The sequence below is a fragment of the Corapipo altera genome, unplaced genomic scaffold (assembly GCF_003945725.1).
Source record: "Corapipo altera isolate COAL_440 unplaced genomic scaffold, ASM394572v1 23, whole genome shotgun sequence".
Lineage (NCBI taxonomy): Eukaryota > Metazoa > Chordata > Aves > Passeriformes > Pipridae > Corapipo > Corapipo altera.
Window position 1 is genome coordinate 7,385,231 of NW_020884878.1, and position 144,179 is coordinate 7,529,409.

Genomic DNA, 144,179 nt, shown 5'->3' on the forward strand with positions numbered 1-144,179 from the left:
CCTGACGCTCTGCTCTTCTCCCAGACATCTGGTCTCCCACCAGCTCCCTTGTCCAGCCTGAACCACAGGGTGATGATCTTCACCAGGTCCAGAGACTGGAGCTTCCCTTGTCCCTATCAATGTCTCTGCCTCTTCCTATGCACCACCCACTAGAAAAAGATTATGTTGAAAGTGGTATTACTTGGATATTCTCAAGGATCTGGCATGGTAAGGGACAAAATTCTGCAGTTGTTTCTCAGGTCTTCGATATGTAGGTCACCACAACTTGACACTTCTCAAATTAAAGGCTCTTCAAACTGTCTTTGAGTCCATCTCCCACAGGTCTCTCCCAGTTCTGCACCACCCACCTGGGACACAAAAAACCCCAACAACCACATAATCCCACAGCAAAGCAGTGGGTTTCCAGGCAGCTGGTGTGTGTGTGTGTGCACATTGTGCTTGGAACAGCAATGGCTTCTGGCCCTCTCCCTCCCTCCATGTGTCTGTGTCCCAGTTAACACTGCTCCAATCACTCCCTGAGACTCACCTCCATCTGCACATGCGGTGAAGGGCAGGGAAGCTGTATCCTCTGTCTCTGTGTGTAGGGGCAGTTTTAGGAAGGTGCGAGCAGTGTGGCTGGGGAAGGTGGGCTGTGGGCAGTGCCAATGGCAGAGCCTATGTGAGGGCTCAGGGGAATATGCCCACGGTGCATGGTATGGAGCAAAGCAGTGGGGGACATTTTTAATAGAAATACTTTACATTTTTATTTGCATTTCTCTGAAAAGTTTATATGCTCACACCAATACAACACTTATTTTTACTGTAGTAGTAACATGTGCCACAAGAATAAATGTTGCAAAGATCAAGACCATAGATTTGATGCCCTACAGAGCTATTTCACTATTGGCTTGTCAAGCCTTGCTGCTGCCCACTGCAGCTCCATAGCAAATAGAATATATAACAATAACAACAACAATAATATGACAGCAACAAAACTCATGGTAGTAATAATGTGTATGCCTTTTATTCAAGGCCATGCTTGTTTCTTGGTAGCTGACGCATAGCTGATAACTGCTGTTTTCAATTATCATTAAGATGTTAAAAAAATAATTAGGGTCAGAGTTACTGAATGGCCAGAAGGAGGGAACCCCCACCTCTTCTGTGCCTTGTAAGCACAGATCTCAGCTTGTGCCTTCCTTGTCCCATAGTAAGTCTGCACCATCCTCTTCCCAAGCCACCAATTAATCTAAGTTCACTTCAGACAGAGAGGGTCCCCTAAAGAAGCTGCTCCCCCTATATCTAAGAGGTCTCCTTATTTGTTTGAACCCAAAACTTAGAGTTCTTTCTTACGAGCAATTACCCTAAATCTCCTAGAAGGCACAATATATATTGTTTATATAAACAAACAACTGTGTCAGACCACAGATCTGACATGCAGTCTCCCCCGAGTGATAGTGGCTTGGAGAAACTCATCCACATAATTTGTGATGGGATTGCTGAAGGAAGCAAACTTATGAAGAAATAATGAGCAAAAATAAAACCTATTTTCTTATTACTATCATCTGACTAATCCTTTAGAGTGTGGGTCACTGACCAGCACATGGAACATATGGGAGACAGCATAAGGCTAGGAGGATGCTTATTAAACTAGAAAGTTTCATGGTAATACTAGAATTTAAGACACGATTAAAATAGCAAATCCATATCTGAGTTCACTGATAATCTGGGTTTTTTTAATGTAATTTCCTTAAGATAGGTTTACACAGGCACAAATCAAACAGGCAAAGAAATTTATGTAAATCATGCTATGGTTGAGATATAAAACTAGAATGTCTTCTGGGTGTGTCAGCTGCACAGCGTAAGGAGGCCCCTGATGTTGCAGACAAAACCATGAGTCTTAAAAAGGAGCTCAAACTGCAGCCACCACATGCCCCAGCACTGACACATCCAGCCCCAGCAGCTGCCCATGAGGAACTGCAAACCACCGGGTAAGGCACGGGGATGATTTATACCACTCACAGCTCTGTACCTGCACTGCCTCCTGAACACAGGTACCATCCCTGGGCAAGCTGCAACATCTCGCTGACCATAAAATTGTGCAGTGTCTACCCTTGCAAAGGGCTGGGGGGCTTAATTGCCCATTAGGTGGTTGAGAAGTGATGCAGAAATGCAGTGAGGTTACTGGTCGATTATACTCCCATTTCATTTATTCTTACAGAAAGAAGCAAGAGAGCAAAGAAGAAGGTATTTTATGCACTGTTACAGATGCCAATCTTGCTGGTCACTAATGGCACAGAAATGAGAGAAAACTGTTAAAAATCTTTCTTGTGAATCAGAATCCCTGAGGCTTCTTCGTCAACATTCAGGGATTGGCCACCAGATCACTGTGTTGACAGAACGAACTGACTGGAACGGGTAACAATTGTTTTGTTGGGATAAATCTTACACTACATTGCAATCAGAACTATATCTTCTAAGAGACTTAAAGATGTTAATTTGTATGGACACATCTGACTGTAGACTTGTCAATTCACCTGCTCTTTGCCCAGAGGGAAATCCTGACCCACTGGGGTCATCTCCACTCTGCTGGCTTCATTGGTCTTCCTGCTCCCCATTGCACCTCTCCCTAATTGAAAACTCTCCTGCACAGCCCAACCAAGACCTGCGCAAGAAAACTGGTCCCTAGAGTTGTGTCTTTCCTGGCTGGGAGCTCCTGCATGGCAAACCCTGATGGATCTGCAATTCTGGATCCTGTTGCAACAACTGCCTTGAGGCCTGCTCTGTTTGTGGCTTCAGAGATTTCATGTTAGGAGGAGGACACCCTCCTTAAACAGGCACACAGCCTGGGGCAACATCCTCTGTAAAATATCCTCCTCTCAGGAGCTCAAGGTCATCCAGTTGTTTTACTCAGAGTGTTAGTGCCATGTCTGGAGCTAAAGGCTGGTGCAGCAAGTCTTGTGGTCATTTCTTTCCACTGAATTTGTCCAGCTCAGAGCTTTCCCTTGGAAATTCTAGAGCTTTCCAGTGGGCTTTTCCACAAAACTACCTCTTTTCAAGGAAAACAAACATCCACAATAGCCTTCCTTTTTGGAAGGCTGTCCCTATGGACAAAGGATTTAGCCTTGTGAAAGTCAACCTTGAGAGGAATTCATTATATCCATTAATTGTACATGTCCAGTAATACATATATGCATTTATTTCTAAAAAAATTGTTTCTCACACAACAACATGACTTGTAATTTTGCCAAAGCTGCAGTTGGGTTTCAGTGGTACAATCTCATGGGCACTTCACTGGGGCAGAGAGCACACGATTACCAAATTCAGGTGCAAAGTGAGATCCAAACATTCTCAAAATTCAGAGAGGTTCATTCCTGGATGTTTGGTTTTTACCCATCCCCATGTGGCTGTGACCTTTGGCACCATTTGGCAAGGGTCTAGGTCCCATCTCAGGTTTGTTGTGACAGCCCAAAAGAGCCGTGGCGAGGCACTGGCAGTGAGGGAGTGCACATCACCCACTGCCCCCAGGGGAGCTGCTGGAACACCCAGAGAAAGCAGCTGCAGCAGGGCTGCAACTGGAGAGCCCCCAAAACCTGGATTTCTTTAGCAATGCTTCATCCAGTCTTGGGGTAAGGAGGAAAGGATGAGGAGAGGGTGGAACAAAGTAGCAGAAGAGTATGGCAGGAGCTAAAAGGAGTAAGAGAATGGAGACTAGAATAAAATGAAGGAATTACAGATGTTTGGGACTTTTTTAATCAAGAAAAGGAGAGAAGAGGAAATAAGATGAAACAGGAAGAATGAGGAAATACTGAAAAAGGGAAAGAAGACAGGGGAAGTAGTATAGGAAAAGGCAAAGAATAAGTAGGAAAAAATGCACTGTTGATATACTCCAATTCTATTTTATTATACTTCCTCAAGTGAAGATGGGAGTTGAGGAGAAGAAGGGTCCTCCAACTGCACTCTCAGGGGAATAGTCAGTGGCTTCTATCGGAAAGGGAGGAGCTCACTGGCACTTTCCCTTTTCCTGTTATGTCTCCAGAGAGCAGGGCTTACAATCACTGGGAAGGCTGAAGGAGGAAGCTCCAGCTCTCAAGGCAGCCAGGAGGAGCTCTGTCTTGCAGGCAGACCCTGAGGACCTGTCATGGTCTTATCTGTTCAAGGCCAAAGGTGATTTTCCCTTAACAAAAACAGCAGAGGTCTCACCCAAAAGTAGTGCTAAGGGTCTAGGCAGAGAGGTAGTGCTGTGCTCCTGAGTCAGAGGCAGTCGGGACACTCCAGGCTGCTACACTGCGTGTGGCCAGATTTTCTGCTGAGCAGGAGCTGTACATACGGGAAATGCCACAGGGCTTTTCACTTTGGCTGAGCCTCCTGTCAGCTCACTCTCCAACTGTTCAAGCTGTAGACAGAGACTCTCAGACAGAGCTCAGCTTCTGCTCTTTTTAGGTGCTGTAAAGGAGGCCAAAACACTTGAACCTCTGGTGTAATAACCTTCCCTGTAGCTATACACTGATGTCAAATCTGATATTATGATGTCAGTAAAAGCTGATGAAAAGGAGAAGCTGGGCAGGAAGGAAGGAACCCTAAAATGTTGACATTTATCTTAATGAGAAACTGAATCTGTAAAGAACAGCCAGAGCAAGTGATTTTGTAGAGAGAGGTTCTCTTCAGGCTGCTTCTAGCAGACGGTTCCCTCATCATCACGTCTCTGCAGTGTGAAGGCAATGGCAAATTACAATAATCTAACATGGCTGCAGAACTCACTCAGCCTTTTTAATTTTTGCTTTCTAACCATAATGACTGAACAGCCTGAAGGAGATTTCTTTAGCCTACAACCTGGAATTTGGAGCAACTGTAGTTTGTGTAGCACTGATAGAATCCACAGAACAGATGAATTTGCTTCCCTCTGGCTACATGTTTATTCTAGGTAATTCCACAGGGCAGATTTTAAAAATGTTCATGTCTTAGAAGCTCATGCTAAAAACCCATTCACTTGCACTGAGACTCAGAAAGCAGGTCACCATTCCCATGGTTATAATTTCAGCACCTCAGACCAGTACCACAGAGGCAGCCTCTAAGGGACAGACATGTCCATTACAAATGAATGGAAATGTCTAAATTCACTTAATTTAGCTTGTAGTCAGCCAAAAGATGGTAAAATCAAACCTGTGCTAAGCTAGGACTGTGAAGCTGGTAGGGAGGAACCACTTTTTATTGGAGGCCAAGCTGTCAAGCTTTCCTAACAACACAGACAGAATGCAAGGTCTAAGAAGTGCCTACAGTGCCTGGTGACACAGTGTAGCAGCTTTGTTGAGAGGAGGCACCTTCTTACACTTCCACATTCAGCAGGATATGGGGGAATCCACAATGCTGTGAACCATCCTGATTGACAAAGGTCCCCCGAGTAGCTTTCAAGGATGAGCCCATCACTATCACTCTGACTCAAGCAGTCTATCAAACTCAGTGCTAGGTGGTAGCTTTGGCTGCACTGCCATCAATACCTCTGTGTAAATCATCACTTAGCCTTCTGCAATTATTTAATGAATTCAGGGGGCAAAGTGTTCCATTAAGAAAAATGAAATTGCCTCAGAAGTGCATGACTAAGGAGAAACATAAATCTCTCCCAGCAAGAGCATGAACCACTAATGTGCTCACTCATCTGGCAGCCAGCAGCCTCCGTTCAGGAGCAGACAGACCTGGGAGTGATTCTGTCCTTCCTCTCAGGAATCCTCATCTCCCATCTTTTGGACAAGGAGATGTCCTGACTTGGGGCATCCCTTCTGCAGGGCAGGCTGCTGCAGCTGGAGCGGCATGGCAGCGATCGGATGGCCCCAGCACGGCTGTGAATCCCAGCCAGTTAAGGAAGAAAAAGATTTGTGTTTAGGCTTTGCATAAGTCTGTTCTTTCCATTTGTAATTAAAGTGACATTTTCCCTGCCATCTGTAAAATTTTTTGAGGATGCAATCGAGTGATCTGTCAACAGCCCAAGTTCCAGGAGGAAACACAGCAAAAAGAGGAAACACAGCCTGCTTCCCTGAGAAGAACCTGAAGAAATGAAAAATGCCAACCCTTGCAAAAAGCAGGCTGTTTGCCCTTGCAAGATCTTGTTACATGAATACTTTTGAAGGGAAATAATATCCTCTAATATTAATTCTTTTGAAGAATTAATCCAAACATTTCACATAGGAAATATGACCTTGAATTAACTAATCCTGTATTAATTACAATACATTTTAACAAAACTGATTTCCTTCATGAGGATTTTTTTTAATAATTGGAAATGGTGTGGGTTTTTTAGTTCACTAGCATTGAAAAAGAACTATTTTCTTTTACATTTATCTCGTTTGCTTTTTTTTTTTTTTGAACACTTTTTTTTTAATATAGTAACTGGTTTTTGTAGACCTCATCTGTTGGAAATTGTTAATACCTCTCAGGTTTCAACAACCTGTCAAAACCAAGCACTATCAGAAATATCTATGTCATAATCATTTTTCGGTAAATAATTCAGATAGTACATAGAGAATTCAGTTGGAAAAGGTTGCAGTTTTAATACCATGCAAATATGCATCCTTTAGGAATAAAATAAATAGTTGGAAACAGGCAAGAGAGGTCAAATAATGAAAAGCCTCTACTAGGAAATGGGCAATGATCCTAAAAACCAGATTGAATGTATGTTTGTTTTATAAGTGTACAGAAGAGGGAAGGAAAAGTATTTTGAAAGCATTTGGGTTTTTTTCCAAATAAATTTAGACTTAAGAGAATAGATATTATCAACTTCTGGAGCTAATCACTTTGAATACCTGAACATGAAGCATTACCTGAATACATATGCTTATCATTTTGGATCCCAAAATCCCATTGCTAAATGTCAAACAACAGAGAAAAAAATCCCTACCCTAAAAATATTTCAAAATCTATGTGATACACATTACAGACTGCCCACAGACAAACAGGGACAATGAAGAAACAATGAGACAGTGCTGATCATCTCAGTGTCAGTGCACTCACACAAGGAGGCAGGAGGGCAGGGAAGGAGCTAAAAGCAGATGCACTCACTGATACTGAAAAAGTGCAAGTCACAGAAGAAATGTGGAACAGACACAGTAAGAAATCAGGAACTCAGCCCCAAAACAATCTGAGAAGGAGTCAGGGCCACTGGTTTTACAAGCACGTAAGGGCAGTAACATGTACCAGTAAGGGCTAAGACGGATGCAGCCGTGGAGGCTGAAGTCACAGAAGAGTAATGCTGGAAATAAAAGGAAGAAAAGCAAGAAATGGGAAAAGAAAGTTGAAAGGGAGTAGCTGAAAGCTTGGTAGACAACAGCAATACATAAAAGACACAAAGAGATGAATCTTTTTTTTTGAACAGCACTGCACCTGCTGCAGCCAGGATCAGAGGAGGGAAGGAGCAGGAGCAGAAGCCCACGTGTCTCTCCAGTCATGGACTTGAGACCAACCTCACACTCCATGGAAGGGTAGGAAAAGAGAGCTTCTGCAGACAGAGTATCTATCAGGTGAAGGAATCAGGCATTGCTGAGAGAATGAAATATGCAAAGTTTAGGCATAACTCTCTTTTCCTTTTTTTTTAATTTATTCTTTTTTCTTTTAAAGTAAAGAAGAACACACTCCTGAGAAAACAAATAAATTCAAGAACTAAAGAACAACGGTGGAAGAGGGGTGAGCTGAAGATTATCTATAACAATGGTAAAATTGTGTAGAGTTTCCTGGATGAAGGAAGGAGAACCACTTTAACAGTCATCAAACAGATATTTGGCTCAAGACGTTACCATCATTTGCCAATTCAGCAAATACATTTATCAGGTTTTCATACAGGAACAAAGACACATTTAACAGCAAAATTTAAAAACAGAGGAGCAGCAGAGGCACAGATGGGATGGGATTGTTGAAAATCCCCTTTGATCAGTAACCCTAGGGATGAACTTGCAGTATTCCCTGTCTATTTCTTGTAAGGGATAACAGTTTAAAATGAAGAAAGGGATCACAAATGCTTTACTACATCCCAAGAGTAGCACCATGGGAGGATGAAAAGAGAATGAGCTAACCCAATTTGCAACTCCTGTTTTCTCTGCTGCAAGTAATGACAAATCACCTACAATTCCGAAAGCAGAAAACCTGAAAGCACCCAATCTGCAAAAGCAAAAAAAAAACCAACCCCCCCCCAAAATACAAACACAAAGTATTGTGGGATAACCAAGCACCCAGAGACAGTGAGAACCTGTCACTAGTGTGTTATGAACTCTTATGACTGGATTAACCTTAGAAAGCGTAAGGATACGTTAGCTTCACGCATTTCAAGAAGAGGGAGACTGACATCACTATCAAAATAAGTTGTTCCAGTGCTCCTCTGTCCATTTATTTTTCTTTTCCATGTTGCTCCTTCTTCAGTATACACTCAGTACAAGCACTCATACAGCTGCATACCTAGACCAGATGAGGAAACTGAGGAAACAGGTTTTCTGTTTGCAGTAGTTGTTGTCTCCCAGCTGGGTTCTCCCTATGGCCACAATAACTCCTGTGCAGCTCCATGGCATGGGAGTAATCAGCTGGGAGTGAAACCTCTGCCTTCAGTGACAGTGCCACGTAACATCAGTGACCCTGGAACTGTGGCCTTCAAAGGTCTTGCCTGAAACAAGTTCCTAACACAGAAACTGCCCGGAGCTCTTGCCATGGGCATAACTCTGCGCAGTGGAACGACACCGCACCAGCTGGGTGCTCGGAAATATGTGATGTGTGCCAGGAGGCAGGACCAAGGCAGTTCGTAGGTGAACACATTTGGCGTGTTTTTCTCAAAGCTGGAGTTTCACTCTCTAGGTGTGCACTGTCATTATGTTCCCAGGGTCATGGTCACACATGAAATTATGTACCCCAAAACCGAGATCTTACTGCCAAGTATTTTCAAATGCAGCTCTAATCGAGAAATCACAAATGTGTGTTGTTGAGTAAAAGCCTGTCCTTCCATAAGTATTTCATGTTTAAACAAAGATACCTTACTCAACAGGAAGAATACATTGAAAATTCACTTTAATACATGTTTATTGGTGTCCTGCACTTTCAGTGTAGGAGGTTGGAGATGTAATAAAAAAGTTTCAAAATTTATTGATTCCATTTCATTTAAATCACTCTAAACAACCAGTGCTTTAGAGTTCAGAGAATTAATGTTTACTGTCCGTTTACAAGCAAAATTTTAATATTACTTTTTTTGAGTTCGCTTAGAACTCCTCTTTTAAAATTCTTCAGATACATTCCTCATAGTAAACAATACATTTTAATCTGTGTCACAATCAACATTGATAAGGCCTTCTTAACCATTTTTATACCACCTCCACTGTTACTTCATTGCAAAACACAATCTTATTTCATACTATAAATACCCATCCATGCACAAAACACAGGGGCCAGAAGTTACACATTAATATTTCATGTAGGCTTCCAAGTCTTCCTTTACCCTCTGCAGGTTTATGGTACACTTAAAAAGATATCTTTAGACTTGGTCTACTTGGTCTTAAAATACAAATATACAATATCCATAAGCATAAAAAAGTAAAGCTAGATGGCCTTACCATTTGTTATGAACTGCTAAAATCTTATACATGTACAATATAGCAACATGCTGATTAATATACATATTAGTTAAATATACCAACCAATAATGGGGATGTGGCCAAGCTTTTTTGTTTTGTTTTCAAAAAGAAATTGTTCATATACAAATAAAAAATTTTTAATTTAAACTCATATGGACTACCTGAACCACACGGACATCTGTAAGCCCTACTGAGATATTCGGGTCAAACTGGGACAAAGCTTGCTGATTCATTTGAAAGGGAAGACAACTCCTCATGGGTAATACCCACGGTGTGCTGTTCCCAAGAGAATGCAAATTTACCAGCATTCACATTTTCAGGTCTAGAACACTAATTTTTGCATCTTACATAGCAGTTTATATTTTTTGTATCTATTCATCAGCCTCCATCAGAAACAGTTCAGTACCTTGACATTGTCATAGATTTTTCTAAATAAGTAGATATACAGTACAAAGTGTAGATAGTGAAACAAATAAGCACATATATACAGTCTTTGAAAGGCATTTTTGTGACCAGTTTAGCAGTGTTTATAGAAAACATTTAAGATAGTCACATTCTGCTGATACCACTGTATTGCAAACTGTCAAGCCACATTTCTTATATTAAACTTGTACTGCATTGTATATTGTACAACAGAGAACAATCATTCTTCAGGTGTGACACAATGAAAAAAAAAAAAATCACTATACTGAGTAAGGTAACCAGCACAGGGCTTAATTTTCCTGAGGTTTGTAAGAATTTTTTAAACAAAAATCACAGTGACCAGGCTAAACTGCAAACATACTGTTAAGTTTTAAATATACAGTTTATACATAAGTTCTGTGCATGGTCGACTCAACTGTGTGTGTTCATGCTGACGTTTCCTTTAAATGACTCGCCACTGCATAATACTTGTATCTTTTCCGCCTGTGGAGATGAGATGGGTGTCTTCACAGAGAAAATCTACATTAGTTACATGACTACTATGTCCACCGTACACATGGCTGGGAGCCTAGAAAACACCACATTAGTGAGAATATAAGCTGTCATCAAAACATCTCGTTATAACATTCATACAACAATGAAACCAAGGCATCACATCATTCTCTTACAGTAGTTTAATATTAAATTAACTTTTAAATTTAATTGCTGTCTCAACCAACCTTAAAAAAATCCCTTAGACATCTGAATATTCCCATTCTTCCTGTTTTGATGTGGTTGGAGGGTTTTTTTTGTACACAGGAAAGCCACATTTTAATGCACTTGTGCAAATTACAAGAGTAAGTTTTTGGGAAATACCTTACCCTAAACTGTGAGCAGGGATATGAGAAGAGATGTACTTTGCCAAAATCATCCCCTGTTGATAGAAGTTTTCTCCCATGTGATCGACAGACAGCGTTGATATCTGTTCCATCTGAACCTTCAGGCCATACACCTGAAACATAGAGGGACTAATTAAAGGGTTTTATAATGGAAATAAAATTGACAGTTTAAGCTTCTGTTGAAATATTAATAAAGGATTACTTGTTTAAAGAAAAGAAAAAAGAAAAAACTATAAAAATAACTGCATCTGAGCCAGGATGTGTACTTCAGTACACCAGCAAAAGTCTAGATCCTAATAGGAAACCAAACACATAAAAAAATACTTTATTTCCTCTAGTCAGCAAAGTGCTTTTTACTCTGAAAAAAAGAATTCTGCTGAAGTACAGTCATGTGCCTGAGCCTGAAAGAATTTTCATACTGTTATGTAGAAAAATAAGTTACTGCTTTTATTTTCCCTTCTGCTTATGTATGACCTAACATACTTTCATCATATTATTGTAGTCTAAAAAACATACACATGTATGATCCAAAGGACTTTCTTCATATTACTAAAAGCCTAAAACCTCTGAAATCAGATGTTATATAGTTTAAATTATTTGTTAACAGATCTCTTGAAAAGAAACTGAACCTACTTTAAAGTTTTTTAATGCTTTTGTTCTATTCTAAGGAATTCTCTTTCCTCACGTTCTCTGCTCCTTGCTGTTCTTGCACAACGTGGTGTTCTAAAATTAAACTGCAGGGTCATCAGCGCAAAGACCAAACCTGTGCACCACATCTTTAAGGCCTCTGAATACTTGCCTGCAATAAACTGTAATTGTACTAAAATCCATCCGGTTACTGAAATGTCAGGTTTTTGTATGCAGTACTGTGGGCTACTTTTTTTTTTTTATGATTTTTGTAATTTAGATTTCATCTAATCCCTACTTAACACAAATGATACCAAACTTTTAGAGACCCTTTCAACAGCACTACGAGGAGGTGATTCCATGTCTTTACAAGGAATTACAAATTGCTGTAAATAAAATACAAAGTACTGATTTGTAGACTGCCCTTAACTCTCCTGATGTGTGTGGAAACACCTCTTTGCTAGTTCAGGGAGAGTAAAAAAGAGGCTCAAAGTAACAGAAAGTGCAAAGAAGAAACAATGATAATTGCTACTCATAGAATTATGAATATGCAGAACAAAGAGACACAGAAAAGCTGTTTTAAATATCTGACAAAAAGAAGGCTCTATGAATATCAAATGCTAGCTGAAAAGATGTAGGAGTCTTCCCAAGAGGTCACTGTGACAAGCTGGAGATAACCCTAAAGGCAGTGGTTAAAGAAACAAGATTGCCATTTTGAAATGGAGAAAGGAGGATAGCAGGGTTTTTCTTCAAAACTTTGTGCTCTTTCAAAATTTATCCCAGTGCCTCACTGCTAGTTTTTATGAATATGCAAACTGAATCCCCCTTGCTGAAAAATTAGTCTTTTTCTTTTCCCCATCCTCTGCAGACATGTAACGAGAATTTCCTTTCTCTCACTTGAGGATTCATGCCATGCCTTTTTTCCTACTCTTCTCTAAAATTCATTCATTACATCTCTTCTCCCAGCACAATATTTAGATGAATAATTATTCTTTCTAGTCAGCACGTTATCTGTTTGTCCAAAGTGCAAAAACCAGAAGCAGCCATTCCAGCGGTGACTGAAGCAGATACTGATAAATGGATGACTGCTTCACATTTTGCATGGCATCCTTTTCATTACACATCCCACTAATGCATCTTCCTTTCCTACAACAGCATAATGCTGTTGACTCATGTTCAGTGTGTATGCAAGAGTAATCTGATCTTTCTGTGCAGATCTACTCTCCTGTCTGCTCTCATCCGTTCTGCATTTGTACAACTGGGTTCTGCCATTCTTGTGTGGAACCTCCTATTTGGTTCTATTGAATTGACTCCTTTTTTCATACCACTCCTCTATTTCTCAAGGCAACTTCCTAATCCTGCAGCTTCATACCACCTACAAACTATACTTGCTGGTTTATGATAGGTTATTAATAAATATATTCAAACAAACATAATATTCCATTTACAGTGTTCTAGCCATTTTTGAACCCAATCAGCTTGATACAGCATCTTAGATTTCTTCTGTTCCTGTCCTTCACCTCAAACACCAATTTTTTTCAAAACTGGGCATGTGCAATGAACACTTGGTTGTGTACCCAGCAACACAGGGTTCTTGAAAGAGTATATAGATCATTAAGTGTTAAGTCTTTGCTCCTTCACATTTGCATTTGTATTACACATTTGTATCACTAAAATATACTCCCTTAAACACACTTCTTTACATGCTTTTGATTTTCAGTTGAATCATCTCTAAACACTTCCAGGCTGACTAATCTGTTCCCATGCTCAAAGACAGGTGTTCAACAGACCAATGTTCATTTTCCCCACCCCCCCCCACATTGGTTATGCTGATCCGTGATTGCTGTGCAGAGTTTGTGATTTTTATGTGGTTCTACTAGAGTGAGAAAATACCCCTAGTTTCAGTCAGCCAGTATCTACTGAAAAATCAATATACTAGAAGCTTCACATCCTGGATGCTGTGATCCTTGCTTCTGTGTCCAGTGGGGAAATCCCAGAAAACATGTGAAGACTGTTCTAACTGGCTGCTATGAGGCCCCAAAGTTCTGAACAGTAAGAGTGACTTCCAATATTAACAGACTGGTTTCCAACTTCCAATTTATGAGCTTCTTCTCTTTATTATTCTAGCCACTAACTTTGCACTTTATCCTTTACATATGGGCTCTGAAGGTAGATATATGACCTGCAGATACCACATTCATGCTTCTCAAGTATTTCAGTACTTTGCCCATTCTCTGTGAGGTCCTGAAAATAAATACTAATGGTCTCAAGATTACATTAACCAGTTATTCTTACAGATACAAGAAGGTTGCTCATCTGTTGCAAGGCATGGGGAAAACCCCTCTCAGGTGTGACCTGCCTCTTTCCTCTGACTCTCTGTGCACCAAAAGCAGCCCTATATTCTATTGGCACTATATTTTACATGAATCCAAATCAAAAAGTGAGGAATACTCACATAAAGTGTTTAATGTCTCAGAGTACCTGAACCTGTGATGCAAAAACATTGTAGCTCTGTAACTATGTGTCAGGTGTACTCAAACCCCAGAAATACGTTAATAGTTCCATAAGGGCCTCTAACCCTTACATGGAAAGTACATCATGCCAATATGCAGCCAATCTTCCAGGATTTCCTTTCACCAAATCTGCATACTGTAGTGACATGTAAGCACTCCTTGTCAGTCAAATGATAGAAAATTTGCATGTGTTTTCCCAGCATACTGCTACTGCCATACCATGTTTAGGTTCTGAAAACATGTCCTTTCTGGCTGCCTTCAAGCACATCACTGCATCTATTCTACTTGAAACATGGGTGTAAATCTTCCTTGCTAACCACTTATACTCTTCTCTGAACTTTTACCATGGCTTCCTATTTTCTCTTGAGGACTCAAGAATTTGAAGCTTCTCGTACTCAGCTTTTGTAACAATCTATCTAGTTCTGCACACATTGTGGAATGAGTACAAAGCTCTAGACTACGCTGGGGAAAGTGGATCCTTCAAAACTGGCAGAAGACAAGTCTGATGAAAAAAAAACTATGCTGATTTTGTTATGTTTTCCTTCTTGAATTCCTTTCACCTGATTTAATTGCTGCAGATTCTATCGAAATACATGATAAATTCTTAATGAGGGAGATTGTCATCCATTTTGTGCTTGCACAGTAACTAAAGCAAATGAAACCATTTCTGATTAAGGGGATTTCACCCAGTAACTGTCTAAACGACAATTCCATAGAACTGGTACTTTAAATTAAAAATGACGAGAAGCTGCTCTTGTGTGACAGAAAGGGCAGTGTGTGATTTCTTCCTTGTCTCCCACTTATGTTGTAATTTAATATTTGTACTTGAAGCTAGCAAGAATATCAAACCAGTGTCTTTCTGGACTGAAATAAGAAGACAGATTGTAATAAAAATGGCATAACAGAAGTTCTCTATTTTTCCCTGAATTATGAATAGTCATGTTTCATAAGCAAAAGTTGGCAATCCGAGTGTTTGTTAATAAGAAGAATGGTAAGAGCTTGTAAGAGGCTTACAATACTTACCAAAAACATGGAATCCTAAAGTACAGGTGTAAGTGGCCCATTCTATATCTCTAGTTGTTTCAACACTCACGACTTGTTTACAAGCAGAGGGGATCCCTACAAAAGAAAAAAACCCCACATGATTTTTCATTCTCAAATTTTATAGATTTTTGATTGCACCAGATGAATTAAAACATATGGTCGATCTTGGCAGTTATACAGTCTCATTTAAATTTTAAATCTGTGTCAGACTGCCTGAACTTCGCACAAAAGGACTAAATATAATTCTTACTCACAGTATAAGATTTCATAGTCTCCTGAATTAGACACAAGATACTGTGAATTAACAGACCAATCCAGATGAGTAATGAAGCTGGAATGACCCTACAAAGAGAAAAAATATTGTATTAGCTGCATCAACAGTATGTCTCAATGCGACAGTATTAATATAGTGCTACAAAACACACTTAAGGTGTTAATACTGAACCATGAGAAAAAGGTTACTTACTGAACATTTGCCAATTCTAGTGTACTTTCTTCCATTTTCACTTACACCATATATATAAATACAGTTGTCATGGGAACCTATTGCCAAGAAGTTTCCATCTATAAACACAAAAGTGAACTGCAATTATTCCCGTAAGAAAGAACTCAGGCTAATTTTTAAAAGTTTGTATGTCACAGAAAGAGGAACTGTTCTTAAAAGCCTTGATACTGAAAAATGAAAAAATGGAATTCTATTTTTTCTTTTTCAGTTGCATCTTGGTGCATCTTTCAAGACTACAAACCAGCAAATTTATGCAGCAAATATCACTGCTAAAAACACATGACACTTCCGAGGCAGCTATCCCATTTAGGGATAACCTGATTGCAACAACCTGAGGAGTTAAATATTTTCTTTTTTTTTTTCCCCACAGAGAAACCATACTGAACATGTCGGGCAGGGAGGGAGGGGAAAGAAAACTGGAGCTTACGACACCGCCCATCCAGTGTTGCCAATGTTTCATGGCATATTAATTTTCAACTTCAGCATGGCAAGTAGGGAAATATTTTAAAACAAACCGGCCCCTAATTTAATTTAATAAAAAAATTCAATGTCTTTATTTTTACCCAGTAAATAAATGCTCTCAAACCTGGTGAGTAACGCATTACAGACAGCTGTTCGTTTCCATCTGTGTGTACAGTGACCAAGTCTTTTGTTTCTGTGTCAAACACAAACCACCTGTTGTAAATACAGAAAGAGGCCAATAAATCATTCCATAAGGAATTTAAATCTACTGTAATCTTGACCAACTTTTCTTCTGTCAAAATAGCATAAGTTTTACACCAAGAAAAGAAAAACAGCAACTGCTACTCAGTTTGGTCTATTTTTACTTTAACACAAGGATAGTTTCCTTCCTATCGTTTTTAACCAAAACAAGAAAATGAGCAAGCATTGACCTGATATCAACCTTCAGATTTTAATGTGTTTTACTATGTGTCATGCATCAGAATAAAGTAAGCATTGCTTATAATGACCCTTTTCTTTTAATGACCCTCTTTTATGCTATGCTGATATTTAAATGGATGCCTATATTAAATCCTAGAGCAAAAGAAAACACAAGCAAGAATCAGGACCATTCTCTTCTGACAGATGAATTAGATTTATTTATTAATTTATTTTAAAGTGAAATTTTAATTACTTTTTTTGTTAATTTAATTAATTTTTAATTTTAAAATTAATTTGTGGAAACATGTAGAAAGGACAAAGATAAAATTTGCATTTCAATACTTGCATCTGATTACTAAAGACAAAGAAAATATTCCTCTCAAAGCTTCTCCTTTTGATTTTCTTTTTTTTGTAAATAAAGTAAATTCAGTAACAAATCCTTTATTTAGGATTGATATACAGTCTGAGATAATCTTGTCTCATAATCTACAAGCTTCCTGTATGTTCTCAGTTAAGTGGAACTGTTTTCAATATCAACAGTCAAGTCTGCCCTCAAGTGACACTACAGGAGAGGAGGAAGTTAGGCAAAGGCACTCCTTCCTATGAAAGACAACCATGGACAAACCCAGCGTCTGCCACTGACCCACTAAATAACCAAGGGCTCAACCTGCCATGTAAAATGGAGATACTAAACTTTGCCTCAATTTTCTCTGTCGTGTTTGCACCTCACAGTGTTCACACAGAACAAGCCTCTCCATATGCATTTTTACACCATGGCTAGTGCAGTGGAACATTCATCGAATTTTTGGTTGCCACTGCATTAAGGATCACGAACCATTTGCTACATTTTCCAGCACACAGAATTTTTCAATGTGATTTCCTCCACGCTGCCTTAAAGGCCTCAGAGAAAACCTCTATCCACACCTGCAAAATTAACTCACAATCTCAGATTCCTGCTTCAGCCTCTCCTTTGCCCTGATGGACATAAAGATTTAACATTTAGGTCACTGGTATGGTGACAGTACCTCCCACACATGATCCTTCTGCCAAGCTAGACTTCCTGCCCTCTCCAAATCTACCTCCTCCCACTGACCTTACATTGTCATCCTCCCAGAGCAGAAAACATCTCTTTGTTCATGCAACACTCAGCAAACACAGGGTTTGTTGGCATTTAAGGCAATATAAATAAATTTCACTCTGGAATTGACTAGAAATCAATAGGGAATGAAGATATGTCACGCAGACATCTGCATAACAAGAACATGAACTCCGACATGAGCAGGAAAAATCAGCGTTAGTTGGTGCCCAGGGTGCAGCTCTGCACATCTTACCTTCCAGTCAGCGTCCCTACTGCAACAACAGATGCTGAAGGATGAAAACCTGAAGACTGTGCTGGATCCTAAAATGTTTCAGAAAGAAGCACACTTTTTTACCAGTCCAAGTTATCAAGTTATAACAAAACCACAGTTCAATTATCTGCCTCAGGAATAATCTCTTGTTGATATTTTGGGGTTGGTTTTTCTCTTTTTTTTCCAATATAAACTTGAGGGGAAAAAAACTATTTTTAACTAATTGAAATATTATCCAATAAACCTTTTTCCCTCTATACAAGACCACTTTTTTCTTTTCTGCACTATCTAAAAATAACTTGGCAAGTGATTTCATAACAATAACATCAGCAACGGCAGCGTCCCAACAAATCACAAACAAGTAAGAGATAAAAATAACTTCTTAAACTAGAGCTGACCTAAGAATTAAGTATCAAAACTGAAGTTTACCTATGGTCTAAAAGGACAAGCAAGCACGTTGTTCAACAAAGGTACGTGGCATTTTGCATGGAGGGGTAAAGCATAACTTCTGTGCACACCAGCACCTTTTTCCAACACCTGCCAAGTTGCAGTTTAGTGGGAGATTAAGGGCAGAAACTGGGTTTCTTATTTTGATTTGCAATTTCAAAACATTTTACTTTGTTTAGTGCATTATTGTGGAGACAGGTAGAATTCCAGTGTTTTTCTTGCAATTTAAACATATGCCTAAAAACCAAGGTAAGTGTTTTCTTTCTAATACTTGTTCAGTTAAGAATGAGCTTCAGAATTCTTCAGATTATAGCAGAAAATACCAAAGTAATTTTAAAATGTAAGCAAAAACCCCCAGTCTAGTGACAAATCTCACAGAAATGCTTACAGGCTTGATTTTCTGTATTTTAAAACAGTATCACATCATAGCTATTTCAGTAAACCTGTTGACATTTTTAGTAATTGGTAATTACTATCCCTAAAGGCTAGGTGTAAAGGATATTCTCATTAATTTTAATCAAGTGACTAATTTAGAAGACTTTACTAGCTCTAAAGAAATTCCAGGGAAATGTTGAGATCCAGGATTCCTAAACGTGTGTTCTAAAACATCACAGTATTCCAGAAAGGATAATTTTCAAATTATATTTTCAAAGTATAATTTCATAGTAAATGCTAAAATATTCTACTGAATAAATCAGAGGTTCGAACAGTGAATTTAATCCGAGCAGTAACTTGTACCCATAGCTACATTAAAAGGCTTTTACACAGATCTCTTGACAAAAATAGGTTAAAGAGAAACTACTTTTTCGAGATAATCTAGATCACTGATCTATGAAACAGTCTGAGACACTTCAAAGAGATAATAAGGAGATTATTGTAAAAACTGACAACAGGAATCATGTCTTAATGAATTGGTGTGTACTTGGAGGGGAAAAGAAACAAACCTATCTCTTGTTTAATACTCCCACTGCTGTTGCCATCAATCTTTTCAAAATAATCAAGGTAAACAAAGCTGTTTCTTAAACGTTTCAATAACGACAGCTTCTTAGAGAGTCTTATACTTGCAAAACTGCAGCTAAATATTAATTGAAGCTCACTGTAAGTCATAATCAGCTAAATTCCTGCTCTGTTTTTCAGAGGAAAATTATGTCCTTTTTGGAGTTAATGGTTGCTTAAGTAACTTTATTTCAGAGGTAGCAGCTCATCTGATTAAGAGATTTGCTCCTGATCCCCATATTGTACTTATCTCCACTAATGATGTTTCACTATCCTCCCACACTTCTAAATGCTCTTGTCTTTACACTGCAAGAGAGTAAAGTGCCAAATTTTGCACTTTTCTTCATGACTATAGGCCCTCCTCAGTATATCCTTCCTGTAATGAGAAACATATTAGAAGTACTAACTTATTCTCTCTGTATTTTTGAAAGCGTATACAAATATACAAAAACACACACCCTTACATTAAGCACAGGATCACATTAGTACCTGCAATTAAATTAAGTGATGATTTTTCCCAACAAAAAAGAAATGTATTAGAAAAGCATAAAAAATTGTACCTATGATTTAACGCTCCACTGCGGGTTACTTATAAATCAGACTTGCACAAAATCGGCTGTGCACCATAATCAAATTAATTTCAAAAAAACCCAACCAAACAACCATCCTGAAGATCAGAAAGGTTTACATAGAAGTTATCAGTTGTATCATTGTTAGTCATTCTGAATTGCATGTGAAGGATTTCTGCAATCCAGTGTGTTCATATTCCACACCGTACAGATACAGTACGCTGCTATTGTTGCATTTCAAAACTAAAAAAGACACAGATTTATCTTTTTTTAGAGAGACTACCAAGACAGATGCAGGAAAATTTGGTTTATAACTTGCTCACTGATTTTTAAAAACATATTTTATTGTTAAAGTTTGTAGCCTAAACGTGCTGCTATTTATTTGATTTATCATCTTGGTGACAGTTCAAGAGATTTGCAAGCACATTCCGATTTTGGTGCATCTCAGGGTTCGATCATTCTCCTGAGGCCCACCTATCTAGAGCATCTCAAAAGACTGAAGGGGAGAGAGCTTATTTTTAAATCCAAATCATATTAACATATCTTAAACTCTAAAATGATTAGGAAATAGGAAAATGCAATCATCTGCTTGCTTCTCAGGCCACATACTTAGCATTATTGATGTCTTTTTTTTTTATTTAAAAGAAATACCTATATTTTCCTTTATTTTAATTTCTGAGACTAGTGGACAATCTATCTTTATAACCGAGACACTGAACTGTGAAAGTACGGTTCCATCTCTGGGGCAGTGGAACTGTTGTTTTCTTCTCTCCAATCAATTTGGAAGTCAAGAAAAATATGGGCCTTAGAACATATGACCTCGGTTACACAGAATAAATGCCAACTTCCACATTCACCAAGCAAGTATGATTTAACAAGAGCATACAACTGGAGAAGGATACTTTGAGGGACAAATTGGCAAAAGCAATTCTGTTAAGAATTCAACCTGATGTAAGAATATACACTTATTGCAGATGTGTTGTATTCAAGAAGTCTGATCAATACTAGCTTTAAGTTAAAGTGTTATGTAGGCCTGAAAACGAAAAGCCTTTTTATAAAAAAATTTGTATAGTTAAGTTTTTCAAAACTTCATGTAAACTGAAAGGGATTATTTACTACATGACAAAGAAAAAACTTTAGTCAGCAACATGAGGATTGTCTCTAAGTTACTAGCTACAGTCTGATTTGCAAACCTGGGTATTTGGTACATATCTACGCCAGGTGCTGTTTTCTTTTCCTTGTAGTAACTTTTGAACTTTTCCACTGTACAGAGGGCAGATAAAAAGATTCAGAAATAACTTGGTTATTATGATCAGTACATGTGCCTCCAAAAAAACATGCTCACACATCTATTAAGAAAATGTAAAGAGAAGAATGTTTGAAAGAAGGAGATAGTGGCATCTCAGAGAGATAAAAGCACTGTCTCTAGAAGATAAGCAAATGCCTTCTTATGGATAAACAATTAGAAGACTGATCAGGTGTCCAAAAAATGTACTCTAAAAATCAGTTCCTGTTGATGTATATAGTAAGCAAGATCACTTGTCACCACAAAGTCATCAGGAGTTTGCAGATGCACAGAGTGCCTAAGTACAGTTCAAAATTGAGCCTCCACTCAGGATTCCTGCAGTACCTAAACGCCAAGTTTCACACCAGAGATAGAAAGGGAAATTCTAAACATTTGTTTATTTGTGAACCAGATGTATAAAAATGCTAATAAATTACAGGAAATAATGATACCCTCAAAACATTCTTTTCCTTCTTTATTCCGACTATCATGCTCAAGATAAGGGTATTAGTATTAATCCTGACAGAATTACTTTTAAATGATAAATATTGCCCAGATTTACATTTGTGGTTCTCTTCCTAGCAAAAAAAAAAATAAATGTCAACAGCACTGTACACTTTTATATGATATAGCACATAGATTCATATAGCCTAGGGTTTTAAATTCTTGTTTTTAAGAGGTTTACATCCAATTTTAAAAAGAAGATAGTTTTAATCAATAATTTCAAGAAAAACTAGAATTACTATACTACATATAAAGAAGAATTACAGAATTTCTATAACAGGAGAGCTGTGTTCAATAAATTTATACCTCTATAATCTTGTCCCAGATAGGATGATGGGTGGTAGCATCCCAGAGAGTAATGTGTTTGTCATGTCCACATGTGAAGAACTGAGGTTTAGAGGAATGGACTGCAAGTCCCCAGAGCTCATCAGTGTGACCCTAGACAAGCAAAAATGCTTCTTGACAAGAAGGACAGACCATCAAAACTAAACATGCTTAAGCACTATTAAAATGACCAAACTATATATGAAAGCATTAAAAAAAAAAGTTAGTTCTAGATAGATACATATTTATAATGTTATTTATTGCCAAAGGCACTGTAATAATAAATCAATAGATGTACATTTATGAAACTTAACTTTAAGCAATATCTTTACTGCTATTACACACCTAGACATGCTCTTGTAAGGCAAAACAGCTTACCTGGGTAATTGGGAAAAAATCTCCTGATAGTGTGCCCTGTAGGACGAAGTTTCTAGTGGTTCCTATTAATACAACGTCCCCTTTTCCCTCTGCTACTGTTCTTATTGGACCAAACTGCTCTGGAATCTGTGGTCATAACAGACAAAAGGACAAGTAAGTCAGACAATCTGTCAAGTGTTGCTAATTTTAAAGACACATGGCCTAGCAAATGTGTTTTAATAAATGTTGCGCAGAGAAGGAATTAAATAGATGAATATGTGTGCCTGATTTGCAAAACTTTAAAACAACTTGCATCAGCTCAGTAACTGTTTTTATAACACTACAAGACATCCTTATCTACAGAACACTCCGTTTGTACAGATAAACCAAGTATTTCAACAAACAGAAAAGGTTCCTTCATGCTGTGTTAACTTAATCCTATTTAATTGCAGCTCTGATATCAAACTAAGCATTTCCACTCAGAGTACTTTCTTGGAATGAATTTTTCTTTAATTGCAGCCTGGGTTCTGTGCAGTCAGTGCACATCTCCAATATACTGTTCAAGGTAAGGCATAAAATAACAAGGAATACCAGAGTATGAACAAATAAGAAAAAAAGAAGGACATCAGAGTTATTAACAGCACAACAAGCACACCTTGTACTGTGTTCAAAAATTAATTACAAAAACTCACATGCCATTCCAGGTGCATATATATTTGCAACATTTAATATTATGTAGTAGAGTTGAAACCTTTCCTCAGTTTTATATGCTGATTGCTCTTACACTCAGTATGTAAACAGTCATGTAGTTCTGTCCAAACAAATTCTGCTTTTACGTTCCTACGTAGTAACTGGATTAATTTCCAGATTTTTTTAATTATATACAAAAGCCAACAACATCAACCAAGAAATTAATGAAAAACTCTGAGTACTAAAACACCCACAAAATCATCATATCATTTTGGGAAAGAGGAAAGTACAAAAATATTTTAATACTGTAATACTCTGAAGTTAAAAATTACTTTAAATTATTAATTGCAAAGAAAGGAAGAAACAATATGAAAAGATACGAATACAAGATTTGTTTTCCACTTACAACAGAACTTTAAAAGGAAATATTATGTTCACGAATAGTCAATCACAAGAATGACCTGACAGCTCAAATGATATTGCATTTAACACTGGTTTGTATTCCCTCAGAATACATATCCATAAGAAAAAAATTATTAAAAAAAGCCATGTTTAGAAGACAGCTAGAATTTCATTTTGAGTAGCAGAGTAATTTCGAGATAGGCAACATCACCTCGGTTTTGTGAATTTTTTGGTAATTTCCATTCCAAGATATCAGCTTTCGGTCTTTTCCACCTCCTGATACCAAGGTGCCATCTCGCAGCATACACAGCGCAAATATCCCACCCTCGTGTGCCCCTTGAACTGCATGGCTTATTCTGTTGGTACCTGGGCAGAAGGAGAAAAGACATTACTGAAATACCTGGCTTAATAGCTCGTTCCCCCCCAGGTTTTTTGCTCTATTTCTCTACTACCTTTCAAGAATTATATCTAAACGATGGTAAAAGTGTTGGATGAAAACACACAAACGCACAGAAGAGGCTGAATTAGTACATCTTAGGAAATATTCCCCCGTCTCAAAAATGAAAAGAATACATACTCAGTCTAGCTCAAAGTAAAATAGGTTCATTTAAACCTTTCATAGGAGTTTAAGCCAATTTGACATCAAATTTGATGTAGTAGCATTACATACCTTATCAACAAAGAAATCATAACCCAGTCACTTGTCATCCTGCAAGGACATCCCACAGCCTCCAGACACTGAACTTGGACTAAAATCTAACTTAGCTACAGATCCTGGTACATCTGGCAGAATGTCCTGAATCACCCTCCAAAAGACCTTGTACTTTTTTATTGGTGAACTTGGCTTGTTCAAGTACTTTCTTAGACTCAAAACAGCCTCAGAAACAACTACTTTAGATTAATTATCTCTAATTTGATGAAGCATTATTATTATGAAGTACAGAGAAATGATTATTACTATTGCTATTATTGAAATGTGCACCTTGCATCAAAGCTTGGCTAACCTGATGTACAGCACAAGTGAGGGGCTGATACAAGTTAGGATGAAACAACTGCCTTTTCCTTTATGAATCCCATTTGCTTTCACCCACATCTGTGGATATAATGTGTCAGGAACAATTGATGTCTACTAGGAGAAGTTTTTGCTGAGGGTACTCTGACCTGGTAGAAGCAGCCCTCACTTGAACATAGAGCTCTGAGTCAAAAGTAATGAAGACATAGAAAGTACACTGTACTAGGAGAGAAAAACAACAACAACATTTTTGCCCAACCCAAAAGATCTGGCAGAAGGTGAGGAGAACTTGAGCACACTGAGAATTCCCTTTCATTCCTGGGAGAAAGGGCAGAAGAGGCTCCTTGCAGTCTACCGGCATGACGGCAAACTGGCCTCTGAGCGGTGCAATGACTCTGCCATGCCAGCAGCTGCCACTATCTCCCTTGTCTCTTGGCAGTCCAAAATAACAGCAAAGAACAGGGAGATGGGACTATGCAATGTCTAAAATGAAGGAAAAGTGTTTTGTGTCTTGCTTTAAATTACCTTAGGAAAAGGGAAGGGGAAATAAAAGAGAAGCCGACTTACAAACACCATATCCACCCCTTTCCTCAAAAGCAGTGTAGTGGTAAAAAGCACAAGGAGGGAACTGGCTAAAAGTCCTTGGATGAAAAAAAAGTCTGCAAAAACAGCTCAGAAAGGCTCAACTGTGTAACTGATTCACTGGGTTGTCTTCCGGGTCTTATACTCTTCGAATATCTTGGGAGAAAGCACTGAGTAAATAAGAAGCAGCTGTCATTCATCTCCCTTCTTTCTTTACTAATAAAGCCTCCTTCAAGGGATTCTCCTTATTCCTATGCATGGCATATCATGCACTAAGGAAACGTTTCAGATGTTGCTGCTGTTTGCCCTCTGGCAGGCACTGCCTTCTGCTACCTAAAAAAAAAAGTCTCTTCTTACTAGAAAGTGCTTTTTTAACAAGTTCTTCCTATCCATCTGTTCTTTCGAAATAAAGCTGAGGAATTCAATTAGATCTGAATATATTTAACTTGACTTCCTAGGAAAACAAATAAAGCTATTTGTTATCTTATTAAAAGTGTATGTCAATAGGCATAATTTCTGCAAACAGTAGAATGACACTATAGGAGACTGGAGATCATCAGTTACATTAACAATGTTTCTTTCTATCATGTTCATTAGGAAAAGAATTTTTCCTGCTATTTCTTACATCAGTAAAATGCTGGCATAGCTCTGTGATTCAGTATTTAACCATAGGGAACACATTCTATAGAATTTTTTGCTCTAGCAGTTAGGCATTGATGTTCTTTAGGTTCTTGTAGAAAAGAATCCAGGCACAATCTGCTGGATTAGTCTTGGGAAAGAATTCAAGATAAAACAAAATTAATTCTTCTTAAAATGAACCTCTACACTCCTGTAAAATTTCACAGCGTTTAATATTAAGATTGAAGTTAATAGTGAAGTTTTATCTTACCTTTCCCCCATACCAAAATGTTTCCACTTGAGTCTCCTGTAATAGTATCACCATTTTCAGAAAAGGTCACACACAGGACAAACTTTGGCTTCTCTTGTTTCTGCGTGGTTATGAAAAATATACACTCACAGCAACACACAATCCATTCATTTTAACTGTATCCATTTGAGTAATTTAGTTTAGTCTTATACAGCTCTATTATTACTTGAATATGTATACAGCAGTTAAACACATTCCTATGGTCTAAAGAGTTAATCTGTGCAAGGGCAAAAAATGCAACAGCGAAGGTTGGTGGCCCAATCCCGCAATCTTTAACTGCAAGTTGGGGACAGAGTGAGAAGGCCTGTCAAAACTTAACACAAGACCAGGAATGCTCTGAGATAAACCAAATCCCCCAACTACCACATAATCCCAAATACTTTAAGTATTTAGAAATGGACTAAGATGCAAACAAGCTTTATTATTATAATTTTTAACTCCAAAGTTTCTAGGAGAAAAAAATATCACTAGAGAGTTTGCCTATAGTGTAAGATTTATGGAATCATCTTGTGAAAGAGTCCCAGGGTTCAGTAATGGTAATGTTGCTTTGAGACCCCGCATTCAAGATAGGGATAGCAAGAAAACAATGAAATGTATAAGGGAACAAAAAATTCAGTAGTAGCGCCTAAGGATATTATTTGCATTCCTTGTTGACAACCTGTGTGTATGACCTCTTCCTCCCTCAAACTAAGAACTATTCTCAGCTAGGGCCACCACACTTCTCCATCTGCAACAACCATCAAGAGTAACAGAGCTAAAACAGAGGGACAAATTTGCCCAAGCAGCTTAGGAGTTTAAAATGCATGGAAAAATAAAATGTAACAGAATTTAAATGCATCATCTCAGCATCTCCTCCTGATTTCACAGAAAGTATATTAACTGAGATTGCAAAAAAGTTGTTTTGGCTACACTTGTGAGCCATGACTCCACAAGCAGCTACCTAGGCCCTACTGGAGTTACCATAAACATCCCTCATTTGTGCATGCAGCTGCTGTAGACCTTAGTCTGTATTTAAGAACAAAACCATATCAAATCTTGAAATAAAAATTATATTTTCCAAATAGTGGCCAGCTCAATCTGTATTTGAATTACATATATGTATGTATTTGAGCAGAACAGAGGAAAAGGGAAGAAGACTTATATGCACATTTTATGGGGTTTTGCAAATCTTTCCTTTAACAAAATAATAAAAAAATCCTCCAGCATATATCACTCTCTGTTTCTGCTTTTCTTTTTGTTTGTTTGGTTGGTTGGTTTGGTCTTTTGTTTTTGTTTTGTTTTGTTGTTTGTTTTTTTTTTTTTTGGTTTGGCTTTTTAACCTGAGGTAATCACAGAGATTTTAAGGTAATTTTATTTTGTGGGGAGAGGGGGTGTGGTGGGAGTGTGGAGGTGTGTACTACAAAGAATATAGGAAAAAGAATAACAACATGATAATTTCATTAGAACACTCGAATGTGGAAGTTTTACCATAACATGAATGCCACCTGAGTTTCTGCAAAATTTCAAGTTTAATAATGTTGTTTTGATTTACTCAAACCTTACTAACCCTTAACCTGTATGACTGTAACATTACTATAAACATAAAATTAGGGAAATGTTTTATTTTACCTCAAATAATCCTTGCTTTTTAATAAGGGAATTCCCTTCTAGTGTCCAAAAATAAAGGTGTGATTTTCCGCAAGTAACTATTATATTTGTATCAGTAGGGTGAAAATCTGCAGCAAATACAGCCTCATTAGAGCACTTGGAAGGAAAAAGAAAAACATTGTATCAAAATCTAAAATTCAAAGAAAACAAAACAGTATTACATGGTTCTCTAGTTAGATAAACTGATACTTCTGATTTAAGAAAAATTCTGAGCTATTAATTTACTGACATAGTCTGGAATGCTTTGGTAGAACAATTTGAAGTCAAAATATTTCATGACTTTATAAGTTAGGATCCAAATTTATCCTTCAAAATCATGTCAGATAATGAAAAGTTCTACACAAAAGATTAGTTTAAGACATTTTGTTTCTGCACTTATTATTACATTCTATGCTGTTATTATTGCTGCCTAGAATTTTCAAATCAAGTTCAGAATTACAACAGCAAAATTAAAACAAGACAAACTATTAGGATAGTCTCAGAGAGAAAATATTCCCTTTCTTCATTTTCTTTGTCTTTTATAAAGAAAAAGCATTAAAAAGGCACATGAAGTTAAATACAGAGCAACATTTTATGACAAGAAATCCAGATCTACATACAAGCAAGTAGTACAAAATATCTTATTGCAACACCTTGACATCTGCCAGCTTTTCTTCTTTCTGCCAGTCCCACACAGAAAGCACATGGTCATTTGAATCATCCACGGAGCACAGGCTACTTCCTCCATTCTGAAGCAAAACATGGAAAATATTAATGCACCACCCAACCAACATGAGGAACATATAAATCCAAATTCAAAATAAATGCTTCTGTGTAAGTGGAAATATTTATACATATTTACACTTTAACTGTTATACCTTTAGTTATCCATAGATCTCCATAAAATATAATAATTTATAGAATAATTGAAAAACAGAGCTAAAAAAGGGATCTAGAAAAGGGACTCTTGCAAACTGCAGACAAATGGCAGAAATGAGGTCTTTCCAAACATACAGTGGTAGAAATTCCAAAGGCAAACTATACACTATTATCTACTTCATTAAGAAAGCTTTTCCTGATAATCATACTGAGTTTCTTTCTTTGCAATTTAAAACAATTATTTATTCTCAGATCTCAGAATTTACTCTTCATACTGGTAAAATGGATGAAAATCAGACAACATAGTAAGAAATTAGACAACAACTTATTTCTGACAGTGTCTTTTTTTATAGTTATGCCTTCTATCACTCTTTCTAATCTTAATTACCCTAATTCCTTCAGTCTTTCTTCATACATCACATTTCCTAGACCTTCACTTGTTGGTACCCATTTTTCTGATGTGTGAATCCAGAAGCTGGATGAAGAACTCCAGCCAAGATCCTGCCTGAATGAGACAGACCGACATCTGTCTCAGTAGTGATGGGAACTGCTGATAATCATCAGATTTTTTTTCAGTACCTATCTGGAAGGAACTTTTTGGACCATTTTTCACTATTTCTTTGGTGTTCCTTCCTAGCTGAGTGTACAATGGAACAAACCATCAAGGAATCTCCAATTGCTTTCCAACCCAGGATTTTTTGTATCCTGTTGCTCTTGGCATCAGTGACATTAGTTTTGACTGCAGATGAAGTCGCAGGAACAGATCGAGCAGATCAAACACTCCTCCATCTGCCACCCACAGCACAGCTGCTTATTGCTGCTGCTTGAGCTGAGCCACCACAAAAGTTTGGGCTATCATAGAGAGAGCCTCTTTGGGGAACAGATCAATTTTGTGGGGAAAAGAAAAGCCAAGAAAACTCTGGTTCATTTTTGTTTGTTTGTCCCCCGATGAATCAGGCCCACGATACATATCTCAGATACAGCTCCAAAAATAGCTGTGCCAAGGCAACTCAAGAGGTGGGACAGAGACAGGACTGAAGGAAGCAGTAGTGCTACAGAATGGGAAGGGATGCTCAGAACAAGCCAAGCTGTAAGCGAAATCACAGCATAAAGCAAACACATTAAACATCTGCTTTCTCCTGGCATATGCTAATAGCAATCTTCTGTTATTAAACACCTCTATCCCTCCAGGGAGGTATTTACAGAGCATTTGCTCACTATTCCTTTTTATTTATCCTTCAAAAGGTGATCTTGAACTGTGTTCTCCCAACTCACTTCTCTCTTGTCTACTTTCTATAAAACATTGTCATCAATGGATTTCAAGTGTTTGTAGAAACTTTCACTGACATACATTTTGCCTAGGGAATACACCATTTAGTCCTCTCTTATTTAAAAAGGGTCTTGAGATAACCAGACACCACCCCATACACTGCTTACTCTGTTTACACAGAGGGCTTTGAGACTTGCACGTGTCAGGTCTCAGACTCATGTTTTTATATGGGACTCGAATGCTGCCTGTATCAGCATATGTTTTAATTTTTTACCTCTCTGATAGATTAGAATTCTAAAGATGGTGCCAAAAGGCCAACAACAGGATTCTACTTCTTTACAATCCTTTATCCACATGCCTTTGTTGTTTTCAAGCAAAATGTTTTGTTTCTCCTATGGGAGCTTCCACTTTTTAAAGGTCTTTAATCAATCCTTTTTGGGCACAGCAAGGCAGTAAAAAGATGCAGAGAGAGTAACTTTCTCATGTGGGAAGAAACAGGATAAGATGATTCAAGACAATTAAGGATACTGAAATTTCAAGTACACAAGTATTTCTGCAACTGCTTGTCCACAAAGAAATTAATTGCAGTTTATTTTAAGCACAAGATAGATCTCTGAGACTGCTGAGGTATTGTTAACTTTAATAGCAACCTAAGCTGTTGGAAAAAATGCCTTGCAAACCTTCCTCCTCTAGAGAGGAACCAGAAACTAAAGACAGCAAGTTTGTTTTGGTCAAGGAAGCTAAATTTGAAAGACTTCAAAGACCTTTCCAGCAAAAAGTCTTCATATGAGTATTCATTTACTTACAGATTTAGAAAAAGCAATGCAAGTGACAGCTCGGTCAAAAAAGCCCATTCCGATGACATGCAGCGTATTCAGAGTTACAGAATCCCAGACACGCACGTGTGGTGGCAATTGCTATAAAAGACACAGAAAAAAATCATCGGAAACAATGATGGCAAGAACCCATCAGGGTTTTAAAAAATGAGAATGTGTCTGAAAAAACCCAAAATATTTTATCAACATTTAAGGTATGAAAATTATCAGAACTTCTCTAGAGTCACCTGTGTAAGCATAGATACACTACAAACAGTTTGTTGATTATTGTATCTAGGACCAATCTCTGGGACTGGTCATCCAGAGTGTACAGCACATCAGGTCTCACTGATCTCAGTTTGTTCACTGAAGTTAATGGCCACTGAGATATTCTTCATGAAGTGAAAATTATTGATGACTTTGTGACGTGGGACTTACTGGCAGGTCCAGGAACAGTTTAAACTGTACCAACTGAGATAATTCTGGTAAGTGTCAAAGAGCAAGTGCAAAAAGAAGCTTAAAAATTTCTAAAATGTAATTCATTTCAATGTCATAAAAATGGGTGGGGAAAAGAACTGTATCTTCAGACTCTTCTTTGCAACCGTAATCAAAACGAGATTGGTTTTTGTAAATAAAATTCCAGGCGTACATGCTGGCCCAAGATCAACTCCCTGGGAAAGCTCCGTGGTGCTCCCTCCCTCCCTTCCCTCGGCCTTTGGCTCCCAGGGCCCCACGCGGGCTCGGCGGCAGCGCTGCCTCCCATATCCACCAGGGGGCGGCCCCGGGAAGCACTTGCTGATGGAGTTTAATCTTAAAACACAGAGGAGTTTAACGCAGAACCATCAACCTTCGACCTCTGCAGGAAAACAAGGGCCATGCTTTATTTCCATTATTTTCCCATCCACTTGAACTGAAATGAATAGGCTTTATTACCACATCAGAAAAAAAGCAACAACCATCAGTCTTTCTTGCTCATAAGTAGCAAAACTGTCCTTCAACATACGTATATATATATATATATATAAAATCAAGGCCACAACAGTACCTCAGTTATATAAATGGCTTTTATGTAAGTTTACCTATATAGCAGATTCCTTTCAAGCATAGCCATCAAACCTTTAAATTTTATTTCACAAACATAATGGTAATTGTATTTATGAAGTTAAAAAATAAATGCCAGAGACTTCTCTGATACACAATAAAAATTATTAGTTTATGTTGCTCAGCTAAGTTATCTTTACATAAACTTTATATTGCATAACTGGGATTTTGTTTTCCTCATTGTCCTCACTTTGACTGGGATAGAGTTATTTTTTTTGTAGTAGCTGGTAGAGAGCTGTGTTTTGGATTCAGTATGAGAATAATGTTGGTAACACAGATGTTTTAGTTGTTGCTGAGCAGTGCTTACCCTAAGTCAAGGACTTTCCAGTTTCCCATGCTCTGCCAGTGAGGAGCTGCACAAGAAGCTGAGAGGGAGCATGGTCAGGACAGCTGATCCAAATTGGTCAAAGGGATATTCCTCACCACAGAATATCATACCCAGTATATAAACTGGGAGTGTTGGCTGGGAGGGGCCAATCACTGCTGGGGGACAGCAGGTGACGAGCAACTGTATCATACACCACTTATTTTTCTTGGGTGTTATTTCTCTTGTTTTGTTGTCTTTATTATTGCCATTATTATATTATTACAATATAACAGTAATCATTATCATCATCATCTGTTCTTATTTCAAACCACAGGATTTACACTTTTTCCAATCCCCATCCCACTAGAGAGTGGGATAGGTTGGGTGACTGGTTGTGTTGTACTTAATTGCTGGCTGGGGTTAAATCACAACACTCAGTTAGCATATTGATAATCTGGTTTTTATCCTAAAATTCTTTGTTGACATCTACCAAAAATTTTCAATAGTTTGGTTGTGACAACAGCAGCATACTCTGCTGAGTAACTTTGTCCTCATGGTTTTCCTGCCTCTGCTTGTTCCCATTCTTTCTCACTTTTCTTAGCTCTTGGGAGCAATGTTCATCTTACTCCGTTCAAATAAATTCCTAACCTAAAGCTAAGCTTATAACACAGGTAGTAACAGAGAGAAAAATATTCTTGCTTAGATGATGGCAAAAGTAAGAGTTTATTTTTTTCAGCAAACAACCCAAGGCCATTCTTTGTGTAGTTTGGTTTGGTAGCTGTGATCAGAAATTAAGTTGTATTCTGTACAATTTAATCTCCTCCTTTTCTCCACATCCATCTGCCCTCTCAGGTCTCCTTTGTAGCTTTATCCCTCCAAACCTCTTGGAGACCAGCTCCAAGTTTACCTTCAATCTAAGTCATGGGAGAAGAAACCACTGACCAATCTTGATAATGGAACTGGGTGACTGTGACAGAGTGCAATAGGCACTCTCAAATTAAGTTTTGTTTCTGTTCAGTCCAAAAATGTAAGACCAATTTAACTGCAACATGAAAAGAATATAGTATGTATCTTCTTAATAACATATTCTTATAAAATATACGCAACTATACATCAGTAAATTGGTCACTCACTTTCCCATCCTTGGATGTCCCTGCAACTTGACCTGTTGCTATAGTGATCCTATCAGGATGAACAGCCAGGCTAAAAAAGAAAAGAAGGAGAGGCCAAACTTAAAGCCATTTACTATCTAGTTCATCAAAATATTATTTGAACCTGTAATATATAGCCCTGTTTTAGTCACATAAAGCACACAGCATACATGTAAACTTCTTAAAAATACAAAAACAGAACTGTTAAAGCAATTGTCATTCTCTTGTATTCAAAAAACTCTTCTTCCCTTATGAACAAGGCAGTAATTTGTTTAAGTGCTAATACCTCAAAACATGTATCAAAAAAGCCCCAGACTTAAATGAGTGCAGTGTGTAAGGAGTTTTCAGTTTGAGCTACTTATCAAACTTCAGCTGTCTTAAACAGTGGTTGCAGAGATCTGGTCAGTCCCATCAATGCTGTCTAGTGACAGTCCTCCAGAGCAAATAGTTGTATCCAGTCAAACAATGCTCTTCAGACTGTATGACCAGGAAGATCACAGGTGAGATTACAACTGTTTTGTTGGTTAGACTGAACCTAAAGAGCCTCTACCTGGCACTCAGGCTCTTGTGAAGGGCAATAATTCAATCCTATGTAAAAAAAGGGAAAGGAGCACATTCCGAGGAAGTTAAAGTTCAATCATCCTAAAAGAAGAATAATGAAAATGAGTGTATCTATCCCGAATAACGTTTTAGGAAGAAAACAAGAATGCTTATTAGGTGACTTACCACTTCACATCATCATTATGACCAGTGTAATGCCTCTGAAGTTGCTCTTCAACATTGAATAAAACAACTACAGACGCGATGAAATACACGGTTTCGCCCGTTGGAAGAAGATAGAGATTACTGCGACAGTCCCGACCCCTATATCCATAGCTAGTGTGTTGGTCAAGCTGCAATAACATTATCTACCAATGAAGAATGTTAAAAATAAGAAAAAACAAGATGGAATCTCTGCCCTTGTAGTCTGCATCTCCTGGTTTGAGCACAGCTTTATCACGTGACAACCTCCAGAACTCCCTCTCTTACTACAGTAGAGAGTTAAAGTATTTTACACACTTTAAAACATACTTATCCTACAGAAAATTCATGGTAAAGAATACAGGAATTTGTAGACATACTACCCCTTTAGTATCCTCTGGAATTTGCTGAATACCAGACTAAGGCAATGTTAATTTTGTCCCAGGTGTATTTACTATTTACACTGCTTGACTAATTAAAATAAAAATTTAGACTTGATGGAAATGCTAACAAGTCATTCAGCACATCTCCCTGCATTACAGGAGGATTGATTGCATTACCCTGTGTGCAGGTTGATTGATTTCATTATTGTGGACATGACCAGTCAGACGGATACAAACCATAACAGGGTTACATCATCTGTTCCAATTTATTTTTGTAGTATTTAAAAGGCAGTGGCCCAGATTCTGATGCTAGTCATATCAACATGAATCTAAAATTAATTCAATGAAATAACTGGAATTAATCCAGAAATAATCTCATTTAGACTGAATGTTAATTCAGCCAAATTATGTAGTTTTATTCTGTTGAAGAGTCATTAGGGACTACAACTATTTTGGCTTTCCTTTTTTTATGGTAACAAAAAGAAATCAGAATCTCGGCAAACCAGAAGTGCATTCTAATGCAGTCAATATGGAGAAACTGGCTGTGAAAACTGTATAGAGAGATAATGGAACCCCAATTACACAATACAAAAAAGATACTTGTGCACTATTCTCTACGGTCAATGATAACCCACTCAAACTAAAATAGTCATGTTAAAGCTGTTGAAATAGTAAGGTCAATAGTTCCTTTATTTAAATTCCTATTTTAGAAGAAACAGCTTGCTGATTTTTTCTAATAAACACAATAGTACTAGTGCTGCATGCCCAGTCATGAAAGTGTGAATTCTGAAATAGAGATTTTAGACTCCTCAATTGAAACATTTCAGCAAAGTTACTTCAAGAGTATTAAAGAGATGACATATTAAAATTTGAAGACATTGAAACAATCAATATCTTCGATTACATAGAATTTACTATCAATTTTGAATCTGTCTGTGAAGGTTAGCGTTACTATTCTAGATTGTTGGACAGTGCTTTATTTGTTTAAATTTATTTCTCTCTCTAAGGCCAGATACTATTACCAACTGAAGCAAACATAATATTTCCTCAGTTCAAGAACACATAATCAAATTTATAGTGAACCACCAGTTGAAGTTGGCAAAAGGAGAACTTCTTAAAAAAGTGAAGAAAAACATTACACAGACATTCATTAGGAACAAATCTCAGTGCATAAAAACAGCTACTAAAAGGGAAAGATTACATTCTATAGGGAAAATCTTCTTTCTTTACTATTTGTCCTGTGGGGAACAATGCTGCATTCAACCCTTCACATGACTGCTGTTGTCAAACACTCAGTTTCTTTCTATCAGCCTTTTTTCTCAGATGCAAACTCCTGGGGTTGATCCCTCCGTCTCCTCCCTGTTTCCCACACTCGGATTTGGTGGCTTCAACTTGGATTTGGTGAGCTGGCACTTCAGGGAATGTTACCTTGACCTTTTCTTTTCATTTGGCCTGTACTTTTTGTTCCAAACCTCCTGCTTGCCAAATGAGTTGCTCTCAAATGGATCTGGGCAAGCCACTGCTCCCGCCCTGATGTCCCTAGTGCTGATTTCTCACTCGAATTTTCCACCTCTGCTCCAGCCCTCCCTCACGCTTCATCACTCAGCATTTCTGTTTCTTTGTGATTGAATATATATTATGATATATCAAAGGTTTGAACCGTTTTCAGCTTACCCAGATACCAGCTAACATGACTGCAATACCCCTTTATGGTTCTGGTATGCCCTGATTTCTACACACATGAGCTTTTCTTCCTTCTGTTTCTTGTTGTAGTCTGCTTTGCTCTTTCCATTTGTCCACCCCATCTCCAATATCTTGTTTCCCTATCTCCATTCCTACATTATAGAGCATTTCTGGCTATAATCCCACAGCCAGGTTCATTTGTCTGCTACAAAGATATTTTCTCCTACTTGAGTTCTGTTACCCTTCAATGAAACAGCACAGTTTCTCCAACTCAACTGGAATGAATGCCTTCAATACTGGTTGGTTTTCTGCTGTCTTTGTGTTTCTCCTTAAATTATTTTATTCTCCTGCCCACAGCTTTTTTTTCTCATTGTTACAGTCTGTAAATCTGGCATTACCTTCTCCCTCTTTTTTTTAATTTATTGCTGTAAATTTTAAGTATGGATATCATGATTGGGTTTAACTGAAAATAAATTAGAAACTGAAAAAATTAGCACAATATTTTTGGAAAAATTTGCCCCCCCCTCAATAACCATTTAGAGTTAGATCATTTTATTAATTCATATATCTTCTATTCATATACAACTTTTATAGATAGGATTCTGCTGGGTATACGGACACACACCTGGAAGGACATAGGAATATTCAAACTAAAAATAATAATCCATCTGGCAAATAATCAGTCATTTAAATAAGCTTAAGTGAGAAACTAATGAGTCTGAAATCACGACCTACTCTAATTATAATTTCTTATAATAGTCTGAAATATTGGCTTCAGGTTCCACCTACACACTGCTAATGACAATCTCTTTTGTTTCATGGCTGGGGTTTTGTTGTTTCAGCAAACATTCTAACACTTTCCCCTGTATCATCCTTAGCCTCCTGAAGCGAGGGATTCCTTGCAACTGTAAAAAGACATAATTCAATTCTGTTGTGATACATGGTGAGAGCTTGTACAACAATTAGATGATAAAATGCTGCAAGCAGCATTTATGATTCTAATCTCACCTGTTTCATTAATTTTGTGGATTTTTTGTCTTTTTAACTCATCTTCATTTATTTGTGTATGCATTATCTATGCAGTTCCAGCAGACTGGGATAGAACCTACAGGTTCAGCTGCAACAGGAATAATAAGAATGGTTACTAAATCTGTCATTAATCTCTTGTGAATACAAAGAGACTTTTGGAAACTCTCTGAATATTCTGAAACCACATGCAGTTCTATTTACACAACTTCTAAAGAGACTATATGTCCCCCATCTTCTTTTTTATAAAGACAAAGTAACTTCCTATTTGCACTATTTGGGACAAAAAAAAAGTCTTTTTCTTAAAACAGAATACCTTATGAAGACTTCATCTCTCTAAAATTAATGAATATTACAAATAGACACTTATTTTGTTGTGTTTATATTTTATCTTGAATCATCTATTCTATAATATTATACAAAAATGAAATATCATTTTCTCTTTTCAATAAAAAATATATTTTACCATTATACCTAAAAGTGAAATGTGAAAATTTCTGTATGTAATGAAACACTGATCTCTTTCAAGGTAGAATTCCATAGTTATGTCCACTCATGGAAGCCAGTGGAAGATTCTGGTTGTTCGACATTTACAGTGTTTAAACACACTTTAAAATATAAATTCAAATATTATTTCATAGATGATATTTTATTAATTTTATTGCTAAGCACCTATCTGTTGCAAAGCACTACTCAACTGAGGGCTTATTCAAGTACTGAAGTTGAATGTAGCATCCTCTTAAAGACAATGGTGCACATTTTATAAAACAGTTTAAAATGATAAATTAATGCTGAGAATCAGAAAAAAAATGAGCTTGTTTTATGCATACTGTAATTAATAATCACAGCTCACTACATTCTTAGGATATGCCTAGTTTAATCTTTGTCTAATTAGCATGCTTCAGACTTAACCTTCAGGCAACATTTAAGCAAAATCTTTTTTAAGCTGCCACCCTGTGCTTCACAAGGTGAAGAACAGCAGCCCCAACAAATTAACACCTATTTTCAATTGAATGTCATTTCACCGATTAAATGAACCCTATGACCTTAATTCCGCTATACTTGAGCTCGAAAAGTTATTTAACCCAAATCATTAAGGAATGATTGATTTCCAGTAGTCTTCCAGCACAGAAAGGATACACCCATTCCAGTTTAAGTCTCTTGGCTGGTAGTTCTACTTTTGCTTCCAAACTGTAAGATTCCACTTGCTCTTTGGGCATGTACATGGTAACAGGACGTCCACGAAGAAACATTTTTACGTATCCTTCCTCTACAAAAGGTCAAAAATGTTTAATGTTACACAAAAAAAGCCATCAGGGGAGAATTCCAGTGCTCCTCCATCCCTTCCCACATAACAGCTCGGTGCATTACAATTACAGAATGGCATGCAATCTCAAACTTAGAAATTTAGCAGGTTGTTTTATCCTAAATAATAATCACTAAGCAGATTTTTTTAAAAACATATGAAGTCCCTTTCCCTTTAAATATTCTGAGTAGTAGAATTAGAACTAAACAATGTCATGAAGAACTACAAAACTGAAAGGTCTGAAATAGAAACTTTTTTTGATGAAAAATAATATTACAATATTACATTTTTTAAAATATTAAAAATGAAGGGGAATACATCAAAGATTACAATTAACGCAGAAATGCCACTTAAAATTAATTTTATTTGTTAATCAATGTTTACAGTTGAGCATCAGCATCTAAATTATTTTCCAACACTCAGTTGCATTCTTTGCATCTCAGTGTAAAGATACACTTTACACTTGATACAGTGCTAGAGATACATTCGAAATAAGAAACACAAACAATTAGTAAGAGGAATCATGCTGATGTACATGCAGAAAAGATATGTGCTTCAAGAATTACTAAACATTGAAAAAGGAATGACAACAATGACAGCACATTAAAAGAAAGGAAAATGACATACAGGAGAGAAGCTACAAAAAACTGGCTGACAAAAGTAAACATTTCTAGAAGAAAATACTAAAAGTAATGTGTTGAACTGGTAAGAAATATTTTTGGGGGAGAAAAGCAGGGATTAATAACAGATCTGGAAGTACTGACTTGGGGACTTCATGGGGCTTATAAAACTAGGAGATCTGGGAAATGCCATGAAGGTCTGACTAGGACTTTTGGGAAGTGGCAAGGCCAAAGTGGGTGTCCTGTGAACTTCTGATGAAGTTTGTCCAGATTCAGAACGTGCTGGCTCTTGCTGCTCCATCGGCAGATCAAGGGGTTCAGCCTTGTTCTCATGCGAATCAAGCAGTTTTGGAGTCAGTGACATCTGTAGAGTTACTAGACAGAATAATCGTGGGCACAGAGGAAATGGAAGGGCAAAAGTAACAAAAATCATGTAAATGAAAAAAAATTATACAATTTAGGACTGTTAAAATTATGCTATGAATTGTTAAGTATCATTACAACTATATCATTATTTTTTTTTAATTTGAAAACTAAGGCTGTATTTTAATTGGAAAAATGCATATGCTACAAATCCTGACTAAATCAATAAAATTTATTGGTTGAACAAATAAACATCATAGCTATGCTGTATTACCTAAACGTGTATTTTGCCTTTAGGCTAACTCACATGGGAAAGAGATCTACCTGATCTGTCACAGTAAAGTTACAGCTAGGTTTCTCTAGCTTCATTTACAGAATTCGGACATAAAATGAAAACAACAGAAAACTTAATGCTAAAAAGAAGTGATAATAATGGTGAAATAATGATGACAGAAGGTTGGAACTTCGAGATGCCTGTTGAAAATGACAGAATATTGGAATTGTTTCTAAAAGTCTACTCCAATAGATCCGTATTGGAAAATAAAATAGAGGGCAGAGCATTAAACAGCAAAGCATTACAGCACTATTTGTATGCGCATGCAGCATCTATTTAATGAGCTTGAAACACATGCCAATACTGCTGATGCTGGTGCACTGGAAGTCAACAGATTTTCAGCAGTGACAACTACTGACTTATCAAAGACTGGGAATGAAGGAAAGTTTAATTCACTGAGCTGCTTTTCTCACCTGAAGCTTACAGGACTCCTAAAACTTGCATTTAGCTATCTACAGTGGAACCGTTTGACCTAATCACTCAAGACTAGGAAACAGCAAGTATATACTAGAAAGTATAGTAAACTATACCAAGTATACTAAGACAAGCATATAAGTTACACCTTCAGAATGCGTGTGTGTGTCTCTTTCTGCTAACTATAAAGAGGAACTTAGGCTGATTAGGTCAGGCATGGGGCACAGAACTCATACTGTGTATTTATTTCTACCTTTTGGTAATAATAATTCTATTCATTCCATTCACAATTCCAATAATTTTTGTTCCTATTCCAGATATATTATCTACACAATCAACCAATTTTCATAATTTTCTTTGTACTTTTCTTAACTAAGTTTTTAAGACAGAGAAGTTCTAAATGTGAAGATATAGATGTAAAGAGAGACAATCAATCAAACTACGAAGACAGACCAAAGGTGAAACTTTAGACAAATGTATCTTTTACATCTGCAGTTTTGTAAATTTGAAATTGTTGTTGCACAAATTAACAGTTACTGAACTAAAATAAGGCACATGAATGCCAGTAGGATCTGCAAAGGAGACCACCACTGACTGCAGGTATAGATTTGTACAAAGAATACACAGAGGTAGAGACTTTCTAAAAGACTTTGCCTTAAGAACAAACATGTTTTTCTTTATGAAATTTTACATGTATTGCAAAGCTGAAAGATGCTGATTAGTGGAAAAACTGTTAGGATATAGCTATCTCTAAAAAAGCAGATAAATCTGTGATTATACCACAGATATAAACATGCATCCAAAATGTGCATATTTACACTACCATTTAACTAAAACTTTAGAAATCAATATGATTTGTTTACCAAATGTAACTCTGTTTTATGGCATTGAGCAAAAAGCACTGAGAAATTAGTTGGAGGTCTAGGTCTGTTTATTCAACATTCAGAAAAACTACAGCCTACTCAGTAAGAAAAAGCAAGGGAAAAACCAAGGCTTCTACGACCATGTTAGGCTAAGAGCAAAACAGCCAACAAAGGGGCAAATTCTATATGCATTTCAGCAGAAGTGCAGAATGCCATTTCAAACACAGTGAACATCCACGTGTTGCCATATAGCTCTCTCAACATTTTTTTTTTCTAATTCAAATTCTTCAGCATAAATCCACAGAAATGTAAATTATAACCCGTTATTATGATTAAAGTGCACCTGAGGGTTATAATTCAGTAGACTGTATAATAAATGGTACAATATTTTTGTTTAATTCAAAAGAACTATATGTTTTAACATTGCAAAATGCGCACAAGTTGGAGAACAGCTGTTTACACATGGAGCTTTTATCCCACCAGAACCATTTTGCTTCGAGAGCTATGAGGTTTTGGAAGTGAAGCCTACCTTTGCAGTGTGTCACACGGCGCTTCCCTTGTGATTACAGAGACAGAGACAGAAGGGCTAGATAAAGATGTGTTTGAATACAATAAACTCACTAAATACTTGCTCTACGGGCTGTCCAGTCGTAATCTGCTACAGGCTAACCTGGGGTTGGACAAAACACTGAGCCATACATCGGGAATTACTTTCTAAACCCTCTTCCTCAGCTAGGGGCTCTGTTTAGTTCTACAACTAAAATACTAGCTTAAGTTCCATTATGCAACTATATACTTCAGTAAGATACCAAGTATAACCTTCTTTAAAAAATTATTAAATTCAGGAGGAATTTTGTCTAGGTGAGAAGGACACCCAGGTAGTGTCACATCTGTTTAATTACTTATCTTTACCCATGGGAAAAGTATCAGAAGTAAAAATATTCCAAACACCTTTGCTTACATGGTGTAAGGGAAGGAGAAATGTTAGGCAAGGAAAGTATACTCTGTGCAAATCAGAAGTTTTCTGTTTCTAAACCAACAGTTTCCATGGAAGGGACATGAACTGTGATTATATTGTCACAAGAGACTTAAGGGCTTACTTAGTTTCATGTATTATTGACTTCAAAATCAGTTACACTAAACCTCGAAGTATGGCTTAAGAGCTTTGTTGGATGCTGATCAGTCAAGGCAGTAAACAAAAGATCTTTAACTTTTTCAGCTTAATGTATGGTTACCGACACAGAACTAGGCATAAAAATAATATGATACATCTGATAAATTAACAGGGCTCTTTTCCTTCCTTATTTTGTTAAAATAAAGCTTTATTTTAGTTGTCCTTGGTTTTCCAGAACAAAAATAACTGTTATATGTACTATTCAGCTTCATATTTTTATTGGGATTTGTCTAAAGTTTTAACTGTCTAATGACAAGGACAAACTCTGCTTTCACTTTTATCTACTATTTCACTGTCAAATCTTTTAGCAGGGATAATACGTAAGTAGGAAAAAATTTAAGTGCTTTTCAAATTAAAGATAGACTACCAAAACTGTAGTAACAAAACACCCTTTTATTTGTAATTTCACAAATTATAGTAAAAGGCATTGGGACAGATGTGGCATTCTTCAACAGTTGTAGAGAGCTCCCTTTTATGATTAAATTAACACAACAGCATCATAGCTGGAACTTTGCACTGCTTTAATTACTAAAACCTTAATACTGTTTTGAAAGGGAAGACATATGTGAGGTAAGAAAACACAGCCTTTTTTGTTCTTGTCTTCTTACAAAGAAGAACTATAAAATAAACCTATTGGGTCAATAAAAACTAGAGCAGACTGATCAGGTTGTTAAAAATATGTCATCAGCAGCCTGTAAATATCATGTTTAGATTTCCAATCATAGTTTCTAGGCATCCACAGAAGTGGGAAGGGGGGAGGAAAACCCAAACAAAAAGCCCTAATATGTTATCCCAGTCGTTATCTGTTTAAAAATTTTAAAGGTTCCTACCTGCACTGAACATTGGTTCCTTGGGTTTGCTGCAAAAATAATGAAGAAATTACTATTTAAAAAGCATGCACATACATTCTGTACAGAAATGTATCAATAAAAAAATAAAATAGACAATAAAATAGACTATAAAATATATAATTTTTTTTGTGTGCGTACATATAAAAATGCTTTTTCAATTAAATTATTTACAAGGTAAATCACCAGGTAGACACAGTTAAAACCAGTAAACACTGAGGTGTCTTGACGGCAGTTGTTAAAACTTTTTTATACAATTCTCCTTACATTCTCAAAATTATAGATTTTCCTCCACTAACTACCAAATTCTCTTCTTCTCCAAAGTTAGTCCAGTTACAGGAGAACACAGCAACTGGTCATGAGCAGCTGCATCATTTTTGGTTTCCAGTCAGCTAGGAATATATTCTTAACTACAACATCTCTTTGCATGAGTGGAGCAAGGGTGGTGGTGGGGGATGACTACTGTATCACTGTATGTGTGGGTGTTCGCTTTCTTCATAACTTTGTTCTCCCTGGATTCAAGGAGCAAACCAAAGTTTGAATCCTGCTTTTCCAAAGAGTTCACATAAAACATGGAACTTCTAAATTGTTCTTTGGTGAATGGCAGTACTTGTTAAAACACAGAAAACACATAACCGTGATTAAAATGCCTTCTCTTTGTCACTGCACTGCTGCCTGGAAGACAACCAGAAATTGGTTTGTCTTTTTGTCTTGAGAAAAAATTTAGGAAAACTTGAGGGGAAAATACATAAAGTGTGTTGAGAATGAAGAGGCAGAAAAACTTAGAAGCTCTCTGGATAGTACTACTCTGGCCAAAAGGAAGGAATCTTTGTCAAGAAATGCCAGTCATTTGCTTTCTTTGCCCTCTGCCCCTGTAAATCAAGCCTGAGGGTGCTGTTTCTGAAGAAGCATGAAATGGACAAAAAGCCACGTTATGCAGTTATTTTTTCCTCCTGGTTCCTCTTTTTGTACTCCAATAAAACTTTTGAAATATCAGATTACTGCTGTATGTTTCTTAATGTGATCCCAAAAGCACTGAAAGCCCTATCACTGTGATGGAGAAATGCTGAAGCATGAAGCATTCCTAGAGCTTGATGCCACCTCCACATCTGCTCCTGGACTGCAGTGGGCAGATAAGGAGAAACCAAAAAAAAAGAGACAAAACTGTGTTGGATTTTTGCACACAGTTTTTTTTCTAAGCACAAAAGATTCTCTCTCACTACAACAGAAGTTGTAGCAAATAATTCTACAGTATTTTTCCTTTTGCCTTGATTTGACAGTTATATTGAGAATAATACATTTACCAAATGATAAAACCAAACCAAATTAATTCTGATTCTACTCCCGATTTAGCAACTTTCCATATCAGCCATCATCTTAATCATGCAACAAAATTCATGCTTCAAGCTGGCATATACAGCCAATGTCATCTATATAAATAGCATGATGTGTTGTCATTGTTAATACCAAGATGAACATTTTCTCTTGCAAATGAAGATATTTTTAGGAAACAAAAAACTTCATGGGATGGAGCACTAGTCAGAAATGCTGCCATATTAGAGACAAAAGAGTCCCTAGCTCTGAACAGACCATGCTGACTTTATTCAAGCTAATCAAGTTAATGTGAAAGGTTGATTTGTGACAGTAATAAAGTAAATCGTGTACTTTCTAATTATACAAACCCTAACCACACACACAGCTCAGAGCTCTGGCTACCCTTTTCCATGAACTTGAGTCACATCCTACTTATCTAACCCTCAGGAAGGCTTACCCCTGGCTCATAACCACAGGGAGCTGGGACACTTCATAGCAACATGGGAGATTATGCTCATCTCCTTACCCCTTATGCTTAAAGCCTCTTAAAAGAGCTTTCTATAGCATTCTGGTTTTGCATAACAGCCTATAACTCTATATACTTTGAAAAACAACAGTTTCATGATTGTCTTTTTAGATTCCTGCCATGCATTCTGCTTTAAGTGCCATCTAAGAACCATCTTAATTCTAAGAATCATAGAATAGAATCATAGAACACAATCTTAGAACGTCTCGAGCTGGAAGGGATGCAAAGAGATCATGGATACAAATTAAAAGACTCTGAGTAGATGGCTAGGTTAACACTCTCTTCCTTGCTCTTTCACACATACAATTAGCTTTCAGAGGACAGCCTTAGCCCCCAGCAAACAGAATCCTCATCATTTGCCATCTAGTCCCATGACTCTTGCTTTATATCTTGCATGGTGACCCAGCTTCAAGACGAAGCACCAGGCAAGTCTTTAGCCAGCCTCTTCCACAAGATAGGGACACTTCAAAGACATGAAAGCTGGGGTGCTGAACAGCCTCAGGCTGCATGGGATAGAAATAAGGGAAAACTCTCTAAACATCAGTGATTGTTTTCACAGCAGTACCAACATCACTAGCTCAAGTTAAGGCATTCTAACACACGCTCTCGATTAGTTTCTCCTTGGGATACTTGTACTTTACTCAAGCATTGCATTACTTGTGTGCTGGATCTCCTCCCCAAGTCCCAAGTCAGTGATTTCTGATCAGTGCTGCTGATCAACCCTTTGGGCCTAACAACTGCAGAATGACACAAACAATGAGTTTCTGCTAAAACAGTATGAAAAAAATGCATCTGAAGTACTGTGGTCAATCTTAGAGCAGAAACAAAACAATTTCGCATATAAACATTATTTTATTGTAATGTTTTATTTCTCAGTTATTGTGAAATCAATTTTCAAGTGTACAGTACATCTGTGTAGCTAATATAAGTCATAGCTTTTCTTAATTTAAGTGAACAACCTAATATTCTCACCTTATCTCTTTAGTAGCTCTAACATATAACTAATTTCAGACAATTGTCACCTTAAGCAGGTAGCAGGATCAGAGATATATCCATAATACAGTCTTTGCAAGTGTATTTAGATTTTGATGGTAGATCTTCCACTGCATAACACAGACTGAATTTACCTTTGGGGTACTTGATCTAATGAAACTTTTTATATGAGATAAAATACACAGAGCAAGGGCACTGAAGGATCACGTTTGCTAACACTTTTTCAAAAAACTACAGTAAATTACTATGGTAAATTGGAAAAGCAATGAGATTCACCACTGGTAGGTGAAATATGCTTGTTCGTATTCCAGAAACAAGCCTACCCATCTAATTATAGAAATTCGTTTTGTAGAAGATAGGGTTTTTTAAAATCAATGAGGCCACAGCATAAGGGCTGTTGCTGTAATTTGATATGTGTGATAGAGTAGGAAGTTATACACAGATGCAAAATAAAAAGTAAAGCCTTAGAAAAAATCCAGCTACTCCAAGAGATCAACACAGAAAACGGTAGTTCCATGTTAATGACTTCACTGAGGCAAAGCAGCTGCATGAAGTTACGCACTATTGCAACACTTCACAGAATCTGCAGCTTAAATTAAGAGCAAGCTGTTTTCTTAGCAGTCCCTTCACTGGCCATTAATTTTTTTGCTTAGTTTTGCCTTTTAAAACTTTCAGGGTCACTTGCCCCCAAGAGTGTTGATTTTTGGTTTGCTGATTCAGATGTATGAGCTATACACTCTCTGTGCTATGAGGGACTGAGACGTTTAGAAAAAACTTTGTCCAAGTCTGCACATGCAGAAAGAGATATGGCTGCTAAGTAATCTAATAAAAGATTGATTTTCGTCTCTAAAGTAGCATTTATTTATGGATATTATGTATTCCTACAATTAATTTGTTTTTCAGTTATATTTCAGTCTTTTAGAAATTTTGAAGTACACAAGTCTTAGAAACAAAACCAAACCCACATATATTTATTATGTGTTGTTTATAATTATGTTAGGTAAAAAATTAGGGGGAAAAAAATTTCAGATGCTGAAATAAAGTAGAATTTCCATACGTACCAGAAGGGCCCAGTCCCATGGAATTCTGTCAGCATCTCAAAACTTCATTCACATGCATAGATGCACAATGCCAAGAAGATGTTTAGACTGGCTAAATTTTTAGTTTGTGTACAATTTTATAACCTTTTTTCTGATAGTATTCAAAACTTTTTCATTATTTCCATAATTTGCTAAGCCTTTCAGAGAGTTACAGAACATGTAAGGTTGAAAGGGCCTATGCTTTCCAGGAACCTCCTGGACTGTTTGTGCTTTGCTGTGTTGCTTCTCCAGCAGATGTCAGGGTAGTTAAAATCCCTCACCAGAACCAGTGCCTGCAACTTTGAGGCTGCTTCAAAGCTGCCTGTAAAAGGCCCCATACACTTCCTCCTGCTCAGGCAGCCTGTAGCAAACAGCCACAAAGTGTCATCTTTACTAGTCTGCCCTTTTATCCTAACCCATAAGTTAGGATTACTTTCATTAAGTTTGCACACTTGCTGTCTTGCTTCATTACTGAAAACATAAGCCAGAAAACAAGCTATTAATACTGTAATCCCCTATATTTGGGCTGCCAATTAGGTCAAAACCAGCTCAGTCACTCCTTACATCAGCAAAGATGCTGAAGGGACGTAAAGGGAGGAATGTTTTGTGCCACACCATTGGCTCACGAGCAGCCCAATGACTCCTATAATGGCACTGATGCCAAGACAGAGCAGGTAAATTGGGTTATTACGTGATCTTCATTAACAACATGGTTTTATGGTCACATCATTTGTGAGAAGGATGTAACAGTACCATAAACATCACTTCTTGCATAGGAAACTGCAACAGAACAGGTCAAGTGAGATAGCCAAGACTAAAATATGTCTAGGAAATACAGGAAAGAACCATTTGACCTACACTGACAACACTAACAAATCTCAATGGAACAGCTATTTGTTCAAGGCCTTCATAAGGCTGAAACCTTTGTACAAGAGATTCTCTTTTTTTTTTGCACTGCCAGCAGCACAAAGAGGTAAAGAGATATATAGAGAAAGGTATCACTTTATTTTGGTTCTTTGGATAGCACTTACATGCAAGCCCACGTCTTGATTTACCTTTAATCTGGTTCTCAGATGAAGCAATCATGGCTCAGAGACTGGCTGGGCATCAGGCTACTTGCGGGATGCAGTGAGTGATTGCTTTCCAGCAATTTTTTTGTGTTTTCTTCCTCTTTCCTTCACTTTTCAAACTATCTTTATCTTAATTTACAAGTTTTCTCACTCTTGCTCTTCCTATTCTCTTCCCTGACCCCACTGGAGGAGAAGGAGTGAGTGGCTGTGTGGTACTCAGATGCCAGGTGGGGTCAACGAACCACAACAAGGAACTTGAAGAAGTACATGTCAGGAACATGAAGACCAAGGGAAACCACTAAGATACTGGAAAGGGCATATTTAATATTCACTAACTTTCCTGGGAAACTCTAGGTTCACACACTGCTTATGGTTTAGAAATAACACAAAAAGATTCATCTAAATATGAAAACCTGTTTTACTTGAAATGTTTTAAAATATATCTTTGTCCAACTCTTGGAGCTTTGTAGAAAAAGAAAGCTCCCAATGTTTGCTAAACAGGAGAAACTAAGTTCACTAAAGAAACTAATTTCATTATTAGAGCAGTAGGCAGAGAAAGGAGATAGGTTTTAGGTAACATTACCTTTCACTGTTCTTTTTACCACTAGATGAACTGCTGGTGGAACCAGTGCGGTTGCGACTCCCTTTGGAATCTCCATAGCTTTCCCTCCGACCTCCTGGGGACACACGCTCAGCTGAACTGGTTCTCTTAATGGTGCTAATAAAAAAAGGAGCAGGTTTTACAGTGGCACTTTTAAAAGTATGTATGTCTATGATAAATATTTTTGAGAAAGGTATCAAGTAGATTGTTGACTCTAAAAAATAACTACAACTTTGATTTTAAGTATAACTTGGTTTGTTAAAGAGCCTACATAAGAGTTTTGCTGAGTACCTGGTGCAACAGAAACAAACACACTGCTCTATTCTTAATCATAAAATAGAAGATGGGCTAAACAAATTTCATAAAATAAGCTGCAATATCTATTTTTCCAGGTCTCATTTCAAATCTCTGACTACCACTTCACATTTTGGAACTTTTAGATTCTCTTAATAAGTGAAAAATTTAAAGAGAAAGCATATTACCTGACACCTCCAGCCAGACTACAGAGAATGCCAGAAGTAGGTCAAAATTTGAACACAGCCAAGCTAACTTTGGGTCTTCATTCAGTATCAATTATTCTGTAGTTCAAAGATAGTTTTAACATACTCCAAACTGCAATTAATGGTGAGCTAGCCTGCATCTTTTTGTTAGCTTGTCAAAAATGTATGCTTCCTACTTACATGTATGAATAGATTAGATTCCCCACAGCTCCTGACAGGGGAATTTCTCAAAGGCTTAAAGCTTGCCTTACCCTCTCACTCTTCAACCATCCTTCCTGCCAAGATAGCTATCAGGGAGCTCTTGTGAGATTTTGCAGCACCCTTTAGACATCCAGCTCTCTCTGATGGAAAAAAGTGGGCCAAAACACAAGCAGTGTTACTTGGTAAATTAAGAGATGCTCACTCAGAGCTTACACCTAATAAGAGACAAATTATTGTGGTTATTCCTTAGTCCAAAGCACTTCCCCTAAAGCAGTGCTTCCTAGCAGAAGAGGGAGCAGTGTGGGTGATGCCCCAGTGTGGGTGACTCTTTTCACTTTGCTGCACTCCCTTGGCAGCAGAGAGGCTCAGGCAGTGAGGCTGAGGTAGGAATCACCTCCACCAGCTGAACCACAGGACTCAGCGTCAGGGTCTCGTTTCCCTTCAGTCCTGTGCTGTTTTCTCCCTTCAAAAAGCAGAATGAAAATGCCCCCTTTAGCCATAACATCCCCATAATAAATAACCACCTTCAGCAGTTCTCTCACCCCACGAGCCATGGAGACCAATGATTGCCTTCAAGCTCACATCTCTCTACTCAAATCCCAAGCGCTGTAAAAACTTCAGTTCTTTCTGTTCTTGCTCCTCCAAGGCCCAGTCTCATCCAGTCACACCTTTTATCATCCCCAGCCATCTCCCCCTTGACCTCTGTACACCTCCAGGGATGCTCTGCTTACCAGAATGCTCATCTCAAGCATCCTTGAGGACTATTCTAAACTTCCCCATCAGCCCCTAACAACTATCCCTACCCTGCTATCTCATTCAGCTCCTCTGGCTCTGTCCCACTTTATGTGTGGTGTAAGTTGGCTCTTCATAACTACAGGAAACAAGACAGACCTTTCTGCCTGGTCAAAAAATGCTCAGCTTACCAACTGTACACTACCGTTGATACACTTCATTGTTTGGGGTTTTTTTTTAAATATATTTATTCCTGCTCCCCCATGTATTTTTACCAGCAAGGAGGGGAATGTTTCAACTGCTTAGCTGAGGCTCAGCTACAGAAACAACAGGAACATCCAAACCAGAGTCTTTCTGCAAAGCAATCAGCCTTCTGAAAAGAAGGTAGCCCCCATCCAGGGGCAGATCTGCAGAGCAGATGCATGTTAAGATGCACCTCAGGTAGCTTGACAAAAAAAACCTTCTGGAACATGCGATGGTAGGACAGATGTTCAGTGCTGCATTCTTGTAATAAAAACAAGCTTCAAATGATTAAGCTGAAATTAAAAAAACTGTTTCTGCAGAGAAAGCAATGTAAGAGAGCAAGCAGAATGCAAAATTACAGACAGGCACAGAACAAAACACATTTATAGGGCAAGGGAAAAGACAGCAACAAGAATGTAATTCTGTCTTCATTTCAGAAATGTGTCTCCTACACTAGCCTAACATCATCCAAGTCATCTCAATGCCAAATGCAAGACAAAACCTTCGCTAGTAAATTAAAGAATATAGTGTTAACATTTAACTGTTCTCCTTGCATCTCATAACATTATCCAACTTAATACTACTCCAGTTAAAAAAAAAATAGTCTTGATATTGAAAATGTTTACTCCACATGAAATAGATTTATTAGCATGAGTCCTTCCACTATTATATACAGTAATTTCAAAACCATCCTCTCTCTGTGATTTTGGAGGATCAAACCTTTATTTTGGCATCTTTTCCTGGTTAAGGAAATTTCAGCGTAGGTTGATGTTGATGCATATTTTTCTGGTTAAGCAAAAGAGGCGTCAACATCAGCCTACACTGAAATTAAATTAAGGAAATGATCAAATTATACTAATCTTAGAAAAAATGTAAGTTACAGAAGCAATTTGAAAATAATTTTAATGTTGCCTGGGGTTTTATTTTTATAGCTATCAACATTCAAAAGATGAACTAGTGGATAAAAAAATGAAAGGGTGCGACTAAAATGTAAAACTGTAATTCCATCTTCTTTCTGAATAATGAAGTCTCATATCAGTATAAAAACTACTTTTACACAAGGACAGAATTCTTTTAAACCCTTCTGGCTTATGTCCATTACTGCTTAAACTGATTAGTAATGCTATCTTCTGACAAATTTTATTTTAAACTTTCAACAACAACAAAAGCCAAGTGACAAGTATTAGCAGGTGGTTGGAAAAGAGGATTATAATTCCATTATTTTAACTCAATTTTGGCATATACACATTTGGCAGCTATAGTGTTAAACACCAGTGATTATATCCATGGCTACAGTAGATACACTGTCACCTGAGGAGGAACTTAAAATTACAGAAAGCATTCATTTAACTTACAGGTTTGTAAGAGTATAACTGGATTCCAGAATTTGAATTCCACATCAGTGATACGAAAGGAGTGCATTTTCAATTATTTAAAAAGTTAACATTCAGTAACATGATTTTTAATTTGTTTAAGACAGCAATGTGGTCTAACACCCCTATAATAAAAATTATGTTAGTATGAGATAATGCAGATACTATCATTGAAATTATTACTATCTAAATTTTGCAATGCATTTATCAATGATGAGAAAGTTTTAAACATGTACTTGTGAAAATGTTAAAAATGGCAATAACAATTACAGTTCTACCATGTTAATGCTTGTACTAAAACAGCCACTTTCTAGGTGTTGAAAAGAAACGGAAAGGAAAAACAACTGAATTTCAACACTACAAAGCTATTAAGGATCCCTCACCTTAGAGCAGGTTTTTTCAGTTTGCATGCATTGAGAAGATTCACAGACCTGCTTAATCCAGGTTGAGAGGTGCGTAAACAAAGCAGAATAAAAAGTGAATGCAACAATAAAATGTGGAAACAAGACATTTACAAGACTTACATTAAAAGACATAATTGCATGCTTTCAAGATATGAAGTCACGTGCAAGAGTAAACAACACAGTGCTTATTGACTCAGATGTTTGATCATTTCAAACCATACATTTCAGAACACCAATGTATCTTTGAATGACAAAATCTCAGCAGTGCCCCAATAGACTGACCATTTGTAAAGCGACTCAAAATCAAAATAAAATAAAAATCAAAGAGGCTATCAGAAGAAACAAGACAGATGATCCAGCTAGAAGACAAAGACCATTAAAAAAGCAACAATAAAGACAAGAAAATAAATCCTCATATATGTGTGCATATACACTGCATAGCATGAGTGTTTCAGGTGGTTGCATTACTGAATTGTGATGAACAAATCTGGTCAAAATTAAAAAGTATATACTTAATTACCAAAATTATTTGGGAAAATATAGAAGTTTTTTAATAAAAGAAATTAAAAAACAACACATAATGTCTTAAGACAGTAACTGATGACATTAAAATTTTGAAACTTGTCTAGCACTCATTCTGACCCTCATTTAAATCAATTAGAATAAATTCAGAAATTACATATGACTTTAATTTCATTATGCCTTTGAGCAAAATGCTCTAATAACTTTAATTGTTAGAGATACTGTGAAGTGGCAAAATAGTTTTGCCACCTGAAGTTCAATGGAGAGGAATTTCTTTTTTAATTTATATTCTGATTATTTTAAAACATTTTCTTTGAGAGTCAAGTGTTAAATAGAACACTTAATTGCAGGTTTGATAAAGAGTTTGTGTGTGTGCCAGTTACAAACCATCGCTGCCCCCAGAACAGAAAGCAAACATTAATTCCAGGCGACTGAACAATTTCCTAGGGGCCATGTGTTTAGAGTTTAGAAGAACAGGAATTTATCATATAAAAGTATTTTATTCTCCCTACAAACAAAGCTCTTTATGTTTTCTTTGTTCCTGCTTCTTCCTTTTGATCTCCATTGTCAGAGTTTTACACCATTGTAATACTTCACAATCTGCTGGGGGAGAAAGAATGACTGATTGTCTTCTTTTGAAAGGCAAAGTATGTGCTAGCTTGCAGCCTGCAGCAGCATCCCTACTGGGAAAGGTACTGTCTGCATTCTCCTCCTTTATTTTTTTTTTTTTCCTTTTTCCCCCTCAACTCTTGGAAACAAAGCTATCCTAGACGAGTCACAAAAACCTAGATTTTAATAGGGAACACAAAACATTACTACTATGTGCTGGCCAAATTCCAAAGACAACTTCAGTCTTAAGCAGCAAACTTCAAGCCACATTACATGCAAAAGGAAGAGCGCAGAGGGAAGGGAAAGCTCTGCTCATGATAGTCTAAACTTATGTTATTCAGAATGAAAATTTCAAATAATTTTTCTAAGCTCAAAGTTCAGAATAAAACTATGGCAGCATTCAGAAAGCTGGTACTCAAAACAGTCTATACACGTCTACATCATAAAATTAGTAAATATATTAAAACTAAAATCAAATCCTCTGATCAAAGTTTTTGTGAAGATAATGTGGAAACACCTTACAAAAGCCAGACAATTCTTGATTGTGTCTCTGTGTCAGGTGATTGTTCAGCCCATCTTAAAATCGTTCAGCCCATCTTGAAATCACTTCAGCTCTTTGTTAGCTGGTTTGCACCCACAGCTGTCCAGCGGTGTCCACATGGCCCCTAGCACCTGAGTGCAGCAGTGCCTTTGGTGCTCAACCAGAATTTTTGGTTCCAGGACCACCAGGTTTTCTATCTTGCACTGTATTACCACCATATGTTTTTATAATCCAATTGAGCTATGATCTGGATTTGTGCTTTTGCTCTATTCAGGTTATTTCATTCCTTCCTTAACTTGGATAATTGGGTATTGACTATATGAGATCTGAATGCTGAAGGGGGTTTAGTGCCCTCAATTCTAATTGAAGGCAGAGTCAGTTGAGGTTACTCAACACTTTGCAAGATCTGGATCTAATTATCACATTAGACCCTCTAACAACCTACTGATATCCAGCGATACACATTTTACATATGGAAAAGCAATATGCATAGAGGTTAAATGATTTGCATAAGGTCATTGAGAGAATATGTGGCTGAACTCAAATAAAAGCCTGCTAGTTCCACCCTTTCAGCCTGGAGTCTTTTTTATTACCTCCAGTTTTACATTCCTGTCAGAAGAAGTCATTTCCATTTCAAATATTAAATGGGAAATCAGAAAATGTAGTGAACTCTGAACCACATCTCCTTGGTAATCCAGCAAGGCAGATAAACCGTATACCAACGGGTGGGTTCAAGTGAGTTAACCAACACATTTAATACAGCTATTGTATGAAATGAGATTGTGTCTGCAGACATAGCAGTAAATACATCCATTTCTAAGCAGTGGAATGTATGGATGCACACCTAATACCCACACAGACTATTTGCATTTATTTACATATACAATGCACAACATACTGTTTCAAGACACAGACTGATGTCATCTCAATTGGACATCATACACTCAACCTAAATTGTGAAAGTATCAGAGAACAGAGGAATCAGAAATTATTTGATTGTAAGCCCACTTTTCATATGGCAGTTCAGTAAAACATGTGTGAAGGATCCCATTCACCTGGATTTTCTTTTGAAAAAAAGGTCACAGGAAAGAAAAAAATGGAAAATTACATTTTCTACTACAGTAATCCAAGCAGATATTTGTCAATCCCAGCAGCAGACCAAAAGTTTAGAAGATGTCTCAGCAAAAAAAAAAAAAAAAAAAATTCCTTTCTTACTGTTGTTTTTAGCTTTTCTTTTACTTTTTGAATTTTATCTTTTTTCATATTTTGAAAAATTTCAAAATTTTCAATTCAGCACCTATGTAGTATAGGAAAACTACTAAAAGCATCCAAGCAGAAATTAGGTTCTAAAACATCTATAAACACTTAATACTATTTAGAGCTGCTGTGCCACATGACCATATTATGGACTAAAGAATACCTACACTGCAAATTAGCTGTAGTTCTGAGGTCAGTTTATAAGAAGAGAGCACTGCTTAGCAGACTTCAGAATTGAAAAAAATCATTCAAAGTTTCACACCATCTATAAACTGTGCAACACTGAAAGAAGCTCCTAACACAAATAAACAAATCCTACTCCTTGAAAAAGGACAGTATTTGATATTGCTGATGTATTTCCATTACTGTTTTATGCATAAACAGATATAGTTCCTGACGGAAGAAGGGTCCAATATAAATATGTGAATTAATTCATCCTAATGGATGCATAATGAATTAGTCTACTTGACTGTTTACAAGAAAGCTATTTGGAACACTTACTGTATCATCTTTGAATACTGAATATGTTGAACACTATACACTGTAAAACCATGATATCCCATCAGTTACTTTAAGGTTTATTATCAAATGATTAGAGAATAATTTATCAAAATGAAGTTTTGTACAGTAGTTCCTTACCATTCCATTATCTTCCTCTTGAAATATATTTATAGGAAAGGCCCAGAAATACGCTTTAATATACTTTAATAAAAGTAACATTAAAGAACAACATTTGCATATTAAAGACAATCAACACAGAACTCTAGAGCATTTGAAGGGAACAGTAATTCCACAACACCCTAATTTATGACTGTTTTTTTCAGGACGTGAAGTAACCCTGCTCTCCTAAATACTCTTAATAAGTGTCCACCTAGTTCAGCAAAACTGCCCAAGCGTATTTTTACTTTTCCAAAACTGAATATATATTTTCATGCTGCATATTTAAAGCAACTTCAGCCAAGCTTCTTCAGCAAAGAGAAGAGACAAAGTATAATAAAAGGACATTAAATATTTATCCTGTGGAAGAATTTCTCATCCAGGAACCAAGACTGTCTAAAAATACTCCCTAATGATGTTCTATAAAGACTTTCCCACTCCCACTCTGGGTATCCAGACTGCACATGGGTTAGGTGGAAAGGCTGCATGGTGTCACTTATCCACAGAGATCCTAAGCTAGGATAATGCCTACAGGCTGCAGGCAATACTAGATGGACAACTTGAATTACGTAAAGGATTTCTCTATGCCCAGAATAGAGAAAGCACAAGTATGATCCTGATCTGCACTTCATCCACCTTATTCTGGGGCAGAAAGTCCTATGCTGAACCTTACAGACAGAGCAGAGAGACTCAGGAATCACATCCTCTGTACGCAGGTGAAGTTGCCAACGCTTGTGCTCCCACAGGTTTTAGAATTACTCTTGAAACTTAATTAGGGAGAATGAAATTACAAGAATTATTAAGAAAAAAATACTTTGTATACAAAAAAAAAGTGTTTTAAAATTCAGTATATACAAAATAGTACTCCTTTTTAAACACAAATAAATTTTCTTTTTCTAAAAGGCAAGTTCTTTCACCCATTTTCAAATTTCTGATAATATAATTCTGATAATGGAACAGTTTAGACAGTATTTGGTTTCCTGCTCTTATCTTAAGGGCCTGTTCAGGCCAGCCTGCCAAAACCTACAGCTGCAGTGAGCTCCAGCTCATAAGAGCTCACAGGAGTTCATTTCTGTGGCACAAACAAATATGGTATTTTCCAATTTTAATTGTGTGCAGGATAGCTTCTCTCTTCTCTACAATAACAAAACCTGGAGTTTCCTGAAAATCAATCCCCTTCAACACAGTAATTAAGTCACATATCCTTAGTCACCATCTCCCCTTTAAGGAAAAATTCTCTTTACAAGAGAGACCTCAGATCTCAGGAGGTTAATGCTCTCATGTCTACAACCTGCCCTCCTCAGAGCTGACAGCATCAACACTACAAAAAGATGATGATGACACACAAAAGAAATGTACCAAAAAAACCCCAAAACCCCACACTATGATCCTTTACAGACAAACCCTGCAGCAGATTAGCACCACAATAACTGCCACATATAACTTGAACTTGCTTCACCCAGTCCATTCCATTCCTTATAACCTAGATGTATGAAACATTTAGCCTACTTAAAAACAACTACACACAAAGCACATTGAGACAGGGTAGTAATTTTTAAAAGGACTTAAATACATGCTAATGGTAAGATACCTAAAGATGGATGTTTTCATTTGCATAAATATGTGTTAGGCACAGAATTTTCCTCCTCCCCAAGATGCTTCTAACACTGCACAGGCAGTTTCTATGATAATTTTCTTAGTGAGAGAAAACCACCAAAGGTAACACACTGATTTGTAATGATAGCCCAGTTTCTCTGCAGATTATGTCTTTTCTACTAGCTACTAAAAGAATTCTTGCACTACTTTTCACATCATGTTGGGCAACAGCACAGTAGAAATTCTTTATTCTCTTTGTGCTAGACTCTACTAGCAAGAAAACAACACAAACCAGTAAGACCAAGCTTTGTGCATTCTTTCAATACTCATGGTAAAAACCTTAACTGTAATTAGGATGAATAAATGTAAACCCTCTTAGAATGAAATACATCTACTTTTCTTTCTGAACTGAATATTTAAACTGCTGCTTTGCAAGTAAGAAAAACTACATATCTAGAAGGTTAAAAGAGAAGCTATATCATGTTTTCAATTCTATGGTTAGAAGGTTTCTCATAGATGCCTACCTTTTTGCTGTTGGTGGTACAGTCTCCTTTCTGGTTCCTGATGGAGAAGGTAAAGAGCCACTTGGTTTCTTTGGTAACACAGTTCCATTATTAACTGTAGTCCTTAAAGGCAGGGTTTGTACCAGTGGTCTTGCTGTTAAACAAGCATAAGACAAAATCATTGTTTTCATTCGCTTCTCTGTTTTTTTTTTCCCCTCAGCAAACTACATTAGAGTATTTTAAATTATCTATGTAGTGTGCCATTTTTGTTTCACTATTGCCAAATTCAGCACAGATGAGGGTTTTAACAATTAGGAATTTATTATTATTAAATATTTAATAATAATAATAATAATAATAACAATAACAATAACAACAACAATCTTATCAAGTCAATCATAGCTTATGGTTTAAGCACACAATTCTATAACCTCTCTCATCTGTAAAATTCTGTCCTAGATCAAGGAGCTTACTGGTAAGCACAAAAGCAGTTGTTGCCATCAAAAACAATCCTGCTCTCTCCAAACAGCATAAGTCTGGATAGTGTCCAGATAAGTGCTAGAAATGAAGGCAAGTTGTCATCCCAGTAACTCCTGCTCTTCACTCCTCAGTACTCCTGAAGGTTTTTGACAAGCAAATTATCTATTAAGAAATCCCTATTCCCCAAAAAAGGTGTTCTTTCAAAGAATGTGGGCTTATGTTTGACAAAAAGGAATTGTACCCTTTATTCAGAAAAAGCAATTGAAATCAGCAGAACAGTGGAGTTAATAAGCCAGCATTATCTACCTACGTTCTTCTGATCAAATGTTGGCTCAAAAAAGGATATACATGTCATAGCTGTAATTAATATTAGAATAACAGAAAAGTCCCATTCAAGTAAAAGTTAGTTACAAAACAGTGTTTAAAACTGCAAGCAGTGAGTACAAACATGAAAACTACTGTGGGTCATAGCCTCGAAACACAGATACAAACATGACTAATGCTCTCTCTACAACAGGGAAAAAAAAGCTTGAATCACTTGAAATTTGACAGGACTTTGTATTACAAGCCTGCTTTGTAAAGGTGCCAGAAGCCTCTGGGTTCAAACACCACCTGAGAGAAGGCAGCAGTCACAAGTCACTTTAGGAACATAAGATAAAATTTCACTGAAGCTGGAGAGGATGGCACAGAGAATACCTATAAAATGTTCTTCGAAGAAAGAGTGCCAAGGATAAGAGATCTAAAAAGCTAAACTGAAACTACCAATTGTATACAGTCCTAAGTTATATTGTAACATCTTATTGTAGCACTGACAGCAAATATTTATTGACTTGTTCATCTGAAGTTTTCATATATTGAACAAAAGAAGACAGATCTGAAAGTCTGTGCCTTGAGAAGATTAGGTCAGTAAATATGATCTACTAGGGAATGCAACTTTCAAGACAAATTGTCTCTTAAAACTTTGTTAGAATACACACTTACTTGTTATGTATTCATTATTTATTTGTTCAGAGGAGAGAAATTCAGAAAACAACCTATATGGAAATACCAAAGGAATGAGGCTCATTTGGCTTAGAAGAGTGAATGATGATAGGAAAACAGGTCAACAGACATAAAAAAGGAATAAAATTTCCTCCATGCTCACTGAGGATGCCTTCCAGCCCCGGCTTTCATGATCTATTTTAACAGATTAATTTTGTGTAGAATTTACTTGGCTTCTCATGCCTCTATTTTTTTTATTAAGAGATTCAGATATCATAATTCCATTTACTTCTACAGTATTCATTTTTCCAAGTTAAATTCTTTTTACAGTTTTGTGCTGGATGTTCTGCTGCTTGTCTCCTGACTAATTGCTGCACTGCCATAATTAATCTGTATGTATAAAACTGAATCTGCTGCACACTACAGAATCACAGGTAGCTACAGTTGAGCAGCCGTGGACTTGTTTCCTGGCAAACTTTCCGTAGCTCACAAAACTTAATTGAGGCTTTGAGATGACAAATTAGAACAGCAATTAAAGTTACATAAATAAATGATTAAAATATTTTCCTTCTTTATAGTTATATAAAAAAAAGTCTATTTAAAAAGTAGCTGGAGTGAACCAGTTGGAGTGTGCTTACTCTCCTAACCTTATGAAATCAAAACTAGCAGCAGCCAGAAATAAACCTCACAACCTTTAACAGAGAGTTTGCTTCAAATCCAGCACCAACCCACAATCCACACTCCTGGAACTAGAGGTCATCTAGTGTAGAAAACAACACCATGAAACTGTTACATAGCACACAGAAAAACTATGCATTATTCAATTAATCCTCTGTTTACTCTGGAGCTATTTAGTTTTATTTACAACACCTAGTTCACACCAGTGGTAACTGGCATCAAAGTCACACAACCCCAAACATGCCACTGCTGTTAGAAGTCAGTAACTCAAACACATTGTTATGATTGCTTTGTCAGTAGTGATTATTTTTAAGATCTGGTGCTTCAAGATCTTACCTGTGGTAGCAGGACTGACAAGTTTATCAGCCTCAGCAGCAGCTTTTTTAATCATACTCTGATCTATGGATTAATAGGGCTGTTAAGTTTACAAACAAACCAAAAATTGCAAAAGGAAAGAACAACAAACACAGGTGAAACAAAGGCAGGAAGCCATACTGAACTCCACCAAGTAGTTGAATTAAATAAAGAAGGAGGAAAAAATAATAATAAAGAAAAAACTAAACAAAAACTCAAAACACATTAGTGAAGGAGTTCCACAAATGGACCAATAAGCCACTCCCTTTCCATGATGTACACTGCTTTTAAGCTGCTTAGCTCAAGTCTAGAACAAGAACACACACAAAGACTGGTAACAAGCTCAATATTTTTCCATTATAGATTTGAAAGTCTGAAAGTTGAAATCTTTAAATCAAGTTTAAATCTGAAGTACTAAGAAAAACAAAGTAATTTGCCCATGAAGCTTCTTGTTCCAGACTTTAAACAGTACTGAGAAACCTGTTTTTCCAAAGGCACGGAGATCCCCAAACACATACACACTTTTAATCCTGATATACTTCATCTGTGGATCAAATGAAAACAGCAGCAGACAGTATGCTTCCAACCCCAGTTTGCATGGACAAGAATTCTGTGACATTCTGAGACCTTATTCCACTTTATAAAATACCCAATGTGGAATCAGTCATTAAATGATAAAGTAAACAGATCCTGTCCATGCAGCCCAAGTGGTAAAGCACGAGAAGCCACCACTCCAGCTCCTCCCTTGTCTAAGCAAACCCCTCTCCTTGCAGTCTCGATCAAGAGTCTCTGTAACCCTATTGCTAGCTAAAATACTTATGCTAAGTAATTGTATATAATTTGTTACACAGTAGTTGTGCCTACTATAGGAAAGACAGGCCATCATGTAAAATGTACCATATTTGACAAAACAGCTGGAAGAAACAAGTAATTGGAATACTTCAGATTCTCTTTCATGTTTATAACTCATGTTTAATAAGGTTGACTACACTGACACAGCTGATGTACAGAAAAATTAAAGTTCTTTACATAAACTGTCACAATAGTAATTATTTCCAGAAATTAGGTTGGTTTAGTTGGCAAGTACCAGGACTCATTTTGGTAGTTTGCAATGGAAGAGCAATTAAGATTTGTAGTCCTCCATTTGCATCATTACAGCAAAACTTCTTACACTGTAATTACATACACATGGTAAGAAGCAGTCATGTCATATATACATTTAAAAAAAAAAAACAAACCACAAACAACCAAAAGACCCACAAAACCATCCACAGAAGGCAGAGGGAAAGGCTTACAGCAGCTTTTCTTCAATGTATGTTGAACTATGGCTCTAATGATCTGCCATGACCAAGAAAGCCTCTCCTGATTTAGAGTTTATCTCTGCTCACAGAATCCATGAAAATCTGGTCCATATTTTGCTAAGTAAAGCCAGTGGGCAAGAAGAACAGATTTGGTTACAACTCGGTAATAATTACTAGACTTTATTTCCTCCACACATCAGATAATATCTATTTTACAGGCAACATGAACCCTCTTAATCCCTTGTACAACATTTTATCACAGTGGAGGCAATCTTTAGCAACATTTAACTTATCTGATATTTAATTTTTTTTCAATAAAAGACAAAATGAGGAGATGACAACGGAAAGGGAAGAGTACACAAGAACAAGATAACAGATATTTACTGCATGTTCTGTCTGACAACTAGCATGATATACAACCAACTAATAATTTGGCTCTTTAGTTATGTCCCTTTGACCTTTCCTCATCTCCTGATACAAAACTTTGTGACAAACATGACATCTCAGTTCAGCAAATTAATTAAGTGGTTCCCTACCTAGTCTGTTAAATCGATGCCAAAACTGAATTTGAAAGCTGACTGTTGCAAAGTCACAAATACATAATTGAGATGAAAGAAAGTCCTAACTTCCATCTGAGAAAAGTACTAATCCATAATTACATAACATACTTCTGATGCAAATTAAGGTTTTGTCTTATATATCAGTACCCCAAAAGAAACAATTTCTTAACTTAGACAACAGAGAGCCTGTGAGGTCAGTCATACTTACTTTCTACTATTCTTACTCCTAAGACCTCTCAAAAATACTTTGTGCATTTCTGCTAAGCTGAACATAGGCAGTGTCCCAGGCCTCTGTGGCCTCACAGACTACAGTAAATCACACTGGTTGGGTTTTAGCCAACCTTTATAACTGTGAAGCGCTGGATGTTCAAGTCTACCTTTGCTGATCTCTGCACAGACAAACCTGTTCCCGCAGAGCAGGAACCATGAGAGAGCACACTGTGGCACATGTGACACAGCACAACATTCTGTCACACCTGGCACCTTGCTGGCTCTGGATCTGCTGCTCTGGAACATGGTCAGGCAACAACCACAGCTCTACCTTTCCTCCATAGTTGAGCACTTGGTGTTGCACCATCTCCTCAGTCATGTCACTTCTGTGCTGGCTTAGAGTTGTCTTATGTCTGCATCATCCAAAGACACTTAAGATACTTTCAATTTAATTTTAATGCTATTTTACTTAAGTTTAATTCATTTTTCAGATTAAAAAACCCCCAACCTATTAGGAGTTTCATTCACAGAAAACAATGTACTCTCTAAAGATTTTATAAACTAATCTTGATCAAAAGTAAAGAAGTGGTAGCAATGGTTAAATTTAGATTGTGGATTAAGCACTAAGAACATGTAAATACTTTGCTGGTTCATATAAACTGTAGACCATAGATTTAAACATTTGGATTTTTATGTGTTCTCTTTAACAGGGTAAAGTCCAAATGTATTTCATTTAGAGTATGGTTTGCTGAGTTTGAGTATTTCAAGATGTAAAGAACAACCTATTTTAATACACACAAAACACTCATTGAATTGCACCACCTATTTTACATCTATTTGAAATGCAAACCTTTGGTAGGTCCTTTCTTGTTCTGCATGGCCTGCTGTTCCTCTGTAATGTTCAAGCGTCGGACCACATCAGCAAGGGCAGATTTGAGCAGCTGGATGTCATCTTCCTGCATCTGGACACGCTGCTCCAGAGAGGCAATGCGATCTGTTACCTCCATACTGCTTGCAGCAGAGGCACTGTCATCTGAGCAAAACAGCAGAAAAAAATGCATTGTCAATAATGGACAGCCATCAAGGAATACCTTACCTAACTGGCTGCAGGAAAAAGGAAGGCTTTTCTCAGACCTGATGACCTCTTGAGGAAGAAAGTTTTTAAGTGACCAAAAGGAAGAGATGGAAATAAAAATAAATAACCAAATAAAGAAGATGAGCACTTGAGTAAGATGTGATGATGAGGTTGGCTTCAGGGTCACTTGTTAATTGGGCCCCACTACCAATTATCTACATGTCTGAACTGCAGTGATCAATCATCGCCCTTCACTGTTCTGCTCAACACAACATTCTGACACTGTCAGGTAGAGAGCTACATTCTCTGATATGCTACATACCCTTCCAGAGTTTTCCTTCTCATACATGTGATAAAGGTACATTATACATATGTAAGCAACAGACAGGCTTACACTTTTTCAAGTTATCATCCACAGACTGGAGAATAGATACTAACCCCATCTGCTAACTCTTAGTTTATACCACCAGCTTTGAGAACATTCCCTCCGACTGAAATAAAGACCTAAATAAATTCAGAATTACTCAGTAATTGTACTCTAAGCCTGCAAATTCTTAAAAGGGTAATTACTTTGCATACAATGAATGCACCCATTATTTGGAAATAACCCACAGAAGCTTTAAGCCTGTGACTCCCTGATGAGGACTACATGTTCTTTCCACTCAAAACTAGTAATAAGAATATTTTTCCTAAATGAGCACTTTTGTTCCACTGCAGCTCCTATCACATAGAAACACTGTAATTTCTTACAATATTAAGTTAGGAAAAAGAAGAAGAAGGGAAGACAAAAGGAACACCAAAGATGTCTAAGTCAGTACCAATTAGAGAAAAAAAAAGTGCAGTTTTTAAAGAGCACTGCAAAATTTTATTTAACTAGGTGGCTTTGAAACCTAAAACCAAATTGGGTACTAACTTCCTGGATCATATTCAGTAATGTTTGTCATGGATTACAGCTTTCAATTGACAATTGTACTCTAGAAAAAAATGGATATTTATGCTACTATCTGCAATCATAATTGACCTCTCACTCATTTCTAATGCAAGTCTGCAGCATGGATTTCTTCTGTTAAAGCTGAGCTCTCTTTGTGAAGAAGCTGGTATTTGTTTTCAATTCTTGTGTCCTTATTTCTCCTCCATTGCAAACCAGAGTTTTCCACTTATTTTGTAAAAGGGCATAAAACAAAAGTTAAATGGTTTGTGCACAATAACTCCTGATGAATTTTAAAACAAAGTAAGTGTTTTAAAAAGGAAAATAACAGTTTCTGAGTACATTTAAAAGCATACCCAAAAAATGTTAATGCATATATACTTTAAATCATAAGGCTCTAGGGAAAAATTGCATTAAATTTTTTTAACAATCTACTCCTCTCCACCCCCATACAGATTGTTTTTGACATCTGCTAATCAGCTGAGTTTTGGCTTCCTTACCCTTCACACCCCCAACAGCTATTTGTGGTTTCCAAAAACCGAATTAGAAACAACTCAGAAACAATATAATGATACTGACAGTCCATAAATAGCCACAGGCTAACACAGTTTAAATTTTGATTGTTAATTATGTTATAGGATTTTCAGGACTTATTTAAAATGTCAGCACTAGGATATTATTAGGCTGAACATAATGGCAAGGTAAGTATCCGGTTCTGAACGAACTAAATCAGAACTCAAGTTCCTGAAAAAAGTTGAAAAACTTTCTCCATGACAAAGCTTTCCAAACTTTGGCCTAATCAGATTTCTGCTCAGCTCAGGACTCTGTCCTGCAGCTGTTACAGGTGATTAGTCCCCAAACTCAGATTTGCAGCAGTGCTGGCAGCAGTATGAGCTGCCTGCAGAACTTAACCTTTCCTCATACAAACAAAAGCCCCACGCTGCTCTAATGACTTTACACTTTAACTCAGCTGGAAATAACGCGGATTAGCATACTGGACAATAGGCAACCAAATCAAAAGCTTGATTTAACCAATACAAGCCAAATTCAAACTTCAGCCATTCTGCCAAATTCAATACGATCAGGCATAGTTTTCCTCTGAATTCAGTCAACAAGAAAGAGCCAAATCCCAAAATCAGGGCAGAGAAGGAAACCCAGGGGAAAATCAGTTGGTGTTAAAATGATTCTAGCCCTCGTTACAAAAGAAAACATCCTCACTAAAGTATCAATTCCAGTAATTTTTAAGTGTGTAGAAACAGTAATTTTGTCCAGACATAAATCTTCAAGTGTTAAATCAGTGGCACTGGTTTATTTACAGTCCTGTAAGAAATCACTCCCACTAACAACTGTTAAGATGTCCAGCACTGTCCCTTCTTCCCCCTTCTCCCAGTTGCCACTGTGACTCTTCCCCTCTCACCCTCACTGACCAACAGGCACCAGCAAACCCCTCCTCTGTTCACAGCATGTCTGTGCCTTCCACTATCATCATTCTTCCAGGTTCTTTGTAACATAGCCCTCATCTTTTTCTGTAACCTACAGCTTGTTTGTTTTTTATGGTGGTTATCCCACCGGATGCAGCTCCCTTCCAAGGATGCAGAAAAGAATAAAATTTGTAACAACTTTCAGGAAGATTGTATCTGAATACAAGATTTCTTCCAGTCCAATAACACTTCACTTTGCCTCCTCTCTGCATGCATATACAAGTAAGCTAGAAAAGAGACAGAGAATACAATAAAACTATGTTTTCTGAAGAATACAAAGTTCAATTATAAAATAAGCATAACCTGTTTGTTATGCAAGTAGAGGATGGAATGTTCTTGCCATTGAGATCACTGTATCCCAGTATGTTGAGCAATAAAGTTGCAACTTCAACACAGCCAAGTAAGCCAAGTGGTATGGTATCAGAAGAGAAAAAAAAAAAACAATTAATGCTATAAATTAACAAAACAACAACAAGAATGTCACATCAGATGTCACCTATTCTGCCCACACGAGCAAGAACAGTATCGTTAGCCTAATTTGTGACCTGCCTCTGCAGTGTACCACTCATCCTCACAGCAAAGGACACTTGCAAGGAATATTTTAGCACACATTTGTAATGCAATTTGGAAAGGCATATGAAGGAGACTACAAATCCAAACAAATTGTCTTTAAGTGTTAGATCTACTTATCAGTCACTACCACCCCTTGCCCACAGACAGGCAAAAAAAGACATCGTATCACCCACATGGGCAGCATCAACAGAATTAATCATTACCTCTTTTTATCAGTGGGAAGAGAAAGAACTTTACAGAGAAGTTTATGCAACATGTTTTTAGAAATCTGCAGTGAGTCACTTTCTACAAGCATTCATTTCTTTTCACAGATTTTAAGGCAAGTCTAAATCATAAGTATCAAACATGTAAATTATAGAATGGTTTGGGTTGGAAGGGACCTTAGAGATCCCAGCCCCACTGTTGCAGGCAGGGAGTAAATCTACACCTTGTGAGATAAATGCCACCTACAACGTCCAAAATTAGATAAAACGAGGAGGTATCAATTCAGATGGTAATACATATTTGTGGTAAAACTTGGAAGGAAGAGTCATTCGTCAGTTTTGCTTTGCTGAGATTCTGCAGGTTTCAAAGGGAAGGCAGCAAAAAAAGGGAATGTGCTACATGCCCCTCTTTAAATTTTCCAACCAGCTAATCCATGATCTCATAGATTGGAAAGATTTCTCGTGGCAAACTAAAAGACAATACTGAGTCAGATGATTAATCTGCTTCCAGAGTGTACTCCAGTTTTTCAGCAATTTATTACTTGAGCTTAGCCAAATGTGAAGAAACAGCTGAAGCAAAGCCAACAACAGGACATGTATGCTGTTTACAAGAATGATTTCAATACTATTTCACTGTATGTAGGTTGAAGAAAAATTATGTACTTAACACTATTAGTTAGAAGGAAGCCTATTAAAATGCATACTATTTTCTATAATTTTTACCTTCTGAAAAACCTAAATCTTAATGGTGTAGGAAATAATTAAAATAGACTTGGCATTTCCCCTGGTTCCCCCCACCCAGAAGAACTACTTCATTAAACATATTCCACCTTTGAATTATGCAGACATTAATTTTGAGGCTGTCTTGTCCAGCTCAGACCACAGCAGCTGACTTTGCAGTGGAAACATTAGGTACCAATTCTCAAAAGACTGGCAAAAAAATTTGAGTTTATTCAATCTACATGGCCTCTTTGGAGCACTAATTAACAGGATAAAATTGTACATGAAGTCCTTCCAAACTTGTTTGCAACTGCGGTAGCTAGACACTTTTATAATACACTTTAAAAGCAGCATCTCAAAGTATTTGCAGAGTTGTCCCTGTATTAGGTACTCTGCAGGATATCAGGAAAGAAAATGTAAGCCTTCAGAGGATAGCAAATTCCAGTAGTGGTCTTTGGTAAAAATTAAAGATAACCCACATGATGGAAAACATGGCAAAGGATAGCAGTGAAAAGGCAGCATCACCCACACACAGAGAAGCTCTTCTTCTAGAATAAAGATACAGATTGTGCCAGCAAGCCTGAATTGAGCTCAACTGGTAGGAACACTTTCCGTCACAGAGATATCAGTAAGTGTGTCACGTTCTGCACTTCTGAAATGAATTGGTACAAGTATTTACATTCCTTGGCAATTGCTATGAAACTTCAGGGCCACTATTAGAGCCTTATTAAACATGCACATGGACAGAAGGGAATTCTCTACCCCAGCAGGCAGCAAACTCCATGACAGAACACAGTAGCTATTAAGAAAGCCATGCCACCAAAAGAGAGAAAGTTAAAAGTAGTATTTAATAAAAAATAAGCAAACAAAACCTCTACAATCCTGCAGATGAATTCAGACAGGGACATGTATACACTGAATTTGACCCAGTACACTAGCAAGCAATTAAGAACACTAAAGATGCTACACTTCCAGAAACATTTTTCCACCAATAAAGGCCCATGGTTTTCTGACTCCACTAACTACAAAACTGTCAGATGGGGCACATGTCACTCAGTACACATTTGGCAGCTTCCCCTTCTTTTCCCACACCATCCCTGAGATCTCATGCAAGTAATTGAGAAACTTGAACTATTTCCTTCAAGCTCTCCTGGAGTCACACTACCACCAACTTTCAAACGACCTCTTTGCTTCACCTCTCTTGAGTCTGTACGTTTAGCCTGAAACTCTAGGAGTGCAGAAAAACATCCCTCTGTGGCAGGCATCTCCGACATCTTCAAAATCCTGCCCTCCCTTTTGAGTTCATTTCACGCATCTTTGAGTCTGGGGCACAGAAGTCAGACAGACAAGTAATTTGATAGATACAGTGTGTCTGAGCTGACAGCAACAGAGAGAAAAAGGAGAACGGGGAAGAGAGAGACAGCCATCCAACTTCTCGCAAAAGGAACACAAGCAGTTCACTGTGCCACAGAAACAGGGGAACGCAGCTCAACGTTGTTGCCAGGCTTCCATGCAAGATCTGGAAAGTACCAAGTATTCTCCCTGTGGCAATTTCTGTGGCATACTGTCAGCGGTCATTTGCAGACCAGAAGACTCTCTACAAGAGAACAATGGGAAAATACAACAGCAGGTTTAGTTTCCTTTGACAACGCCACACCAAGCCCCTTTGTTTAAAAGATTAGTGTCGACAGTATTTCACAGACTAAATATCTTTCCTCCGCGTTCACTTTTCTAATGCAAAACATTGTACCCTACCTGAAACACAGCAGCAGCCCTCCAGGCTTGCCTCCTGGGGACAGTGACAACACATATGGGCAACAGCTTATCGTAAAGTCTTCGTACATGCTGGACTAGTCTGCTAGACCCTGTTTTGACCAGATTAGAGCTTTCCACTGTGAGAAGCAAGTGGATTTAAAGCCCAAAATAATGTTATCCTATTTAATCTTGTTATTTTGTGTGGCTGGGGGGAAAAAAAAAAAAGACAGATTTTTTTAACTAGAGATAAAACTGTAGATGCTGTTGCTTTACCTGAAGTTCTAGAAATCAAAACTGGTTGTCAGCTGAATGTCTAATCTTTTTAACTGTGTTTTGCTATAAAAGGATATATAATAGGATAAAAGTATGCTTTTTTATGCTTTATTATGTGGAAAGTTTTGATTATGAGGAAAAAGAAATTACATCTAATCTATATACACATACCATTTCTGAACAGGTAGGACAACTTTTCAGTTCATTCCGTATTCTAATGCATGCTCCTAAGAGCGATTAGCAATGCAAGGAGATGCCCTAGTTGGGTACAATCAGGTACATCTCACATTAAGTAATCTGAACAGACAGATTAGTTTTTCCATGTCCTCACAAGGTATATATGTGTAGGAGGAAACGGGAAGGAGAGAACTCTAACCCGCACATCCACCTAATGCCCTACTCCAGACTGCACTGGGAACCATATTAACAGTAATGTAAAGCATCATCTTTTGAGAACAGACCACTCCTAAATCATTCTAATTAAAAAATAATAATACAAATATTTGTTCATCTACTAATACGGACTACAGATGGTTATTTTTGTGAACAGTATATTCCCTCCTCTAATATAGATAGCTATTGTAGTCCAGTATTTATAAAATCTTATTACTGTATTTCCTAACACGCACTGAAGGAATAACTTGTCCTTTTACAGTTTTACCACTAGAAACTTAAAGAACAGGGAACATAATTTCCTAAAATTAGAGGCAGAATTTGAAAGGATAAATAATAGCAATCATCACTCAGAGCCTCACAGCTGGGTGCACTGCATTCATTAACAAAATGGGAGAGAAGAAAACACAAAATTCTCAGAAAGTTCCTTGTGGCTAATTAGTCAGGAATCACTGCAGCAAAATTATAAGCACGTGCCCTTGGCCTGCCTGTAGCTGTTGACCTATAGTCAGCAGCTTACTACTTTTTCCCAAGCAGATTGCAGATGAGCTTCTACTTGGAAATCAACCAGTTAAAAATTATCTTCCCCAATAGTGCTTAAGTGGAAGATGGAAGGAATTTTTGACACATCAGTAAATTAGAGGAATTTTCCCCAGAAGAGGTCTATCAGTGTAAATGCTTTACAGTTCAGAATTACTGTGCTGGCTCTGTCAGATACAGAGATCAATAGAAAATGTTTTAACCACTTATAATCCCTCACATTACACTGGGATCAGCCCATACCATTAAAATAAACCCCAAAAGCCAGCACTGTGAACAGAAACCAGGGGATTAAAGATGACCCTCCATAGAATAATAATAATGCAAGGATAGTAATTTGAAAAAAGTGACTCCATGGGATCTGCCCTGAGTTAAGAAGCTGAAGATACAGCTAACACAAACTTGCAAATAAAGGACCTAGTATCAGGGCAGAACAGCTGAGTGTGTTTTAACATCTTATGTTCTCAGTGATGCTCTCAGGATATGCCTGTATCACACCCTTAACAATAAGAGAAGGAAAATAGACTGTGGAACATGGGAGAACATGTACAATGGTTCTCATCTCCATGTCACAGCTATGCCTCAATGTCCAAGTTATCCTACAAGAGCTGGCAAGGAATGAATTCAAATTCCTCATGTGATGGAAGATAAAAAGACTCCAGCTTTCGTTAAGCACTATTAGACAAAAAGAACCAACTTAGATGTAAGATTTGCTTCTCCAAAACGCATTTTAATCCACATGAAAATAAACATATCAGTTCATACTAAATGTTTTCCTAGAAACTTTATAGTGCTTAGTTCAATATCTTCTCATTGCCTTTAAAAAGCCTGGATCTCTTAATTTGATTCTTCGAGCATGCGATATACATAAAAGCAGAAAGAGTTACCTGCAGTCAGGAGAGATTCAAAAGACAAGAAAACTGACTTAAAACACCTTCTAAAAGTTACTGATGCTAGCCTGTGATAATGTATTACAAATCAATTTATTTTTCTTGTTTGTTGTGTACTTCCTAGAGAAAAGTTGATTCACACTAGCAAGAAACTAGAAGACGCATCAGCCAGTAGCTGATCTGCAGTCAAATGTAGTGTTAATGTTACACTAGAGACAGCACTATATAAACACTTCAAAAACTACTTAGGTCAGCATACGTTTCATCACTGTCCTAATTTCCATATTCAATATTAAAATGAAAACTGATACTCAAATTTACTTGAAGCATTAACTTTTTACTGATATTTTTCTATAATCTGCATTTTAATGAAATACGTAATCATAGTGTATATATTTTTAAAAACAAATTGAAAACAGTATTAAACTTCAGAAATACATAAGCAAATAAAACACTTTTTCATTTAAGAAATTAAAGATTTAATAAACTGAGACTACATCAACAGCAAGTAATCCATAGTCATCAATTTGAAATAGTTTATGTTTTGTCTTATTTCATAAGTGTATCCTCTGAGAAATAAGAATTGGAAAATCTCAGCCTCTAATCAATGGCATTTCTTTGTAAGATAAAAACCACTCCCAAATATTCTGCATTTACATTTCTTAGAGGCTTATCAGCTTTATTAATTGTTTTCTGTAGACTCAAACTAATGGACATAATACAGAAAGAACAAAACATTCCTCCTGCACCTGCAGAATGGGTCATTGATGTCTAAAGCAGATTTATCACTTTAGCAAACTCTTCTTACTTGCTCTCAGCTAATGGCTTCACTTCCAGCACTGGTTTGACTTTTCTTCGGAACTTTGTACCTCATGAATATTTTAGTTTCAGAAATTAATGCAGCATAATATTAGACTTCATTACAGGTTGTCACAAAGACAAATCACAACTTAAATATTTAAAGGAAAAATTATTTCAAATTTGGAAAACTATTTCAAGTCTTCTTTTAAAACCTGTCTTGTTCAGTGCTGTCTCCCACAGTATATGTACAATTTTTTCACTATTTACAGTTAATCTAGTGCTTGTGAGAAGTACTTGAATTAACTAGTGACAGACTTGCTCAGATGGAAGAGGTAAAACAGCATACAGGATGCCCATACCAGACTGGAATTTTTCCCATGTTGTCCATCTTCATCTTCAATTAGGGTTAAGTCTTCCTTTCATTTAATTCAGACAGATATATATAAAAAATAGTAACAATTTTTTTTTCATTTACAATTTTCCCACTCTCCAGCAGAAAATCTTTACTGACATTAATGCAGGAAAAACTAACTGCTCTTGCCAAGGACTCAAACACAGCCAGATATACCACATTTGACGGTGTTGGATGTTCTGGTAATAAACAGGAAAATGACTGCTTTAAGTCTGTTTAGGAGAAGGAAGAAAAATCCCTTTATTTGCTATCCTTAAATAAAGAAATTATTTGGGGTTTATTTCAGGAAACAGAGAAACATACATAATCTGAAAAATTATTTGGTTTCAAGTGCAACTCCTCTGAGCGAAGACAATTTGCATTCTTTTTAACTGGGTTCCCTAGCATGAGATCACATTCTTATTTTTAGCCCAGTGGGTGCACAGCATTGTCACACATTTCACCCAGCTGCGATGCCATTCCCAGCACACTGTGCAAGCGTGGTCCTGCCGCCCCGTGAGAGCAAACAAGTTGTACTCCAAGGCTTGCCCCATCCTCCACAGCATTTGGCAATGCTACAAATGCACATTGCCTATTTTTGAAAGAAATTCAGGTTTTCATGGAGGAGGAGACACAGATAAACCATTGGATAGCTTTCATGGTGGGTGAAAAAAGTTTACAAATACGCTTTGATCAACTAATGCAATATTGTATCTCCCCAAGGCTACAGAGAGCCCTCAGTAAAAGGGGGAGAGCCGGCAGATGTCTGCTCTGCCCTTGGCTGGGAACAAGCCCCAGGCCAAGGTCCAAGCAGAGCCTGGCTCATGACTGTTCCTCTCCTTCAAGGACTTTCTGGGACTGATTTCCTTCTGGCGTCAGTCAGTACTTCTTGAAACTATGAGTTTTCACCTGAGAGATTAGATGGGTGAAGGCTGGGCAGAGCAAATCCTTTTCCAAAAGCCATCTCCTAATAGCACTCTGCTGAAGGACTAGTGTGAACAAATCCTGCAGAAAGCCTGGCTGATAAGGCTCTTGTAGCCCTGTGATTATCGAGCATCTGAGCTTCAACCTTCATGATAAGGTGGAGCCTATCAGCAAAGACAAACCTTGAAGGCCAATATGACCATTCAGATTAAGGACAAAAGTTCTCTTACGCTTTCTTAGCTCTGAATATGGGTGGACCTCACATAAGTCACACTTTTGTATCCAAGTGTACAGACATAAGGTAGGGCAAGTATAGCCATTTGAACTAAATTAATTTAATATTGTAAAGGCACCGTTTAACAGTACAATCTGTATTTACAATTCAAGCAGGCACATTTTTAAAAGCAGTCCTGAACACAGATTAGTGGTCTGTAAGTATGTAAAGATTGCTGCAGTGATAAGATTTGCCCAAAACAGCATCCAGGTAACAGTAAACTTCCTCAACACAGCACAGAGCAGTGATTTCCATGGGCACTGAGCCTAGCACCATACTGAACTTGAAAATCACTAGATTTACAAGAGATGGAAAAGGACTAAAAGTGATTGGAAAACATTTCTCCCAAAGGCACTGAAGAGCTAGTTCAGAAAACAGTATCACAGTACATCAATTTTGTAAGTTAGACATGGCAAGCAGGAGATCCCTTTTTCAAAATACCCTTCAGTTTAGCAGAAGGCAGTTGAGATTAAAGCCTAGTAGAGTAAAGCTTTGTAACAAAAATACTTAGTTACCTAAAAGACATAAACATAATAAACAATCTCATGGAAAGATACATAGATCAGACGGTCATATTCCCAAAATTTAACATGACCATTTAGGAAACACACAAGAATTCAGGCTTTTTCCATGGCAGAGAAGTCTGACCCCCAGAGCTACAGCTTCTCTGGGCCAGTGACCCAACTCCTCACCCTCAGTGCTCCTATTTTTAACAGTGTCCAAATGTTGATTCTTCACCAAAAGCAAGCATTTCATATTTGCAAAGCCAAAAGCTGAAGAAGGAAAAACCATCTCGTTGATCAGACATCCCCAGTTACACTCAAGCCAACAAGCAACCGCTGTAGCAGTGAGTGCCACTGAGGCAAAGGGGTCACACACACTGAAGCAAATCCACACCTCCCCTTTTTTCTCCTCTTAGCTGGAAACAGGGCAGCTTCATAAACTCACTGTTGAGGAAAAAAAAAAAAAAAAACAAACAAAAGTCCCCAAAGTCCACACAAGAATAACCCCAAACCCAAATATTTAACCGAAAACCACTTTTTGAGCAGTCATTCACAAACTGGGATAGTTCCTGCTTCCCTATTCATTAAAAAAGAAAAATTCCTAGAAAAATATAATTAATTTCTTTTTACTGTATTCCAATGTAGTTCAATGCCCTACTAGCTCCCCTTGCATGAAAAAGACAGGCTTTTGAACTGGATGTCAAATTTACTGGGTTTATATTTACTGCATTTCAAATTTACATTAAATATGCTTATTGGATTTATTTGACTCCAGGAAAGTCTGTCTTCTGAAGTGAATGAGGTACAACTCCTATGAAAATTATAGGGAATGATGAAGTAATTAAAAAATCTTATGACACATGAATAAACTGATTTTATTTCAAGCTTCATTACGCAGCCTTAGTTTTAACATATTCTAACTTCTCAGAGTTTAAAAAGGAAAGTTTAATAGCTTTTCTAATTTTTCCAGATTTCCAACTTTCTATTTGCTTGCTGCTTCATCCACAGAAAAAAACGACATCAAGGTCTAGAGTGCATTAGCATGGACCCATTAGCATGGACCTGTACCAGATGATAAAAAAATCCATTTTGTTTCATGGACAACTGCCTACAGCAGAGTAAAGGCAAGTCCCAAGAATTCCCCAAGCATTGCCTCAAAAACTCTGCAAGAGACTGTGCACTCATGGTGCAGGTTCTGGAGGCTTCTGCTCTTCAACCTGTTCAGTATCTGGTGACACACTGGAACAGGTTGCCCAGAGAAGCTGCAGATTCCCCTTATTATTAGAAATGTTCAAGATCAGATTGGATGGAGCTCTAAGAAACTTGATCTAGTGGAAAGTGGACCCTGCCTCCATCATCACTAAAATCTACCCCACTCTACCCCTGCAGCCCTCAGTCAGGGTCTCCTCAGCTGTTCTGTAGGGCTAAAGACTACACAGTCAGGAGTGGCAAAGGCTGGAGGACATTCAGTTGTGATGCTGAGACCTGTACATGAAGCCTGATTAACACCAGTGCTATGAGAGACTACAGCACACTCAGCAGAAACACCTGCTATTTTGGCAGCTCACATCTGATTGCTGAAAGAGTTGCAGCCTGGCAAACAGGACAGGTCAGTGGTGTGGTGGAAAAAGGGTCTTCCCAACACTGCTGAGTCCTCCAGAGCTCAGCCTGACCTTCTTTTGAGAAATCAAAAGGGTGCTAAAAATTTGCAGAGATAATAATATCTAAAAAGTGGCAGCATGGACCAGGCCCTCAGAAGTGCCTCTCAACTGCCCACGGACAAGTCCCTGCAATACAGGCAGCCGTGGCTGTTACCAACTCCATGGAAGAGATTGCCCCATATCTCAAGTCAGTATATGCAGGGATGATACCTTCCCTCTGGGAGCTGCATTTGGGAGCCATGGTCCCAGGGCATGGAGTGAGTGCCTCCCACCAGCAGGTACTGCAGAGAGCTGGCACCATTGCCATGCTGGGAGCTCAGGGGCTCCTCAGCAGGTAGGAGTGGATCCCTATTTGTTCTGAGAAGGAGCAGGAATCCAGTGTGGAGATGGAAAGTATGGAATCAGGCTCCCAAATGGCATGGTACCCAAAACATGCACAAAACCCAATGCCTGCAGCCAGAAACATGAAGTAGGAGAGAGGGTAGCTGGCACTACCCAAACCCAATTCTGCAGCAACCAATACATTTGACCTGCTGACAACACCCTGCCAAATTAAGCTGAATATCCCCAAATCCCACAGGAATACCAAATGCTATCTATTTTCTTCTGTCTTATGCATATCTCCCAAGAATTCATTTCCCTATAGACTAAGTATAAAGTTAATAAACTATAGTTAGGTCAAGGCCCTGCTTCATCTTCACTCCCCCTGTCCTTCCTTCTCCACCATTCCTTCTCCTCCTCCTTAATACAAACAACAAAAACCATCTTCTCCTTTAGCTGTTCTATGCTGCATCCTCAACAGGTTGCAAAGGTAGGAAGGGTAATGTTCAGAATATAGAGTGTAAGAAAAGAAAGTTAGTTTGAAAGTCAATAAATAAGATACTGGGTGTAACTGGAAGCTAATGCACACAGTTCTAAGATTATACCCATAATATGCTGTACTAAGAACTTCTTACTGAAGCAAAGGAGTTATTCAGAAATAGAAGCAAGAGTGCCAGTAGCTTTCTCCAGCTTTCCTTGGATTATTTCAAACGGATACAATCTGTTTTCACTTTAAAACCTCTGCTTTGCACAACTGTTCAGAGGGCTTCATCTTCAGCGCAACACTGCTTAAAGTAAAATGGATACGAACCTGCATATCATTCATATCTAATGCCTTGCCAACCCACACCTTCTTTTTACTATCTAATTATCATGTACAAGCCTGTCAAAAGTGTCAAAAGCTTTTTTTTTTTTTTTAAGCTGCTACTTTTATCATCTGAAAGATGTCATCACTTTTAACAATGCTCATTTCTTTCCCAAGGTTTGTGCCTACAAAAGGTCAGAAGAATCCCCTGGACTTCAGTGCACTCTGCACCAGTCACCTTAGGGGCCTGGTCTTATTTGACTGCTCCATGTTTTCCACTCCCACAGCTGTGGAAGTGGGAATTCTACTCATACGGATTGCACCATACGATAACTGACATTTAGTATGCAGCTCTCAACCACAGCTCGCTGAAGGACAGGTAACAGGGACTCAGAGAGCAACAACATGTCAGTTTTTCCCGGCTGTAACTGGAAAAAAGAGGAAAGATTTCATAACTGTGCAAGGTGCTGACTTGTCAGCGGAGTCACAGAATTGCTGTTTGCAGCACAAAATGATTTCCAATTTTTACACAGGTATAACTATTTATGCTGCAGAACAAAAGGTACTACAATAAACTGGAGGTAAACCCAGATTATTTACACTAGTTTTTTAAGACAGATGAAGTTTCTACTAAAAAAAACCAAAACCCTTACTACTACATTTACAGTAAAGATAAAGCTTCCACGGTGCACAGTCTCTGCAGCAGATGAACCCAGACAGTCTGGTAAACTGAGCGATGGCTGCATGACACCAATTGTTTTAAAATCACTTTATATATTTTAGCCATTACTAAATCTAGTAAACTTAGTTAATACAAACTAGTGTAGTGCCAGAAGTGCTCTATGCCACAGTTGGGTGAACACCCAAACAGAAAGAACCTGTCACAATCAAGATGTTTGAAATAGCTTTTTTCCTCCCTGATGTATTCGTCCTACTTCTAATCCACTCCCACAAGACACTTATTTTAAGGAACTCGGACTGGAAAAAAGTTAGGAATAGCCAGGAAAAGGTGTCCTGTATCCATTTAATTCTTGGAGGAAGCACATGAGAAGTGTTCAATAGCATCTGAAGAGCCTTGCTAGGAAAGGTGAAGGTGCTTGCTGTTTGGGATACAGACTGCCACAGACTTTGCAACTGTTTGCTTGCTGAGCATGGGACTGGCAGTCATCATGCAGAAACAGAATTACAAAGATCAAAAAACTTGGGGTTTTTCCCCCTACAAATATCTTTCCTCGCCTCTTCTGGTACTTGTCAGTGGTCCATTGGGCATCATCTAAGAAAATTGGGCTGAAACATCTCCCCCTTGAATCTCTTGTTCCACTTCTTAAATGGATTAACCAGTTTATAATGCCATATATTAAAACACTGACAAAATATATGTGGCTTTCCACACCACTGACTTTAGCAACTGTTCCAAATTAAAAGCAAACCACAAAAGAGACAGTCTTAGCAATTCTGTAATTTTAAGGTCCTTACTAAAAATCAGCTGTTTCACCTGTGTTAAAATATCTGCATGATGGAAAGAAGGAAAATGTCAAAAGCATAAACTTTATTATCCTTCTCCTTGCCCCCAGAGAGGCTTCAGCCAGGCAACAGCTTCTTCAAAGCTTCACATCACACATGCCTAGAGACTTAAACCAAGAAAAGCAACTGCCAAATTCAGGAGGCAGTAAAAGGCTTAGATTTAGAGGGCTCCCTGAGGCTAAACATTTTTTTAAATTAAAAACTAAAAAAAAAACCAACAAAAAAAATAGAAAAGAGGAGAAGCCCTGAAGTTACTCCCTCCTGGAACAATATGCACACAAATCTCTCATAACCTTCTGAGTCACAACTACCAAGGTTAATAACCCAGCATCGACCAAACGGCTTCTGGGCTTCAGAAAATCCTACAGAGCCTTGCAGGAATCACCGGAGCTGCTTTAGGCTTAGTTCATCTTTTTGGAAGCAAAGAAGAGTAACAGGACGCAAAACTGCTCTCTTTCAAGTTTTTAATCCAGGTCTTACTACATGGGACCACTGAAGATGACTACTAACTCCTGCAAGAGTATTTGTGTTTAAATTTCTCAGTGCACAGAGATCTTGCAGATCTTCCTCTTCCCCTTGCAATGAGTCTACTGTAATCAAAAGAATTGCTTCACCTGCACTCAGCCAGATTTGATTCTGAGAACAGAGCAGCAGCAGCACACTGATGATGTTTGTTACTGATTCATTCTGGTTTTAGGGTATGCCTTTTCCTAAAAGGTTGAGGAATAATCTGATTAACATGGCCCTGAAACTAGTATGTTCCCAACTAAGATAATATAAGAAAGAAGATATCAGTGTTCTTTTGATAGAAATTTTACTTCTCTCATGAAAGTATAAAAGAAAATGATAAGAAATACATAGTTACAAAATTCCAAAATGCAAGAAAAAAGGTACGTGATATTCAATTATAATTAAAATTTCTGTGTAAAAAAATATTGAGTACACCTGTGTGCCTGGGGCAACGATTTTTTTATTTTTATTTTTTAATAAAATGTGATGTCATATTCTGCAAAGCACATAAGAAGAATGACAAAAAAGACTGAGATTCAAAGCTTCCAAGGAGGGAGAAAAAGAAACAACAAAACACACAGACACATGGAAAGCAACTATGAAAGCTAAACATTCACCAAATAAAGGCAGGAATCTCAATGGTAAAAGATTTATGTTAGTCCACTCTGCTTAGAACGGGTAACTGGATTGAAAATGAAATTTATGATGCATAGGTCATTTTCCACATCTATGAACCTTTAATTCAATTTTCAATCATATTTATAGCAGTCAAAAAGTACTTTGCCTCTTTATTACAGTCTTCTAGCAGCTGCCTGTCTCTCCCTTACACATTATTTTAAAAGTTTGCCACCACCACTACGCCTGGCACAATACAGAAAAAAAAGGGATCACTTCTACCTGCTACAATACATAACAGATGGGCAACACTTCTAACTGGAATTAATTTATTGATGCTGTGCAACACATGGTGCCACAAGCAGCTGCAATGACAAAAGCAAGGGTCCACTTCCACAAGGCACAATGGCCAATCTAGGAGCCCCCAGTCTGCCTGCAGCACCCGCTACTCCTACAATTTATCTTCTGCTGCCTCTGGAAGCTGATTTAATTCTCCAACTTGGCAGAAAACTAACTCAGCAAAAGGAAAAGCTAAGTACCACACACAGATGCTACATACTTTTTTTTTTTTTTTTTTCTGTTAGGTTAGCATGTTAAACTAACTCTGACAATTTAGTCTGTCAAGTGGGTAAAAACCAGACAGCCAGAGGGAAGGGGAAGCAAGTCCTTCCTCCCAGGCAGCCGCTCAGCGCAGGATGGCTTGTCAGCCCAAGCTGTACATCAGCTGATTAGCCTGAGCTGAAAATGGGAATGGACAGTGGGGCAGGGGCATCAGGTTTGCTCCCAAGACCCGAATCCACTTAACCTCAGTCTCCTGAATTTTACACTACTATCTTCCAGCTCCCACAGCTCTCAGGTTTATTAACCTTTACTCCTAAGCTACCCTATACACTCTCTTATCACATAACATCTGAAGGACGGAGCCTGTCGTTTTTAACATCCCTCAGTGTCCCCATTTATGTTACTTTGTATTCTTCCATTTAATTGACACAGTTGAAACACTATCACATAGTGCTACTCATCTTCAAAGTTAGTAGCAAGATTTTATTACAATATATGCATCAGAAACAAGGTAAATTTTATTTGAAAAGGGAAGATAAAAGGAGAAAAGGTTCTTTCAATTCAGCTTTGCCCTCTGGGAAGGTGGGGAGTGGTAGGTTGTCTTGGCATAGACTCCCTCTATTTAAACAAAATTTAGAAATAAGCACACCAATCAACCAGAGATATACCTTCACAGAAGCTATGATCTCAGAAAGAGTATCTCACCTAGGAATGACAGCTACATAATGGAATCTCTCAAATAACTTACACATGAGACAATGCTGGAATAAACCACACTACTTTGTTCACTGCTGTAAAGTTTCACCTTAATGCCTTACAACTGTGTACTCCATAAAAAATGAGTGAGTAGATACAAATATATTGCTCTTGGGAGACCATACCAACACATATATTTTCCAGCTTTCATGAATTTTAGTTATAAAGCATTCACTTAGCAGCAAACATTTTTCAATTCCATAGCTGAACATTTAAACCCAAAATTCACTTTTTTTAACTCTTTCCAAAAACCAAAACAAAGCATCCAGGTCATAAAAGAAAGCTGAAATACCATTCAACTAACTAATGATTTAATTCAACTATAAATTTGTTTCAAAACACTACTGGTATGATAGCCAGAACCAATTTTTTTTTTCAGGTTTGCACAGATAACATGCTTATTTTAAGTCTTTCAAATAACAGATTGTCCAATGCAGCAAAAACAATCTAAGCAAAACCATTATGCAATAATCAATAATAATGGGGGAAGGGAATCCCATAACCAAAACCCTTACTATTTGTATCCTGTTTATTCACCTGTAAAAGCAGAGGCGGAAACACCAAGCTATTAAATAACAAAAAGGACACGTAAACTGCTACCCCCATATTTCCTCCCCTCCCCCCCTTAAAAGTGACTGGGGTTAGATCTCTCAGTAAAGCAGAACTGTTGTAAATGTAAAGCCTTGATTTTAGTTCCGCCTGATCTGTTAAACCTTGCTCAAAAGAAGTTCAGAGTTTTTCATTTTCAATTCTGAACACGATCAATGCCCATAATGATCTTTTTGATAAAGAAATTGTTAATAAATCTTTGGACCTACAGACATGTTCAAGCCCAACACAAGGCTTGGGATCTCTTCTCCATGAGATCCAGAATCTCTTCTCAAGAAAAAGAGAGTGGAACAATGAGTAAGCAACTTCTCCATCGGTGTACCAACCATATTACTTCCCAAAACAGAAGGAAAGATGGTTGGATACTAGAGACTGGGAGAAAACATCTCGCAAAGATGATGACAGCACAACTGCCCCAGCTTCACCTGCCACAGCTCATATTTCAGTTTGGACCCAGAGGGTGCTCATGCAGTGATCATCACCCATCACCCCTCTTCGGTTCACAGAGTGGCCAAGCTTTGGAAGTGCACTCCAGGAGCGCTCCAGGAGCACTCCAGTGCTGATTTGTGTTCAGTGGACAGCATCAGGTTAGACCTAGTCCACAATAAATGCAGAGACACATGGATATCTAAGTCCTCACCACAAACTATTTTGCGTTACAGATTTCTTCCTCTTGACCCACACTCCCAGCTAATGTAGACACAGGGCTAAAACACAGCATCACAGAGCTATATATACCTCATATATACCTCTTTTATAGTATTCAGCTCTTCAGCTGCAAGATCTCACAGTATACCATTCAAGAAAAGGCTTATCTATATGCCACCAGTAGCTGACCCCAGCCTATACGTCTGCCAGACTGCACACCAAACCCCAACATTTTAATAATGGATCTTTCCTCACTTCTCAGCAGAGAAAGGCCTCAAGCCTTGCAAAACATATAAATGCTTAACTTAAAAATTGTATGTATAAAATATTTGGTCCCAGAGGACCCTTAATTAGTTCATTAAAACTTCTGAACACAGAGGAAATCACTTACTTCCATACTGAAATATGGCTACCACTGGGATTTCTCTGTCTCTCACAAACACACACATGCTGTCTAGCATAAAAGGGAGAAAAAGAAAAAACCTACCCTCACACCTCCCTCCGTGTATGGTATTATACAGGGTTTGCTAAATTACAGTGGTGTGTATTTTTTACTATGAGAACCAAAATTTCTAAGAATCCTTATTTTCTTAGACTCAACTGAAGTTTGCCATAAGTATTTCCACAGCTTGAAACTGCAGTCCTACTGAAGTCCACAGCCAAACTCTTATCAGTTGCACAGCATCTCAATTTTGCCTCTTACCCCAAATCACATCAGTAATTGTTTACTGTGTTACACTGAGATGTTTTAAATGTGCTTTATAACTCTGTCTCATATAATGCATGGACATAAACTCCTTAAATTCAATTTTAAAATTTAATAGAAAATTCTTTTAGGTTCACAGTTAGGAACCTAGAAAGGATGGCCTGATTTTTTAGATCATTTGAGCATAGTCCTGGTTGTCACTGCCCTATAATTTTGGCCTATATTTGGAAGATGTAAAGCAAAAAGGCATCAATGCAGACACTGGTTTGAATAAAGAGTGGCCTGAGCCTCAGGATATGCTAATGCCTGTAAGGTTTTTATCAGTTTGGATAAAGACCTCGTTGCCCCCTGCAGCCCAGCCAGCCTTGCCAGACCACCCATGTAGCCACAGACCTCTCCGACCTCCAAGATCCCATCCTCCACCACCATCCCAGCACATGCCATTCATCAGACACTGAGTGGCAGGACCATGTCCTGTAACACATTATGTCTGACTTACTTCAGGGTCAGGAGAAGGACCCACCTGTCAGATCCTGCAAGCTCTTTAAAGTGAGATCTCCATGTGGGAGATGGAAGGATGCTCCCTAGGCAGCAACAGGTCTGTGTAAAACAGCCTGTGAAACTCTGGACAGGGAAGGGAAAAAGGAAGCAACAAAGTGATAACTAGTCTTAGTAAACATAAAATAAAACAAAACTGACTGTCTGTCAGCATCTTTCTCAGGTTTCAGGGTGATTTTTTTCCCCAAGGGGAAAAGATAAAACAAGAGCTGCTCCTAATGCTGCTGATTTTGGGGTACAAAACCCTTCAACAACCTCAAGGAAATTCTAGACACCACCACCCAGTCATGCCCACTTGAGAGTACAGGAGCTGCAGTGGGAAATGGCAAAGGCTGCTTCAGTTTGCTGTGTTTTTCAACACAGTTGTAAGAAATAGGAACATCTAGTTTTCATGAAATACAAGGTTCTTTACAAAGTCTTCATTTTAAAATATTTGCCTATACTAACTTGAAACAAAGACTATTCCTCAATTTACATACTGAAATGTGCTCATCTATTCTGTACCTTAGGAACTTCACATTTCAAAGTTTAGCTTAGGTTCCTGTTCACACACAGTTCTCAGACAAGCCAGTAACAATGTTTCACATACTGGCCTGCAACAGATCACAGAAGTTATACTTAAAAACAGAAAACATTTCATCTTTCCTGTTTGCAGGAAGCTTATGAAAGTTTCCAATCAAATACAGGGCCTACGCTGTTAAGAAATGTAAAATGCTTTTATCACAGTAAGGTGTTTATTTCAGATTTTAAATCCAAAAATGCTATTAGTTTTTACATTTCACAATACCTAAAAACAGTGTTAGAGATCTCCAATACTAGTTTTCAAGTGAATATATTATATTTATTCAATAATCAGTCATTCCAAAGCAAGACAAGAATATGATGGACTGTGTCAGATTTTACCCTTTGGAAGTAATGGAGTGTGGACAATCTCACTTAATTACTTTCCAAATAATTAATTTAGGGAAATCATGTTAACATATCATTATCCCCACCACATCTCCTTAAAAAACCTCAGGGAGCTACATCCACATTTTAATTATGTAATGGAAGAACATTTTAAATTGTGTTTCATGGAAGAAGAGCATCATCCATAGCTCCTTCTGCACTCCCTCGAAGCTTTCATAATTCCTTATGGTTGCCCAATTAGTGTCATTTGCAAACAGCAAGCACCCAACAAAAAGGTAGTCATTACACTGTTTCATGCAACCTTCCTACTTATTCTCTCACAACATCCTTAAGATTTTAGTGATCAAAAGACAGGTTCTTCATTACAGCTTTGCAAAATTTCTCTTGACAAAGGAACCGCAGCATCAACCTTAAAATCTTCATCTTAAATTTCTAAGGAAAGGAGAAACAGGAGAAAAGTCAGGATAAAACCTATTAAAATGTATGTCACCGACTGGTGTACTCCCTCACTGTCTCCTCACGTATTCACTTTTTAATATTGTAGTTTTAATATAATTTTAATCCTTATTTGAATTGTTTGCACATGGTTTAAGCTTCAGTAAAAGAATTTGAGTTTTGCTATTCTTAATTAGAACTTAAAACACATATTTTATCAGTTCTGTAAAGTCCTATTAAATTTTTAAAAAACTCCTTGAAGATCAGATAAAGCATGTTTTTCTGCTGAGAGCCCAATGCTTTAATTTGCAATTCTGTATGTTGTTTTATTCATGACAAAATACTTGATACTTGTAGTTTCTCTCCATACTACTACCACTGACACATATTCTCTATTGAGGTTTGACTATCACTGAAGGATTCTCTCATGACTGGTCTACATTTTCATTTGTTTTTAGAAGCCTAGTTACAAAAAGAAAAAAAGGAAAAAAATTAAATTCCAGTAACTATAATTAACGCCATTCATTCATTCAACTAAAACAAGTGTTAATAATTCATGATTTGGAAATAAACAGCTAATTAAAGGGCAACAAATCCAGTTTACTTATATAGTGTCTTACTAGTAATAACAGTTTGAGCTTTAATAGCCTAACAATATATATTGTGCAAGTGTCCATTACAGCAAGTTATTTTTAATTCATAGTATACTTATTTATTCTGCATTCAATTACTGCACATACAGAAAAAAAAAAGTGTTTTTGTATGCCACCCCTCCCTTTACTCCAGGATAGAAGAAAAAACATTCTAGAATCAGCTTCTAGTCCATATAGCTCCAAAATGCATAAAACCGACACTTAATGTAGAGTCCAGTTCAGCATTACATTTAAGAGTTCAACTCTAAGAGCCAGAACAAATCTCATTGAAACATAAATTCATAAAATGCTGTCCAAGCAATGCTGGGTAATAAAATCTTCCACTGTCCTACAAAGTTGACAGAAGTTTCAAGTAGGGTATCTTCTCCACGCCTGAATTCAAAACATGCTGCTGTTCTGGAGAGAACAGGTCCAGAGATGAAACGTGAGAAAGCCTGGTTTGTCTGCCTGGCTGTGTTGTTACGGACTTCTGAGAAAAACAACATGAGTAATGCTATTAACATTTTTGCAACATCTTTTTAAACATGCTTGCAACACCTTTTCATACACACAGTGCATGAATCTGCCCAGTGAGAACCAAATTAAATCCAATTTTGCTCTGCATTATTCCTAGGAAGTGATCACAGTAAAACAAACTACAGTCTCTTCCAGTCCTTGACAGATTTGAACTAGTGACCTGAAAGCTACAGGCTCAGTTTACCACTGTTCCTTCCCCAACCCATTCTACACTGTGGGATTCTGGTCCAGCTGTAGGAAGAGGGTAAGTGGCTGCATTTTGGAAGGTGAGGGAGAGGAAGCGTAAGAGTCAAGTGGGAAAGAAGAGACAGCTGCCAGAACAACACTGTCCATACAGATTTCCTGTTTGTGGCGTTCACTTCCTCACCGACAGGGCATCGCTCCACTTGTGGACACAGGAGTTGGAGAGAAGAGGTACATATGTTCCATTTATTTTTGGGAATGGTGGATAAGGAGAGAAGCAGAAGATTCAAACTGGAAATAAACTGACAAAAACTGAGTCACACAGTTTACTTTTCTTGACTTAAAAGGAAGAGTGACTGACAGTTATCAAAACTATTACCTGTCAAAATTCCTATGATTAAGTGATTTTGGCAGGAGGAAGCAAAGGAATCATTACTTTTCAAGGGTTTTTTTTTATTACTCTACTCTTTTTTTTAAATAAATGGTAATATAATTTGTATCATGTTAAAATTTTCTCAGACTCTAAATTTTTCTATTAACACTTTGGGTAATCTGTTAAACAGAACTGTAGTTAATATTATGGAATCCCTTGCCAAATAAATCAATTTCATTAAGAAATAATTTGTTTCACGCTTTTTTTTTACCGCTTTACCCAGACACTCTAAACTTGAAGCTTCTATCAAACAGGGCATCTGTGGTTGCAGAAATGGCTGTTTGACAGCTACGGTTTTCCCACTGGCCATATGAAGGATATCAAAAATATGCTGCCAGTTCCAAATGAATCACAGATAAATTCTCACTTCCATCTCTAAGTCTACAGAGGCATTTTGCAGGAATCCCAGATCTCACCCTTTACATTTCACATACCTAATAATCCTGCCCACAGCAATTACTGTGGTGAAGGCTGTGCAGACAGAGAATAAATAGCTGGGGAATTGTGGTCAGAGGACCCACGAACCTCTGCCCACTCCCCACGTGCCTTCCCAGCCTGTCTGTAATCACTAGTGATCACTCCTGCAGCTCAGTAAATCAGCTGGAGGCAAGATGAGCACTGTCTATAATCCCAGTATGTCTTGTTCTGTAGAGTTTCATGTCCAGCATGGTTCTCTCCATCAGTTTTTGATGCTAAAAACCTCAAACCTATCTTGCCTTATCACCTATACCTTCAGCTTAAATAATACATGACTAACACTCTGACTAACTGTAAATAAACATAATGGCTTTCTACCTAAAAGTTACTTCAATTCCAGGCACAGTTAATATTATCTAAGCTTTACTTTTCAACATGCAAAATAAACCCAGAGTGTTCTTCATTACCAAGAAAGTGAGATGTAAGTTGAGAACTGTCCTTGGGTGTTGAGTTATTTTAGTGTCTTTCTTTAAAATAAACAAACAAACAGAACAGGCACAGACACTAGCAAAACATTTTGTGCTCCTGAAGACTGTCTCCTGAAAATGAGGAGATAGCAAACAAATCAATAAATATGATAAACTCCTCCAAAGTAAGTATGCACTTTCCACTGCGTTTACAACTAAGGAAACTAAGGCATCAAGAATGAAATAACTTGCCTAAAATCACAGAGGAAGTTTGTATTTCTTGCTTTGATGTTACCTCAGTCTGACACTTGTGTTCATTAACGCAATGTTTCTCAAGTGCCAACCGTACCTTTACTGCTCTGTAAGAGTTTGAAGAAACTAGGTGTCTTTGAACTAGCTGTGCTAAATATCTGCCCTAGATTTTAGACATGCAGCTCAAAACTAACATATATTCCTCACCTCCTTCCTTCCTTCTCCATCTACCGTATTTTTTACGCATCACAAGCCGTAGAAATACATCACTAAACAATCATGCAAACTAGACCTGCATATGAGTGAAGAATCAAATTCTTCTCCTGAACCCAGGGCCCTTTCTAGAAAGAAAGGGAGTCTTGGGGCCAGTTTGCTCTCACATTACTTCTTTCCTCCCTGACCAGGTCCTTCACTAGCCAAGATCCTGTTCTCTCATTCCCATCACAACCTCCACCACTGCTCCCTTCTTCCTCATCCCCTCTCTGGCTCCCACCCATTCCAAACAAGGAGAACGGATTGAGAAGTGGGAGAAGCTGCAGCCACTTTTGGCCCAGGCTAGACCTCAGTTGCCACCCTACAAGTGATCTGCAGTTATTTTTACAGGAGCACAGGCTTTGTATCCTGACCTTTTGAAACAATATGTACAGGTAGTATCTTTATCATTTCGTCTCTCTAGAAGCATCAGAAAATCCCATCATGTCTTTCCTTGTAAAGCTAAAAATAAGCCTGTTCAGAACAGAAAACCTTACAGCATACAACAATGATCACTTTGAGTGCTTACCAGCCATTTCTGTACTTCACTTCACCATATGCTAAAATCATATTGTCTTTCATATCTCTACCACTTGCTTGCTTCATTTGGTTCTTCTTTATGCCTGCCCCACTCCCAACTTCATATCATCTTTCATACTACCCATTATACTTGCAAGAGCTTTCCACTTCCCTGTAAAGCAATTTTCCTTGACTCTTTTCAGCCTCAGAACTGGTATCCTCTATCTGTATTTTCTTCCTCATGGGTCATGTGTGAAATACCTGATCAAGGCTGTACTCAAAGGCCTGATTATCTTTAATTCCTCCTTTCATTTAATATAGTCTCACTGAAGGTTAACTCATAAAAAGAAAGGCTTTCATAAACACAGAATAATACAAGTTTACAGCAGCCCTTGAGCTCACTATCTACAATGAGATGACAGCTAAGCAAGTAGTTTCATCAGGAACACATTCTAGAATATACTACTTCAGGATTAACTAAGATTTTAAAACCTATGTACAGCATAAATACATATGGCTTATTTCCAGAAAGTATAATAGGTGCTCAGATTTACTAAATCAACACGAGGGACAGTGCTCAGGAATAAGCTACTCCGCTTTTCCAAACTATTCAGAAAGTACTGCTACTCCTGCTCTCACATGCATGCTACTATCAGGATCACTGTAAAAGCAAAGCCCAGGGATTTTTGGTAGGAAGAGAGTTTGCTTATAAACGGCTTAGAGTATAAGCTTTGAAATACATTGCTGTATGTTTTCTTTTAAAAAATACTTACAATGAAATATTTATTAACTTTAAGGAAAACAGGCATCTGCTATTAGCGTACAACCCCCGTACACAGTCATAGTTTTCTCTCCTGAAGAGCTCTGAAAATCCGGCATCACTGCACAATGCACAGCTCACACACACAACTCACGATGCCCTGAAAAACTGCTCCCACAATCTCAAGGTCCACAGCTATTAGAGTTTTCTGCAAACCCGTCCCTTTCTTGCACCACACCACAAGGAAAATCATGTAAAATTTATCATCTTCATATCTTGCAAGAGAAGAGGCAGCTATGTCTGATGTAGTTGCTGTCATGAAGCAATTTAATATGAACCTGACTCCAGCTGTTCAGATAGCAGTAGAAAGCCAGACCACTACTAAAATGTGAAGGAATAAGAGATCAATTTTCAATGAAATATGAGACTATGAATGCTTGCAATTTTGCTGCTAGAAAGCAGTAACTCAAATCAAAACAAAGTATTTTGAGATTACAGTTTACCATGAAGGACTCTGTTACATTTAGGATACCTGATTTATTTCCCCCAAATACAGTAAACACCATTTAGTTGAATAATCCCAAATACTACGCAGGCCAATCTCCAATGCCTCCTGTGAGGATACTTACAGCTCCTCACTTCCTCCTCGCTTTTTTACAACCCGTCACTGCAGCCCGGCAGCTCCCCTGTCACGCTGCCACCCAGGTGACGCCACCACCCCAATAACCCCTACCTTAAAAAAACAGCAGAAGGAAAAAACAGTAACTGCAGGCCAACTCTCATAACTCCGCACAGGCATCTCACACCTCAACAGGGGCCGGGGGGGCTCTGGGAGCGGGGCCGGGCAGGGGGCTGAAGGACACCTGCCCCCGCCGAGTCGTCCCACTGCGCCCCTCGGGGTCACGGAGAGCTCCGTCCTACACTTGTATATAAATGCACGACCTATACATGTGTGTGTATATATATGTGTATCTGTGTGTAGGTCGGCAGCGGAGACACGCAGCGCTGGGTGACCGCTTGGGCTACCCCAGAGCTGTCTCTGAGGCAGATGCACACACACACATCCATAGCGTAACACGTACGCACACAAATCTCTGCATATACCCGCGAAGGAGGTGCAGAAGTTCCCCGCAGGGGCGCCCCGAGGGCTGGCAGGTTTCCCGCCGTGTAATGGGGGAGGCTGAGGGGGATGAAGTTTCCTCCCTCCTCCTCCTCCTCTGCCCGAGTTACGCCGCGGAGCCGGGCGGCCCTGGGCAGTACAGACGCCGCCGGCAGCCCGGGCCAGGCCCGCTCCCGGCGCTGCCTTCCCGGCGCCGGCCTCCGCCTCCGCCCCGCCGGGGCGCCGGGACCCCGCTGCTCGCCGGGGGCGGCCCCCGCCCTTACCGTTGCAGAACTGGAGCAGCGAGGAGGTGTCGTAGAGGCTGCTGTAGCTGGAGAACCCGTCCTCCATCCTGCCGCTGCGCTCCCGGCGTCCCCTCGGCTGTCCCGGCGGCCGCCCGCTGCCTTCTCGCCCACACGCTGCGGAGCGGAGGCGGCTGGGGCCGCGGCGGCCTCGCTGCCTGCCTCACTCAGTTGCCATGGCAACCCATTCACTCCGCCGCGGCTGGGGCGGTGGCCGCTCCGCTCCGCTCCGCCGCCGAGGCGCGGGGGGAGACCCGCGGGGCGGGCCGGGGCGGGGCCGCACCGTCACGGCGGGGCGGCGGGAGGCGGGGAGGACCCCGGGGCACGGGCAGCGAGCGAGCCGACGCGGCTTTCGGCGGGCGCGGGGCCGGCGCGGCCATCTCTGCACAGCGGCCCCGCCGAGCCCGGCCCGCCGCTGAGGGGGGCGAGCCGCGGGCACCGTGCTCTGCCCCCGCGGGACACGGCGGCACCGGGTGTCCCGATCGGGGCGACGTAGAGCCGAGACACCGCCCGGCCCTGCGGCGGGAGGTGCTTCCCGGTGGCCCGGGGCTTCACCCCGAGTACGGTCACGGGCGGAGGTGCCCGGAGCGGCTCTGGATGCAGGGCAGGAGTTTGGAGGTGGTGGCTGTGCCGCCGGTCAGCAGAGCCCGGCACAGCACAGCATCCCTCCCTGCCGCAGCAGCACTCACCTCCTCCCGCTTCTCCCGCTGAAGCAACAGCCTGCCTGTTATTGCGCCTTATGCCCTCCGCCGATTTCAGTGGCGATTCTGCTGGCTACAGGATGGAGCTGTCAAGATAACATTGTAATTGATACTCTCTTACAGAAATGAACTATACATACTGTAATTCATTATGTCATTTTATACAATTTTAACTGTTTAGTTTGAAGAATGATACACTTTTCCAACACAGGATACTGAAATAGCTTTAACTCTTTAAAATATATTTATCTAAGTATGTTCATATTATCCATTCATGGTGACACGAGGGCAGGGGTACAAAACTAGTGGCTGGTAATATTATAAAATAATTTGATGCGTTTCGGGCTTCAATTTCTGTCCTAAGGGATGTTGAAGTGCCCGGTGACTGAAAGGCATTTTTATTCAAAGCTCCTCAAGGGACATGAGAAAAATAGCGCATTGCGTTATCTATAACACCTTTCACCTTGAAAAACGCCAAAGCATTACCACATCATGTCTTCAGGCCTCAGTCCTTTCAGGAGCTTTTTGCAGGACAATTCCATCATGTGGATCCATTTACAGGCATGGGTTTGGTACATGTGAGTCTTTTCACCAACCACTAAACCATGGCAGCGCTAACACAAAAGTATGCTATAAAATTAGGCAGAGATATCAGTTCCATATTAAAGTGGAGTGAAAAGTGCTCCCTCCTGAATTGCCCGTGCCAATATCGGTAGAGTTGAAGTCATCTCCAACACAAGTACTTACCCAGACTGATGTGCTTAACTTGTATCTGACAAAAAACAACTGCATTTTATAGCTATGGGCTATAAATAGCAGGAAATTGTGATAGTTTAATTATATACTAAAAAAAGCACAGAAAATTACTTCAAAAATACTAAAGCCAACTGATTTTCTAAGTGTTTTAAATTAATCACAATTCTTTCTCATGTTTAACACAGAGCCCTTAGGTTTTCTCATGACCTTTTCATGCATAAGCCATAAAACTTGAAAGATGCCGTATTGCTCTAAAAAATTGTACACGCAGAAAGACATATATGCATGGGACTTTTGGCAGATGAGTTGCAATAATAGAAAAATTAAGCTTCATTTTAAAACATTGTTGCCATAATTACTTTTTGAGGTTGAGAAGTGTTTTAATATGCTCATTTTCCACCATCTTGAGATAGTTTCAGCACAAGAGTTTTCTCACTGTCAGATGTCAATGTTATCTTAACCTATACCTCCTTCAGATGTGCAAGTTTTGGCAAAAAGATCTATGAAATCTAAGCTATCTAAAAGTATTATATTCATAGTAAAAAATGTATTGTCAGTGTGAGTGCTACAAAGATAAGAGAAGTAAAAGCCCACTAACTTTTATGACATTTACCCAAGCAGAAGAAAGGCCCAAAAGAGGCAATGCAGCTCCATTTTCAGAGAGTGGAAATTAAAAGTCACTTAGACACTCAAATCTAATCCATCGTTAAAGGGAGATAAAACATTGAAAACCTTACAGTAGGTTACCCACTGAAACTAGAGGAGAAGGTGTCAGGGAAGGCTTTCAGCTCACCACGCTGCAAATCAGCGCAGAGATGTGACAGAAAATGGTCTTGGCACCAGCCTCCAGATGCTGTTATGATGCCATTATAATCTAAGGACAAGGGTTAGAAAAGAGAAACACTTCCATAATTTAATGATTTTGAAACCTCTTACAATCTCATTACACTAAACTGCACGACAAGGCATAAAACGAAAAAGAAATTCTGTCTGGCTGTGGGAACAATAGAACAGTGGATTACAAAGATGCACTAATGTGTGTCTGGGAATTCTGCTGGTATGGTGAAACAATAAATCCACTTGTTTTAATTGTCCACTTTTCAGTAAACTATAGCCTTCCTCATTTGCACAGATCAAAGCTAGTTCTTTGGAAAATGGGAAAACATATATATGGAATGTGGCATCCTGAGCAGTATAGTGGGGCTGGGGCATCTGGGAGGGATTTTTTGCTGTACATTTGTGCACGCTGACTGCAGGCACTGTCAGAAACTGTATGATGTCACATTTCTGAAAGCTGTATTTTATAACATATATATTTATTCACTTGTCTTGAGTAGTGTAATACAAAAGACTGTTTGCTAAGTGAGAACAAAAGAGCTTGTACCCATACCTAGCTGAATTTTCAGGAGTGTTAGGACAAAGAAGACTTTCTTTCACTCCCCATTAATGACCTATAGTCAAATATCACCGAATCACAGAATATTCTGAGTTGGAAGGGACACACTAGGAACATCAAAGTCCAGCTCCTTATAATTTTGATGTTTTATGTATCCCTGTTCCTGAAAAGCGGGGATCATTTGCTTTCATCATTTGCTGGTAGCTTGGACAACCCTGACCCCTGTGTCTGTGCTGAATGCCGCTGCCTCCAGTGGGCTTGTTCGGGGAGTGAGATGGTGGCACTTGGCAAGGGAAGGATGCTGGGATTTGGCTGTCAGTGGCAAAGCCTGCTGTGCAGAGCTGCTAATGGCATCAGCTGCAGTGAGTCCTTCTGTGCAGAGTTTACGGGAGGTGAAGGCTCAGTTCACCACAGATGCTGGAGGGTTCTTCTTTCAGGTCAGTGCAGTGCCTGAGTGCTTGAACACATCAGGAAAGCTTGGATGGCTGCTGCACACTCTAACCATACATTGTAACTAGAGAAATCAGGCAAAACATCTAGCACCATCAGCAAAAGTGCTGGTTTTGCTAAAATTTTTCAGTGGATATAATTATAGCACGTATTTTACCATGACTAACTTTGGAAGATCCCCCTCAAGCTCTTTAGCAATCATCTGATAGGTCACGTTTACTGCAGCGTGATCAAAGAGAGCTGAGCTCAGTTTTGTAGCTCACTGTGTTTCCATTTAAGATGTAAGAGTCCACTTCACCATTCACAGTCTTACTTAATGCAGCAGTCTCTGCTGGAGCCTGGAAGGTTTTAAATTCTGTGTTTGTAAAAGCTTTGCTTTTCCTCTGTGAGTCAGATGTTTCATTCATTAAAAAGCTGAAGCACTGCAACACTTGGTGCCCAGATAACAATCCAAAACACGAGGCACCAGGCGTGTGCTTCTCCCTGAATCAGGTATCACTCATTCCAAGCATAAGAAATGGGCACCTCTTCCAGCTGTCCATCACCAGCACTCAGAGTTAGGTGGTCTGAAGGCTGGTGTCATAGCACAGGCACAGTGCTTTGCCTCAATATTGGAGGACACGGTGCTTCGGCAGAGGCCAGGGGGGCAGCACTGGGCAGCACAATGCCCAGCAACAGCAGCAGCAGCAACAGCAGCAGCAGCAGCACACAGCAGGAGCCCGGGGGAAGGAAGAGCCAATGCCTGGGTTTAGGCACTAGCAGGATGAGATCAGCATTTAGCAGAGATGGGCTCTGGGGTTAAGTTTTGGATTTAGCTTCCTAAAGTCTGATGAAATCCTGATTTATGCTGATTTTTTTTTTTAAATTTGTTTGTTTATTTTCCCTTTCTCTTCAGTAAGCAGCAGCTGAGATCGTTTGGGGTTTTTAAGAGAATTTCATGTGGTGAATAAATTTTCTTCATTCTTCAGAAGTGGCTTTTCCCCACTGCTAAGACTATCTCCAGGTATTAGAGCAGGGTTCTCTGTCAGGGTCCCATCGTAGGCTCAAGAAAAGATTTCCTCTCCTAGTGTGGTGTAGTAAAGGAAGAAGTGCCTTACCGCCCCACTCTCCTTTGTGAAAAACATTTCAACCACTGGAATAATCATTCATTCTAAGTAGCAGGACTCCAGTGTTTCAGCCACAGCAGGGAGCTTCATGAATGTCACTACAAAGCACAGTTCATGCATGTGGGAAAGATGGGGTATGAGAGGAGGATCACCATTATGCCAGCACAGTCTGAGTGCATTAAAAATACAGTATAACAAATGTGGGATGAAACCATCAAAGGTATGGATGTTTTACAATCCAAATGAAAATATGTCACAATATGCCTGTATACATCCTGTTGTTTTGAATGACATATATTGGAATTGTGGAAGTTTCCCTATAATTAATAAGAATATTCTTAATCATACTGCCCAGGAAAAAAATATTGCTTTACTGATTGGTTAATTTATAAATACAAAGAGAAGGCTTTGAAGATGAAAAGAATAATGCTTTCCACATCTATGACTCTTCCTATTCAAAACTGGGAGGCTGCTCAGCAAACACTGATGCTTTCAGACTTGCACCATCTTTTTGAACTAAATGTTGGCTTTATTTTGCTTATTTGGAAAATGAGAGGGAAAACATGACACAGTCAAAGTCCAGCCAGGAAGTCTGTGACAGAACCACACCAGAAAAACTACCAGTCGAGTGCACTACCCTGCCTGTAAGCGCTGAAGATATTACTTGTTTGTTTTATTGTGAAATGCTTTCAGGCATAGTGCCTGCAGTAGAAATACCCTTATTTTTATAAGGTCCCCTAACAAGTTGGGTTCAATGCACATCAATGTACATAATGGCCAACTGCAGACTTGCTACATCCACAGATATAACATTATGATACTAAACAGATGAGAAGCAAAATACGCTACAGATACGCAGGCATGCAACTTCTTTTCCATCTTCTGTGCAACCTGTGCTGATGGGAAGAACATTTCTGAGATATTAATACTCTGAGAGATTGATGTGAAGAAGTGCAGTGATGGATGGCATCACATGAAGAAATGATCTACCTAGTCTTCAAAATTACTCCTTAAATTTTTCCATTCTGATTCAGCTCTGCTCTTTTTTTGGTGGTTTCAGCCCTCAGTAGAGGCTGAAAGCTTACCCTAGCAGAGCTCTTTGACATCTGCTTGTTCAGGAGCACGAATCCTACCTCCTGGAAGAACGGCCTCTCTGGTTTTAGGTACAAGACTTTCAGCACAGTTTCAGCAGTTCACCATTCAAGACATAAGAGGATCCTCCCTAAAGGTCTGTGTCATGCCCCATGGGGAATTCCCTCCCAGCAGAAGGACTTTTCCTGCACCCACTGAAACCTCAGGGAGCCCCAGACATGTAGATATTGGGAAATGCCTTCAGCGAGTATAAAAATATGATTTTTTTTTTTATGGCTAGCACCACATCAACACGCTCCTGCACATGGCTGAGATCACTGGTTTTGTTTTAATTTTTATGCTATGATTATAGAGATGTTACTGTGATAGTAAATATTCCAGAGATCTATTTTATGCAAGTATTTAAGTCATATATATTTTACAATTTAATATCTGGTTTATACAAAGCCACAGCTATACAAATCTGTGCCTTCTGAATTATAGTACAGAAGGATGAGTTTAGAGTAAAGTATGATGTAGATATATTTCTTTAAAATTATATTTAAATTACAGCATAGCAAACTGATCATTTAAGGTATACACAAAAAATACCATTTTTAAACAAAGTGGTACTACAATAGTCCTTCTGATCACTTTTTAGAACAAGCATTTTAATCGGACTGTATCAATCCACAAGAATGTGTAAAACCCAGAAGCAGAAAACAGGATACATGCCCAAAGGATACCTCAGCTACACTATGAGAAAGAAGTCTCTTTCTTCTGCAAATAGGTACCCACAGTGTCTGTGAACAGAGAGAGGGACCTCAGCACTATATTTTACATTCCCTGGTCAGTAGGATGGTGGTTTAAACTTGTGCCTTAGCAGAATTGATATTCCTAATTTCCTATCTTCCCATGTCAGAGTTTCACCATTTTTAGGATCCTGCACAAGGCAACTCATGGGAACTGGTGCATAGCAGGAAAATTTACTGTCAGACACTTAAATAATAAAGCACACATAAAAATGCATAGGTAAGACAAAGCACCAGATCAGTTCAACATATTAGTGATAGAAGGGGCTAGCTAATCTCATTTATGGCACTTTCTACATTTGCAGTTACATTGCTGGAAATTTACGCAGATGTGGAAAATGAACTATGGCAAATATCTTCTGATAGATAGCTGGAAAAAATACTGCAATTCTTTTAGTGATTTTATATGTTATGCTTGCTTTTAGTGAGCAATTTATTGGAAAAGCTAATTTGTACTCCTTAACAAGTCATAGAAAGTAGCTGCAGACAGTTTACCTCCAATCTTAACTCCTGTCATCACATAAGCCCATTTACCACCTCAACTAACCTAGCTTCAAGTTTTGCTTCTCCACCCACTGTATCTTTCATCAAATACAATATTAATTATACCAAAAGAGTTAGGGGAAGAAAGAAGACAATATTCCATTTGTACAGTGTGGGTTATTTCTACAGGGGACAACAGAATTCCACTGGTTCAAACTCATTGAATTTCCATGAACTTTCCCTGAGTGAGTGGAGGATCAGGAGAGTGGAAGGCAGGATGACTATAATGGCCAGGCAGGAAATTCAGCTCACTATGCTTGCAGATTCCTTTGATATCTTCCAGAGCCCAAGACCACCTACATTGAGACCTTCGTCCCTCCACTGCTTTTGCTGCCTCAGCTCATTTCTGCTTTCCCAGTTCAAGATCCCAAGATACAATCTGAGGATGGAAGAAAACAGTTCAATCATCAGCTAATCTAAACTTGGCTGGATGGAGAAAAAAACAAGAGGCAATAATCCTTTCCTACAGTTTTCAACATTACTTTACACTAGTTTCCAGCATGGACGGTGCCTTTTATTTTTGTGGGTAACTATAGTTTTGAATTAAACCTTTTTATTTACTTTGGAACAAGATTTACCTTGAAAGAAACTTTTCTTGTTCTAGTCTGTGCAATCACCCAAGGCCCACAATGCGATCAAAGCAATTTTGTGTTGCATGTGTTTTTTCAAAGTGATTTCTTTCTGCAGGTTCATAGCAAGTGCATCCAGAAACTTAGATGAATTCTGCTTTTGATGTTCTTTGGACATATAAAATATAAGAAATAAAATGCATGAAAGTAAGTGGTTGAACCAAAGAAGCCTCCACTGAATTGCCCAGAAACATGAATAGGCATTAGGGTTTAAATGGCAGGATCAGGTCTATACAGTAATAAAATATTTGGCTTTTGGGGAAAGAATGCTGGCTGTTCTTAAAACACCTCTGCCAGCCAGTGCAAGGTGTAGGATTACTAATCCTCCTCAGGGGAAGCCATGCGTGGCATTCTTCTCTTTGGTGATGGCATTCAAGAGAGTCCTGGACAGAGGAAAAAGTAATAGGGGCAATAATGACAGTCTCTGAATGAATCCCTGAGAAATATCCCTGGCCCTGCTGCCTGGCTGCCAGCCATCCAAGCATGAAGAACAATCATGCATTTGTTTCAGATACCAAGTTACCTAACTTTAAAAACGCTTCCTGATGCAGCCCTTTAATTCTTAAGTATTTCACCACCTGATGTTTCTCTCTCAAGCTTTCAAAGAAGCAAGAGAAAACCAGAGCTATGGATAAGGGAAAGAAGGGAAACGAAAAGGATTTTGTCATTAGCAGACATAATTCAAGGAAAAAAAAGAGCAAGAAGACAAGCTCTTTTCAGCTTTGTGATGCCCAATAGCCTTTCATTGTCCCACCACTTTCTGACAGAATAAATGCTAGAATAAAGAATAGAATGAATCTCAAAAGAAAAATATGTATTGTGTGCCATAAATTATACAAGCAGATGCAGCCATGAACAAGAGAATTAAGAACATAAAACCCCTGCAGTGTGCACTGGCTGATGAAGGACTAAGGGTTGCCAAGGGACACACACTGTGTGACCACTGTGCAGTCCAAGCTAAGAACTTGCTCTAAACAGCCTGCAGCCCTGTCATGCAGGGGCCTGCTGCCTTTTCCTTCGGATTCTTCCTCTTAAACAGCTCTTTTGCCTATTGGTAGCTGCTTAATGAATGTTTTGGCCATAACCAGCTTGTGATATATTTTACAGATGTCTGAGAAATATTGCACTGAGGAATTTTGCATTTTTTCCCAAACCATCCCTTCAGACAAAGATTCCCTGTGATTTAAGGTGAATGAGTTCCCCTAGACTAAGGGTTGGGTAGAACAGGCCAAGGGACAATTCTTCATGTGATATAACCTTGCAGAGTTCAACTGAAGTCTCGATTTTATTCCTTTTTATTTGTTAGAAGAAGTGTTACATGGTTTTGTGGCACTATATACAGAAATAATTACAAATAACATAGCTGTTTAGTGCTCATCAGAGATTCCATTCAACTAAACAGTTTTCTTCCAAAGTCAAAACCCTGGATTCAGACTTGTCAGATTTAAACATCCATAATATCTTTTCGTTCCTTCATGGCAATTTTTATTTTGAGACATCAGCAGCTATGTTCTTAATCAGCAGTCATTTCTTCAGAAGGAAAAGGTTTTGCAATATTGATGAAATTTTGTGTTGTATGAACAATTAAGAAAATAAAGACATTTGAAAGAAGTTGATGGCATTAATTTCATATGAGTAAGATGTTTTAAAGGAAACCCATATAAGACTGTGGCAAAGGAAACTTTTCCAATATTACAAATGTCAAAATATTACAAATTAAATGTCATTCAGTGACCATCCAAGAATAAGAGGCAAATAATACTTTATGCTGGAAAAGAATATGTATGACTCATGATTTTTCAGCTGTCATACATGTGAACTTGTGGAAAATGATGCATTTAGAGGACAGAAGCAGAGCAAATATCTGTTTACATTCAGCTCTGCTGAGCAGGTCAGAACTGCTGGAGGGCTGGAGAAAAAATGCTGTTTACTCTGTTTCTTGTGTCCTCCATGAGCTATGTCCTACTTGGAGTTACCTCATATTCAAGTGGTACAATTGGAGGAGAGTCTTGATATGATTTAGCATTTTGTACTTTTTCCATTCATCTGATGAAGGCTGTTTGCTCTGTCATTCATTCGCCATCTTCCATGTGAATTTAGGAAATATGGCATATGAAGCCTGAAACACAGGTTTTTCCATCTCTGCATGTTTTCCCTTGGAGCTCAGAAACACAAGTTATGCCAGTGTAGAGGAAGGATAGGAAATGTAGTAATAAAGTTCCTGGCTTCACCACAAGCCCCTTTTTGATCTGACCAGAGGGAAGTATGTGGAAAGGAACTATTCAACATAAGTATAGATGAATGGCAACAGTATGTTCATATAAAGTCAGAAAGAAAAAAACACAAAATGAGATACAAGTAGGAACAGTGAGGTTACAAGATGTGATGCTACAAATGCATGAGAAGAAGGCCATGAGAATGCTGGTCCACTCCTCAAGGGTGTACAACAACTGTTGACAGATGACATGAAGAAGGTACAAGTACTTAATGATTTTTTTGTATCTGTCTTCACTAAAGCTGTATTTCAATGAACATTTTAAGACAGTGGTGTTGCTGAAAAATGTAGTTGCATCCTCCTTACTTTATTCTATTCCCACCTCCTCACTGCCTTCCTTCATCCCACTGCCACAGAGATTTGTAAGGGTGTGCAGGGGTCTGGACAGGGAACTGATCCAGCTGAAAATGAATCTAGCAAATAAGTGATAGCTATTAGGATCAATTAGTCCTGCAGTTTGATTCATTGCATGGCTGCAGTGTAATCAGATAATTTTTTTTAAATTAGCTAGATATATTAATTTCATCCTATGCTGTTTAAAGGGCAGACTGATTCAGGACAATCTCTGAGTGGCTAGATGTTTAGGTTGTCAGAGGATCAAAAGTTGAAAAGTGTTGGACCTCTCTTTAAAATTGGGAAAAAAGGGAGTAGGAGATTATCGATCAGCCTGATTAAATTAAATTCCTGCCCCAAAATCTGGGATTTTTTTAAACAAACTATTTAGGAGTGCCTAGACAATAAAGGGGAAGCATTCAGTTTTCATTGTAAGAACCAAGTCTGTCAAACCAGCTTAGTTCTTCCCATGTCTGTGTTGCCCTGTGGACAGGGGAAAGGCAGTTGGTGGCATGTAACTCAACTACAGTAAGGCTTTCTGCACACCCATGGCACTCTTATAAGCAAACGAGGAAACACAGCCTTGTTGACCCTGCTACACCCACAGTAGGATGTAACACTGCTCAGGTAATCATAACCTAAACAGTGACACAAAATGGAAGGAGGTATGAAATATTTTTGTGCGTGGTTTTCTCCTTAGTCCCATCATAGTCCACATTTTTATTAGTGACTGAAAAAGAAAACATAAGACATACTTAGTAAATGTGCTGGTCACAGCTTGGAAGCTCTGAAAGTATGCTAGCCAATAGGCAGATTAAATTTTTTAGAAGATCTTGGCAGCCTGGAGGAGCTATCTGTAAAAGCAAGATAAAATGTACTAAGGACCAGTACAAGGCACTACATTTAGACAGGAGTTATATGCTGGAAAGTGGGTAATAACTAGTTAAGAAATAGCTCAGCTGAGGGTAGACCACAAACCAAACACTGAGCTGTGTTATGCAGAGTGGAAAAGGCAATCAATATAATGCAATGGATAAATAATCCTGAAAATGTATGAAGAAATCCTTCCACCCTATTCAGCATTGATAACGCCTCAGCTGGCACATTAAATCCACTTTAAATCATATCAGGAAAGGTTCTCATTCAGGTTAGACATTAGAATGAAAAAATCTTTCCAATATTAATATCAGTAAAGCGCTGTGATAAGTAGCCCAAGGAAGTAACAGCACCAATGGAACGTCTCTGAAATAATTTTAGACAAATTTATGTCCTGTTTGATGTGATATAGCTGATCCTGCCTTCGGTGAGATTGACTAGATGTACTCTAAAGGTCTTTTCCAGCTTAGGTTTCCTGAGAGTTATTGCCCAGCCCATTAAGTTTTCTGGGGAACAGTAGCTGCAGGCCCACTTCCATGGACATTTTACTGCTGTTCTTTTCACATGAGGTTCACAAGTAATTGACTGGTATACCTGATATAATCCAAATTTACTTGCAAAATCTCTCTGTTGCTGTCAACTTGGAGTAATATAAATTAGGCTATTGCTCCACATTTTTTTTGTTCTGAGGCAATCGATTTTTCTCCATTTAGATCATTGGCAATATATTTCTACCATCTCCAAGAGCAGGTGATGAAGAAAAGAGTTTAGTTAATGTCATACCAGAAAATAAAGTTAATATACCAAAAAAACAAGTCACTTTTCAGAGTGCTCATGTATAGAGTACTACTATTCTGGGGTTAGTGATGGAGAAACAGCCTCTCTTCTCACAGTCACTGGTGTATGTCAGGTCAGGTCAACACGAAACAAGTCCGCTAGTGCTTGTTATAAAATGAGGTAATGCCTCTTTCCCTCTTATGAGGGTACAAATCAGAGTCAAAACTTGGCAAAAACACTGTCACGGTTGCAATAGTGAAATGACAAAAGCTTGAGCAGCCATTAGGACTGAGGTGTCCTCACTGTCCACTTCCAAAACAGTACATGGGGTGCCTGGAATCTCGTTTTTCTACTCTGTTCCCTTTTTTGGTTCCACTCCTATAATCCTCATGTGAACACGCTGATGAAGTAAAAAGGCACTTCACACTGACTGAAGTATTTGTTTTCATTTAAAAGTGACTATTTGCTATTTAGCAGGCAAACATGTACACCCATGAAAAGGACAGTTCTTGTGGTGTTTGATGCTCCTGAGCATTTGTAATCAGCACATCTGAAAATATTTTAAAGTAAGTTCAGCCTATATTTGTCTTCATATCATAAAGTATTGCTAGGGACAGGATCAAATGTTTGGGTGTGTTTATATTATTCCTTTCTATGAGATGAAACACATTTATGTCTCTCTTTTTTCCGCATTCACAGACACTTACACACAAAAGCATTCTGTCCTCCCTCTGCCTTATAAAGAGTGATCATCTACTATGATTTATTTCTTAGCGGCACAGTCTCTTAAATAGGCATTGAAAATTGTCATTAACCTTGAAGGCTAGACTATCTATTTTCTGGAATTGTCCTTCACAGTGCTAAAAAAGTAATTTCTACAAGAGAAATTTGACTTTTACATTATCTAAGATATGCATCTAAAATAATAAAATATATTAATCTGTTATATATTTCAGAACCTAAACCACAAAGTTTAAAATGATATCTTCACACTTATGAAACTCAGGTTTGCCATTCTGCTTAAGTGTCATAGTGTGACATTTGAGAAAACTGTGATATTTGGATCTGTGTCCAACAGAGGGAGGTGTTCAGAAGCACGGATTTGGTCCAAACTCTTTCTAAGATTAAGGAATTCAACAGAAGGGCAGAGGAGGACATGCACAAATGCAGGTGAGCAACATATACTTTACTATTGCAGTTCAATTGGTTTAGCTGCTCTGTGAGAATTCCAGTGTGGTGTCATGGCTACTTACACACTCAGACCTGCTCAGAAGATTTAGGATCAGAGGACTTTTAGACCAGACAGGTGACAATATAACCTCTGTACCAGAAGGGAACTATGAATCACTTAAAAATAAAAAACACTATTTAATTTATATCACCCTCCTTGATGCAAGACAAACTCAAGCAGAGGTCCAGTCTGGCAGGCAATTTGGGTTCAGTAAAAACCTGAAGTTACTTGGCTTGCTTTCCTCACAGGCAGTCACTATAGCAATGTGAAAATATTGTGAGGTATAGGAATGATGGGAAAATGACTCAGAGAGTACAAAAAAGGGAACTTTCAGAAAACATAATTCCCAGTAGGCATAGAGTACACTTTTCAAAAACACACACAAATCAAGGAGGATTCGGTGCTGCTTTGCACCGGTGTTTTTATTGGGGAATGCGATTAATAAATAAGGAGCTGTAGTGTTGCATATTTTCAGCTCCTTTATTATCAGGGGGAAACAGAAGCTGGCGGTGAAGGAAACAGCAGCACCCTGCTCTGCTCCTTCCAGCCTGCACCCTTCCCCACAGGGCTGCCGTGCAGCTGGAACTGCGTTTATCGGTAAGGGACATGTTTGGACAGACTCAGTCAAGTCCGTGTGTGACTTCCGTGGCCTTTCCAAGTGGGAAAGCTTTTCCTTTCGCTTGCAAAACCACAGAGGTCACAGGGAGACCCTGTGTGAAGTCTTCTGTCTCACTGACCCTGATCCTGCCAAACTGGGATTTGGCCCAAATAAAGAGGCAGTAGCCCAAGGCAAGAGCCATCCTTCAGGGAGACATCCCTACAGAGCATTGCATGAACAAGAACTACCAGGCTAACCCAGATCTGTGCACTAACTGACCCAGTACCAGCTTGCCACACAACAGGCATTTATAAAATAGTTTGTCCTCAGGAAAATTCCCTCCCCAGTTTTGCTCTTTAGGTATTTAATCCCAGGAAGCAGATATTTAGAGATAGATACATTCACACACACACACACACACATATATGAGACAAAGTCAAGCAAATATATGTATATACATGACTTTTTTTCTTGTTTAAAAAAAATCTTCTACCTAGTGCAGCTAATGCATGGCCTGTATTAGTGCTGGTCATTCTCAGAATCTGTTATGTTTTTGGCCTTGGTAACACTCTGATGTAGTTAGTCCCACAGATCAATTATGCATTGTGCAAAAACGTTTCTTTTAATCAAATTTATGTTCTGCCTTTTACTTTGTTTAATGACTCTTCATCCTTGAAATCCAAGAAGCACCAGATTAACTCTCTCTCTATTCAATTTTTTCCTACATTGCTCTCAAGCTTCCCCTTCAATTTAACTCAACTCCTTCAACTGTTTCAGCCCTGAAAGAGGTGAGAGCTTTCTTTCTTATGAGTTTCTGGGACCTGTGGAGTTTGAGGGCTATCCATAAGCTTCCCCTTCTAACCTGCAAGCTGCTGCTTCTTCATGAGAAATGCAGTGTGCTGAAGCAGTCCTGAGCACCCTTTGATCCTGCTCCCCTGAGTTTTACTGCGGGAGGTACAATAGAGCCCTGAGGCATCAACATGATTATACTGTATTCTTCTACTTTAAAAATACTGGCCACCAGTATTGTTGCTCAGCAACATGCAACTATGTATCACTGCTGGCTTCATTAAACTTTAAAAATATTTTTCCTTGCCAACTCAAATAAATAATTGACAACGATTTCAGTGTATATTTAGCATGTCCATTCAAATTCCAGTAAATCGGTAAACCAGTTTCATATATCTAGAATTAAGAAGAAATTGCTAATACTGTCTGTAAAATAAAATGCGTATCTGAAAAATACTTTCACTTACACAGCAATTTGTATATAGCTCAAAGGTGCTGTATCAAATAAAAGTCAAACCCCTATAATTATTTCTTTACTGAACATGCTGCACTTTCTCTTTTTTCAAAGATCTTTGAATCTTATTCTATAGTTTCTCACTAAAAAAGACTACAACAACTGATCTTTCAACTATTGATATGTTATAATGTGCCTGTGTTTGCTAATACAGGCAAATGAACACATCAAATATGTATAAATAGAGAAGAACAGATCTCAACGCCAATATTTTCTGGTTGAGTAATAGTACCTGGGGTTATTCAAAGGGGATGTGTTGTAAAACTCAAGTGTACTTTTTGTCATCTAACTGATGGATTGCTTGCTACTCACCTCTAGCATGGGTCCCAGCTAAAATAAATTGCTGCAATCCTTATCAGCAGTTTCTTTTCTATTATCTGTGAGAAGTCCCAGTTTTATCTAATTGGTGGCATTACCAGAACGTTTTTCTGCAAACATAGAAGCCTCTTGGTAAATGCAATTGCTACTTTAACCCATAAGAGGTGCAGTTAGATGAATATCTGTGAGCAGAGTGGAGAGAACCTGAGCTAGGGAGCTTTGGAGATCTCTGAACTAAATGACTGCCAAAATAAACATGACTGGAGATAGAGGGATTAATCCTATAATCCTTGCTTAAACAAAATTCCTGCTATCTTCTGTGAGATTCTCACTGGGGAACAGCTGTAGAAATTGGCCCAAATGAAGCAGAAATGAGAAAGGCCAAATTCTGCCTCTGGGTGTGCATGTGTGACTTCTGTAAAATCTGAAGTGTGACACCCTGGGCCTGGTATAATCAGCACATAAATTCCCAGCAAGCTCTACAGTACCAAGACTTTACCCAGTATAAATACCAGGCACATCTGTAGCCCCACAGGGAAACCTTTCTATCCAAGAAGGTAGAACCCAAGTGCAAGCTGAAACTAACATTCAGAAATAAAATGTGCATTTTATTAAAAACTGACTTCCATTTTAACTAATCCTAGGAGTTTTTGGGGCATTTCTCTTTGCTGAACTCAGAGTTGCCCCCATTTTCCATCGGTGGGGGGAAAACCAACATGCAAAGTTAAGTGATTTTCCACAGACCACACAGCAAGTGATTAGTATCATGGGGACAAATTAATCTTGGGTGTAAATCCATAAAGATTAATGGAGCTCTAACAGGGATTAATTTGGCCCATCATCTCTAAGGATAGCAAAACCAATTAGGTGATGTCATTAATCTTCTGGTTTGTAAAGGACTGTTTCTTAAGCAACGCTGAAAGAAGGGCAATAAAACTGGAATGACCAAAGGATCCACTATAAGGGATGAACTGGTCATTCCTCGACAGAGAATTTGCAACAGGAGCCTGAAATATTGACAGCAGCCTCAATGTGCCCTCAGACTTCCATCCCAACTGAGATGCTCTGTGGCAATCATTAATTTGAGGATGGGAGATTCAGTCCAGATTTCAGTCACTGATTAGGTTTATGTCTTTTCGTAGGTCAAGGCTTCTGTGAAACTGATTTGGAGTCAAATATTTTTATTATGGCCCTGGGATCTTCAAATCTTTGGAAAATACTAAATGCTTAATGTCCTATGCAAAGTAGCATTTGAAGGATTCACAGATTTTAAAGTTTCCCCTTTTGACCTGACAAAATGTGAACTATCCCATTAGAAGGAAGTCTATAAGAAGTAAGCATTGCAAAATCTATATAACTGACTTGTTCTGAGATTTGGGGGAAAAAATTCCCTTATTCACTGTTTTGGACAATATGCAATTTTCCATCTTAAATTCTGAAGATGTTTCTGATGCTTACAAAAGGGTCAAAATTGGCCCACAGCAGAAAAGGATCTTCCTTCCGTTTGCCTCAGAAATTTTATTTTAAAAAGAAGAGAAACAGAAAGGTTTTTGTTAAAGGGTAATGACCATCTATAACAAATGCAAACAAAGCAGACATGAACAGAACAACAAAAACCATGGCTTCCACACCATGGTTGATGGAATTTATGGAAAAGAACATCTGTGACATTGGCAAGGTCTACATGAGGACACTGAATAGGAGATAGTGAATTTGTGCCTGAAAGTTGTGTGCATTACCTAATAGGTCTGGTAAAAATGTTCCACTGGGATGTTGAAAGAAAAACTTGGCAACAGCAAGATCATTAAAACCCTACTGCATAGAAGCCCTCATTCAAAATGCAATAATATGTATCAGGATTTTCACTATTATTAGGAGAAAAAATATTCCAGCTGTAATAGGGATCTTCTCATCAATAGTTCTGTCTGAATAAGTGTTTCACGGCAGAGACCTCATAATCAGTGAAATTACTTAAAACTCTTTTCCTGGGGATGTTCTTGGATAAAATAAAATCTCTTCCCTAATTTTATGTACTGTAGGAGTTCAAATGAGGTGACGTGCTCAGGCTGGTAGTACAGCTCCATTCCGGAGGGACGATGTCATGATGCTCCCTTGCACCCTGCTAGAGAAGCAAGGCTTTGTGGAGCAGGGCTTTCCAGCTTCCTTCCCACCCCAGTCAGCTGAGCATTTTTTTGGAATGCAATGACACACTGCTGCATCCATCTATGAACAAAAGATACTGAAAAGAGACATGGCAGAAGCATCTAAGGAGAATATGAAAGAAATTTGAACTTTGGCAAGGAGACTTGAGGATGGAAGATGGAGTGGGATGATAATGTTTCTGAGTCAGTGCCGATAGTGTGACAGTGTGATTGCACTTAGGGGTTGGTACAGCTAAATATCGATGCACATAAACCTAGAAAGTGTAATGTGGAGAATTTAATCAGCCAAAAAGAGTAAATAAATGTAGCAGGGAATGTTCCTACATGGCATCATCTATGTTTCAGAAGGGCAATGAAAACAACAGGAAATGTGCTTAAGAAAAAGCTGTCAAATTAGGCCCATAATATATAAATAGATAAAGCATGCTTGTTTTAATATCTTCCCATGACAGATGGATCTAGAGAAGTATTCTGAAAAATGCTTCAACGTGAGCCTATGTTTCTAGAAGACCTTCCAGACTATAAAATGAAAATATTTCTCTTTCACTGTTTGGTTCTGACAACTGTATTCAGTGATTGTAAGAGGAAGAAATGATAAAATTTTTTTCCTAAGGAGGCATTATATTGAATGTTATGATTTCTAGGTAAAAAGAAAATTTTGTATGTAGGCAGTTCTATTTCAGTAGACTAACTAGTTTGATGCTACTTTTCCTTTTTAAAATTAGGCCAACTTTATCATTACTGATTAGGGCAACCAACCTTTCTGAAGTGCAAATATACCTGCAGTACCATGCTACAAGCACAAGGCTGTGTAAGGCCAGACAGTAAATGTAAAACTGTGCAAAAGCAATGCAAAAGAAGGGTACTAAATGTAAATCCAGTCATACTTGCAGGTCTTGCATGGACAAGGTAGGAGGTGGGAACAGGTAACCTTGGCTCATCTTCTGTAGCTAATGTTTGTTGTAGAAACAATATAGCAACAAATACAGCATCACAGATATTAACTCTGTGCAAATAAACTTATATTAAAAACAGTATTTGGTGTTCAGGGGAACCAAATCAATACTTCAATGCTATAGTGAATACCACAGTAAAAATAGCTGTGATTCAAAGCCAGGTTGCTTCATAAAAAAATCACTGCACACAAACAATTACAGCCCATCTAGTTCATATATCTTTGTTACCCTACTTAAAATGTGTGTTTCAGAAATAATTTATGAGGGAAGATATATGCATGACCATAGTAACTACTACTTCACAAGTCCAGCTGTTGTAAAGCTGGAAGACCTTGGAGAATAACAAAAAAAATGTAGTGATGGTGACTGTTTCTAAGCATTGTGTGGCAAAGTGGAGCCCAGACTTTGTTCTGGAAACACTATGTTAGCTCTTTGTTGATCACCTCATTGTTATGGCCACTGCTGATTTCCTTGGCAATTAGCTCTAGGTCTGTTTAAGGAACAGAGTAACCAGCATCCCGAAATGCATGTATTTATGGAAAAGTCTTCTATGTTTTAGTTTGGATATATTTGGTGCTATTTGAAGGTTTACTGGGTTCTCTTTTTTCAGATTGCAAGCACAACAATGGAAATATTTGTTCCTTGGCTTGCACACACATTTGGTGCTATATATATGGATTGTGCACACAAATGAAAAATTTGGCTTACATCACCAGGGATATGCCATCTTAAAATCAGAGGAAGAGAACAGACCCCACATAAGTATGGGAAATCCTGGTAATTTTCACATACCTATTTTACGTCCTATTTACAGCAAATTACCAGCAATCTATCTGCTCACCACATCCTGTCTAAGAAGCTGGAGCTTCAGCTGTGGTGGCAGCTTGTCCTCTTCAGAGGTACCATCTCAATCTCTTGCTACCATCCCACAGTGCTCAATGTCACCCTGAGGGATGTAAAAAGAAATCATCCCTTAAAATGTTTTGGAAGATGATACCAGAAGCAGATACTGAAGCAGATAGTGCAGGTCTACCCCTGCCATGTCCCTAGGGAAGGTACCACCTCAAGCCCCATTTTGGAGGGAACACAGGTGCAGTGCTCAGAAAACCGAATATTGGTGCCCCAGCAAGTCAAGGCAGACACAATCCCCTTGCTTCAGGCACACAGCTGTCAAGGGGGTAAATAGGAAGATGAGACAGATCACAGTCTAAAGTACATCCCACAGAGTCAGTGTCCTTAGAGCATGAGCAGCTGGTTAATCTGATTAAAGAAGATGGAAAAACATCTTGAGGATGGCGTGGCCGGGAGGCGAACATCAGTGTGCAATAAAAGCCAGATAAGTGCCTGGGTGCATGAATGGCTCAGTATCAACACCAAAAGATGTGCAGGAGGCAGCTCAGCATGGCCATTCCCTGCACAGCTTTGTGGTACCCACCAAAAGCCACTGTCCCCACCTCTCCCAGGTGCCCTGCAAGCTGGGGGTTCCTGTACCACACGTGCTGGGCAATGTGAACTCCAGCAGTATGATAAAAATAGCATCATTTATCCACATCTAGCTATCTTATCGCTTTATTTTGAGAAAAGAAGAACCCATGAGGATGAAGTCGTCACACAATCTATTATAGACTACAAGCAATACGTGACCCAGGACCTTCTCAAAGATTTTCGTTAGAAAGAAAAAGTATCTGCTTTTCCACAAACCCTGGAATTCAATCTCCCAGCTGGATAGTGTCAGATGGCTTCAGGGATCTCATTGTACTTCTGTCTTTCATTAGCTCCGGGATGTCTGACACAGCACTATGCTTGGTTTGTGCTGGTATAAAATGTATTGGCTCCTTAATGGATCTCCTCCATCTTCACTGTGCCTATTCCACAGGACCAAGTATAACATTTTTGTGAAGTTCTCTCTGAATGAAACAGCTGGCTCCAACAGCATCTTTCTACCTGGGCTGTCTCAGTGGCTCACAGTTAATGAGTCATATGCTATAAAGTACAGCATTGGGACTGTCAGAATGGGTTTGAACCTGTTCTCTCTGTGCAGAGCACAGGTTTGATACATGCATATCACAGATAATGCCCCTTGCTGCTGAGATGCCCACTCCCAGACTTGGGCAGCTTTGTGGGATCAAGTGAAGGCAAGGGCTTCTGAGGGCATTGGCAGTGCACATCCCTCACTAACAGCACCTCCCAGGGTTACACCTGCAGACCACCAAGCCACTGCCTGTTGCTGACAGCACAAGTCCCTGTACCCTGGGACAGGGGAGCTGCTATTTCTGGGGTGGGGTAGAAATGCAACACATTCTTCTGTTTTAAATCTGCTTTGGGGGTATGCTGCCAAAACTTACAATGTCGGGAGAAAGACAATACATCTATTTAATCTACATAGATTAGTCTCTGCATGAACTCCAATCCTAGATTTTCTTGGCTAGACCTCAGGATGAGGATTACTTTGGTTAGTTAATGAGTAACATGAAAAGATCTACAAGTTGACTACTTAGGAAAATAAAATATATTTAAAATTAGTTTTATTGATAGCTTATCTTGTTTTTTTTTCCTTATTGACTGAAAGTAGTTATAAATAATGTCAAGCTAGTAAGCAACAAATCCTTTCTTACTAAAGTTACTTAAACCATTAATGGCATTATAGATTGCTTTAGATTTGTAGTCCTTTTTTTACTGCCACCTGTCTACTTTTCAGTTTGTACCAAAGGAAAAGGAAAGATATTTTCTGCTCTAAACTCACACTAAACTACTCACCATGAACAGGTAATAACTAAAAAGAAAATATGATCAAAACATTTTTTCTTGCTATAGTATAGTATTTAAAATCAGACTGTATGGAAAAAGACTCTGTCTCACAGTAACGATCCAGACCACAGAAAACATCATTGTACTATCCGAGTCTACTTACTACTTAACACCAAGCCCCCATCACAATTAAGGAAAATTAATTGCTTTGTAGATTAGGTTAAAATCCCAGCTGTTATAAAATATAAGGTAATCATCATTTCAGCAGCAACATGAATTAAGTAATGGAAGAAACAAATGACCTGCACAGAACTCTGGTGCTCCACTGTGGTCTGCCTGGGCTGGTTCCTCAGGGATGGACTTCATGTTCCTCAGGGATGCCCCTGGGGCAGCTGGTGGGTTATGTCCGGGATTCAAAGGGCTCTGCATGAGAGGCAGCTGAGTGCCTTCTCTTCTTTTTATTTATATGGATGTTACAATGGCAGCAGACACCAATGCATAGACACTAAATTAATTAAGCTGTTTTTAAGCCACAGCATTAAGGTGATGTCATAAGAACACGCTTAGGATGGCAAGGTCACTGGAAAGGGAGAGTACATGTCCTGCAATAAAAGACTTTGTAGTTTGGAGGGCTTGTGTTGGATGTCTTGTGTGAATTTGTCAACCCCCTTTTTTTTTCAAAGGGGGCACCACTTGGAGAAGTACTCTTTCTACCCACTGAAATATCCAACAGCATCTCTGATTTAAACAGGAGAGGAGCTGTTACACCTGCTTCAGCTCTGAGCAGTACACATTATACACTCAGAAATGCATAAATTAGACATATTTGCAAACATACAGAACTGGGAAAATATTTTGATGGAAGATAACATAGTTCATGTAATATATACCAGGCTGAGTTTTTGTTTGCACACAAGCATACTCAGAGAGGTACACGTTGGGCAAACAGAAATCTGCTCAGCTTACTGCTTCCATTGACATGGCATTGTACTGCCCTTTTGCATTAAGAGTTTGATTATATTGTACCAACGAGCCTGAGATTTTTTCCTCTATTTCTTAAGTAATTAGTTTTGTAAAAATCAAAACCAGTAACAATTGTTTCTTCATCGCCTTACAAAAACCCAAAAAATTCCAAAAAAAAGACTCTAACAGAAGAAATAAAGCAGATGCTGAGGCCTTGCAAGCTCTTAATGATGCTATTGCTTCACTGTGAAATATTTTAACTAGGAAATGTTGAGTGTCTGAACAGCAGCCATAATCCTCTCATACAGAAGTCTTTTCTAAGGCTCGTACAGAGTAAGTGCAAGCCTGTGTCTTCAGCGCTAATGGGATCAGCTGAAGTGAGTAATGCTTTGTGTATGCTAAGGCTGTGATCCTGTACACGTGGTAAGAAGATGGCAGTGTTGGTTTTTCTAAGTAGTCAGTCCCACACGAGGTGAAGTGAGTCAGAGAATTCGACATGGATGAGCAGCTCTCAGAAAGGACCTTTTGTTCCTCATCTCCAGTCTCTAACAGTCACAGTGGAATTGTCTCTACCATCTACCTATTAGCATCAACATCACTGGGGCTGTTTGTGTGAGAAACACTTGTACATATAAACAAAGGTCACACAAGGAGACTCTTAAATCAGGATGTTTTTTTGTACCAAGCTTAAAATGACCACACTGATGACCCACCACTGCCTCCCAAAAGGAAAAACTGGAGGCAGCTAGAGACACAGATGGGGATCAGTTTGTCACTGAGAGCTTTACAGTAACAACTATTTATCCTTGTCTGCAGTATTTGTACAAGCAACTGAAGAGAAACATTTCTATTCACTGTGTGACAGTCTCCTACCCTTTCTTTGGCTGTTACTTGTAATTGCAGCAAGAATAATATCCTGAGGGCTTTACGCTGATCTGCTGGATTTGAACACCAGCCTCTCAACTTACAGCCTCTATATCCCCCACTGCCAGACAAGTACACACTGTTTCTGCTATCCAATAAAAGCTCGGGAAACAAGCTTAGACCTGCATAGATTTTACCACCAATTGCATGCAAGGAATTGAATGCAAAATCCACTTGGTAATCATGCAAAAGCAGAAGGCAGATGAAATAGCTCTGTTTCCCTCTTGATGCCACGGGGCACATTTTGTCCCAGTTTGTGGGTGATACAGCAGAGCTGCAGGCAGTGAGCCGTGCGGGGTCTGACGCTGAGCAGCGCGTGCCAAGGAGTGGATGCGCTCTCTTAAGTGTTCCTTCTTGTAGCACCTCAGCACTTCTGAGTGCTCAGAGGTTATGCACTAGCTATGCTTCAATGGTGCAGAAAAGCATTTTCCATTCAAAGTGAATAGTCATCAGAGTAATGGAGAAAATTGTTAAGTGCTGTCAATGGAGACATCTTTGCTTTTTTTATCGATGTGTTAATGGAATGCCCTGCCACAAATCATAAGGGTTTTGCAGCCCATTACTTACAGATGGTGAATATAATGACAAAACCAAATATTGTGTTACCCCCTGGTTTCCATTGTTGGGCTAAACTATTGGATTAAATCATGATCCTTGGAGCTGAAGTCAAAGGATTTTGCCCAGAGCAATGTTTAGGATATCAGAAGATGAAATCTCCCTGATCCTCACAGAGGGACTGAGTTGAAGCATGGGAGTGGAGGGTGTCAGCACAAAGGGTGCCCGAGGACTCCTATTCTACCTACCAGGTGATGATGTATGTTGGGAGGAAACTACTACTGCGTGGAGACACACACACTCACACACTCACCTATAAGTATATATATATAGGTATGTGTGTGTGTATATATATATATATATGTCTGTAGGATCTACTGCACAGCCAAGAAAAAGGCACTCTGAATCCTACCCACCTGTACAAGGAAGCCCAGCATTGCTCTGTATGGATTTTTAGTAGCTACTTTAACAGTTTTCTCGAGGTAAAAGGGAAAAGAAACGTAGACACTGCTACTAAAAATAGCCAGTTATGCCCTGGATGATTTGTTTGTTGGTGAGTAGTGCCCATAAGTGCCTCTATCTAAACATTCTGTTCTCTGGCTCAGTATCTTCTGTGCCAGCTTGTATATGTCCCTCCAGTCTTTCTTAGCCTGTTTTCCTATGGGTTATATCTTCTTTAGCTAAATATATTAGGACAGTTTATTTATCTCCTTCCATGGCAGCAAGACCCAAGTATGATTTCCTCCTGCTGTAGGAATTTCATAAATAAATCACTGTCTATTATTTCCCTGAGAGCATATAGCATTGCCAAAAAAAAAAAAAAAAAAAAAAAGACCCAAACAAAAATAAAACCAAGAAATCACCCCTTTCTTAGGTTAGATATATTGGAACAATAACAAACATGAATATGCTGTAAACTTCAGTGGCAAACCTCTTTGCATTGCTCTGATTTATGCAAGTAATAAATAATTGCACTGAATGACTTCTAGAGGTACAGGTAAGAAAGGTTTCATGTGAGAAGGAAAGCTTCATGTGATTTAACTACCCAGCCCCCAAACATACACACTCAGGGTGATGACCAGGTTTTAAATCACAGTTCTGTAAATTGCCATAGATTGGGAGGAAATTAAATTGGGCTCTTTGGTGACATCCTTTTAGTTCAAGTGACGGTTTATGAATGTGTAACTGAGCTTATTGATAGGCATTTTGAACCTGAAATGGTCTCTGTTTGAAGCTGTTGGATTTTTTATTATCTGTTACAATATCACTATATTCCTGGAACTATCCTATATTTTTTGTAAGCAAACTCTACCCATCACTAACAACCTGAGGAAAAACGAGGGAACAAAATGCTTCTTTAGTTGCCCAATGGGCTTTATGTCTGCTCCAATGTGAAGGGCAGGTAAATTGGAGGTGTTTAGCTGAGAAGGCAATGCAAAGAGTATATGTTGCTTTTACTCATGCAAGCCCTAAACACAGAGGAGCCAAAACCTGCTTTTCCTCCAGAACATTTCTGCAGCTGCACATGGCTGAGTCAGGCCTTTCCCTGGACAGAAACCACCACTCACTACTCGGTGTGCCTATGAACACTATCTTCAGAGGGAATGAAGCTGGGATGCTGTGATTAATGGTGCTTTACATTTTCTTTCTTTCTTTTTCTTTCTTTCTTTCTTTCTTTCTCTTTCTTTCTTTCTTTTTCTTTCTTTCTTTCTTCCTTTCTTTCTTTCTTTCTTTCTTTCTTTCTTTCTCTCTTTTGTTTTAAGTTTGGCATTGTTGGGGGATTTGCTGGTAACTAATAAAATATAGCTGGTTTTAACTTTTGCTGAGGTATTTAAGTTGCAGTAGGATAAACTGGGGAATAATAGATGAATCCTTTGGGCAGTGATACTTAGTTCATAGAAGCATAGAATTGTTTGGATTGGAAGGAGTCTTAGTTACCAACTATTTAGTCTCTTCAGTTTAGACAAGCCACATAAACAGATTTTTATGCACTTTTTTTTTTAAAACTAAATAATACTTTCTCAGTACATTCACTGGTGTTGTTTGGCAGTCATCTCTTTCATTTTTCCCTGTAGACACAATCTGTCTTTGTTAGAAAACATTGTTACCAGCGATGAAGGCAGTGATTTCTTTAGGCTGCACATAATACTACATGTCCTTATTGGAGCACGAGAGACACCAGCATATTTGTCTTCCCATTTGTAAAAGTTTCCCCAAACACTTCCCCTTCCAACAGCATGTTCATGATCCATACTGCACATGCTTAGAGTACGCATATCATGTTAAAAGGGGGTAAAATGGCAAAGTTGTGATTTATCCCTGTTTTCCCTCAAGGGTCAGGCGTGCACAGTTCCACACTCAAAGTGAAAAGCTGCTGGTTCCCAGCAGCCAAAAAGCACAGCAAGACTCAAGTGTTGTGGCTCCCTCTGAGTGAGTAAGCAGCTGAAAATAATACCTCTTACATTTTCTTTGGCAACAGGGCTTATAGACAATATTTATCCGTCTTTTTAAATTTTCTGTGAACCAACTAGTGCAAGATCACAGCAAACAACTGGAATACAGACTCCAGTTTGTAGTATTGTAGCTGACTCCATCTCCAATGGACCAGCTTTGAAATGCTGATAAATGAATCCATGAGATATTCTGCTCTTTTCTGTAGTGGATTTTGCAGCTCGTGTTTCTCTTTTTATGTAATCTCAGCCTATCTTGGTCTCACTCTTAATGCTCCTCACTATCAGCCAAGGCATTAATCTCAAGACTGTGTCCTAAATCCGTTCCTGGAAAGGACATGGAAGTAGGTATCAGTGATATTTTTCAGTTCAAGCAGTACATGCCATAAAGATTACATTTGTACAAGACACAACAGGACAAAGATACACTTGTCAGTTGGTGCATGTTTGGATCAAAAAACTTAAAAGAAAATAATAGATGAGACCTTGAGATTTTAGGAACATAAGTTCAGTCCTGACAGCTCCCTGAAATCAATGAAAGTATGAGGAATGAGAGAGATTTAGAGTAAATATTTCCAGACAGGACTGCAAACTACCTCCAGACATCCTGCAAGTGATACTTTCTGCTTGTAGCAATGACACATAGCACTGCTCAATGACCTTCAGGGGTTCGTGCTTATTCAGTGATGAGCACTTGGAGTACATCTCCTGCAAGAGACACTCTGGGATTGATTTCCAGGTGGTGAAGTAGCAGGCTGTCCCACTGGAGAGCATTAGGAGTTAAGGGCAGCAGCTGGGCAGAAGGAGTATTATCATCCAGTGCTGCAGGCCAGCCAAGTAGGGCTGGAGCTTGACAGAGGACCAGCAGTCCTTCCTTTCTAAGTGCTTCTCCACACGATCTGTTCACAACATCCCCGCCCAGTCAGTTAGGATACCTTCTGACAGAGGATTGAATCCTCTCAAGAGGCTGAAGTACAAGCACCAGTGCTTATCTGCTCATCAATGTCAAAACTCAGGTGTTTGTGTGTACACACAGAAGAGGCAAGTTGGGCTGAAGGGGCTGAACTAGCACTATATCAAAGTTCCAACACTCGTGGTAGAATCTGAGACTCAGGTACCCAAACCTTTGTGCTTCCCTAGATCCTCAAATCTCTGTGGGCTTCAAATGGCATAACAGCCAGTGATTCAATTGTAAACCATGAAAGACCTCAGAGCCTAAATTCCAACCATCCTGTGAGATCATGGTTGGAACAGAGGCCAGCTGGGCCACTCTTTGCCACCGACTGGAGCAAGGTCTAAGTATCTATAAAAATTGGCCTCTGCCCTTATTCAGGGAAACCTTCCTTTCATTTCACATACTTTATACCTGAGTAGGGGCACAAAAAACACAAAACAAAACCCAAATAAGGATTGAATTCATTAACTATTAATACTATTCATTACTAGTATTTCAACAGCAGCATTTGTGTGCATGAACTTCATTACAAATGAAAATATATCCGTCCTTCCCATGTCTTATGGGCTCATTTATATGCAACATAGTTTGTCAAGAGATGGCAAACAAAAGATCTGGGAGGATGAGGATTTACTCTGAATAAGGTGATAGATACAAATGATTCTGAATCATGTTGGAATTAAGTGGCACTATTAGTGCCACTAATGCCACTGGCACTGCTATAGCCTTGACACTGGTAAGGGACTTAATATAAGAGGCTCTTTTAATTTCTCAGAGGCTCCTAATGGTTAATTTTCTATTCCTTTTCCTTTTTTTATTTCTCTTTCTTTAGGACTTGTCATATAGAAAGGTTGATGTGTGAAAGGATCTAATCTAGGCTATGCTTAGCTTATGGCAGGCAGGAGATGGAGGAATAAAAGGGGAGCAGGACAGAAAAAATATCTTGCAGTTCAGCTGGGCCACTAATATTTGCTAATTGCAATAAATATGATACTGCACAGAAGCTCCTAATGAGCTTATATAAAGCATTTTAATGGGATGCTGTCAGGTTAAACACTGTGTTCAAAAATATAAATGTCCTTAATAATTTCAGATTAAAACAGAATGAAGTCTGACTACCCTATTAATTTCCCCTCTCTTCGTGTCAGAATCTGAACCGTATTTCACACAGCTCGGCCACTGAAAACAGATGGGGCTTTATTCTACTGCTCTCAGGCGGGAGCACACCTGGATCACACCAGAGAGGACAGTGCATGGATGCGCCAGGCAGTGCTGGAGATGCAGCTGCAGAGATGCAGAGGGGCCATGTTGTGTCCTGGCTCACCAGACTGCCTGGGCAGCTCGTGTGAGCTTTGGCCCAGCTTCAGGCTCCAAGTCAGAAGCTCTGGGGCTTGCATGAGGGTTGTTGCCCTGAGACATGAGCTCTGGGGCAAGAATGAGGGGTTTCACCCCAGGACAGCAGCTCTGGGGCTTGCAGGAGGTTTTTTCCTAGGTGTTAATGGGGCTGTTGCAGCTCCATCAGGCCCAGCCCAGGGGTCCTCACATGCCGCTGGATCGCACTGTGCAGCTTCATTTTCTTCTTTTAGAGCATGACTTAAATGTTTCCATGTTTAGATTACAGGCCTTTCAGAGCAGAGTTTAAATCCAGAGCAGTGACTGTGTTGAGTTTAACTGAAACTGAAGGAAAGAGTCTGTGGAAACTACTTCACAAAGAAGTTTTGTAAATAGTGGCTTGATACTATGGTGATGGGTTCCTAGAACTGCCGACTCCATTTTTCTGTATATTCAATCCCTTATTTTTCTCCCAAACATGCAGATTTTAGCCCTCTCCTACATGGCAGTGTTGATTGTACATTTCTACGCATCAAACAACTGCCAAGGAAATCAGACTTGGAGAATAGCAATGCTGGATCTACTTCTCAGCCACATCTCTCACAGAAAGTGTTGGACACAGTCAAATGCCTTTCCCTGCCTTGGTATCTCTAGGGGCCTCTGGATGTACTCATTTACTCTGGGTCTGGGTAAACCACAAAGGATGGTCCAAATCTGAGAAGAGTGAGAGTGCAATGTTTGAACAAGAAAATCCACTCACAGACTGAAGGGCTTGGATATGTGGCACATAGCTGAGGTCATGTCCTCTGCTGTTCACATCATCTGCCTGTTGAAGGCTCCCCTTGGTGCTGACCCTGCAGTCCTGCAGTCCACCCTTTCACCAGGATGAGCCCAAGGATGCTGCCTGCTCTAAGAGGAGCTGGACTGTGCTGGCAGCTTGGGCTTTGCCTGTGGATTACAGGTGTCTGATCCCAAAAGTCCCTGGGCTTCAGGCCATGATCACCATGTTATGGTAGGAGCAGTTGGCCTCTAGCATTGGAAGAATCTGGGTGTATCTATCCACACTTACTAGAAAGACACTGCAGCAAATAACAGTGGGCTTCTGCATTTGCTATCTAGTAAATTCTCCTCTCCCAGGTGGGAATATCCTCTGCTTCTTTTATGCTGAAGAAGAGAAAATAAATGTTTCCAAATAACCCACAGTCTGGATGGCTTCAACAGAAGCAAGAACAAGCACTCAGAGTGTGATAGAAGGATTACTGTTGTCACATAGCATTATCTGCAGGAGGACAAGCCCCATGTGCTGAGAGCTTTGTAAACATTTCAGACTACTTAGGGAATCTGCAACACAAGCTGAAACATTTGAAAACGTATTTTTCTGAACCCATACATTTCCCAACTGAGTATGGACAAATTCAGGACTGGAACAAATCCAGTGAACATGTTGAACTACCATTAGGGAAGAGCAGAGGCAATTGTTTTGTGCTATCCTCTCTCTCCTGGAATGATGCAATATCTCCTAAATTCACCGAGAGGGGAAAAAAAAAAAAAAAGAAAAAAAGCCTGTGCAATGTAATAAGGTTGAAAGTTTCTTTGCATTTGCTCAGCCTCCAAGCCTGGGCACAAGCCTGTGTCAGCTATACATGCAGTCTCCTGGCCCAGCCAATGGAGCAATTGAGTATGTTTTCTGTTTACTTCTTTTTCCAATCTCTTCCATAAGCCAAAGATAAAGCCAATACAGCTCCAGCTGTACTTTTGAACCCGTGTTTAAATGGGGTGGAAATAAATCTTAATGAGATTGTCCAGCCCTATTACCTTAAGTAGTATACCTCGAATGAACCCTGCTAAAGACTGTCATTCCCTTCTGAGATTTCAGTGGCATGGGCAAGTGGCTCATATTTCACTATTGTAGTTTGTGTCATCATTGGATGCTTGGTAGAATTCCACAAATATCACATAAGAATTGGAGAAACCCACCTTTTTTAAAGATGTGGAAATAGTAGAAGATGTTTTCCCCTAATAAACACAAAAAATTTACTGCAAGCAGAAAATTACTTGGCATTTCTACTTCATGGGTATTTGGATGCAAAAACTTTACTCTCATAAATTCTTATAATTGATATTTTGATGCTTCCTATTTCATCTCTGGATAAAATCAAGGTATTTTCCCAAGACTTGCTGGTGGGCAGAACAGGGAAGGCAGCAGCAGATGGGTAGGACTTGAAGAACTGAGAAAAGGCCAGAGAGGTCTCAGACTGAGTGTCTCCAGGGAGAACCGCATGCGGCAGAGACATCACTTATTTAGGATCTCTCAAGAACCACAGACACAGTTGAAGAGAGAAAATATTTCAGTGTTTGCCTTAGGTAATATGCAAGAAAGGAAGAGGTGATCCCAAATCTTTGGAAACTCACAACAGTGTCCTTCAGGGCACAGGGCATATGCCCTTCACATGAAGGGCATGTGGAGCTCTAGTAGGTAGCAAGAAAAAATTAGTCTTTCTAGACTAAACTCACTTGGCTGTGCAGCAAATGGTATTTTTAGCTCACATTGTGCCCACAGCAGTCAATGAGTAACCCACAAAATGAAGGTCCCGAGGAGAAGCATCTCCTCCTTGTCTAAATTTAGCATAAGGCCTTGAAAGTACAGAGAAGGCAGCCAAGCATCATCAGTAGTCAGAGAATTTAGACAAGGAAGATAATTCAGTTCTGCTAAGTGGCTTTTGGGAAATAGTGGAAGGAGAAACAGGAATCTAATAACCTTTTACTGAAATGAAGTTAACCAGCTCTGGGCAGAAGCCTAGGGCTTTCTCTGACTGTAATCTGGGCTCATTCTTGCTGATTTTTCACACCTTTTATAGATATTTGGTATTGGATCAACACAGAGAGAAATTCGAGTACGTGGGCTCATCAGATGCTATGAACTATTGAGAGAAGAGTTCTGGGACTCATTGCGAGTAATGAGTGACTTTGTACAGGAGAACAAGATCAAGCCTGGAGAAGATGTGCTGGAGGGTGGCTGCCAAGCTGCATTCACTCCTGGGCATTCTCCAGGACTCTGATTTGTGAGCAGGCTGGCCTGAGGTAAGGCCCTGTGTCAAGTAGTGGAAAATAAATTTGACCTCCCTGTGCTGCCTCTTCACTACAAACAGCTCCATTTGGGTTAATTCCCAAGAACGCAGGCATTCCAGGTGGCAAAGACCAGATGTTCAGGCAGGCTTGGGGCCATGCTGGGATGGACTTACACTACAACCTTGTCTCACTCATGCTATGGCCTTGTCTTGCTCTTTGAGTTGACTCATTAAAGCATCCAGCTGCCTCCAGTTCTCCTCTGTCCCTCAAGGCAGCTTAATTAACAAGGCAGATTGTCAATTGAGCAATCACCTTGGAACAAGGAAATCTTTAAAGATTTGGCACCATTATCTAGGATAACCCAGCTGCTGAATTTCATTAGGAAAAGGAAGCAAACGCAAATGTTCAACTTGGAGGCACATTTCTGTGGGAGAAAGTAAAATTAATTTAGTGAAACTGAGTATTTTCTAAGCCTGTATCTTCCCCTTGGACATAATGGAGATGTTCAGCTCCTGGCTAACTTTGTCTCATAGCCATGGAGCACGTTGCGATGCTCCTCTGCCTCTGTTCCCCTACAGGGACACCTGACCTCAGGAACAAGTGATGTGTGGCACAGGAGCAGATGTGCTGCTCCTTGAACTGCCTTTGTCCTGCTGAACTTCCGATGGCAGCATGAAGCAGGGAGATGCTCTTGCTCAGGGTCTGATAATCTCTCTTTATCCCCAGATCCCAAGATGGTCCTGAACCCTGTACTGTAGGACCAGTGAGGGTCCTACAGTAGGCAGTGAGACTCACTATGCCTCAACAAAAATGTGGCATCCAGTCGCTTTTCAGCCACAGACTCCTTCCAGTACAGTGGAAGAAGAGTGAAGAGCTGTCTTCTTACTCCCCCCACTTTATAGTATGTCAGAGTAGGCAGGGAGTAGTAAAGGACAGAAAAAAGACCCTTCAGCTACTTCATGTGCCAGGATGCTCCCCAAAGATCTGAAGAAACCAAATAATTCTAGGAGAGGAGTTTGCTGAGAAAACAAACACTCCTCCTGTGAAAAACTGTGAGCAGATTGAATGCTTTCCCTGGAGTTTTCCAATTTTTTCATTAAATGACTCAAAATGAAAACATACAGAAATGTGGTTGGTGTTTAAAAAGACGGGTTTTGTTAGAGAAATATTATTCTCCATCCTACACATGTGAGAACTGTGTTCCTCAGCTTGCCATATCTCTTCCAGACACTACACATTCTTTTCACTTTCCCACATGATGTTTCTCCCTAAGCCTTAGATGTTTAAATACCTGACCAAAACATCTTTGAAAAAAAATCCTCACTCTTCAGTGCCATAACAGGACCCATATGTTGCTGTCTGGGGAAAGATAGGCAGTGCCTAGGCATCTTGACAATCACCAAAAACCCATGACCCAAGAAAGCTGGCTTTGTAAAAAAAAATAAAATCTTATGAGGCTCATGATAAACATCAAAGAGTTGGCAGCACTAAGATGAATCAAATAGTTTAGGTGAGATTTTCCAGAGAAATTGCTTCCATTTCATCAATGCACTGTCTGTTATGCCTGAGTATACCATTTGGAATTTATGATAGATGCGGGAAATAGTAGTTTCCTTCTCAAAATCCTTTCCGCATGTGGTCCATATGCCTGCAGCACAAAGGGATCGCTATCTCATGCCTAAGTCAGATGAGTGTCAGAAGGCCCACTGACTCTTGTAGCAACAGGATGTCCCAGAGACAAGCAGCCTCTATCAGAAGTGCCTGTCTGTAAGGCTATCAACGCTGCAGAGCATCTCCAAACAACTGGTGAAGTATCAAGTTATTATTATAACAACTATACTTATTGCTATACCTCTTGTTAAGAAGTGTCAGAGTATTTTGCATTTTATGACATATGTGTTTCCAATATGCTGTTTATCATAACATCACAGCTTCACCTATTGGAAACACTGAACATGGTAAAGAATGTCATTCCAGGAAGATCAAGGGCAATTTCAGGCTAAGTTAGCTTGAAAAGTTCTACTGGGAACTGGATTGCATGTGTGTCTCGGCTGCACAGCAGCTCTTGAAGGGTTGGTACACAGAGCAACTGTAGAAATCAAGTTTTTCCCAAGTGGTCACTGATGGCACAATCCCTTTCTCCTCATATTGGACCAGAGACCATGGATCTGACTTATAGATGTGCCCAGTGCTCTCAGCTGCCAATGAAGTTTGAATATTTGAAATACAGTGCTGTGCTGGGTACTCTGAAAGAAGAGCTCTTCGGCATCTCCGATTACACACCCACAGCAGTGGGAACTAGTTTTGGCTTAATCTTGTTGTGCCTCAGTCCCTCACACATAAACTCTGAACAACACCACACACAGGGCTCTATGTGTAACTTATTGCTGAGCCATATCTAGCAATGTTTCAGCAGGGGAAATACGAAACATTCATTAAGTTTTAGTTCAGTGCAAATATAAATATGTTTCTCTGAGCAATCATGCTGGGCCAAAGTATGACTAAGTGCCCAGTGCTTCCCACGCACCACAACAGTGCTTCCTGGTGGGGCCTCACCCAATAAACCTCCCCAGCCACACAGCAGAGGGCTCAGGCTGCCAGTCTAACGAGAAGAACTGAGCTGACCCACCCAACTGAGCTGACCTATGGGTCAGGGGAATAAAGATACTTCTGAGATTTTTAAGAGTTGTGATCCAAATTCGTTGGACTGAATGGAAAGGCTCCTCTTGATTCCAAGGGGTCTAGATCACATTCCCAAAGTCCTTCCTTCCCCAAGAAAGTGAGAGACATGTGAATTATAAGTTTAACCTGAAGTCAAGTCCTTCATAATCTCTGTTCTATGATTAAGCACAACCTGAGACCCTCAGCTTGCTGTCACCTTCTAGATTTTTGAATTTCTGTGGAAAATTATTCAGGTGTTCTGATGTTGCACACAGGACAGTTTTTGAGTGCTTTTACTTCCTCTTCAGTCAAGTTGACTGCCTACAGGAATTTTCACCCAACCCTTCAGGGTTCAGGCTGGAGACTCCATGCCTGGGTTTGGGCTGTCAGCTGGGGTTTGACACATTTGTACAACATATAGAGCTTCTGGAGTGCAGGGTCATTCTCTCATCAGACCTTCTGTGGAGAAGCAGGAGAGACCATGCCCATCCAACTGAACTAGGAGAGCTGCTACTCACACAAACATGCCCCAGCCAACAGGCCAGGGGTTCCCCTCTCACGACTGGTTCACCAGCAAGGATTTTACCATATTCACAGTAACTATGTTAGTTACTGGGAAGTGTTCTGGGTGTACTGTGTGATTGAGGGGTGCTGGCAAAGCCAGATCATATCCTGCAGTTCCACAAAGAGCATATCACAAAAGCTTAGAGTCTGCGTGTATATTTACCTGCAAAATAGGTGACAACCATATGAAATGCCAAGTTTGAAATTAGTGTCTACAGAATTATGAGGGGATTTTGAACCTAAACCTTTCAAACATCTCTCCAAACTCTTAATTTCATGCCCTCATGCTACCTGCTGTGGGTGAAAGTGTGTGCTCTCCCAAGAAGCACTTAAATGTGGAAACTTGAGCCATGCAAATGATGCTGAGAGAAGTGATGGGGTGTTGGGGTTCCTGCCTGGACAGTGTGGAGGAGCTTCCTGAGATGAAGAAGCCATTGGCACTTCTCTGAAATGCTCCCTGTTATCTGTGATGGAGACAACACTGTACTTCCCAAAGCATTCTTGGTATTTGTTGTGACTCCTCAAGGGCCACAGCCAGTTTACTGAGCCCAATTTGGAGTCATTTGAGTGAGAGTGTGCAGAGACAGCCTTTTTTTTCCAAAAGCAATTTCTGTGATTGACAGACTGTGTGCAGAACCAAAGAGCATCAGTCCTCACGTGCCCCACTGACTCAACTGTGACTTCAGCTGCTCCATGAAACCCAGGACTCCTTCGGGGAACTGATACTGGGCACTATTAACATGTCTGTGACCAACACTTTGAACTTGTCAGGAGCCCATTCCTGTGCCCCATATTTTCTTTCCCACAAGGAAGAAAGTATTTGGAGGGTTTGACAGTCTTTTATGTGAGTTTTAGAGGAGGCTTGAGATCTAAGGTAATCCTGAATGTTATGAATTGAACTGTGCAGACCATTAGTGTGTGGTGAGGGAACTGATCACAGACTGTAAGGAAAGAAATAATAGGGACAGAGAACCAGCTGAATACAAAGATGAGAGACTGGGCACTCACCAGGTTTTTGGGAGGGCAAACTGGGCATTCAGTTTGCAGTCTGAATGGCAAACTAGGGAAGGTGGCCCCACCCTCTAAATTACTGCCTGTAAAACAGGTCTGCAGCAAGAGAGGGCTCCAGACATTGTTAAACGCAATTATGGCTTCTAAATGCTGATGGCTGAACACAGAATATGTTGGAAATGCTGCAGATGTTATGAGGGATGGAAGAAAATGGGAGAAAAAACACATTGGTTGTTTTTTGCGTGCCTTAAGTTACTGTAAATATTGTGGAATAAGTGTTCAGAAATGTGCTGTACAGCCTGTGCAAGTGCTCTTTCTTACAGACTCTGGGACAAACTACAGCTTCCAAATATTTCTTTCCGCAGATAAGGAAAATCCTCCCATCGGGGGAATGGGGGGGGGGGGGGGGAGGAGAGGAGGAGCACTTGAGAAATAGGATGAAGTAATCATTATTATTTAAGGCTTTAAAGATTTTTTTGAACATGAAGATCAGGAAAGCACACAAGGAAAAATGAGTGACCCTGGTGCCCCAGAAAAAACCCAGAAGCATCTTCTGTATTTCCTTAACTAGATCCTTAACCAGCATCCCAGCTGCAAACATTCATGCTAACTTCAACTGCCTCCGCTACCTGCCTGAAAAAGCTCTCCTCCTTCAGCCTGAAAGATCTCTCCTCCTCAAAGAAAGAAAAACAAACAAACAGCAACAAACCAACCAACCAAACCAAACAAAAAAAAAAAAAAAGGAAAGAAATCCTGTGCTGTATTCCCAAATATGATTTCAACACATTCCTGCAAATGTAGACTTCTGAAAATAGTGTTGATGTCTCTGCTAGCTCAAATACCTTCACTTGGAGCCTCCGTAGCACATAGCACACATACCCACATTCTGCTTCAGAAACACAGTGAGGAGGCACAGCCCCTGCCTGCCAGCCGGGTAGTGCAGTCCACAGAAGGAAACCCCACCTGCTGCTTTAATTGCAGAGGCTGGAGATGAAGCCTAACCCTGTGCTTATGCCCAGGACTCTCCTGGAATACCATCAGCTCCCACTGAACCACCATCAAGCCCTAGGGGCAGGGCATCTACGTCAGAAGAGGAAAATGGAGCTGGCAGCAGAGCTTCTCTTTTTCTGAATTCCAGAGGTTGCAAATTTTTAACCCAGTTGAAAGAAATAACTTTATGAGTAGTGGAGGGTGTTGTACTACACAGTTACGGGTACACTAAGCTTGCCTAAGGTAGGTTAAATACTACAAAGTTACAGGTACACTAAGTTTGCCTAAGGTAGGCTAAACCCTTGTTGCAAACAAGCCTGGCTGCAACAGAGAGCAACTTCTTTCATCTTTGCTTTTGATGACAAAGAACCAGCTTTGCCATCCATGGTATTTTACCCAAGTGTAAATGGGGAGTTGCTCCATGCCCTCCAGCTCTCTACAATTTCTGTCCCTTTTCCAGCATTGAAGCAACTGCTGAGTGGATTGGGGAGGCCTCAGATTTCTCCCAAGTGGAAAAGCCCCTTTTCCCCAATAAAAGATCTAAGAAGGTGAAAGGTAAGAGACTATGGTCAGGCCATGCAGCCCCATTGGCTTTGAAAGCCCTGTTTGAAGGTGGCAACCCCCCTCAGCAGGAAGCCCTTTAACCCAGGTTCAGCCTGTGAAGCAGGTGAAGGCTGTACCCAGGCAATTTTAACCCTTTATGAACTGTTGGCAGAATATTTTGGCTCATGTGGATATATTAAAATGGTGCATGGGCAGAGAGGGTTTTCCAGGCGTGTGTCTGGCAGGCTCCCAACCTGGTATCTCCATGGGATTTGTTTGTCACCATACATCTGCTTCTGGGTTTTTTCTGGGGCACCAGGGTCACTCACTTTTCCTTGTGTGCTTTCCTGATCTTCATGTTCAAAAAACTCTTTAAAGCCTTAAATAATAATGATTACTTCATCCTAATCGGTGTTTGCCTCCTGAATGCCCAGTCTCCACTGTTCAAGGCACTGCCTGGACACGCTTTCCCCATGCTTGAGGACAGGCTGACAGCCCAAGTGAGCAGAGACCTCTTGGGAAACGAGGGGAGAGCAGGAGGGAGCCACGTGGGCTGCAGGAAATTCCCTGGGATTTCAGCCAAGCCAAATGACATGCTTTATGGATAGGATGCTCTCCTATGGGAAGTCACGTGCAGAGTGATGAAGTCTTCCACAGTGAGTCCAGTTCAGTCAGTGGCTGAAGGAGGAGCACAACCCACTAACAGAAAAAAATGCTTCACTGAAAGGGTTGTCAAGCAATGAAACTAGCTGCCCAGGGAAGTGGCTGAGTCACCGTTCCTGGAGGTATTTAACGAAGGTATAGGTTTTGCGCATAGGGACATGGTTTGGTGGTGGGGTTGGCAGTGTTAAGTTTACAGTTGAATCTGATAATCTTAAGGATCTGTTCCAACCTAAATGATTCTATGATTCTAAATAGGGTAAATGCTGGCACTCAGAAATGCTCCTTTCTTGAGGATTTACACTAACCATCGGACATTTTTACCTTCCTTCTCTAAGATGTTTGACTCAGCCATGTCCATTGCAGCTGCAGAACACCTTTAAACAACTCTTAACATGTAGCAAGTTAGCCAAGAGCAAAGCTGTACTCACAGACCTTCAGATGAAATCTCTGGACAGACTTCAGGCGATCTGCAGTGGCACCTAACTCCAGTGACCTGAGCAAGGCTGCTCAGCTTCAGTGACAGTGCTGGAGCAGTAGTCATTTACAGACACTATTCATCCAGGCTTCACCCCATTCCATCCCAAATATATGGGCTGCTTTTTGTTTCTTTCTAATGATAGTGACTGCAAGATTGCTTGTGCTTCACTGTGCAAAGCTGGCTCTGCAGGCATGGGAGGCCCAGCACCTTGGGCTCATGTTGCCCTGGCTGGGGGATGCTCTTGGGGAGCTCTGAGCATGCAAGCCAGTGCTGGTGGGTTTGGTGCAGTCAGAAGTTGTCATTCATCCTGCAGGCTGCTCTCGAGATGCTTATGACACACTATTGGCTTTCTGTGGCAAGTAATTGGGTTGATATTCTGGAAAAACCTTCCCACTTCCCTGCTTATCCCAGAGCACTAACTGCAGTCTGCACAACCACTGTGCAAGGTAATTTCAGGGTGTTGCCTTTTGCTTAGGATTTTCCCCTGCAAACTGTAATATTCACTGGGACAAGTGTCACATGGCAACACTAGTGTCTAAGTAAAGACCTTTTATTTACAGTCTAGTCTGCAAAACAGAACTGGTGGTCCAGGCCTATGGGAAACATAGAGTTATCTGCAAAAATATAGATATTTCTTACCAAATCTGATGAAATACTGATTTAAAGCATAGTCCTATTCTAAAATGAATACATGAAAGTGGGGCAATTTTATTGGGCAGGAGTACTGCTTGTGCATGTGTTGAGCAGTTTTTGTTTTTGTTTGGGTTTTTGTTACAGAAATGTATGTGTGCCATATTTTATTCCCAGCATCTGTTTAGAAACAGCTCTGCGTGGGAGCTGGAGGTCTTGCTCACTAACAGCCTCTCTGACTGAGATAAATGGACTCCCCATGACACTGCAGAATATGTGTTGAATTTCAGGAAGTCTAAATTCCATAGGTTTCTGGGATATCCTGATTCTGAAAACACCAATTTTAGCAAATAGGCTCCAGCCTGTCTTAAGGACATGTTTGAAATGTGTAATTTTAGGTTTGAAAGGAAGTATTTAGCTAGAGGGTCAGGAACATATTTCAGATGAATGATCTTTTTTCCTCCTCTATTGAAATAAGGCCAACAAAAGTTTGGAAGGAAATTTAAGGAAATTCAGTTAGATTCTCATGCCACCTGCTGCAGAACAAGACACGTCAATTCTGTCTCTTCCCTTCTTAAACTGCTACAGTAAATAATAGAGAAAGTATATATGCATGAGACTCCTGGTGTCCTTCTTCAGTAATATATTCTTCATCTGTTACAGGTGAATACCGTGTGTTATTGCAACAGTCATGTTATCCACAAAAAGTTACCCATGCTATTCAGTCTGTGGCTGAAAGGAGAAAATAAGGAAAGAGGCACTTTAAGAACCTTTGCATGACTTCAGAGGTTTTTCTGAAGTCTAAAGGATTTTGTTAAGAACCAGAACCATTATGACTCATATATTCCTAATCAAAATGCTGGGTGCATGAAAAGCTGTTCAGTTGTTCAGAGACTGAACTACGTCCCCTTACAAGAGAAAAATAATACACACAAGAGGAAGCACTTAAATAATTGATGTGCTTTTCTTTTATCCGCATGTAGGAGTGACAGGAAATCCATGTAGCTGGCACTAATGGATAGCATCAGTATGTCAATAATTACTAATGAGGAAGAAATAGAAGTGCATTTGTCCTGAAGTGACTGATCTTTCTTTGTTCTTTATCTCCTTGTGTTACAATGGGAAATTAATAGTGTAAATTTTAGAATTCTGCTCACTAATACATCATTTTGATAGCAATGCTTTCAAAAGCCTTTTTTGGTATGAATTCAGCCACAAATGACTGTACACTTGCTTACATGTAATCCACATTCTGCAATCCAAGATCCTTTCTTTGTGTTTTCTGCGCTGCAGTCAAACAACAAAATAAAACTTTGTTTTCATCAAATGTTTAATTTTCCATTCCACATCAGTGAAAGAGTGCAACCATGATGGAATTAAACACAGACCAGAAATTTAAAAACACCCAATGCTTTCACCGTGAAAAATTACATAACCATTTTCGGCATAGAAATAGGATACTCTTACTGAATAAAGCTTCTTGTTAAAAAATTATTGGTGTATCAACCCGTCCATATCCAGTTTTTAATTCAAAGATTGCATTCAGCCGTTCCCCCCAAGTTGCTTGTCCGAGGGAACAATTATGCAGCTGTTCCTGCTGCATTCTTGTGTAGGCTGAAAGCAGCCTAAAAAACTCTGGCATTAATTTCCTGTAACTACAAAGCGCAGTTCTCCATGTTGTTTGTGGGGCATACCCTTTGCAAAGAGGTTACTGAAGCAATACATAGACTTGACACTAATATTGTGCTTTGGCTAAATTTATTTATATCTGCGTGCATGTGTACACACGGGCGCATGCATACGCCTGTACAGTTTGTGTTATAAGCAGGGCTCTGGATTCCAGCCACATCGCAGTGCTAATGATACCTGTCACTGCACCAACTTTTTTGCAGCTATATTATCTGGCTGCATTCAAAACCAAGGATTTTGAAAGTACAACGTCAGCCTTACTAAGCTCATTGGGTTCAGCAAAGGGGTATTTCTGCGCTGATGGACATTAATCAGTGTTTTAGCAAGTTTGATGATGATTTTTTGCAACCCTTTTCATGCAGATTTTACTGCTAAAGTTTTAAACTTTGACCTAGCTAGTCAAAGAGCAATAGCCATGAAGAGAATTATGTCAAAATACATAACATGAATAACAAGCTGTCAGCAACTGGTTCACTAAGATTGCCTAAAAACTGCGATGGAGTACCACCATTTCTCTCTCCAGTGCCCGTTTTGTGTATATTTGTATATACATATTTGCATCCACAAAGAGGATCTATTTGCATCTATGCAAAGATGAACCAGAGTAATATGCAAGATCCATGCAGCAGGTGTGCATTGGGACTGGTTGGTTGTGTCTGGCATGGGACAGGGGGAACCCTGCTGCCCAGGAACGAGGCTGGAGGCAGGGCCAGCTCTGGTTGGGGGGTCGTGGGAGAATGATTAGAGGAACAGAGAGAAACAAACTTTTCCTGTCTTTCTAATCCACATTCACATCTAAACATCACTTCGTCTTTACTTTTCATTCCTGTCCATAGCAAACTGCTTCCTTCCCTCAAATCATGCATCCACCCATGAATGCTTTTCTGGAGGAAAACTCCTTGGTCCTTTCAGCAGCAAAGGTAATTGAGATATCAGTAACTTCTGCACACAAGATGCCATGCAGGCTCAGTATCAGTTTCATCATTCATATCAGATGCCAGCTAAATACTGTCACTGTCACCCTGAAATATCCCACCCTCAACTCAGAGTGCTTAATAAGCAAACTGGGGTCAGGCCCTTAAAATCAAAGCTTGGAGAAGGGAAACTTTGCTGGTTAACAGATCAGCCCTTTGAGAAGGTGAGTGGGAAATATTCGTCTTCATCTCTCCTCTGTGCAACAGCACAGGGAATTGTGCATGGTGCAGCTCACTCTGCACCATATACATAATTTATGTTTTTCCACTCTGGTTATGAGTGTGCAGCTTTGGACTTGGGATTATTTTTTTCGTAAAATGGAAGCAGAGAGAGGAGGAGAAAAGATAAACACTGCAGCAGCCTTCTCCTTCTCCAGCCCCACTTTTTAGCCCAGAACCTCATCTTTGACACACAGCCTTCACAGATGAGTGAAATCTGAGTGCTACACAGTATGTGTGTGTATATATACATACATGAAAAGAGAAATGCCTGCCTTGGCAAAAGGAAAAATAAAATAAAATATGTTTCCAATGGTTCACCTCTTTATCAGTAAAATGCCTTGGCAGAGAGTTAGGCTAGCATTTTGACAAGAGTTTCCTTTTGTACAGGCAGTCTAGAGAAGGTTCATAATTCCTATAGAAGTTTAAAAAAAAAAACCAGCTGAGAAATATGCTTCTTGCTGATGTGCTCTTCTGCTCAGTGAAGTTTGACATATACAGCCCTAAGAGCTAGTAAAGGACTTCTTCCCAGATATAGGCAAAACATGTAAGGCACTTATTCTGAAAACAAGGTACATTTATATTTCCTTTCAGCAAATAACCCCTCTGCATTATGTTTATCTGCCCTCGCTGCGTCCGTTACCGTCCAGGAAGGTTTATCAAGGAGCAAACAGGATACATACACAGCGCCTGGTCCTGCAGGACCCATCCCCAGAAACTCTCCATAGTGAGCTTGAGATACCATCATCTCTCCAGACAACTGACACTTCAGACCATCTGTCTGAATTAATGAGCCCTTCCTCCTACCCAGCCTCTGCGCCTTTAGAGAAAATCCAGGCATTACCAGCCACACCACCCCTCCACCACGGACTCGTAAGGCACCGCACCAGGGTCTGCAGTGGTTTCAGGGAGTTTCTCCTTTCCCTGCTGCGGCTCCGGCTCCCTTCAAAAGCAAGCAGCTTCGCGTGTGACTTTGCAATCTGAGAATGTGAACTAGTCGGTAGGACACTGGGGTAAATATAAATCTGGCGCTTACCCACAGGCAGTCCCTCGCAGTCTGACATCGTGAGAGAAGTCCTCCTCACCGGGGGCTTAGGAAAACCACTGCAGGACCGCAAGCACGGGTCCTTCTGTTTGCAAAGGCAAGGGGGAAAAAATATCTAACAGTTTGTAGCCACCCTTCTCTTGCACTCTACATCTACCCACCCAGAGAGCTGTAGCAACAGTCCCGTCCCTGCCTTCTCATTATGGGATGTAAAGATAAGAATGTGCTTTTGTGCCAAAAGAGTGTGCTATTGGTGGATAAATTTGTTGTCATCCCTCCCCTTCGCAGAGTTTCCTCTTTAATGTCACAGAGGCACATTACCCTGTCGGAAAGGCCATCGAATATTTATGAAACGGCTTTTAAGAGCTAAGCTGCAAATCTTCGCTGGAGAACCGAGCTAATTGCTGTGCGGTGGGGCTGGTGGTGGGAGCCGCACCGGAGGGCTCTCCTGCCTCCCGGGGGGCTGCGGGGGGAGGTGGTGGGCTGGGGGATAGGCTCTGACATCTCGCTCTGTACCTGCTCGTTCTGTAGATTAAGTAAGGGTCCGGGTATAAACCCTCGCTGCTGGAAAGGGGGGCAGAAGCCTGTGTGTATCTCTTTAAGGGGGAAGGAAAAAAAAAGATCTTTTGTTTATATTGTAATATCTGAGAAATTTTTCTGTGACACTGTTACTAAAGGCTGTATCATGGTTTCTAATAATATTGTGAGCGTGTATTTCTCTGTAACTGCGTGGTTTTTCTTGCTTAAAACAAGCCACTTTAATGATACTTTAGTGGTTGTTCCTACAATTTATTTTTTTTAATCTTTGGAGATGTTTATGTGGGATTTGCTTGGTATGAGATTCCCAGAGTGGTCCAGTCAGTAGAGAGTACCCCTGCACACTGGTGTGCTCATTAGGTACCTTAATGAAGTGCAAGCACAGGCTCTGGCAGCGTTGGAGCCAAGCAAGGCTTGGCAGGGAGATGTGTGGGAGCCGGTGGGTGCCTCAGTACCCGGGGGGGTGGTTTGCTGCCACTTTTTCTCCTGGGAACAGCCAGGAACAGTCCGGGCTTTGCCTGACACAGACCTCTAGTGCCTGAGACCTTCACAAATGTTGCCGTTTCAGACCCAGAGCCTGAGGAAGGGCTGGGAGGAGAGGGAGGCAAGGGGGGCACTCCATGGGGGGGGTCTCTGGGAAGCGCTTCCAGATCATGTGGCCAGGCACAGCACCTCAGGGAAATGAGCCATTGGAGCCCCAGTATATACCCATTTGTTCAAAATGCCTTGAACAAAAAAGGCCTAATTTGCATGAAGTATACTAGGAGCTCAATGTGCCCAACACCTCTGAAAAATTTGGGCTGTTTTTACTCACATGCTTCAGTCTAAGCACCCAAAGGCTGACACTGCTGGCTCTGCCTGAGCTCTCTCTGAAGAGAAGCCTTTTAATACTCTGCTGGTTACTCAGCAGCATAGCTAGCCATGGATTCAATTCAGGATGTCAGGCCAGTGACTAAGAAGCTAAAATAGCTGCAAATGTAGATAGTGACATGTTCCCAAAACCATTCCTCGGCTTGCCTACATGGGGTTGGGCAAGCAGAGCCAGGGGTGTCCAATGGCCACTGGGGTTTGCCAGCAGGAAGATCTGTTGGCACAATTCTGTCAGGGACAGCCCTTGTCAGTGCCTGCTTTTAGATCAGCTCATGCAACATGCATGGAGATATTCACTGGAGTAAGGCTCACCTGGATGGCAGCTCTGAGGACAAACAGAGCCTCAGGCTGTGCTCTCTGCCAAAAAGGCTGAAAAAGGAGGAGAAGTGCAGGGCATGGTGCATAGCCTCTGCATCCTGCTGGCATTCCCACAGACCCAAGGAGTGGCCACTTTTCTGAAAGAGAGGGAGATGTGGAGATATCTGGTCTTGATTTCAGTATGCAGCTGGGAAGCGAAGAAGGCCTACACCAGACTGAAGGACTTTTCTTCCAGTGTCATTTCACTGCAGAAACATATTGCTCCAATGTGTGATAATCAAAGATTTCTTAGCTCATCCCTGTGCAAACTCAGGCTCCCAGTTCTGCAAGTATTTATGTGCCAATTTAACTTCAAGCCTAACCGAAGTTCCTGGAACTGCTCACAGTTATAAAGTTAAACACATGCATAAGTATTTGCAGGATCAAGGGCTCACCATTCCTCCTTGTATTCACAGAGCAAACAGCTGCAGCTGGTTTTGAAGTTACCTCTCACAGCTGTGTGCTGGTGCTCCTCCACTGAAGGTTAGAGCCCTCCAGCAGAGCTGGACGTGTGCCTGCAGAGAAGGCACGCCAAAGCACAGCCTGGTGTCTTAGCTCTATCTCGTCTTTGAGAGCAATTTAAGAAACCTCTGACTCAGTCACCCCCATTACACTGTCGATGGCCAAGTCTGCCACATGTGATCAGCATCTTCTGGAAGGGGGGCAGAGAAGCCAGCAGAGCAGATTGAGGGGGGAGGACAAATACATCTTAAACTATTACAGCAAAGTTGGCAAGAGCTCATCTGCCAGAGCCATTACTAGGATTTGGCCTTGGGAGAACTCTTCAGTGAAATGCTAAAGCATGAAGTTATCCACAGAGTCAAAAGTTGAACAAATCAGAAGTCTTAATTCTTATGATGATACTCACAAATGCCTTTCTTTGATGTGGATACTCCAATTAAAAAATTAGCTTTGATCCCTGAATACTTTAGTTATAATGCTGGGTTTTGATGAATTATAAGACTTTTTTTTTTTTTTTAGTAAAACTGAGTATTTCTTTTAACCTCCCATTTCTTAGCCCGAAAAGAGCCATGTTTGCTCCTGGAGAAAGACCAAGCCTGGAAAATTTAAGTCTGAAGGACAAAGTTTTGGGAATTTATGAATAAGCTCGGTGTCTGTCATAGCAAAAAATACAAAACTCATAAACTGAACTAAACAATAAAAGGTGAGAAGTAAAGCACATATTATTTCAGCAGGTATTGAACTAATGTGAGAAATGTGCTAAATATTTGCTAATAACTGCTCTCACTTGAGCTTTCCAAGGAACTTGAAGGATGCTTATCCCTCAACACACAGTGAGAGCCAGTTATAAATTTCTCTGCTTCATTCTACTATCTGACAGATAGTCTACATAAAATCCATAACAAGTAGCATGAGTAGGGTGATAAAGGTAGTGTATGGAAGAAAGTCACTAGAGTGTTTCCTAAAGAAGGTTTGCCTGGACCATTTGTTCTCTTGTGTAAGATGGTTGCATTGCCCTAATGCATCTTGAAATGCTTAAGCACTTCCTATGGTGTCCATACCCCTTTCTGGAGGTTTCCAGGAGGAAGTATCTGCCCAGACATGTCATGGATGCCACATCCCTGGACATGTTCAAGGCCAGGTTGGATGGGGCTTTGAGAAGCCTGATCTAGTACGTGGCATCCCTGCCCACAGCAGGGGGATTGGAACTAGATGATCTTTAAGGTCCCTTCCAACCCAAACCATTCCATGAATCTGTAAAATACAAGTATCTTATTTGCTGTTTATGCCACAAATACTTGATAACCCAGAATCTGGACAGTGCAAAGGGCTTTTGAAATACAAAAAACCTGGAGCTGAGCTGATATGCCTGGGAAAAGAGGGCGTATGTGGGGAAACATGGGTGCAGGACACCTACCATGGCACAAGTACTGTCACCTTAGTGCCCAAATACTGTCATCTACATGAGTAAGACATGTAATGGGACTTTGTTTCTAACCTACACATTGACACATTCCATCTGATCTGTGCCTGATCTAAGTGCCTAAATACCTTGGAAAATCTGGACTTTCAGACTTTAAATCTCATGGGGAGGTCGTAATTTTTTCCACTACCTGGCAGACTGAGCCATCAGACCATGAAAAGAGCCCAGTCCTCCCGAAATCTCCCAGCTGGACCAGGGCTTTTGCTGTTGTTGACTTGCCTCTCACTCAGCCACAGGTGGGGCTAGACTCATCCAGACCTCATAATTAAAAAAGGGAACTCTGCTTTCCACTGTGGGATCTCAGGCCCTTCCAGATACTGGCTGCCTGCTCACATTATTGGTGGAAGGGCTTTGCTAAGCTCAGCACTGCTGTAGGAGCATGGGCAAGTTTTCCTCCTTCCCTCTGCCTTTCTCTCTCCCCACAGAGGGAAATCATGAGAAGCGAGAATTATTTCTTCAACTAACCAAGTCAGATCTGATTATTAAATCTTCAATTTTCCGTGAGATTGAGGCAAGCGCCTTACTGCCTGCTTTGGCAGGCATTTATATCTCCCATCAGTGTGATTTCCACGCAGTTTAAATAGAGAATGGCTGAAATGCGCTTCTCCCTTCTAATTTATGCAAATTCCCTTGGGTTTTTTCCTGCTGTGTGAAGAGATTTCTGACTGTTGGGTACAGAGGATTCACAGCCCGGGTAGGGGGAGGGGAGGGATAGGGCTAGAAGAGAAACTGCAGGCTGTTATAAGCAGGTTGGCATCAGGATGTGGATGACCTTCTCTCAGAGCACTGAAGAACCTGAAACGTTAGGAATTTGTTAGATATGACAGGCTTTTCCCCCTTGAAAAGCCCTGCAGCTGGTGGGGAGAGCACTCTGCCCCCTAATGTGAGAGGTAAAATTAACTACAGCTTTTGAATTGCACTCAGCTAAAGTGCAGAGAAGCAAGAGGGGACTGTGCTGGCCAACCATCACCAGCCCCACTGCCAGTCCCACAACTTCTGAGTTGCTGACAGGTCTTTGGTTGGGTCCCAGATGTACCTATGGGACCAGTGGGCCAAATCCAGGGCCAGTGGAATGCTGTGCCACACGTAAATGCAGCAGAGAAATGACTCCCGAGGTGCTGGTCGGATGGGCCTGAACCTCTGTATGGTGATCAGCAGGACAAAAAGCAACCAGTCTTGGACAAGAAGCAGAGCGCCCAAAAAGTCTCAATAACTGGATTTTATTTCATTATTGTTTTCTGACACATTCTGTTCATATTTCAACTTGATGGACAGGAAGTGTAATAATGCAACCATAAGAGGAGCTGATGCTCTGACAGGATCTCATGTGGGTGCATCCAGAAGAGGGGAAGTGAGTGAAAAAAGGAAAGATACAGCTGACAGCTAAAACAGCCCTCTAGGAAACAACAAATACAGAATTAATAGCAGCCCCCCCCCCCCCCCCAATAACTAGGTATGTCATCATTTTGCATTAATCTGTATTTTTTTTTATTTTATTAGCAAGATTTTCACTAGGCACAATTGAATCCAAGCTTTGTATTCGAGAAAAGAAATGTCTCCATCATCTCCTCTGATGTCACCCCAGAGAGAAGATTAGAAGATTAACTGTCAGGCAACACCAATCCAGCAGCAGGGAAAATAATTTTACACATTCAAAGAGAAAATGGGGGAGAAATTCCAGCTATCTCCAAGAATTGTGAACCTCACCAGTGATAATCACTGGCTCACAGAGAAAACATTTTATGCAAACGCGCAGATATACAGTAAATAAAATATGAAGATCTAAGACTTGGAAGAGGATTTATCTTAAAGAATAAATGAATGGATACTCTGAATCTCAGTGGCATTTTCATCCCACTTAATTTACAAACAGTTGCATTCTCTGGGGAGGAGTTATGAAGGGCCACTGAAATTATGTGAGGAAATAAAAAAACTACATCTGAAAGACAAAACTGTCTTCTGAACTGTCTTAGTTCTTGCTGACAATTTCTCCTGACACACTGAGCCAAAATGAGCCTACCATAGTGCTCAAGTGAGATGCACTTGCACAAGCATGGAGAAAAGGTGAGCACGACAGCACAAGTCCAGCTTTTGACATCTGCTGACAAACGAGAGGTTCTTTGCTGGCTGGCTCTGCAGAAGTCACCCAGCACAGGGACCAAGGCCAAAGCTGCTTTCCCATCAATACATGGTAGATTTTTGTGCACAGCTGCAATTAGGTTTACTGGGAGTTTTCTCTGCAGATGTTCCAGGTGTTATTGAACAGTCTCCCAGTGAACGTAAAAAGCCAAGAAAAATTATATGATTCAGTCTGATCGTACTGGTTTTGGTTTTAATTACATTATTGCTGTTTATTTTAGTGGGATTGAGTCTTGCACAGCTGAGTGAAGCTGCATTTGCTCCACACAGATCTGGTGGAAAAGAGTGTTGAGCCCTGAATGTAAATATTGCGGTATCATGTGGTGGGTTTGAGGAGAAGGTGAGAATCTTGCAAACCTGATTTGACAGCTGCAAAAATAGTACTCAGGCAAACAGATGGTCTCTGCAATAAGGGAAGTCTTTAAAAGATTCACAGATTAATGAGTTCTGCCAGGTTTTTAGTGGTTCCTACCAAAATTCCTATAAATCAGTCTAGCTGGTCAGGGAAGTGGAGATGAGAGGGATCAATAACTTCCCTAGACAGCTTGTATACCCAAGGTTAGCTGACAAAGGCTTCAGAGCTGTAAAATCCCAAGAGCAATTACAGAGGCACGGTGTCAGCCTTTAGGAAGGCAAAAGCCACATTGTTTGTCATGTACCATCAGTGCTCTGGGGACTAATTGCAGTCGCCTGTGATCAAGGGTATCAGTTCAGTGATAAAGAAAGGTGAAGTGTCAGGCACACTGAATTATTGGCTCATCCTGGGAACTCTGAAATTTGTTTTGAGGGAGTGAGCGTATCCTCTGTCCACTGCAGGTCGGAGAGAGACCACACCTTCACCTACTTATATTAAAAGCAGTCCCTGACAGCTCATTACCAAAGCAGAATATTTACAACAGCTAAACACAGTCCTATCATCAAAGAAATGACCTCCTATTTCCATTCTCATCTTCAAGACTTTCTCCCTGCTCAGTGCTATGTCAAGCATAGCTAGATGCTTTCACCACCTGAAAATAAGATTTTAAAATTGTCACTGACCAGTTGTCACTAGCCAACTAACCAAGAGATGGGAGTTTCATCCCAAACTTGGAACAGGACCAAACTATACTTTTGGGAATGACCAGCAACAGAAACAGAGCACCATCGAGATCTGATCTGATAATCCTCCAGCTGATCATCTGTCCAGCTGATCTTTTCTAACAAAGCAACATTTTTGTCCCCACAACACTGAGTGAAGAAGGTCTGCCATGCTAGGAGAAAAATTTATTCAGGAATTGATAATGAAATCAGGGAAGATATTAATTAGGGTATCTATGAAGTTTGTAACATGGTGCACTTTACAAATTACTTTCATTTGCTTTTCTGCAAACATTGGTCACTAGTTTTTGACAGCAGGAACAATCTGGGAGGAGTTTCCATTCTTAGTCATTTGGAGCCGCCTCCGTCTTACAATAAACACAGTTACAATTAACGGAAGCAGTGACCTTGTTGGCAATTTCTGAAAAGAGAACAAGACTCCTTGGGAATAGTGAATTAAGCAGATTATTACCACATAAGTAAACTCTGTAAGTCACGTTGTGGGTGAGTCATGTTGCTGGGGTAAAATGAAAGCTTGCTTGTGACTGCTCAAAGTAGTGTTTCCAAGCAGCTTTCACTGAAAACAGGAATAGATTTGGTTTAGGTTCTCTGATGCTGATATTTTTCACTACAGGCACCTCAAGCTAGCTCATGAAGAAATTCAAGACCACTTGGTGTGCCTGGTACTGATCTCTTGGGGTTTGGGTCAGGTACAGGTGCTGCAGGACTGCTGGAAATGGGGCTTTAAGTATGTGACATCCTTTCACTTGATCAAAACCTCTGCCTCAGTGTCCTGGAGTGCTGCAGCTGGTATGGGAGCACCCTTTAGACACTTGCCAGCCTGGTTGCAGCTGGGTGCATCACCACAGACCTGTGGCAGCTTTGTGGTTTGCTTGGTGTCCACCTGACTGGGGGTGCTCTCTGGTAAGCTGCAATCACTTCTGTGACTGAAATATCTTAAACCATTCTTAAACCTAGAATTTAAAATTGTAGGGGAAATTTTCCTTACCTTTTTCTAATTTGATGTGTGAAGTTGCTTCTTCCTTCTCACTCTTCCAGCTCACTCACCCAGTTCTCATCCAGGGAGAATGCAGGGACTGAATTTCCCCTCTGCCATTTCTGCATACAGGCACCGCACCCTCACTGGAGTGGAGCTGTGAGGGCAATCCTGGCATTTGCACATGCAGTTAAACAAACCCAAGAACTCTCATCTTAAGGCAGAGCCAGGATTGTTGCTGCCTCTTGACATTCCCTGGGGCTGCTTCATGCAGCTCTCAGCAATGCCTTGTCCACACTGTGCCTTTTCTCCCCTTCAGCACAAACCCAAGCTAGTATTCCTGCTTTATCCTAGATCCATTCCTTATCAATCACTTTAGTAATCCACAGATATGACAAGAATTAGCAGTAGCAGGTGAACACTTGCCTCTGAAAACCTGGTTTACAGCTAATCAACAGGACTGGCACATAAAATCATCATTATGTTGTGCAGAGAAGATCCAGATGTGCTGCAGGGCCGTCCTCAGGCCATCACCGCAGTATCTAATGTGGACTAATCAGGGATTCTGGCCTTCTTGAAGTACAGTATCAGTGTATAGTTAGCTACATTTTATCACAATATTATACTTTAAAGTTCCAAAACCTTATTAATGACTAGATGTTAAACTTGCGTGGAATAGACCAGAGAAGCCCAAAAGCTGCAGAGCTGAAAATGAAACCACCATTGATAGTTTTTTCCTGTAATTTAGAAAGCAACAGAAGGCTATGAGAAATCTGTCTTGCAGCAGAGCCCACATCTAAGGAAATTCCACGTATGGTCAAATGTCAAGTTGTTTCTCTTGGAAAGGGCAATGTGGCAATTGTATTTCCACTCAGAGAGAAGTTTTTTCCTTCCAGATGAGGTTTTCAGTGGGAGAAGGTGAGGGAGAGAAAGCAAAGTGAGCTTTTCCTTTCAGCACACAGGCATTCAGAAATCTGGCTGCTCATTTTTAAAAAGTTATGGCTCCCTTCCATGCTCCTCCCTGTGGCACAGCCAGGCCAGCCACAACTTCACCACAAGTCCTCCCTTCCTAAGGTCTCCCTTCTTCTTCTGTGAGGCTCTTCAGATAAAAGTAAGCCCTTGGAAAGGCACATGCTGCTAGCACTGAAATAACCAAGACTCCCAACCACCCATCTACAAGGCAAATTTTGGCCCAGCACTTTCTTAACAATTTAATGTTCCTTTTCATCACTGTTTCCTCAAGAAACAAGATTTGCACAGTCCCTTTGGTAAAAAATCCACACCCCACTGGCTAGGTCCAAGCAACAACAAGGTCCAAAAGGCATTAAACTTCCTGCAGTTTCCAGAAAGCACCTGGAACTGTTTAAAGGGGAGAGATTGGATTAGTTTAAGGCTGCCTGAGTAGAGACAGGCGGCACTATGAGCCACAGTCAGAAGGTGGCCTGGCTGGCCATGTAGTACACACAGAGCCCTAGAGCTGGCCTCCATGTGCCACCTTTATCCCTGCCGGTGGCACAGGTAGCAGTATTATACAGAGACAAGAGGAAGGTGGGGATCCAAAAAGGGAAGTTGGAGCGTCAGGCAGTACTACAGCTGGGGCTGCTGTGATGTGGTAGGGATGCTAGAGATAACCTGGGGTTAAAAAAAGGAGTCATTGGAGTTAAAAAAGGAGGGAGGAGCAAGCCAGTGTTCATTAGCAATGCAGGGATTCAGAGTCTGTTCCTGTCCCCGGCAGCCTATCCAGGGTCCACTGCCCACCAACTCCCTGCACCCAGCAGAGCTGTGCTTGACCTCAAGCCCATCCCTGTAGAGCTCAGTCCTTTCAGGAGGAAGCTGAAAAGACATCTCTTTGTCTCTGGAAGTCGCCTTCATCACCTTCACCTTCCTCCCTGACCTTTCTGTCTCCACTGTCACTCTCCTGCACCACTCAGAGGAGCGAGGCACAACTTTCCCAGCTGTGAATCCTCCTCCCTAGCCAGTTCACTGCTTCACCAGTCATCATCAGTCTCAGAGGAGAACCTCCAGATCTCCCCACTCTCCTTTCCACTTCCCCTGCTTGCTGCTATTTATTGCTCTACGGTATTTGGGGGAGGAATGCAGCCTGTCCCAGGGAAAGGGTTGCTGCCGCCAGGACTCAGCAGGCTAAGTTTAGTTCCTGGCTCTGCCAGGGATCACCTCTGTAACACTAATCAAAGATTAGATTTCTCGCTGCCTCAGTTTCCCTCTGTAGATTGCAAAGTTTCCTCTTGTAACCTGTTTGGGGTGGGACCTGGCCTATATGGCTTGTTCACGCTGCCTCTGTCCCTGGAGCTCCTGTCCTGGCTGAGATCTCGGTGTATTTCTATGCTCAGTACAGTCATGTTATGTTTTCATTTAAGGTCTTGTTACACTTTCGGTATGAAACATAAAAATACTGACTAGAGCTGAATTATAATTCTTCACATTATGCTTTTTTTTGTTCTGATTGCAGTTCCACTTAAATTGTAATTCCCTAATACAAAAAATTACTCTCACAATTCTAGATATTGATGTGAGAGTTCATGTGGCAACAGACGGTCCACCAGGCTTAGAGCCCTTCCTGTAGGTTTCCCAGGATGAAGTGAGCCTTTGGAGGCCTTTGGTGAGCTACTGCCTGTGTTGTGGGAACGAAATGGCAAGAGCCTATAAGCAACAAGAAAAGAAAACCCTCTGTGTATGAGCTGAAGGCTTGGTTTCATGCTGTCTCTTTAAAAAAATTGCTCAAATAATACATTAAAAAGCAAACCTCTTCTATCACATACATATTTCATCTGCACCTTGAAACTGTAATTAATGGCACAAGAGGCTTCATTTGACAAGCTGTCCTCAGGGCAGACTTTTTACTTCTATCTACATCAACAGTGCTCCCTGCTACTGTTTCCCTTGGCAAAACTCCTCAGCTTCACCCCACTCCATAGCGGGGAGGCGAGCAGATGTGAGGCTAATCCACATTTCTCTCTCCATTGATGAATACTTCCCTCAGATACAATAGAACTAAAGAGAATAATTTTTCAAAGACAGAAGAAGATGCATGGGGACACACACAGCAGGAGGTGAAGAAAAAAACTCCTGTTTGTAAAGCCTGCCTGCTGTGTCAAACGATCAATGCTAATTCAAACTGAATACGATCGAAACTAAACACCAGGGGCCAAATTAGTCCCTGGTGCAGCACCAGTAACCCAAAGGCAGATGATTTTATTTCACTGA

General features: G+C 39.5%; 1 protein-coding gene across 12 annotated transcripts; it reads right to left on the reverse strand.

The window, feature by feature from the left end:
• Positions 1 to 8,998: 8,998 nt before the first annotated feature.
• EML1 (EMAP like 1) lies at positions 8,999 to 90,457 on the reverse strand. Of its 12 annotated transcripts, XM_027637742.1 has the most exons (25): positions 90,259 to 90,457; positions 62,932 to 63,114; positions 59,993 to 60,055; positions 57,539 to 57,671; positions 51,812 to 51,859; positions 48,362 to 48,496; positions 42,779 to 42,807; positions 41,304 to 41,330; positions 38,015 to 38,144; positions 33,768 to 33,917; positions 33,024 to 33,093; positions 30,474 to 30,584; positions 28,172 to 28,267; positions 27,501 to 27,635; positions 25,854 to 25,953; positions 23,582 to 23,736; positions 22,300 to 22,425; positions 21,904 to 22,035; positions 17,779 to 17,846; positions 16,152 to 16,240; positions 15,527 to 15,624; positions 15,315 to 15,402; positions 15,040 to 15,135; positions 10,859 to 10,989; positions 8,999 to 10,566 (listed from the first exon to the last, which is right to left on the reverse strand). In XM_027637742.1, exons 1-25 carry the CDS (start codon positions 90,323 to 90,325, stop codon positions 10,441 to 10,443), a joined length of 2,586 nt encoding a protein of 861 aa, XP_027493543.1. In that variant the 5' UTR covers positions 90,326 to 90,457; the 3' UTR covers positions 8,999 to 10,440. The 12 variants fall into 12 exon arrangements, with proteins under 12 accessions (XP_027493543.1, XP_027493546.1, XP_027493544.1 ...); XM_027637745.1 differs by lacking the exon at positions 59,993 to 60,055 and having other exon boundaries at positions 90,259 to 90,456; XM_027637743.1 differs by lacking the exon at positions 51,812 to 51,859 and having other exon boundaries at positions 90,259 to 90,456.
• Positions 90,458 to 144,179: the final 53,722 nt, after the last annotated feature.

Coding starts and splice junctions, on each gene's coding strand:
- EML1 (XM_027637742.1), bottom strand. CDS start 90,325: ATGGAGGACGGGTTCTCCAGCTACAGCAGCCTCTACGACACCTCCTCG. Junction 42,808..48,361: donor GGTAAAAAGAACAGTGAAAG/GTAATGTTACCT, acceptor TTATTTTTGCAG/CAAACCCAAGGAACCAATGT. Junction 16,241..17,778: donor GTAGGGACGCTGACTGGAAG/GTAAGATGTGCA, acceptor TATTTACAACAG/GTGGTTTGTGTTTGACACAG.